The sequence below is a fragment of the Amblyomma americanum genome, chromosome 4 (genome assembly GCF_052857255.1).
Source record: "Amblyomma americanum isolate KBUSLIRL-KWMA chromosome 4, ASM5285725v1, whole genome shotgun sequence".
NCBI classification, from domain to species: Eukaryota; Metazoa; Arthropoda; class Arachnida; order Ixodida; family Ixodidae; genus Amblyomma; species Amblyomma americanum.
The window spans coordinates 96,346,558-96,477,740 of NC_135500.1; the positions used below are offsets into that span (position 1 = coordinate 96,346,558).

Here is a 131,183-nt window from a genome sequence, read left to right on the forward strand (position 1 = left end):
TGTATATTTTTTTCTATTAACGTTTTGCTATACTCAAAAGCACTCCCCAGATTTTCTGTGGCAGTCCAAACTGTTCGATGCGATCAATGGCAACACTTAAAAAAAGAGATTTTGCTGCATATCCGAAAAATGGATCTTAAATATCTCCATAACAGTGTCTTACAATTTTCTAATTTTCAAAATTTTGTCCGAGAATGTTGGACATGACCCTAACGAGTTGTAAAGATTTCTGGGTCACTTGTGTGCAGCAGTTCCAGTTCTCTGCGCATCTTCTTTCCCAGGGCACCGAGCTTGTCTGTTAAAGACACCACCACTACAAACGCAAAACAAGGCATTGAAGGACTCTGACAGTATGTAGGATCGCATAGCACACTGAGCCACAACCCGCGACGACTTTCAGTTTAAACTGACGACAAAGGTGCCCCTTTCTTGGCAGGCCTTTGCCCTTTTTGGAGCAGGAGAAGGTCGTTTGCAGATGGTTCTAGCTGACGATGCAAGAACCTGGCTTTCAGTGATGGCTTGTATGCATTTACCTTCAATAGTGTCGTTCTCTCTAAGCAGTGAAGTCAGTCACGTGCCATCGTGGGTAAAACACATCAGTATAGGAAGGTACCAGTTCGGGCCTCTCCAGTGTGTCATCCATGTTGCATCATCTGGCATTCACCTATTTGCGGGAAATTGTGTTAGTTTTCCCGTAATAGATTAAATAGACCTCAATGTGATCTGGTTTTTATGTAGTCTCACTGATCTTGCATCTAATCTTGCCTGCATCTAATGGCTGTTCTGACTGATTTACGTTTGCGGAGACGCTAATGCGCGGGTCGCTGACCCGAAAGATGCGGGTTCGATCCCGGCCGCGGCGGTCGAATTTCGGTAGATGCGAAGTTCCAGAGACCCGCGTACTGTGCGACGTAAGTGCACGTTAAAGAACCCCAGGTGAGCGAAATTTCCGAAGCCCTTCACTACGGTCTAAGTCGGTTTTGGACGTTAAACCCCCATAAACAATAAAACAAACGCGCGGGTGTCCATATCTTTAAGAGCTTCAGCACTGCAGAGAACATGTCGCTGACACTGCTAACCGCTACGGGGCACATGAGACGGGACCTGTTGAAACGCCGTCTTCCTCTCAGTCTGTACTTTACAAAGTTCTAATATGTTATAAAATTGAGCACGTTGCCTCCATATGGGACTGTTGTCATGAGAAACCAATTACTTCACCGGAAAAATTCCTGAGCAACGCTGCTCGTCTTATCCTTCCCAATTTTAACCGTACTGCTGGCGTGACCAAATGAAAACTATCCTTTCCTTTCTGTCCTTACAATCTCGTCAATAAAGGCCTCGTTTCAGATATTTTTATAAACTATATTATCATCCTATGTTGTGAGATTCCCTCATCGTTTCCCGCGATATGTCTTAAATCCCATCGGCCACCCTCACAGAGCTGGAATTCAGCCATGCGACATGCCATCTGCATTTCAGTCTTTGTTGCCTCTTCCATCACGCGAGTGGAACCACGCTGCTCAAAATTATGTCACCCCCAGTGGTAAATATCATTTTCGCATTGCGTTGTTTAAATAGCACAGTCAACAGTGTCGTTATTTTGTGCACTGTTTATTGTATCAGTGTGCGTATTTCTAGCTATTTATAACCACTTCCCTCTACTGTGCATCCGGTCCTGAGGGCGTAATCAACTCGTAAATTAAAAAAGATAAATACAAATCTCAAGCTACGTCCTATAAGCTTTCAAAGGTTGGAAGTTGTTTCCTGTGTAGTCGTCAAGCCCTTAACGCGACGGTGAGCAGGGAACAATGCACATGACTGCAGTCCGAATAGTTTATTTCGTTGCAACATCCCTGTCCATTGCGCATCTTGGTCTCTCCAAGACGGAGGGCTTGTCCAGACAATAAATCATGCAGCGGTACTTGCGAAATCCGTGTCCACTGCGAAGCTGACGTCATCGAGACACGGGGCTAGTCCATGCGGGCAGTGAAACATGCGGGACGCGGCCAGTGCATCGGCGTGTCGGCGACTATGGGTCAGTGATTGCGCGGGTCAGTGAGTGTGCCCCTCCGGCGTGCGTCGCCGGGCTTATATGTCGCCCCGTGCTTCGGTCGTCTCACCGTCATTCCCCGCTCGGCTCTCGCGCAGGGACCAGGTGGCCATGGGTCTAGGCGACAGGGGACGCAAGCGCATCGCCATCATCGGCGGCGGCTCGGCGGGCATCGCGTCGGCCAAGTCATGCCTCGAGGAGGACCTCGAGCCCGTGGTGTTCGAGCAAACCGACGCCCTGGGGGGCCTGTGGCGCTACCGGGACGTGCCGGAGCACGGCGTGCCCTCGCTCATGAAGGCCACCATCATCAACACGTGCAAGGAGATGAGCTGCTTCAGCGACTTCCCGCCACCGCGCGAGTTCGCTAACTACATGCACCACTCCATGCTGGTGCGCTACTTCGAGATGTACGCCGACCACTTCGGCGTCACCAAGCACATCCGCTTCAACACAGAAGTGACGCGCGTGGTCAAGGGCGAGGACTACGACGAGACTGGCCGGTGGGACGTCACTTATAGGTATGTGCCGCACTCGTTGCGATGCTATAAAAAAAAACAGGAGTGAGGTCTGGGGCATGCTGAGGCTCACATCAGGTGCGCGCCGCCAGCTGCGAAAATTCGAAAGTCAGTGAGCCTGTGGCCGGCCTGTGACCGCGAGCGTAAGCTGACGAACCGGCCCCGTCGATTTCTTTGCGTGCGCATGTGACGGATAGCAAAATGTCTCTTCGACACTTTTGGCAGCAAAACTGAAGAGTGTAACAGCAATCCCTCTGTCGCCTCAAAGTAGGATCTTAACTATACGGTCATGGGCGTCTTGATCTGGGATCTTTTTTAGCAGATTGCTCGTGACATCTGTGTGGTAAATTTCCTGCGGCCGAAAAACTTCAGTCCGCAGTGAAGCTGTGGTTGTATTCATAACCGCCCCTTACTGTTCCTGGGCGACAAAATTATAGTCTGTTGTTAAACCTCTACTTTCCCCCAAAAAATGATAAAAAGGCGAAGTTAAAAGCAAAAGCATTTTGCTCCCTCTTACTTGTTTAACAGAGTGAAACATGAAAATTAATCAAATTTTGTTTACTGCTGTAATTGATTACTGGTGCAATGCAGCTTACGGGCCATGGGCTGTTTCTAAAGACAGTTTTTGTTTCTCAACTTGTATCCTACCTTTCCAGAGGGTGCACCCATGATGTCAAAACATCTTCTCCTTGGGCTGTTGCGAACAGGCCCAGAGAATTCGAGCAACCGCTTTCACAGTACATACGCCAGGTGCCCAACATATCCAGCGAGAATATGGCGACGCCCAGAGAGCACTCATAGGAAAGGATTATATAGCGCTGAGGCATAGGCAAGGAGAACTCTAAAAGAACTGCAGGCGTCCATTGAAATCTTTGTCGCCTCACACTTTTTGCTTTTTCTGCCTAGCCACTTTTCTTGTATATCCGCTGAAAACATCCTGTACTCTACCAGCTGATAATCGTTCATTTTACCGTATTAAACTATATTTATGTTGTCTACATACGTAGCAAGGTTTCCAGGTAACGACGCATTTAGTCGCGGTAAAATTTTCGCACCGAATTTTATTTTGTGTTTGTTCTTCCTTTCCTTCCGCCTTTCTTTGTTTTGCTTTCTAGTCTTTTCTATTAGTGGTCTTATTTGCAGGACACATATTTAACGAATCTCTGCTTACAGCACTGTTCATGCTCTTGAGTCAGAATTAGTATGCGTTAAGTTTTTCTCTACTCTTCTGTACTCTATCCTTGTGAGCTTGGAGCGTGTATGATCATGGCGGCCCGGCGACTTCTGCTGTTTCCTGATGGAAATCAACTCTTTTTTTTCTTGTCCGAAAGAACTAAAGGCCAGCCTCCTCGGACGGAGACATTCGACGGAGTGCTGGTCTGCTCGGGGCACCACGTCATTCCGCACGTGCCGACCTTCAAGGGCCTGGAGAAATTCAAGGGCCAGGTGTTCCACACGCACGACTACAAGATCCCCGACGGATTCCGCGACAAGAAGATCCTCATCATCGGCGTCGGGAACTCGGGAGCAGACGTGGCCGTTGACCTCTGCCCGTGCGCAGAAAAGGTATTCAGGGTCTAATAATTAGCCCCGCCGCGGTGGCTCAGTGGCTAGGGCGCTCGACTACTGATCCGGAGTTCCCGGGTTCGAACCGGACCGCGGCGGCTGCGTTTTTATGGAGGAAAAACGCTAAGGCGCCCGTGTGCTGTACGATGTCAGTGCACGTTAAAGATCCCCAGGTGGTCGAAATTATTCCGGAGCCCTCCACTACGGCACCTCTTCTTCATTTCTTCTTTCACTCCCTCCTTTATCCCTTCCCTTACGGCGCGGTTCACGTGTCCAACGATATATGAGAGAGATACCGCGCCATTTCCTTTCCCCAAAAACCAATTATTATTATTCTTCTAATAATTAATAACTGCTTTCTGGGGAAAGGAAATGGCGCAGTATCTGTCTCATATATCGTCGGACATCTGAACCGCGCCTAGCGGATGGGATGAAGGAGGAAGTGAAAGAAGAAAGGAAGAAAGAGGTGCCGTAGTGGAGGGCTCCGGTATAATTTCGACCAGCTAGGGATCTTTAACGTGCACTGACATCGTACAGCACACGGGCGCCTTAGCGTTTTTCCTCCATAAAAACGCAGCCACCGCGGTCGGGTTCGAACCCTGGGATTTCATTTTGGTGTGGACAAGACCCATTGGCGTTGGTTGCCTCGATGTGTCACTGCATTGGCTCATTGGTTTCTATATGAGCGCCGCCGTACGAATGCAACTCAACTTGTTGGCAGCGTAGTGCAAGCAATGAACGCGAGATGGCGGTATTGAATGTTGCGTCGCTCTGCGCTCTTAGCTTAATCACCTTGCTGCATGCAAGTCGCAAGATGAAGTTATTGGTAGAATTACCTCACTTATCACCCCCCCCCCCCCACCCTCTAGTGAAATGTTTTCCATAAAAGCCCCACTGATACTCATCATTACGATGAAGGAAGTCTAAAATGGATTGTGGAAATAAATACAACCCTGCTCATTTGTGTTCTCAAAGAGTCGCTCATAAATTCTCCCCGTGAAATGTATGTAAAGAAGCTTCCGTCCTACGCTTGGGTCTGAATTAAGTGCAAGCATTAATCGGACCGCGTCTCCTTTAGTTTCTCGTTTCATCGACGTAATAACATGTCCGGTTTCACATTTCTAGCTTTTCATACATTCCACTGCACTGTACACAACTAGGCTCACCCTTGCCACAACACTGACTTGATTAATGACACAACTAAAGACATGTTCGTGTCTGACTCCGCATTCCAGTCTTACCAAACAGACCGGCTCTTGTACAGTCCTCTCATCTGTGCTCCCTGTTACGTTTGTTCCTTGCATTAGCAGCTCGTCCTTCGCACAACTGCTGCGCCAGAGTCGGTCAAACAACACCAAAGCGAATTCACGAGCGCGCCGCAAACAGTATAATAACGCTGTCACGCATTGGCTGGCCAAGAGTCGGAATTATTGCACGTGCTGCAGTATGATCTGCACCTTCACGGATTACACCGTGAGAATTCCAGCACATTACGAATGGAGAGGGGAGAGCGAAAGCCGTGAAAGCTGAGAACCTACAGTGCTTCAGGGTCCCTCTAACCTCGCCGAAACACGTACTCACATACACATGAACCGGCAACGGATTTCCTTTTTCTTTGCTGTCCCACGACCTAATACATTCAGTACATATTCTGTAAATGGCAACCACACTGAAATGTCATACACAACAGGAACTGTAAGAGGGCACCTGTTCGCGAGTAGTTCCTTTCAGCTCCGTCTTTTATTTCTGTGCATGATTTTGTGTCAATGCAATACTTGTACGTAACTGTAAATAGTGCTTTTTCTTCGCAATTCTTTCTTACTATCCCTCCTGTCTTTATTCCATCCTAGCTATCTCCCTCGCTATCTATATTATTTCTTTAGGCTGCAGATCAAAACTAAGCGGCAGAATCCGCGGCCGGCAAAATTATTTTCTCATAATTTCGTTCCTTTTATATTTTTAATTTTTCATACATCACTACCATCACCACCAACCGCATTGTCCACCGAGAATTGTGCGCCCATTGGTTTGCCAGCTAACAGGCTACTCAATACGCAGGTATACCTCAGCACGCGCCGGGGCTGCTGGGTGATTCGGCGCGTGGGCTTCTGGGGCATTCCCGCCGATTCGTTCCTGAACCGGCGCACTGTGAACCTGTTCAACAAGTACGCACCCGAATGGCTGGTGAACTTCGTGTATGAAACGTACTCTAATGAGGCGTTCAACCACAAGCTGTACCGGCTGAAGCCCAAGCACCGCTGGCGCAACCAGCACCCGACCATCAACGACGCGCTGCCAAATGGCATCCTGAGCGGCCGCATCGTCATCAAGGGCGACGTCGAGGAGTTCACAGAGACGGGTGTCATCTTCAAGGACGAAGAAGGCTACGAACAGAAGTTGGACGTCGTCATCCTGGCCACAGGATACCTGGTCAGTATGCACGACTGGTCATACTATGACATTACAATAGGTACTGAAACTCCCTTGGACGTCCTGTGGACGCTTAGGACGTCCATGGGACGTCCAAGTGAGTTTCAATGAGCATTGCAATTGAGGTGAGGTTATATGAAAGTGGAGAGTAAGGCACTAGGGAGCGCAAAATGTGGCACGCATTTTTTCTAATAGGACACCAATGGTGTCTTCGACTGGTCGCTTTAGATCGCTCTAGAGCGCTCTGAGAGGCGACCGCACATTCGGCTGGTCGAAACCGGCCGCTCTGACTACATTCGGCTGGTTCTTTCCGAGCGCTCGCCTCCAGCTCAGAGCGCTCTGACGTGCTCCGAGAAAAAAGTCGGAGCGGCTCCGAGGTGAGTTCACGTGACAGAGCTACTTCCGCCATTTCGCGAAAGCGGTGTGAAGCGTCTGCGTCCCCTGCGCGTAGGCAAAAGCAAGTGTAGGGTTTTGACGCAGTAGTAGCGTCCTAGCTGTGTTGTGTTGTGTGGGTGCCGCGCTGTGTGAGGCAAAATGTCCAATAGACGCCGGATAACTACGCTAGGAACGCGATATGTGTTGCTGTCCCGTCCCAAGGAACGGAAAGCCGGGGTAGCGGTCGATACAGGCTAAGCGGGGACCGCGATGCAAACTGTGTGCGACCACGTGCGGCTAAAGGTAATCAAGGAACCTTACGTGCGGCTACTGTTGACATCAGCAGCGATGCCGCGTAGTGGTTCCGGAAGTTACGTCCCCCTTCTGCCTCCTGCGCTCCCGCTCTAAAAACTCGCTGACCATTCGGCTTGACTAGTCTCTCTATGCGCTCAGAGCGAGAGCGGCTCCCACTCTGCCAGATCCTAACCGGATCGCGGGAGCGACCAGTCGAAGACACCATAAGAGTAGGACACTAATGTACTGGGACACTTAGGGCTAGACTTGGCCGTAGATGACCCCGTGGTTCAGTAGAACAAACACTAAAACGCTGATTTAACCCAACTTTCAGGCTCACACATTAGGGGCTCGTAGTTGGTACCATGAATTCTGTCCTGCTTGAGCAGTTATGGTCTTCTTTTTTGTCAAGGAGTTCACAGATCCCAGGCAAGTACTTTATACATACATAGAAATCCACAGCAAAAGCCATGCTATCCAGCAGGAATTCATCACCGCAGAAAGTACCTTTTTTCTTGGTGCAGTGGTTGAAATAGTCCATTGTTTAACGGGATTTAACATCCTCAAGCGACTCAGACTACAAGGGACGCCTAGGCTTGTTCACTGAATTCCTGTGGACCGAAGATTTGCGACAGGGCAGCTGCGAATGTTTGGTCAAGAAAGAAGCCTTCGCTTTTCAAGGTAGGGATGTAGAGCTAGAACGTGAGGTTGGCGGCGCTTTCTACGTTTGCCATGGTCGCTGTGTTTGCAGCTGCTAATATGGCTTTAAATGTGTTGAGTAACAAAAGTGCGCAACGTTTGACAAGCACCGAACACTGGGCGTTAAACGAGGTTGTCTGCGCAGAATCAGTATAAAAGCCATGCACTGTCAATGACTTCAGTATGTTGCTTCTATCCAAGATGCCGCCTTAGCTAATTAGCTTCGGATACAGACGAGATGTAAGCATTAATAGTACATTTAATTAGCAACTTCCGCCGCATGGTAATGATGCGCGCTGCTACGAGGTTATGCTATGGAGCCGGCATCTGCTACAGCTCCGCGATCTTTGTTCCTAAATGGCCTCAAGAAATGGTCAATGTAAAATCGGTGCGTATGCATTTTTTTTACCAAAATGTAACTTAATTCTTGCCCGTGTTTTTCCTTTGCCCCTGGTGACTTCTCTTTGCGTCACAGTATGAATGAAACCAATATCGAACATTTTCCCGTGTTGCAGCAAAGACTCATCCATTTGCCTTTATTCCACTTTGTTGAATGAAAAAAGAAGCAGGTCTGAAACGAAGGTGTCTCGCAGGCGACGTTCCCGTTCCTGGACCAAGATGTGCACAAGACGGATAAGAACAAGGTGTGCCTGTACAAATACGTCTTCCCGCCGCACCTTCCGCACCCGACGCTAGCCTTCATCGGGCTGCTGCAGCTGCTCGGAGGAGTGTTCCCCGCCCAGGAGGCGCAGAGCCGCTGGTTCGCGCAGCTCATGAACAAGAAGGTGTCGCTGCCCTCCACCAAGGAGATGCAGGCCGACTACACCCGCTGGCGAAACAACCTCGAGAAGCGCTACGTGGACAGCCTCAGGCACACATTCCAGGTGCGCGCACTGCTCAGATTCTGAGCAGCGGCGTTGCGAAGGGCTCGCAGCTGAATAAGCAAGGAGTCTAAGAGCTATTAGTTCGGAGGGAGGAATGAACGAATTGTAATTCGGCTTTTCTTTGCTTCTTTTCTTTCATTCTTCGACTAAGTGGTTAAAAATAGAAAATGGTAATGAATTAATTGTTGGTTTCCAATCCTACGCATGCTGTCTCTGTAGTGCCGTATAATGCAGGGACATTGATAACCAACGATCATTAAATATTTTGAACGTCTACAGAGACCACAGTACGCGGACGTTCTTACACCTTGCCTCCATCCAACTGGAACTGACATAGATGGCAGTCGAACTCGCGGCTTCGTGCATAGCAGTGGCAAAACTCAACAGCTTCTGACCCGTCGCGCCTTTCAGTTATTCTAAGCGACCGGTTTGGAAAGCGATGTGCCTAGGTGTCCTGTGAGTGATATATGAAAACGCAGCCTTTCCAACGCCTGGCTAAGTGCTCTTTTTACGTGACCATAACTGAGGCTAAGGTACTGGTTGCGCCCCAGTTCCGAGGAGCGGTAAAAAACAAAACTATAAGCCACCATATGACACTTCAGAAAACAGAGGAAACATGCAGTGGCATATGCTTTCAATTGGTTCATCTGATTATCTTCGTCGATCTGAGGGAGCTATAGAATGTGGCGGCCTACGCCGTTTTCTGCACTGTCGCGGACGTCTAGCCCGCACGCCCCATTTGCAATTCTTGTCGACCTCAGAGTGCCTGATAGTGTTGCATTGTCCGGCAAAATTAAAGCGTTTAGAATGGCACAGAATGAAGGCAAGGTATTTGTACAGCTGTGCTCCTCGGGAAGTAAGCCCTGAAACAGAGGTAGTGCGATTATGATTCCATGTTGTCATGCAGTGTTGGTATTCTCGGCAATGAGATTACACTATTTTCGGGCAGGTTTTTTTTTCTCTTAGTCTGCGACTGACGGGAAAGTAAATCGTTTGCGTTCAAAGGGCGCGTTTGAAAGTTACTAAGATGACGCGCCTTGTCGTACCGAAAATTCTCTCCACACTGTGCGCCTTACACGCCGCTAAGACATCTAAAGGAGTGCAAAATTGGGTTTGTCCTTTTTTGCTGTGTAAGCAACCTTTCTTCAACACTGATTCTATCTCGGGTGGTACATAAAAGTTTCTTGTTGACAAAGGTGGTTCACACTGAGGCGATAAGCTTAAATAGGCGAATACGGGAATTAAAAAAGACTACCCTGAAGAGTATAGAGATAGCCAGCTTCAAGTGTGCACCTTACTTCACTTAATACACAGAGTCCCCGCTTGAAGTGTCCAACGTAGTTGTACTAGACAATAAAAAGGCAGGAGAAATGCAGATCGCAAACTTAAACCGTCATGCAGGTAGTCTTGAAGCACATAAGCATTATAATGGCACTCAGAGGACGACAGATAGGTATTGTCGTTCGAGGAATAATCTTGGTATGAGAAAACTTACTGCAGGTATATGTTCCTCTGAGAGGGCGACATCCCACTTTTGCACCTATATGGGTCAGGGAAATAATAGGCGGTTTGTAATTACCTGCAAAACATTAGGTCACGAAAAATTTATTTTATTTGCACTGAAGAGTATCCTTCATTAACGACCATATGCTTACCTTTGCGGGCTTGCGGCTCACTCAGTGCACATCGCCAAATCTCCCCACAGGCCGACTGGGTCGACTACATGGACGACATCAACTCCCAATTCGGAGCCAAGCCAGACCTGTGGCGCATGTTCTGGCGTGACAACACGCTGTTCTGGAAGTGCTTCTGGGAACCCTGCCTGCCGTACCAGTACCGGCTTCAGGGACCGCACGCCTGGTCCGGTGCGCGCCAGGCCATGCTTACAATGAGGGATCGCCTCAAGGGTCCTCTGGACACGCGCAAGATGCCACCCGATATGAGATCTGACCGGGAACGCAAAGTTTGCCGCGTCGTGCCAACATTCCTCTCGGTTGCCGTCGTCGTGGCCATCTTCATCTACTTGCTCACCCTCATATTCTGAAAGAGAGCTGAAGGAAAACAAAGCGGCGATCCAGTTGTTGTGGCGATGTGCTTGTGAGTCACAGTGTCCTTGTGCTGTCCACCGATCTGAAGAAATGCAGTGGGGACCTGCTTTGTGGTGTGAGTCGCCATTAGTCACCTACGCACCTGACCGACTTCTGTGGAAGACCTTGGGACAGCACAACAGTACAGAGCTTGGTCAGATTGTTCTTGCGGTTACTGCGTTTCCGCACAGAAGAGATGAGAGGCAACTTTTGTTATTGTACTCTTCTGCACCTTTTATTACATGCCGCTCGAAAGCGAAGGGGTGTGATAACCTTTTCAGATTCTGCCTCTGACCATGACGCCCACTTGTTTTGTTTTGTTGGGAGAGTTTGGTTCTATGTACGGAAGAACCAAACGGAGGAGTGCAGCCGCTCCTTTAGCTTCTTCAGTGAGTTTGCACGTGTGTACGCGCCCTCGCGTTTTATCGCCGAACCACTGCACAAGCAGCACAACGTTATAAAGGAGGGGGGGGGGGGGGGAGTGAAAAACAGTGCGGTTTTCTAGTGTTCTTATAGGAACCATTTTCGCTGCTACGCAGCCATGCTAGCGACAATCGAGGTTCATTACTGTGTAACCACCTTGCGTTGTCTCATGGCTGCAGATAAACAGCCCTTGTTACGATTGTCTCCATGTTATTCTGTGTTCTTCGACAGGAAGAAAAGGCTGCAAAGTAGCTGGACACCACCAAATTATTTTTCAGCTTTAAATCTGGCTTTGAGCTGTGTTCTTCAGTGCGAAGGAAGCAAAAGTGTCGTTCTTGTGTCCACTCATACGGCCATATACCAGGTAACTGAAAAAGAGTGGCCTCAAGAAAATTTATCAGCGTCGACTCCTCTTTCAGGAGAAAAAACAAAATTCAAGGAAACATTTTGTGGTCTAACGCTAAGGCAGCGGAGAGAGAGAGAGCGCGCGCGAAAATAAGGCGCGGGGTCAATATTTCGGTTGACTACCCACCGTGTGGGAAGGGTCACAAGGGCTAGAAGCACTAACGATGAAGAGATGGATGAATAATGCCAATGAGGGCATACGAGGCTTGCGGCACTGGCGCAATACGCTGCGCTAATGCAACGCCTTCAGGAAGATGGTCACTGTAACGCAAGTCTTTAGGGCTTAATAATGAAAGGCAACTGCCTGATGATTGTGTTCGCACTCAACCGGTGGATATGAAAGTGGTTAAGCGCACATCCCGGCGATTGTGTTTCCGAACTCTATCTATGGCGCATGCAAATACATTCTCAATCGTCTCGTCACACCCACAGGCGTCATATGTACAGGATTCTCAGGGACGCCGATGACAAATGAGAAATGGTTCGTGAATCCAACGCCAAGCCACACGAAGCACAGCAAACCTTTGTTAACAGCATGACAGAGACGCCTGCACAAGAGCAAGGAACAGATGACTTTTGTTTCTATCGCGCTGTTCACGCCAAAATAACCAAACATAAGCGAAACTGCTGCAGCAAGGTTGCTTTAGGTTGCGGAAGCGCTTCCTGAGCACGAAATTCAGATCAAGGTCCCGGGAGTACTGACGCGGGTCGGAGAAATCGCCCGATTAAAACGAATTTAGCTTGAGCCCACGCACACGTGTGCAAAGCCTACCCTGCTGCGCCTTCTCTCGAGTTCGGATGAAAACGCAATGACTGTAATTGTCCTTGGCTGCACTGGCCGCAGTGTCCTCGTAGCTAGGGACGTAATCCTCGTATTTGGTGTCCATTAGCAAGTCCCATGCTACTTGCACATTCCCCTATTCACTTTTTCGCCGTGACCGCGTAGCTTAATTGAGTTGTCTAGGTGAACACAGCCAAAGCCCTAGGGCTTCTGAAAAAAAACAAAACATGTACAGCCTTCGCCAAAGTAACCAGGCTGAATGTTTTTTTTTTTTGCCTCTCATTCGAATAGTAAAGCTCCTACGGCTTCTCTAAAGATCAAAAAGTTCTTGCAAGGTGAGGACAAGGTTTCTCCTTACCATACCGTTATTTAGAGCTTGAGGGCTGGCATAATAGCTTCAATATACGACTGAGAAGCAAACCGTCCAGCCTGGTTACTTTTGGCAAAGAACTGTACATCAGGTAATAAGCCTTCACAACAACAACCTCGCTTTTTATTGGCTATATAAATGAACACAGTGAAGTGGCCTGCATAGCAGTTAGGTGCCAGGAGGTGACATGGCTGGATCAGTCGCTAATAATGTTTCTTGAAAGCTACTGTCACTAATTTTAGCAACATAATGGGGCATGTCACCTCATCTGGCCACCTGTGGCTGCGGATCGCATCTCTAAGTTCAATGTTTGCTCCGGGTTGCAATCGGGACTGGCTCTAAGCCGCAGAAATACGACAAGGCGCAGAGCGCAACGTTGCCCTCGTACCCTGTGATGCGCTTGCGTCCGTTATATTCGCCTCCTTCAGTAGTAAATTGAAGCAACTCAAAAGTTACTGCTCAAAGCAGTGCTGCCTTTACTGATGCAACCTTTGTCCGTAAAGTTTCGAGACTGATTTATTTTCTTCTCTAGGAATGATGCCCCAAAACAAATGTTGGTCCGTATCTGCAGCGTCATCTTTGCGGGCTAACCTGAGCTATTTATGTTAATTGCTGTGATAACCGTTAGATGGCACTACATGTAGAAAATACGTTGTCACTAGTCGTCTGCGCATTCTGCTGTGAGGGAATGTGAAGAGATGGACGTCCACCTCGAACAGCGTGTAAACATAAAATTCTGTGTGAAGCTTGGCAAGACAGCCACACGGACGTATGAGCACCTTTGTGACGTTTACAGCAACGAGACATTATCACGGGCGCGAGTTTTCGAGTAGCACAAGAGGTACGTTTCGGGGAGAACGTCGGTGGAAGACGACACAAGGCAGGGGCGCCCTTCAAAGTCACAGAATGAAAACAACGTGGCTCGGATCAGGGAAATCGTACAGCAAGGCCGCACCATTACATTCCGCATGCTATCAGATGCCCTCGACATTAGTAAGACAACATGCCGCCAAATGTTTGCGTGAGATCTTGGGGAAACGAAAGCTGAATGCCAGACTTGTGCCGCACTCCCTGACACAGGACCAGAAGGACGCGCGGGCATCAGTGAGCGCTGATTTGCTCTCCGAGGGAGAGAATGATGCTGCATTCATCGAAGCACCATTGCTGAAAACGAAATATGGTGTTTTCAATACGATCCTCAAACAAAGAGGTGGTCCACAATGGCGGTCAAACAGCGCCGGTCCACAAGCTCTCTGGCGTCGAGAAAGGTGCGGCGACAGAAGACCAAAACAAAGGCGATGCTGATAGTTTTTTTCGATACTAGAGGTGTCATACACCGCGAGTTCGTCCTACAAGGGCAGGCGGTGAATCAGGAGTTTTATATCCGCGTGCTCCAACACATGCGTGAAGCACTAGTTGCAACGCCGCCGCCCTGACTTATGGACATCTGGACAATTGAGGGTTCTCCACGATAACGCTAGGCCGCACACTGCTCTCAGCGTGACAAAATTTCTCGCCGAGCACAGCATCACTGTACTTCCTCATGCGCCGTACTCGCCTGATCTCTCCCCATGCGATTTCTTCCTGTTTCCTCGTGTGAAGAGAGCCCTAAAAGGTCGCTGGATGGGGAGCGCGGAGGCCATTCAAGACGCCATGACAAAGGAGCTGACAGCCCTGCCAAAAGAAGAGTTTTCCAACTGTTTCCAAGACCTCAAGAAGCATTGACAGCTGTGTATAGAGAGGTGCTGCACAAATGATTTCAATGTTAAACGCATTTTTTTAATGAACTCAGTATCGAAATTTTACGGGCAAAGGTTGTACTTTGGTTATAAAATGGTTTCGCATTCAAAATGGCCGACATTTCTAGCTAGTAACGCTTCGAAATGCAGCCAAAATTCGGACAAAAACTTGTCGATCAGCATGCTTATGAATTATAGAAAGTAGGAACGATTATAATCCGTGGGCTATTAGGCTTCTACATAATTAAAAGCAATCACAATGTCCTCGCACTGTTAAAACCAGGGACATCTGTTTTTGTTTTGTTTTTCCTTTTCTGGAGACGTCTCCTCTATGCCGTCTTCATCCTCTTCTTCAGCTGTTACCAAAATGCCGTTGATGCGATGCTGGCCAAGTTGCGGGTGACGCCTAGCTCCTAATGAGGGACGTACTTTGTGTTAAAATGACCGCAGATGCGAATGCATTAGATGAATCACTATTTCTCGCTGCTCAATATTGCTTACGCATCTTCGCAAAATTGCATAGTAAATGCAGAAAGAGGGGGGGGGGGGGGGAGGTGACAAAGCGCGGTGGTAGATTGCGCGTAACTTTAACATTTAGCCCGAATATTGCCTGATCGCATGTACGTTCCTCGTTGGGGTGAAGTTGAGAGTTAAGGTTCGCGTTGGCTACACGTGGATTTATCCTCGTTAAAGTTTCCTGCAAATTCTCTACCTGTAGCGACGAATTAAGCAATAATTAAAAGCAACAGTTTGTGGCACAAGCTCTGAGAACATTTATAATACAGCCGACGTATTGTACCTATGCTACTTTACTTGAAGCATTGCGCTATTGAGGAATCTACATTTGAACTTAGGACGGCATTACGAAATGTTGTTGGCAGTTCGGAAGTCGGAAACAGCTCCTTGGCAAGAGGTTGACCCTACTGCGGACAGCAATAGCAATTTTGAACGGATGAGGTCACCATCTCTGGCGTCACTTGCTGACTTGAGCCTTCATACTTCTTAATCACCCGCACAAAAAGCAACTGCAGTCTTTCCGAAAGAATTCTGTTTCCTGGAGTAACAACGTTACCGGTAAAAATCCAAGTGGCATTGCAGTTACATTATTTATGAACGTTCTCGTACTGATCCCCGAGTTGGTTACCTTTCTCGAAAAAATCATACTTTCCAAAAATAAATTTGACTTCTACATTCGCTTGCCTCGACAGGGTCGGTCAAAATGAAGTGATCTTGGCTTTAACCGAAAACGCTGAACCATAAATGCAACACATCAGGTCTTTCTACTGTGACAATTTTTTTTTATCATCAAGTGTGAATATAATGAGCTATACAAGAAAAATAAACATTTTTAAGCAGGAAGCCGTTTATAAGCGCAATTTTTCCATATAACATAAAATATCACTATAACAATCTTTATATCCGCAGATCATCCGACGGCAGTCCTGTATTTTTTTTTCTATTGACGTTTTTGCTATCGTCAAAAGCGTTCCTGATTGGTTTTCTATGGCAGCCTTGTCTTAAGTGTTTGATGCTACCGCTGGATACATTTTAAAGGATTTTGCAATATATCAGGACAATGGACCATTACCTTGAATATTTCTGCAACAGTGTGTTACAATTTTCAAACTTTTTTGCCCGAGAAAGCTGGAGTTGGTCAACTAATTAATGTTTTCAGGACCCAGGAGCAGCGTTACACTGAGGCGTAGGACGTAACCTTCAAAACGCCCGTTCTTTCTCGCCAGCCGTCGTGCCAGCTCCTGCCCATTGCTGGTGCAACCAGGCTGGCTCAGACTGACAGCTTGGGAACGCCGTACGGGCTCGCATTTCTGCCAGGACATCTGCGGTGAGTAACAGGGCGACCGTCACGCTGTAAGCGGAGGAAAGTGGACTGGCCTCGATCCATCATCCGCCGGATCGCGCCATGCGTCCCTTCCTTTACTCGCACAGGTATTCGCTTTTCCTCGTGCTTAAAAAGGCGCTCAGCACACATAACAACGACACCGCCGGCTTTTTCAAACAACTGACGGCGTTGCCTGCATTATTCCCGCCGTCTGGAGCGAACAAACTTTGCGCTTGTCGTCTTTTTTTCTTCGGCGTAGGAACCGCACTCTGCAGGTCACGTGCGTTGCTGTGCCTTGCCTATCTAAAGAGACGAACACATTTCGCATCGTAACACTATGAATAATATTTCCAGCGCGCATAAAACACGCGGGCAGAGGTTCCCAGCGTCCGTGGTGACCAATCGGATGTTGTGTTCCACGACACACAATTTGCGATTTAGACAAATCGGTCTATGCTGTGCCTACTTTTCCTGTGGCTTAGAGGAAAAACAGTGTCAACATGTATCCGTAACGAATGAGATTGCTTGCTACATGATGACGTCGATCACGGGGCTAACCATGCCTACGACGCTAAATAAACGATGCGCAGAGCCTGTAGACATTCTGACGGTGCAAAACGCCTGGCGCATATGAAGAGTCTAAGGAAATTGGAGGGGACCCTTAATCTCTGCATTAAAGCTAAGACGCGACATCGTAATGGGTTAATTCCCATATATGCATAAGGTAATTCTTTATTTTACCTTAATACATCCCTGGAAACCCTCATACTCGCGGCGTAGTGAGTGGTGCAGCGGTTAAGTGATACGCCACTGCCCTGCGATGGCAGGTGCTCCCAGCGGTGGGCCTTGTATGGCCCAGGTTGCACTTCCCGAGTGGCCAACCATTAATTTAACTGTCGCCTGCCACGGTGGGCAGTTTGCTATCCGGTGGTAGGTTGTGATGGCGTCGCAAGATCACCTGATATAGGTGGCCCACCTGCCTCCTAGGTTGCTCTCTGGGTACCACCTGCCAGAGACATGTCAGTGATTTTTCGCTCACAACGCGGACGCCAACACCGTATTTTAACGCGATAGCTTTAAAGACCACGTTCTCCATAAAATCCGGTGTCGGCGTTGTAGGCGTCGGCGTTTTGAGCGAAAAATCACTGTATTTCTTCTTTCACTCCCTCCTTTATTCCTTCCCTTACGGCGCGGTTCAGATGTCCAACGATATATGAGACAGATACTGCGCCATTTCCTTTCCCCAAAAAAACAGTTAAAAAAAATTACTCTGGCAGGTGGTCCCTAGAGAGCAACCAAGGAGGCAGGTGGGTCACCTAGATCATGTGACCCTGTGGCGTCATCGCAACCTGCCTACCGGATTGTAAGCAAGCTGGCCACTGTGACAAATGGTAGTTAATGATTGATCGCCAGAGGTTGCTCGGGAAGAGAAACCTCGGTCGCACAAGCCCCGCCGGTGGCTGTGCTTGAAAAAGCCACCTGCCGGTACAGTGGAGCATCGCTTAACCGCTGCACCACTGCGCCAGGAGTGGCATCAGGACTCCCACGATATATGAATGCTAAGTAGAGAATGAACAATTCTGCATATATGGGCATTAAGTCATTAGCGCTATTGCGTAATTCCCTTAAGGCGAAGCTTAAATGTCCCTTCAAGTTTTTTTTAATTTATTTAGACTGTGATATCGTTAAATTGCGCTTGTTCCCTGGTTCACTCTGCTCTCTTCCTTAACGTTACGTCTACCACCAAGCGATGGACGCAGCGATGACGTAGAGGTAGAGTATCTGCCTGGCGGCTCGAATCCCGATCCTGCCACAATTCTTAATCGGTAAAAAAAAAAGAAGTGCGCGTGTCGATGTAAATAAATACCCTGGGCAGGGGTGCGGCCTAATCCCGGTGACCATAGCTGACAGCGCACCCTCTCAACAGAACAGGATTTGGCCCCCCTACAGGGTTCACATCTGGAGACCAAATCCTTTATTGATAGCTGTAACGTCTCTCATTACCAAGGTGTAACTTCGGGGAGTTTAAACGCTGCATACCTTGCACCGTTTTGCCCTCCCCTGCCGACATGCATACCTTGCACCGTTTTGCCCTCCCCTGCCGACACTGTTATCATGCTGGAAGATAAAGGGACAGGGCGTCTACTTGCAGTCATACCGTAGTGCATTTTCAGATGGCGTTAAGGTCCCCCCCCCCTCCCGGCCTCCTCCGTTGTCGTATATTTTCATCAAAAACTCTTGCTTTCATCTTGCTTCCAACAACAATAGATTTTTACACCGGCGTCATCCGGGCAATTTCAAATGTCAGTTTTAGCCGCCGCGGTGGCTAAGTGGTTATGGCGCTCGGCTGCTGGGCCGAAAGCCGCGGGTTCGATCCTGGCCGCGGTGGTCGAATTTTGATGAAGGCGAAATTCTAGAGGCCCGTGTACTGTGCGATGTCAGTGCACGTTCAAGAACCCCAGGTGGTCGAAATATCCGGAGTCCTTCACTACGGCGTCTCTCATAGCCTGAGTCGCTTTGGGACGTTAAACCCCGTAATCTAAACCATCAAATGTCAGTTTTAACTGAAGATCCTTCAAAATGATTAATGCCAACTGAACTCTAACCCGATATGCCGCTGCTACATAGCTCACTCGATAGCCGTCGAAAGTTTCCGTAAACTCGTAGCGAGCAGCAGCACCGCAGCAATTAGTACACCTGCCACTTCGTCAACCCGGCATGCGCTGGGATTTTTTTTTTCATTTGCTGTGTTATTACACTGCACGATCGGGAATGAGCGGTGAAATTTTGTCACAAACCTGACATATGGAGAAGCCTGTCTACCTCACGTAAGATGTCCAGCGATTGAAACAAGCGCCTGAATTTGTCGATGAGTGGCCCCCCTGGAGGTGTTGTGGAGGTGCCCATATATAAGCTAGGAATATTAAACCCGTCTCCACATTATACGCGGCCGTGACCACCTCCGGACATCTGAAAGGACAAAGTGATATACTGACGCTGTTGGAGGGGTACGAGAGTTATTTAAATGTTCTGTCGCTCGTGATCGTTGTAGTTGCCACTATCGTTGATGGTGCCGCCTGGGCTCCTTATGTCATCCGTAACATCCCTCAAGTCATCATGGATGATCAGTTTGAACTTAGAAGCACTTGTAGCTGTGCGTTTTGGTGCATATTCAGCGCTCGCCCCGTTCCCTCAGTATACGAAAATTAAAATGAAAATTGGTTGTTGGGGAAAGCAAATGGCGCAGTATCTGTCTCACATCTCGGCGGACACCTGAACCGCGTCGTAAGGAAAGGGATAAAGGAGGGACTGAGAGAAAAAAGGAAGAAGAGGTGCCGTAGTGGAGGGCGCCGAATAATTTAGACCACCTGGGGATCTTTAACGTGCACTGATATCGCACAGCACACGGGTGTCTTTGTGTTTCACCTCCATCGAAACGCGGCCGCCATAGTCGGGTTCGAACCCGGGTGCTCCGGATCAGTAGTCGAGCGCCCTAACCACTGAGCCACCGCGGCGAGGACAGTATACGCCCGTGTTCGCATTTTTGCGCGACTATATCTCTTCCCTGAGTTCGAGCTCAGTCTATGCTTGCGAAGAGTATACCATAACGAAGTGTCGTCGTTAACAAGAGTGCGCTGTCAGATGCGTATCTTTCATTGCCAACTAAACGCAAGAAAAAATTCACAAGGAACGCTGTCCGGAAACCAAGCTGGAAAAAAATATCCTAAGAACGGTGAAAAAACATACCAAAGAGACCCCCCCCCCCCCACCCCCCACCCCCCTCCCAGCGTAGTTGCTTACTTTGTCTGACGGCGATGTCAGCTTCCAAGCCAACGGACTAGTCGCAACTACAAAAGGTAATTCCTACTCTCATAAACTCAGTATGACCCGCAAATCCGACGTTTTAGGCGTATACGAGGTCTTCCGCTTCTCTATTTGTAGATATTTAAAAACGCAGCGCCGCCTTCCTATTGTACTGCATCAATGCATGGCATTATTTCTCTCTTTTCGCCGACAGCAGGCTCAGGCAGAAGTTGAGCCAATGTTTGTGATATGCTCCAGACAGTTGCTCAGAGGATTGTACATTTATTGTTTAGCTGCATCAACACTGCTTCATCGATACTTTTTAAGTCGCAACGTGAGAACACTTAGTTATTGAAATGCTAAGTTTCAGTTATGTGAGCAATATGTCTCCGCTTTTGGTTGCGTCTTCTGTCATCTAAACTTCAACATTACACTCGAGAAATGCTCGGTCACGTTTTCAGCGGCATAATTTAAGAAATTAACAAATCAATGACGTCATTTACGAACGCGAGTCTTTCTGCACACGGAAAGCTTGGTAAGCGGTGTGCTGGACGGAAAAATCATCTAGCTTTGTTGTAATCCTGCAGGCAATTGTCGCTCGTCTGTGACATTCTACATTAAGCCCAAACGTCACAAGCGCCAGAACAAACCGGCAGCCATTTCACTCTGGACCTTACAGGTCATATAGACGGCGCTTCTCTCGCGTTTCGTAGCTAAAAGGAAAGAAAACAAACCTTGAGGAAATGTACAGGAGTAGCCAAAGGAGATGTAGGCTGTTCTGACACTGCTGTTACGAGCAGCTGACCGACGATAGACCGCTGAGCTCCGCAGACTCTGCAGCTCAAATACTCAGAGAATGGGGCTGCTGCTACAAGGCGCAACGTTATACCATACGAGTGCGTGGTTAATTACGCTGCTCAGCATATGTTTGACGCTCAATAACAAATAAAGCGAAGCAAGGCGCAACTAGACGAGACTTTAACGAGCTGAGAATCGCCCTCCTAGATTTTTACTTCGTTTTTCGGCACAAATAAAGCGCAGCACAGTGCTAAAGCAATGAAGGCCACAACACCCAGAGCAGCGAACAGCTTCAGGCAGACACGAAAAACTGAAGACAGAGAACAGAAGAGCCGCTATGTGACAGCCAGTGAAACAGTTGGTTTTTGTACCCGCGAGACAGCACCATCGACATGCAGCTGTACAGCATTGCATGCTTACATGCTTGAACTAGTTTATCTGTCGGTGTAGTGAAATACTGGTGCAAAAGTGCTGCTTGGTAGGAATCTAGTGCTTCAAGTACAGTCGGCATTCGTGAGAACATCATTTAAAAAGCTTAATAATTCGGAAAGAGATAGAAAAGGATTCATATCTCCAGATGCTTTAGAATGTCATTGCAAACATGTCCAAATAACGAAAAGAATCCAGGAACCGCTGCCCTTGGCAACGACTCCAATTTGCCCAAGATTCTACGGATGGTGTCCTAATTTCGTTGCAGTCCAGATATATCAATTTCTCATAACACTCACAATCTTGCTAACTGCGGTGACCAACATTTTGGGAACGCCGCCTGGCAGCCAGCTTTACTCTGCTGAAAAAATACATCGCGTACTGAGCTGGCATCAACGATCTTGTCATATCCAGTGCTTTAAACAAGAACACAACGTTAAACTGTGTACAGAAATTAGCGCAACAAACAGCGACAAAGGACAGCGAAGGAGACACATGTTTTGTGCGCTAATTTGTTTAAATAATGCAGCACCAATTAGCCCGGCAGCGCGACCTTGTCAGCGTTAAACGTTGACTAAACCGTTATACGGCCAACAGACTACATTTCTGCGGCGTTTTATTAAGATCAGTGTGCTCAGAAGTAAGAGAATATTCTCTTTGAACAGAAGCAACGGAGTTGATTTTGTGTCTTCTTTTTGTGCAAGCATTCCTGGCAGCACTACGACGGCGCCGTATAGCGTTTGCTCTCGTGAGATGACGTTCGCGGGACTTTTTTTTTATTCCCTAAAAACCTTTACTTCCATCAGAAAAGTCGTTTGTCCCTTCCCTCGGCATGCAGGCCTAGGAGACGGGGTGTTGCGCGTCCGCGGTTAGAGGCTGACCGGCAGTCCTTGACTGATAGCGTCCTCTTCCGCCAGATGGGTGGCGGTGCGCTGGAGCTCATGGTCCGAGGTTCTTAGCAGGGCCTCCCAGGCTTCTCTACTTTCAATATTTTTGCCCGCCCCGGCAGACTTTGGGAGCTCCCAAATTATGTGGTTGAGAGTCCCTCTCGCCCCATAGTGTGTACATCGATCATGCGACCTCGGCTCTGGGTACACGTGGTAAGCCTATACGTGGCTCATAAATGTATTGGTTTGTAGCCGCCTCCACGCGACAGTCTATCTATTATTTAATTTTGGGCCTGGTGGGTGTAACCGTCTACGTCCCAATAGATTCCCTCATTCGGAAATGTATTAAAAAGGCACTATAGGCTACCGATGGGTACCTCGACGGAGCGACTGGTTGGGTAAGGGGTACATAACATATAAATCGCATATAAATCGCTCATCAGACCAAAATTAGAATATGCCTCTGCCATATGGAGCCCGCACCAAACTTATTTAATTAATGCATTAGAAGCTGTCCAAAACCGTGCCACTCGATTCATCCACTCTTCATACTCATATGACGTCAGCATTTCCTCATTGAAAGCATTATCAGGACTACCGCCCCTTTCATTCCGTCGTCGCATTTCAAGTCTCACCCTTTATCACAAATTATTTCATTCTTCCCTCAATCGGTCACCGTATATCACAACTGCCGCACGCATATCTCACCGCACCAGTCATCCCCTACAAGTTGCCCGGTCGCCATCGCATACTGCCACCTTTTCTGCTTCATTTTTCTTTCGAGCAGCAACGGACTGGAACGGCCTACCCCGTGACATCGTCAACATCGCTTCATCCTCTACTTTTCAAGAACATGTAACCGATCACCTTCAGTGCTAAATAATATTCGCTGTTATGTTTGCTCATTTCATTAAAATCCCACCCCTTATGTAATACCTCCGATACAAGGGGGCCTTTAAGGTAAATAAACTGAACTGAACTGAATAACACCTGGATAGAACTAGTGGAGGCGGCGAGCGCCTCTCAAATTAAGAGGCTCAGCACAACAGAAACAGGCAGGGTAACCCTAGCACAAGTTGGAATAAATCCCTAATAAGGGATCAAAATGACAGTTCTTATCGACAGGGAAAGACGTACGCGGCAGAGTGCTAGGAATACCGGGTATACGTTCTACGTCAACGACACGCGAGCGCCTCCTCCTGCTCCGGTGGCCTAGCGGCCTGCGCATTCGCCTCGCAGTCGGGAGGTGTTGGGTTCGATCCCCACTGCCACCGGGCGCCCACCGGTGATACAATCGGTAACAATTTTTCCCCTGCCATGATGCTCATCTTATTTAGGGTGAAATGCGTGGGAATTAGATCTTTGAGCCCCCCCCCCCCCCCCTTGAATAGACGAAACACCTTGAGCCATGGCGCTCTTTGACCACAGGTGCCCTTGCGCCATAAAAAATTCGTTACCATCGCCAATAAAATGACAAAAAATTATAATTACTGCAGCTGTATCCTGATAGTTGACACGCTGACCAGTGACCAAAGCACCCTTTCATTCCTTCCTTGCTAGAACCCCTTTCTAAGAATGCCGCTTCTTGTGCGTTAAAATTGGCAAGTTGTGGCACTCGGGTCAAAAACCTGCGCCTCCCTGAAGGCATTATTCTTTTATTAATGCAGGTGGGACCGAAAGAAGGGTACACTTCTACACGTTAATAAAAAAAAATAACTTTAGGTCGACGCCTCCATTTGCGAAAAAGCTACTGCGAAAGTGTGTTATTTTTACAACAAGCATTCGCAGTAGCTTTTTTGGTATAGACAGCCTCCATTTGAGAACTCTACAATGCTTGAATCAAACCTCTAGGTTTCAGCTTACGGACTAAGAACGAAAACCACGCAAAGGACGATACACAGGGAAGAAGTAGACAGGACGAGCGAGTTTTCCGATACGTAGACGACTTTTTAATACTCTTAAAAATGAATCCCAATGACAACCCACAAGAGGTCACTAATGAAGTTTTAACGTCTTTTAAATCTAAGGCTCCCAGTTTGAATTTTACCGTGGAATTGCCTGAGAATTCTTGCTTACAGTTCTTGGACTTGAGATTGTTTTTCAGTGAACCGGACCACTTGTGTTGGATGTACATGCCTAGAACAAAAAAGGCCCTTTTACCCTATGACTCCTGTCACTCTAAGCTTATTAAGAGAGGAATTGCTTCATCCTGCTTGAGGTCATCATTACTGAAGTCCTGTTTTCACAAGGTTTCACTCAGCTTTTCCGCCCAAGTCGCACGCCTAAGTTGTGCTGGGTTTCCCTCGTCGCTTCTGCAGGCCGCTGCCGGGTCTCTGTTGAGAACCGTCATCCCAATTTCTAGTGCTCGAGAATCTGGCATTCGTGAGAGGCGGAAATTTGAAGTACTGCCCTATATACATAAGACCTCGCATGGCCTGAAGAGGGTAGCAGGAAAATTCGGTGTGGAAATCTTCTTTTCGGCACCTTGTAAGCTGTCCCGTTTGTGCGCGCTAACTAACAATGAAACGAGAACAAAAGCAGGCTGTGGTGTAAACCACAAAATCAAGTTTGTGTCCTGTCGAATGGGAGTAGTGTATGAAATCCCGCTTAGTTGCGGCTCAGTTTACGTGGGACAAACGGGACGCTGCATTAATAAGCGCCTACAAGAACACAAAAATTCGTTGGGCTCTCACAGCGGCATGCATTTGCCCAAACACTGTCTTTCTTGTGACAATAAATGCACGCCACTCTTTGAGCGTACAAAGATAATCGGAAGGGCCAAAGACCAGAAAACGCGTGAGGTCATCGAAGCCTGGCAGATTGATAGATATGGGCCCGAGAAGTGTGTAAGCGAGGCTTCGGTCTATCTGTACAAGAAGGAGCTGAAGTTCTTGAACTCGATAAGATAGAGTTTGCTTGTTGCGCATGCGTAGGGTTGGTGATGGAAGGAAGATGTGTTTCAATAAACAGTTGCAAGTCCGCGCTCGTCCTGTCTACTTCTTCCCTGTGTATCGTCCTTTGCGTGGTTTTCGTTCTTAGTTCATGGATTACCAACTAGCCCCCCATCGTACACTCCTTCAGCTTACGGAACCTCCTTCGTCCTTTTGTGCTGATCTCGTTGCAGTTGAGCTCGTTGCAAGAAGTACTCTGCTCCGTGGTCGCTACAACTATGCTCCCTTAGACCTGCATTGTCGTCCGCAGTGACGCCCTTCTCAAGTAGTCCGGTTGCTACGACGTGTTAGCCGCTGTCCAACGATATGTCAGGACATCCACCAGCTCGCGGCACGCATCCCGCAGCCAGTACGTATTGAGGGGGTCCCACGGAATCTGCTGACCTCTCAAAGCCAGGCAGATTTAGCGACCCGCATCGCGACTCCAGGCTCATCATTGCTTCGGCTCCTTCATTTGGACAACTTTGCCCTCCTTTCATCAAGAAAGGAACTCCTCCGGCGCCACACAACCCCCCCCCCCCCCCCCATTCCGCGGTTTTACCCGTGCAGAGGAGGTTGCGCGCTTAGGAGGATCCGGGTTGGGGTTGCCCTCACACCTGCCGTCACTCGGAAGTGGCCTCAATACCGAGATTTGTTTCCTCGGCCTGGCTGTCCGATATGTAAACACGAGGACATTGAAGCCGACATTCATCACTTACTGTGGGACTGCCCAGCTCTCAAGCCTACAAGGATCCGGCACCTGAAGGCAGCGGGTCTTTCACCAAGCAACCCTGCTTCATACATTGCCTAGACGCAGGAACCGTACCATCGTTCTCTACTGGACTTCATCAAATCAGCTAGCTTTTTCCATTAATTTAATCACTACTAAATCTTTCATCACACCTTCACCCATCATTGATGCCCTTAGGCAATAAATCTCGCTTAAAAAAACTCTACAAAGCTTAAAAAAACACATTCGCAGTAGCTTTTAAAGTATATATATCCTGAATTCCAGCATATATTTCACCAAGGAATCACTATGTTGCCGCAAACGCTGTGTTAATGACCTCGACTGTGAAAATGGCAGCTGCGAAAAACGTCCGGGAGATATTTTTTGCTCTTAATTCGGCGTCTCCGGATGTTCTCGAGCGGAAACATCTGCTCGCAACGAATAGCTGCCCAGGGGCTGCATTCGCTCACTCACACTCTGCATTTTGACTGCGAGCGATACGCCATGTTCGGGGCACACGAAAGAGACGGCTTTGACTTCTGGCTCGACCTGTGGAAGCTGGGTCGCTCCACTTGGCAGGAAAGAGGTATCCTCAAGTAAGTTTACGAAGGCTCGGCCTGACCCACTCGAGTACGTCGAAACTTGCCACTGGTTTCAGGTGCGATCTAGCGAAACGCAAAAGGCGCCCGTGTGCTGTGCAATGTCAGTGCAGGTTGAAAAATTCGACTGCGGTTCAAATCGGCTAAACCTGGTTAGCCGGAGCGAATAGAGCGAAAGGTTGGTCGCGCCATCTGCTGTACCATCGCCGTACATTGCGTGTCGGTGCTTCAGTGGGTGCCGCATGATGGTGCTACGACAGTGCACGCCATGCACGAAGGAAATTCACCGGAAACTTGAGTGACGTGTCGTTTGTGATGTGTCGTGTTTCTATTTAACTTGCTCAGCTACTGGCTGATTTATTTTGAATATATATATATATATATATATATATATATATATATATATATATATATATATATATATGTGTGTGTGTGTGTGTGTGTGTGTGTGTGTGTGTGTGTGTGTGTGTGTGTGTGTGTGTGTGTGTGTGTGTGTGTGTGTGTGTGTGTGTGTGTGTGTGTGTGTGTGTGTGTGTGTGTGTGTGTGTGTGTGTGTGTGTGTGTGTGTGTGTGTGTGTGTGTGTGTGTGTGTGTGTGTGTGTGTGTGTGTGTGTGTGTTCCCAGCTACACCACAACCTCTTGTTTTTTTTTAATTTTAACCGAGGCCGATTCAAGGTAATACCTGCGCCGTAACATGACCTTTAAGGTTTGTACGCGAGAAGTGGAGCGTTCACTCCAAAATCCCGAGGTGGCCGAAATTATTCCGGAGCCCGCGGCTACGGCAGTACTCTCTTCTTTCACTCCCTCCTTCCGTTACGGAGCGGTTGAGGGGTCCACCGAGAAGTGAGATAGTGCGCCCTTCATTTCCTGATAACCTTTCAACCATTCTAGCTATTCAAAAAATTAAATGAGATCGTATTTCACGGTGGAAAGGGCGTAGCAACTGCTTAAATCTCAGTGGGCGTCTCAACCGGCCCTTGAGAAAAGAAATAAAGGAGGGAGTGAAAGAAAAAAAAGAGAGAGAAAGTGGTGCCCTATTTTGTGGAGGTCTCCTGATTAATTTCGTCCAGTTGGGGTCCCTTGGTGGTGGTGAAAACATTTATTACGGATGAATAGGAGGTATGTTTGGATCAGCCCGTAAGGGACCGATCCGTACAAGCACTAGGTGGAGGTCCCTAGTATGGGACCCCAGTGGCGGTTGCCGCCGCCCGGGCGCGCCCGACTAAGGCTTGTTGGGCCTGTAAGTCGTGGCAGCCGAGCAGGGTCGCCTCCCAGTCCTCCCGGGTTGGGTTGGGGATGGGGGGAATAGCGGGGTTTGAGGGGCAGGCCCAAACCATGTGATAGGTGTCAGAGGACACTGCACTACAGTGTGGGCAGCTGCCACTAAAGGAGGGGTCAAAATGTTTTAGCGCTGCCGGGCACAGCAATGTATTGGTGAGAAGGCGGAGAAGGAGCCGCTCATCCGCCTTCTTCAGGCCTTTACATGGACTAGGGTAAAGGCGATGACAATTTTGATAATATGTTGTAATATCTTTGAATGTATAGACCGGATTAAAATCGGGTTCCTGATCGGATGGGGAGGAGAAAACAGCCCGGTGAGAGAGCGCGCGGGCGGCTGCGTCTGCTGCCTCGTTTCCTGCCAACCCCTGATGAGCAGGGGCCCATATGAGGTAACGGTGTGCGGGGTCCGTATCCCGTATGCAATTTTGGTATATTCGATAGGCTAGGAAGGGAGTGCAGCCTTGTTCGACGTTCCGACAGGCCCCTCGCGAGTCGGTGATTATGTATTTTGAATTGGAATGTGAGGCCGCGAGAGCAATCGCGACCTCTTCTGCTTGTGTTACACTGCGGGCTCTGAAAGTTAGGCCGTTAACTGTGTTGCTGTTGTGAACTACCGCGGCCGTGTACCATCCCCCGTGGTGAGGGCCGGAGGCGTCCACGTAGTAGACACCTGTTTTGTTGCCATAATATCGGGCTAGCGCTTCCGCTCGTGCCAGGCGCCGACCATTATGGTCTTCGTGTGACATGTTTGCTGGAAGAGGCCGCACGTGGAGGGCACGTCTCCACAGTTCCGGGATGCGAAACCTGTCTTCCATTGGAGGGGTGTGTTGGATATGGAGTCGAGCAAGAAGGCGGCGACCCGACTCCGTTAGCGACAGGCGCGTGTACTGGTTTGTAAGGTGCGCCTCCCGGAGCTCCCGGAAAGTGTTCACCACCCCAAGAGCCATAAGCCGGCTGTTTGAAGTAGTGATGGGGAGGTCAAGGGCACGTTTAACAATTTTGCGAAGGATGACCTCAAGGGCGTCCTCTTGTTTCCGTAGGTGGAGATAAGGAGTCGAATAGAGAATTCGACTAGTTACGAAGGCGTTTGCCAGCCGCAAGGCATCCTTACTTCGTAACCCTCCGCGTTTGTTGGAAACCCGGCGGACCATGCGGCCCACCTGGTCCCCCACCTTACGGAGTTTGGCCAATGTAGTGTCTGGCCGCCTGTGTTTGTGGATGTAGAGTCCGAGTACCCGTATCTCATCACTTTCGCGTATGGGACCGCTCTCAAGAGAGAGAGATATTTTAGTTGTGCACTTCTGTGAGGGGCGGAGGTGCACAAATTCCGATTTTTGAGGGGAACATTGAAGACCGCAGCGGCGGGCGTAGCGGTCTACTATCGTCGCCACTGTTTGCAGACTGGTTTCAATGTCTCCTGTGCTGCCCTGTGTGGCCCACAGAGTGATGTCATCGGCGTACAGGGCGTGCTGCACGCCGGCGACACCACTCAGCTGGGCCGGCAGGTGCATCATGGCCAGATTAAAGAGCAGCGGGGAAAGTACCGCGCCTTGAGGGGTTCCCCGCGTGCCGAGTAGGTAAGGACCATGGTCTCTATCTTGAATTCGAATGTAGGATTGACGATCCATTAAAAATTGGCTTATGTATTGGAATGTGTTGAGGCCACAGTCGGTGTGACTTAGGTTAGTGAGTATGATCTCATGTGTTACATTGTCAAATGCCCGTTTAAGATCCAGGGCGAGTACTACCCGGTCATTATGGGGGCATTCGAGGGGGTCAAGGACTTCCCGATTGAGTTGCAGGAGGACATCCTGTGCGGATCTGTGTGGGCGGAATCCGAACATGGTGCTCGCAAAGACTTGTTTGTGTTCAAGATATGTAGATAACCGATCCCGCACCATCGTCTCCATTAGTTTGCCCACACATGAGGTGAGAGAGATGGGGCGGAGGTTATCTGTGTCAATTGGTTTGCCAGCTTTAGGAATAAAAGTCACCAAAGCCGTTTTCCATTCGATATGCAGGGGGGTGTCCCCGCGCCAAATCGCATTGACGTATTCCAGGAGGGACTGGTATGCCAAGTCGGGCAGGTTCGTAAAAAGCTTGACGGTGACCTTATCCCGTCCTGGCGCAGTGCCCCGTTTCATTTTGGCGAGAGCCGCCCGCAGATCATGGAGCTGGAAAGGTTGATCCAGCTCCGTGTTCTCTCTGCCTGCATAAGAGTAAGCAGATCCACGGGGGTCTTGGGCTGTACACAGATACTGGTCCCGAAGTTTCTGTGCCAGTTGAGTCGTGTTGCCAGGAAAATGGTGCATGGCTCGCTGCAAATGTTTTTGTGTTTCGGTTCATGTTTGGGTTGGGTCGAGTAGGGCTCGAAAGAGACGCCAAGTGTTTCGGCTGGACATTTGTCGCGCGGCCGTGTTGCATCTATCTACCCAGTTGGAGTCGGCGAGTTGGGCCGCGTACTCTGCCGCTTTCTGGGTAAGCTCGGCAATTCGAGCTTTAAGCATTCTGTTGTGTTTCTGGCGTCGCCAACGGCGGACGAGGCTGCGACGGGCTTCCCAGAGGTGTAGAAGGTGGTTATCCACGTCCGTGACCGCCTCTGAAAGCTGGATGTGTGTTTCATGCGAGGAAAGGTGTGCCAGCAGCTGTTAGGACCATGCTGTGTAGCCTTGCGCCGAAATGGGTGTATTATCAAGTGAGTTAAAATTTTGCCTGAATTTCGTCCAATCTGGGATATGGGCTAGTGTTCTGGGACGCTGGAGGGGGCGTGTGCGTAGTGTAGTGTTAATGCAGTGGTCGCTACCGAGGGTCTCCTCGGTGTTGAGCCAGTCTGCGTGTTGTATGTTGCGAGTGAAGGTTAAGTCCGGACACGTATCCCGTGTCACGGAATTTCCTAGCCGGGTTGGGTGGACAGGGTCCGTGTGGAGGGTGAGGCCCAACGTGGACGCAAGCTCCGCCAGCTTACGACCGCGTGACTCCTCCTTGCGATACCCCCATTGCTGACTGGGAGCGTTAAAGTCGCCCACAATAAGCAGGGGATCGCGGCCCGCTACTCTTAGCGCGCGGCTAAAGAGGTCCGCAAAAGTCACTCGCTTTAGTTTGGGAGAGCAGTACACGTTGAGTATATGCAACGGTGGGTCCCTGCGGCGGACTGGTAGGAGGGTCACCATTACATAAGAGTACTCTAGTGGGAGGTCGAGATCCACTAGATTTGCTGTGTAGTCTTTGTGGACAAGAAGTCAAGACGCGGGATCCTGGTGGAACGTCGTGTAATTTGAAATTGTGGCGCCCAGGCCTGGCTCTTGGAGGGCAACCACGGCTGGTAAGGACTCGAAATTTTCAAGGTAGAGGCGGAAATTGGCCCGCTTAGTGCGGTCCTTAAAGCCTCTACAGTTCCACTGTGTTATTGAAGTTGACACGGCCGAATTGGAGATGGCGGAATTCCTTTGATTAAGGTGTCTCGCCATGATTTAAAATTCTTGGGGGGGAGGAGGAGGGATTGGCTGCCTCAGAGCCAGCTACTTGCGCCATCAAGGGGGTGATGACGGAAGGAGCGGGGCAGTTGTCCTCATTGTCCGAATCAATAATCAGACGGGTGAATTTTGAAGGGCGGGATACGTCCCTAATGGGTCCCGTCCGACGGAGGAGGCGGGGGTTGTCCGAGGTGTGTTTTGAGACCACCGCGGGGACGGCAGATTTGACCTTTGTCAAGATTTGGTCCATGGCGGTCTCGATCATATATCGCAATTTAGAGGTTAAGCGCTCCTCCATCGCAGAGATGGCTGTCACGAGGGCAGGCGAGATCTCCGCGTCGCTCTTCATTGCGTCCGAGTTCTGCGGGCTCGGTGCGGCGGACGCCAATTTTGATTCTAAATTTTGAATTTTGTTGAGCAAAAGCTCATTCTGTGCCCGGAGCACGTCTATCTGTTTTTTGTATTCCGCGTCGAGTGCGGAGACGGTTACGGGGGAGGGTGAGGGATGGGAGGAAGAGGAGGCGATCTCAGCCCAGCTGCTCACCTGTTTGTGGTGTTGAGGCGCTGATGCCCGGGCGTCGGCAGCGCCAATTGTCTTGAGGGCCGGGAAGTGGCCAGTGTCTCTGCCGCTGGGCGGTGGAGGCGCCGTCTTCTTCCCGGGCGCTGGTTTCACCGACGGTGAAGAAGGTGACGATGTCTTGTGGTTGGTGCCGTGAGCACCACGCGGCGTTCCGCCACCGGCACCTGGTTTTGAATGACTTGGCTGCTTGCCAGGTCGCTGGTTTTTTGGCACCTCTGGGCGCTTAGCCTTGGGGCCATGCACCTTGAGCTGCCGGAATTTTCCCGTGCAGTCGCGGGAGTTGGTAGCGTGGGCTTGCCCACAGACTGCACAGGAGAGACTGCATTCATGCTGCGCCTTGACTCCGTCGACGGCCGGCGCCGTTTGGCCACACAGGCCGCACTTTTCATCCGGGCAGGGGCAGGTGTCTGCTCGGTGGCCCACAGTGCCGCACCGCACGCAGGCCGGAATGGTTCTCTTGTACGGACCAACAAGGGTCACCTCAGAGTTGTAATGCACATATCGCGGCACCACTTTTCCCACGAAGGTGAGCGACGCGACGTCGGATTTGCCAAGCTTGCGGATATCGGCAAGCTCTCCAGCACGCCACTGGATCTTGTTTTGGAGGGACTCACTGGTCTCGTGCTTGGCCACGGTGATGGCGCCGCGGCACACGTCTCCAGTGAGTTTCAACTGGCCGTACATGGAGAGCTGGCCCTTCGGTGATGTTAGTTGAAAATCCCGCAGAAGCTTGTCCGCGAAGTGCGGCTCTCTGGTGCCTGCGACGATCAGGTTTTGCTCCCATGTGGGGAGCAGGCTGAGGGATGCTGCGGCCTTGGCGCCCAGGTAGTCCGCGAACGCTGCTCCCAGCTCGCCATGTTGGTAGACATCCCTGAGAGCGACGGTCACCCGGGGCTTCAGGATGATGACGATGTCTTCTGGATGAAGACGCGGCAGTGGCTTTGGTTTCCAAGAGGGTCCGGTCTTAGACTGGGCCCCTCCGTGAAGCGCTGCAGCGCGCGCAGCAGCGCTGTGCCGTGTTGAGCGGCCTGCCTACGTGGCGTCCGCTTTCTTGGAGGCGGCGTCCCGCTTGCGGGAGCGGCGTTCCACTAGTTTGAAGAGCCTGGGGTTCTCGATGGGCGCAGAATCCGGACTCTCAGGTGTTGGAGCGGAAGGAACCTCGGACCAGGCCATGGCGTCCGGGTCGTAGCCGCGTTGTACATTTTGGGCAGCCATCTTGACACGGGTGGGCGACTCACTCACGGCCGAGCGTCGGCGTAGGCGTTAGCGCCGTCGCCACGAAACGCAAGTGAGGATCGGCCCTAAAATGCGTAAATGTTGCCCCACCTGTGTGTGAGTGGTGTCCACAGGTAGCTGTCGACTTCGCGAACACAGAAGCGGCTGTGTTGACGGGGTTCCGGCCGAGGAACCGTGGCTCCAGCCAAAAGTTGGTGGAGACGATGCGCTGTATGTCCACTCGCTTCGCGCGCTCACAGCGCCACCGCGGCGGAGAAGCCCTCTTCCTCCAGCGCGCCCTTAACCTGCACTGACATCACAGAGGTTTCCTAAGCATTTCGCCTGCATATCTAAAGACGACCGCCGCAGCCGGGATTTAATCCAGCGATCATTATTTTTGTAGCGAAACGCCTGGACGCGAATAAGCTGCCACGGCGGATTTGAACAAGAAGCATGAAATAAACTCCCGCATACTTTTCGGAAAGCTTTCCACCTGACGATGATGCTTTTAAAAGCTTCAGCACAACCTAACATGAAGAGACGTAAGTTATCAGACGCATGAAAACGCACATTATTGTAATCATAGGCACCCCCGAAAAACGTTGCTGCCTTGCTCGCGTTTATCCGTTCCAAATATAAATTTTGCTACGCTTACGCGGGTGTCTCTGGTCGCAATCTTCTGCGGGAAACATGCAACTCATTTCGCACCATCTGGGTCTGCCAGGCCATTCGTGCAGCCGAGGGGCTGCCCGCTTCGAATGTAGTCTTCTTAAGAACACAGCAGCTTTTCCCTGTCAAAGGACCCCCTTCATCGAACGGCGTCGGCCAATTCTCATGGCCCTGCTAGTGTGCCAAAGCAGGGAATGGTAGAGGAAGTGGATAATCTCTTCCCCTTATAGTCAGGGATAGACCCTTCTTTCTCCATTGTGGCGCCACTCCCTGCATTGCCACGCTATCAGGGTTATGCGAATCGGCCAACGTCATTGGCTGGAAGGACGTCCTTTGACGGGGAAAAGCGGCTGCGCTCTTTAGTTGTATCCGACCATAGCAGTGACTCGAGGCGGTCCGCAACTACGCTCAGGGATTCACTCCCGAAAAAAAAAGAAACAGTTCCTCAACTCTGTCTGGTTGTGTGAAAATAGGTGGGCCAGATAACTTTATTTTTCAATACCTATAGCCTCATCTGAAACCGCAGCACTTGGGCGATAAAATAGAAAAAATAATTGTTCGAATAGTGAAAATTTCTTCTCACTAAAGACACGCCGCGGTGGCTTAGTGGTTAGGGTGCTCGACTACTGATCCGGAGTTCCCGGGTTCGAACCCGACCGCGGCGGCTGCCTTTTTATGGAGGAAAAACGCTAAGGCGCCCGTGTGCTGTGCGATGTCAGGGCACGTTAAAGATCCCCATGTGGTCGAAATTATTCCGGAGCCCTCCACTACGGCACCTACTTCTTCCCTTCCTCTTTTACACCCTTATTCCTGCCCTTACGGCGCGGTTCAGGGGTCCAACGATATATGAGACAGATACTGCGCCATTTACTTTCCCCCAAAAAACCAATTAATATTATTATTTGAGTAAAGAAAATGACGCAGTAACTCGACCCCCAACCGCGCAGTAAGAGACGAGATAAATGAGGGAGTGAAAGAAGAAAGGAAGAAAGAGGTGCCGTAGTGGAGGGCTCGGGAATAATTTCGACCACCTGGGGATCTTTAACGTCCACTGGCATCGCATAGCACACGAGCGCCTTTTGCGTTTCGCCTCCATGGTTCGAAAAGTGGGCTCAGGGATTTCGCGTCAAAAGTCAAACAGAGATGAACACAAAAGACCAAGGCAACTAAGTTAGAAATAAAAAACACATTAATAAAAAATCGCATATCTAGGGATCAGATGCAACATCGCAATGAAAACATCAACAAAATAGCAAAATTTCGCCAACGATCACGCTTCTCGGTAATGTAATTTTTGAGCCATATCCGTTGCGGCATTTGTGCGTAAGCGACAGCATACGGAACACGCAGCGCCCAACGGAGGCGGCTCTGGGTTTCGGCTTGGGTCAGCACACAGCGCTCCGCCACCACTGAGCCTCTCCTCGGTGGTGGTGGTGGTGGAAAATATATTTATTTGTCAGGTTGTGGGGGAATGCGGTCTTAGTGGAGCCCTTAGTCCAGGGTCCCAGCGGCACTCGTGGCTGCCGCAGCCCGTGCCACCAGCGCTTGCGCTCATCAACCAGGTCAGGCTACCGAAGGGCACGTTCCCAGCCGGCTATATTCGAAACGGCCTGGCAGGCCCAGACGGTGTGAAATGAGTTGCATATGTTTTCCGCATAGCGGGCGATTGGCGCGGCAGCGGGTAGGGTAAAGGGGGTGGTAGCGCGCGAGGTTAGGGTAGGTGCCGGCTTGAAGTTGGCGAAGGGAAACGGACTCCTCGCGGTGGAGGCGGGGCTAGCAAGGAGGGATTGGCAGCGAACGGACGCCGCCGCGCTAAAGCTCCTGCGCGCTGGGGTGCCTCGATGCGTAGACGACATTACCCTGTGGGCCACCACAGGCAATGTCGGAAGCATGGAGGAAAGTCTTCAGGCAGAAGCTAACGTGGTGGTGGAGTGCGCGGCCTCCATAGGCCTCGCTTGCTCCTCTGCCAAGTTCGAACTCCCGTTACTCCACCGAACCCCACGTAAAAAGGATAACCCCGCCATGCTCATCACTATAGATGAGCAGCCGGTGCACGAAGTGCACAAGCTTCGCGTACTAGGCATGTTCCTGCAAGACAACGGCCTTAATCCAGAGACTATCTCCAAACTCACTGCTATCACGCACCAGATTATTCGATTGATCAAGCGTATAGCCAATAAACACCGCGGCATGCGCGAACACGACCTCCGAAGACTGGTACAGGCATTCGTAATAAGTCGGATGCTTTACTCCCTGCCCTACCTCTATCTCGCCAAAACGGAGACAGAAAAGGTAGATGCACTAATCAGACAAGCCTACAAGGCGGCCTTAAGTCTGCCCAAACGCACCCCCACCTTTCGTCTCTTACACATGGGAGTCCAAAACACGCTCATTGAGCTGACGGTAGCACACCGCATAGCCCTATTAGACTGTCTTCCACTACCACTGGAAGCCACATTCTAGCCTCACTCCGGCTCCAACCGAGCGGTTCACCTCCCATTAACTCTCACAAGGTTCCGCAATACGCCAATGACCATCTCACTATTCACCTCCTAACTAAAACATTCAGGGGGGGTGGGGGGGGGGGGGGGGGCAATTTGTTGACCTAAAGTGCGGTGAGGCGAAACCCCTTCGCGCGGTGTTGCTGCTTGTGTCACTGAGGTGTGGTTAAAATCTTAATTAAGTACTTGCGTTTGCGCGCATTTTGAGACTCCACTGAAGCGAGCGCTAGGAGGGAGACTGCGCGGCAACCGACTCTGTCGACAGCTGCGAGGCGTCTGGCGCGGGGAGCGCGTTGGTGGCGACACATCGTTCATGCGCAGTGAACTACCAATGACGCAAGATCATCAGCTTGCGCTAGCTTGTTCGGGTGATCTCGGAGGCCATTTTTCAAGGGCATAACGGACGGACTGACGGACGGACGGACGGACGCAGCATGAGTCATTAAAGGCTTTCGCCTTAAAGGGGCTCTTAAACGCCTTCCGAGGAGAGCACATTAACTCAATCACTGCACTGTGTTGCCATGAAAACCAGAGCCAAATAATACTCTTCTACACGCAGCGGAAGACCCACTATCACGCGTCAAAGTTGGCGAGCCCTTCCCGGTGACTTTTTCAGGCTCGCACCCTCCTCCGTCCCCCGCATCTGCATAGACAAGGTGAGAGGTGACCATTGGTTAGATTCTTACAGACGTCAGGCAGCTGCCATGGCCGCGGCCAATAAGCCACTTAGCTCCGGCGGGTCGGGAAGCTCCGCTCCCATAGGGTGGTCGGCGAAGGAGCGCCTACCTTCCAGCGTGCAAAAAGTGATGGAAGGGAATGGAAAGGCCCGAAGGCGCTGAAATTCAAATTTTAACTACAGATAACTCAGCTTCTACAAAGCGCTTTTAAAAAATTCTTGCTGGACACTATTCGTGAAGCGGCGTGCTCCAATATCCCAGGCATGCCACAACTTTATTAGAGCCCCGTTCACAGCCCTTTTAAAACATGCATCCAGTCCACCACCAGGCTCGAAGCGCACCCCACCCCTTTCATAATGCACATGAAAATGAACCTGTCATAGCCTACGTAGACGCCGCAGAGTACTTCCAACTCTCAGCTTACGCCTTCTGCGTACTCTCCAAAACCTACAACACACGACATCAGGCTCGATCAGGGCAAACACCCTGATAGAAGCCGAAAAAGCAGATATCTAGCGATATCCTCTTCCACTACCATGAACGATTCCAAAACCGCCATCCAAAATTTTGCCCGCGGGCAGATGTATGCTGCCGCCTATAAAATTCTCTCCAACCACCTGGCTCTATCCAAATAGTCTGGGTACCGGCCTATTCGGGCAATCCCGGTAACGAAGCGGCCCATTCCGCTGCTCGATCACACGTCAACCGAGGGGCACCTACCGAAGACCCAGGCAGTGCGAGAGATCGACTGATCACATATCACACCACGCAGCACTACCGCAAAGAACATCTACTTTACCCCCTGCCACATACATCCCTGACAAAACAACAGACGACCTGGCTACAGCTCCAGGCTCGCATCTCTCCCTCCCCAGCGCTACTTCCGCTTTTTTTCCCTTCTACTCACAGCCCAGAATATTCCCACTGTCGGGCCCCGAGAGCCAGATTCGACCATATTATTTTCATCTGCCGACAACTGCAACCACCGGCCCAATGGGCCCTCGCGGATTCGGAGGGGTGGGAGGTCGTGGTCTCTAGCTCCAAACCGTCCTCGCAACTGATCATGGTGCAGTGGGGGAGAAGGTCGCCGTAAGACACGGGCTGCCGGCCACAACCCACAACCAGGAGCCAGCCCACGTCTGAAATATCGAACTATAAGGGCTCCGCCAATAATAATGTTTTTCACCACCACCACCACCTCGATACGCGCGCCCCCTCCGCCGCTCAGAGAGCGCGCGCCATCGAGCAACATCCCCTAGATTTTGAAGGCCACAGTGCTCGCTCCGTGACGTCACGAGGGGGATGTGGGTGCGCGTCGTCGGTATGCGAATAGCAAATGAAAGCGCGCACGAAATCTGCACCCATATCTGCGCAAGACATTTGAGCATATTATTGACTTTCATGATACCTGCTACGAATAATACCGTTTGGAGCAAATGACTTCAAAGGTTTGTTTTGTGGACTCTCTAGATACTTTTTAGGTTGATGTCCCTGATCAGAAGCGTGTATTTTTGATGCTGGTTTTCAATGCTGCTCGAGCGCCGATGTTGATATACCGGAATTCATGGCACAAAAGGCAAATGTAGAGCAATCCAAAAATGAAGTTCTATATTTGTTCATGGCGACCCCAGTCGGGATTTCTCGAAGGAACGGGCACACACGTTCTCCGAACTCACACAACAAGCACACCTCGCCCGTCGACTCTATCCCTCTCCCCACACCCGCCTACCCCACTCCCAACAAATCCTCTGGGTGCGACTCCAGACCCGAACTCTTCCCTCCCCTCAGCTCCTATCCTACTTCCGCCCTGTTTCCCCAGAGTGCACTCTCTCCGGAGAATCGCTCGCAACCCTGGACCATATCCTCTTCGGCTGCCCTGCCAATCCTCCCCCGCAGGGACAGCCCGCCATCGGAACATGGGAGGAATGGGAGGCCCTCCTTGCGTCGCAGGACCCGGACACCCAACTTCCCTGTTTGAACCGGGGTACCAGCGCCTTGGCCCTACGTGGCCTGGGCACATGAGCCTAATGTGAGGGCTGTGCGGTGGCCCTGAGACCTCGAAAAGTCCAAACTCGCTTGCTTCTTTCACTCCCTTCCTTATCCCTTCCCTTACGGCGCGGTTCAGGTGTCCAACGATATATGAGACAGATACTGCGCCATTTCCTTTCCCCAAAGACTAATTATTATTATTATTGCTAATAAAGTTTTCCATCCATTGATAATGGGGCTCGCCAACCTACTTGCGGCTTAGTGTTTTCAGTTTTATCTCTTTTGCTTTTGCGCTACCATCAGCAATATTATCCTTCAACCCAGGACAATTTTTTTTATATTGGTGCTACACCAAAGCTGCCGCTGTACCCTCTTCCTCCGCGTCCGTCTGCTGACCCGAAAGACGCGGGTTCGATCCCGGCCGCGGCGGTTGAATTTCGATGGAGGCGAAATTCTAGAGGCCCATGAACTGTGCGATGTCAGTTCGCGTTGAAGAACCCCAGGTGGTCTAAATTTCCGGAGCCCTTCACTACGGTGTCTCTTATAGCCTAAATCCGCACAAATCAATCTTGTTGTTACTGAAATAAGAATGGAAAGGAAACTGCAGTGACCTGCCCTCTGGCTCCAGCTGAGCCACAATCGCTGTCACGTGCAGACACAGGAGAGTAGAAAAACGAATGGAAAGATTGAGAGGGTCAGCCGCCACGGTGGATCGTACGATCGTTTTTTTTTTGTTTTTGTTTTGTGCTGATCCGCGAACATGCGAATGCCGAAGTGCACAGGCCAGACAATTACCGCTGCTTCTGGAGGCAGATACAACCGAGCGAGCGGGGAGAGAGAGAGAGCACGTGCACAGTTTTCGGCGCACGCGCAATGACGCTATCCGCACAGACCATTCGACGCTGACACGCCCTTTGGTCTGGACGCTGTGTATGCGCGCGGCGTGCCGCAATCTCGCCTCTGTTTGAGGGGCAAGCCCGCTAAGCGCGGTCTGGTCCCAACCAGCAGCGTCCCGCAAACACCCGTTAGCAAACCCCCGCAGGAAACGCGAAAGCTAGCGTACCACACGAAACTTTAAGCACTCAAGTCCGTCTCTTGTGAGGCAAAATCCAATTATCCAGGCTGTGGCGAGCGGCGCTACGAAGCGAAAGTGCCCCGAGCCTACAGCGGCGGGCTGCAGGCCTGCTCGCTTGGCTTTGCGAACAAAGCAGGCCGAACTGAATCCCTCGGTACCGCGGACGCAGTTAGCACGGCACCACACAGATTCAGTGAGGAACGAGTACTCATGTACCGTTTCATGATCGAATCCGACTGCCACAAAATAGTCCGCCAGCCGGGACATCCTACGTTCAGGTGGAATCCGAAATCCATCGCGCTGACAACACAATACGCGGACTATACGCGGACTACACGCGGAATATACGCAGACGACACAAGCATATTCTTCGGTGGTTACAACCCCGTTGAGCTCATTACCCTTGCAAATAAGGCTCTTTCAGCCTTGTCCACTGGGTAAACTCTAATGTTCTACAGATAAATGTTTCGGAAACGAAAACACTGTTCTTTCGTCAGAAAAGAAAAATATTACGTTTCTCCAGACAACTTTGCTATGCCTCAAGTAGTATAGAAATTAACACCTTTGAAACATTAGGAATCTGGTTTACGGAAAAACTGCTCTGGGATACACATGTTGATTATATATGCCTTAAGGTTGCTCGCGTAGTTGACGTACTTTCACAGTATCGCCATTTTTTTTCTGCCTCAATTAAACTGCATCTGTTTAAAACTCTCTTTACGTCACATTTGCATTACTACAACCTAGTCTGGTGAGCTGCTCCAAAGACCACTCTTCAAAATATTTACCTCCTTCAAAAGAAGGCCTTAAGAATTGTTTTCAACCGACCTTATGATTATTCTTCCGCAGCCCTTTTTTACAATAGTAACGTGCCGAGAATATTTAGTCTCTATGATATACGCCTGTCCTTGTGCTACAAACAGTAAACATGGGTCAAAATTTCATCAATATCTCAAATCGCTAAGCTGGAGCTCCTATAGTGCCTCCGGGTATAGTGCCTACATACCCTCTACGCCGTCTACGGCACTACACCCCTAGCACGCCACGAACTAACTACGGGCTACAGATGCTTAGATATTACCTTCCCGCACTACTCAACCGTCTCTTTGATGTAGGCATTGACATTAATAAATGCAGCATTGCTGACCTCCGGGCGTTCATTCACTAAATAATTCTTTTTTTTTTCTACGGTTTGTGGTTGTTATGTATTTCTAAACGATCGAAATATGCAGGCTTGTTGAATGCTTAGCGTAACCCGTCAGTACGCCAATATCATGTTGTCTTCATTGACGTATGTTGAAAATTGTTCTTTTCCGCAATACGGAGTTTTTCCTTCTGCACCGTTGCTACCGGTGCAGCAGGAAAAACTCCGTAGCTGCAGTATTCTTTTTCGAAAGAGACGAAATTGTATAACTTTTGTTCCTCAAGACTCAAATATCGTTGAAGTATAGATACCTGTGTCGGGAAGACGTAACGTTTCTCTTGCGATTACGTTATACTTGCATTTATTCTCACTTTACAAAAATCCTTCAAGTGATGCGAGGCCCTTCTTCAGCTTTCGCTCAAGCCCAGAGTCAGCAGGGATGCGGAGTCGCTTAAGCGAATGACTATGCGTGATGAAATATATAGAATACAACCGGAATAAAACGGTTCTATAACATAGGCCCTCGACAAGATTGTACGATAGTCGAGGCTGAAGACGCGGCCGTTGCTCTAGCGGCAGCGGAGGGCTATTGGTCTAAACGGTCTCTAACAATCCTTGCAGACTCACAAGTGGCGCGCCGCAACTACCTACGCGGCAGAATAGGGCACGGAGCGCTCCGCATACTCCGCCCCGGAGACCACATAACGCAACGACAACCAAACGAAGAACCAATTAGGCATACGATAGTATGGAAGCCGGGACACACGGGAGTGGCAGGGAACCAAGAGGCGGACAGGATAGCTCGAGGGTACACTTATTACCGAGCATCCAACGTAGGAGACCTCGAGGAGACCGAACCTGTACCCCAAGACTATTCGGCGATACTAAATTACTACAAGGGCTGCAGAAAGCGGTATCCACCAACGCACAACCCCCTTAGCAGCGAGGACCCTGTCGCGTGGAGGCAGCTACAAACGGGCTCGTACCCGAACCTAAACGTTCTCAGCAAAATGTATCCCACACAATACAATGACAAATGCCCCTCGTGCCACGAAACACCCACGCTGTATCACATAACGTGGGCATGCCGGAAGATAGACGTGGTAACCGTTATATCAAACCTGAGTGCGGAGCAATGGGAGGGAGCGCTCTCCAGCGATCGCCGGGTCGACCAAGACGGTCTGATCCGGCGAGCACAACTGGCAGCAGCATCCAGCGGAGCCCTGGACTAAGGGCAACCGTTCTGCAAGAAAATGGACGAAGCCATCTGAAGACCGCAGAAGACCAGCGAATCTAGAGATCAATAAAGTTTTTCACTCACTCACACTCCTGCTGCACAACACTTATAGTAGAAAAGCGGTCTCCTGCGGTATATCAGGGTACCGTCTCACTAAAATGCCTGCGACGTGTCTAATTTTTTTTAATCGTTGGGTCCTGTAAACTGTTGCTATATCACTCTGTTGGAGTGAAATAAAAATGGAAAGCTTTCTTCCATGCATTCAACCACGCTCACTGCTCGTTTCGCCCTTTGCGTGCAGACTCCTAAAGGACAACCAGGACGTAGTTCTCGCCGGAAAGCGAGACGCACAGGTGTTCCTCCCCCTATGCGGCAAGGCGAACGAGCTCAAGTGGTGAGTCTGGCGGCGTTTTCCGCTGAATGACCGCGCCACGAGGACATAACCCCATTATTCGCGTCCTGTGCTCACAACAGCAGGGCTGCAAGCGTTAGTTGAGGAAGATGTTATTGCTTTTGTTCACTGTGCATAGTTAACATTGCACTTTGCTCGAGCGTTACAGGTGCTGTCCACGACTGTGATAGTTCGTCCACAGAGTGACAGTGTACTGAAAAACAAAAAAAAAGCGTTACAACGTATAAGAAGAGGAAGGCATGCATGAGAATATATGGGCACCAAGATTTTGCTCAAGAACGCGTAGCGAAATCTTCGTGTAGAAGAAGGAAAGTACTCTGATGAGGGACAGATTTCAGGCGGCAAGAACAAAAAAGGCTTAATCGTCAGGTACGAAGCTAAGAAAAAGCACCCTTAACTACTGCGCACATTGGCTGGCGAAATTGCTATTTGTGGTGCATCGCGTTGAGCACAAATTGCACTCTGATCTTAAACGGATCCTCCCAAATGCGACGCTTTGTGTCTTCATTGTAGTTTCTCGGCATTTATCGCCGCACTGGCACTGTGTCTACTTGAGCTCTTTTATATATATATATCCACGCACGTATACCACTCAATTATTATCGTCTGTCCATCTGTTACAGTGTGTGTAAACTAATAGCAATAATAACAATAATTGGTTTTGGGGAAAAGAAAATGCCGCAGTATCTGTCTCATATATCGTTGGACACCTCAACCGCGCCCTAAGGGAAGGGATAAAGGAGGAAGTGAAAGAAGAAAGGAAGAAAGAGGTGCCCGTAGGGGAGGGCTCCGGAATTATTTCGACCACCTGGGGATCTTTAACGTGCACTGACATCGCACAGCAAATTAATGGCATCGCAAATCAATAGTCGATGTCAGTTATGTGCGTAGCCCGCTGCGTTATGCTGTTGTCCTGAGTGGAAGCCCTCCACTGCGCACATGCTTCCCATCGTAAATCTGCCGAAGTCGACTTCGGAGAGCACTATTGTCAGCTTGCGCCCAAAACTAAAACTGTGAACACGCCAAGCTTTTACGTCAAGTCCACGAAGCGGAGGAGCTTGTTAGCTAAAACGTTTTTAAAGCAAGTTCGTCAATAGACACTCCAAATAAGCACATTTGGCAATCGCGTACTTTCAATATAGCAAATCTGGAATACACATGGGGGAAGAATCAGAGTTTGCACACAAACGCAATTGCAGAACTCATATGTCCAGTCCGTGCGCGCTTCGCTCTGGCTAGTTCGCTCACAAGTGCTCACAGATCAAAAAGAAATGGGCTTGGGCGGGGTATGCAATGCGAAGGCAAGATAAAAACGGACTGGAGACGAAGAAAGGGCAAGCGTAGCAGGGGGGTGGCAGAAAGAGGTGACCGCAGCTGGCAGAGGACAGGGTTAACCGGAGAGACATGGGAGAGGCACATGTTCTGCAGTGGACGTAGTCTGGCTCATGATGATGATGATGAAGGGTTAGAATGCGCCTTGCCCACGCGTAATACCCCTGTCACACGGCCAGTTTCAATCACCCTCGAGTCGAGGGTCTTCGAGATTCTCAATCGCCATCGAACTCGCCGCTGCCACACGGCAAATCTCAATGGCCATTGAAATGGTTCTCGTGTCTTACGCCACAGATGAGTGGCGCCACAATCGATACTTTGGATTTAGCAAAAATAACAAAAATAGTTGATAAATGTATACTAAATGCTGAAATACAGGCATACGCGAAAGTCGTTAAAAACCCTTTTAGTTGCACGTACGCGACGTACATATGCATACACTGCTGTAGCCACTTTAATACAAGACGAGCCAAAACCAAGCCAGTCCAACTGCGTCGGAGCGCTGCTTCGTCAGGCTTAAGACCGGGGAAATCTCCATGATATCTGAAAAACAAGAGCTATTTTTCTCTTGAAACTTTATGCGAGAGTAAGAATGGGCAAATCGAAGGCGAATATAACAGCTTAGAACACGATATTGCTTTGAGGGATCAGCGACGAAGCTGTTATCGCTGTGAAGCGGGCGGGCAGGGTGCCGCCATGTTGTCAACGTTAAGTACGCAAGCAACGCAAAGACTGCAACGCAAAATGAATGCGCTTAATGCGCTTAAAACCAGTCTAATATAATTTTAAAATAATTTTACAGGCTGATTACATTAAATTTTATGCGAATAATGTTTGTTCATGTTTTTTCATCGTGAATGTGTGGTGTACGAAAGTGAGCTTGGCGCCGCTCGGAGCAACGCTAGCAACCTTGGGCAGCGCTCGAAGGCCCTCGAAATCTCGATGGAGTTCTGCTACAGTGAACTAGAATATTTTCGAAAATATTCTAGTTCACTGTAGTTCTGCGCTACTCCGTTGACTCGATATGTTATTGACTCGATCGCCATTGAAACTGCCCGTGTGGCAGCGCTCGATCGCCTTTGAGTCGATAGACTATCGGTTCGAGGGCCCTCGAAATGCCCGTGTGACAGGGGTATTAGGTTCACTCAGTGTGCTGTGAGAGACGCGAGCGTGTCGGTGAAGCACGGGACGCCAGCAGTGCAGCTTGATAGGCGCACTTTGGCGTGGGGAAAAAAAGCGAAATTTTTGTGCCAATTTGGGGGCGTGTTACCTTCGATTGTAGCCGTTTCTTGTGTGAAGCTTTAGTTTACCGTCGCGGTGCGGGAGAGGCCAGTCATCTGCAGTTGTTTGTGTTGTGATCGCGGAATTGAAACGCGTCGCGACCGAAAGAATCGGGCACCAACGAAAGTTGTCGCGGTTGAAAGGGTTAGTTCGCTTCGCTCTGATTAGTAATGCCGCTAACTTACCGCCGCTTCCGAGACAGTAGAGCCATAATGACCATAATGTTAATACTCGTCCTTGTCGTCTCCGCGTCCGTGTAAAATTTTTTTGCGTAGTACCTTTGCTTAACCATGTATAACCGACTCTAACAACAGCAAGCACTCTTAATACTGAACACCAGGTATACTCAACGTAAGCTCTATAGTTCACCTGCCGTTCAATGAATAAATCCTTCCTTAACCGGCAAGAGCCGCGCCCTTTAAAATTGTTGTCAGCCGCTAATCGAGCCCCGTAGCATCTCTTTTCTCTGGTGCTTTTGATACTTGCGGCTCATTTCTCACACACACACAGTAGACGGACGTGACGGAAGCGAACAGTCGCCGAAACCAAGGAGCATAGGGGACGTTTAATTTATTATTTGTGGTCTTCAATATTGCGAAATTAATATGGCAAATATTTTAATAACTGATGAGAAACAAGAATAAGAAACAACCATGTGGTGCCGGTGGGATGCGAAGCCATGACATCCGAATTTCGCGTCCGGTGCTCTACAAACCGAGCAACGGCGACGTCTGTCCAATCTTCTGCCTTCGGGGGTATTCATGTTATAGTGTAATGGAACATTTAGAGTGTTCACCAGCGCCACCCTGGTCAATAGCGACGGACGTAGTAAGTCCTGTATTAACGTGAGGGCCACAATAGGAACGTGGTCGAACGACGGTGGTGAAGGAAGCTGTGCGAGAACACTCTTATGCTACCCATGTCATCAAGACTGCCAGAATCAAGGCCTTCCTTAAACTGTTAAACAGCCAAGGGAAGGGAAATGAGGGGCTCGTTATGACATACATATGGAGGAAGCCAAGAGTCACCGAAACTAAGAAGCATGAGGGATGTGATGCCGGCCACGAATATCTGTGGCTGAAGTACTACAGTAGAGACCTCACAGCAGATAGCTGCAATGCGAATTCTTGCACCGAGAAAGTGCGCTTACCAGGAAGAGGCAAGCCAATAAGTACTGCATACTTAAAAATATTGGTTCATTCGCAACGTTCAGCTGCATGTGTTTTCTGAAAAATAATTGAAAGTTTAAACTCAAAATTATTTTTTTTCTGCGTGGCTAGCATTAAAGCCTGCACTGAAAAATAAATGAGGGTGACTAGGACCAGCTTGAGCAGTGTCAATTATTTACTATTACTGGCTCTTTATAATAAAATAACAATTGAAGTGAAAAATGTAACTAGCCGCCGCATCTGCCATCGAAACTTGAAGCACCTGAGCCGCGGCTAACCTGAGTAAAAGGACAGGGAGAGAAGAGGAAGAAGGAAAGAAAGAGGTGAGCGATAGAAAGAAAGGATAGCAGTGTCAAAGTGCATTTCGTGTGAGTGGAGTTCTTGAAAAGAAAAGCAATGACATAATGGCTTCTTCTTTTTACATTTGCGGTATTTGCTTCATCTTGATTAGATACTCTCAAATTCAGATTGGATAACCGTAACCTTCAGCATGGAATTGACACTTTTGGCACGAGAGTCCGAAGTATTTCTTCTGACAGCCACCTTTAACGTCCAGGTTTCTCGACCTCGGACACCGCGTGGTCGGCGTGGAGTTTGTCGAAGACTGCGTAAGCGAGTATTTCACGGAGAATAACTTTGAAGCTGAAGAAACCACGTGTCCAGTTGCCGGCTGCAAGGTTCTACAGGTGAGATTTGTGAAGGAGGCAGGACTGTAGAAATACGCTGCGCCGAGCTCATCGAAGTCCTTGGCTTGTTCTGCGCTTTTTCCGCTGCCCAGCCGGACTAAAGTCGTGCACAGCAGTTGATCGATATAAAGCATGTAACCGATATTCATGCCCGGCGTACAAAAATCAGGATATAGTGCGAAGTGTAACCAGGTATGGAAAGGAAAAGAATGCGGCTAACGTTAAACGAACACTGTGGAGAAGACAGAATTGCACATATGGATAGTCTACTGCGTTCTAATGGCAAAGACGTTATTTCCCCTGAAAACGGCCGTTTTATAAGCTATAAAAACACAAAAAAAGGATAATTAAAGGTATGTAGCGCAAATGTTTAAGCGCTAGCTGCGGGGTATGACAGCAAAGAAGGAAGCCGGGCGCTGGACGAGGGGGGCGCTGGTGCCCATCCTTGTCTGGAGTTGGGTTTCGACCCAACGACCTCCCGCAGCCGAGGCGACGCCCAAGCCACTATGCCACTCCTCGCCTTTCACCCTCTTCCCCTCCAACTTTCCGTTTCTCCTCTCTCTTAAGAGCAGAGGGGGATTCCCCTCTCTCCACTTTTCCACCTGCCAACCGAGGCAGGTGGCGCTGCGGACGCGCCGACAACGACGACGGCACGAAACTAGAAAATTAGCTAAATATTAGAGGGATCCTTAGTCTTCGCCTTAAGGATATAACGTGAAAGAGTTATTGTTTATTTGCTTTATTCCTAGTTAGCATCTTTCTAATTACCCACACTCATTACCGTACATCAGTAGGCATGCTACACCACGTGATACACCACAAGGCCTCCCTTTAGCAAAGTCCAGCGAACATGCCTCAGTGTCCTAGTAATAGCGTGTCTAAAGGTCATGGGTTGATTCCCAACTAATTATCCGAATGTTGGTTTCAACGTAATGAATTCACTTTACATCCTTATATGTCATAATGGCATTGCAGTCATGGATGACCTCACAGCTTAACTCGAGTTTTAATCGTTTCCGTTCCACAGTACAACGTGTGACGTTACAACCGTATCAGCCAATCCTAAATTAGCGTGACAACGAGCACGATTCTTCCTCCTAACGTACGCTCTAACGTTGTCGCGTTAAACCATCTAACGCTCTAAAATCAAATAGTGCAAGGTATCGCCACCGCCCGCCATTTTAGCAAGCGAACGTGGCGCGCCAAGAAAGTTTCCTATTGTCCGCGCGCCACTGCGGCTAGGCCACACATCAATTCACTTCCAAACAGTGATCACGGAATCCTTTTCGGCCTTGATGTCATCAGTTCGAATCGAGTGGCGAGAAAAAAAACTTTTCATTGTTAAATACAACTTTCTCGGTAACAAATTCTCCTTTTCTGCCGAGCAATCACCAGGATGATCAGAAACGGCCATAGAATCGATTTTTACTAGCAAAAGTTTGATTCCAGAGTTGCGACAACGTTAAAGGCCCCATTGTCCAGAAATTCCGGTGTCGGTGATGTCGCCGTTGTGAGCGAAAAATCACGAGCATGGCTCTGACAGGTGCATGGTAGAGCAGCCCAGGAGGTAGGTAAGCCACCTGGATCACGTGGCATTGCGGCGTCATCATAATTCGCCCACGGTGGCAGGTGACAGTTATATTAATGATTGGTCGCTCAGGAAGAGCAGCCTGCAGGTCTCACAAGCCCCACCGCTGGGAGCACCTGCCATCGCAGGGCAGTGGCGCATCACTTAACCACTGCACGACTGCACCAGGAGGGTTATGAGGACTCCCAGGGATCTATGAATGCAAAATGACCTTCCGCATATATGGGAGGGAGATGGAACGTAATTTAATAAAAGGAAAGGTGGAGAGGTTGGCACATATATGGGAATTAGCCAAACACGCTATCGCGTCATACCCCTGAAGCGGCGCGTAAGTGTCCTGTCAATTTTTTTTCAATCAAGGCGATGAAATTCACGTGGGCGTATCATTTAATGCATAGGCGGAGATCTGTGGGCGAAACAACAAATTTCAGTCGAAGAGAAACGCAGCCGGCCCGACGTCGAAGAGTGAAGTGAGGGCGTTAGAAAACTTGCGTGCATAAAGTGGTTGCAAATGGCGCAGGACCTACCTGACAGACCGGGAGTGGCCTTAATCTTGCATCGAACTTTTACTATGATGGTGATTGTAGCATAGTAAAAATTGACGAAGCAGATCCGCTCCGTTAAGCTGCAGCTGTCGATCACATTGCGCTCATCGCTTCATCCACAGCTCCCACTAACTGAATACACATCTTCATGAATTCGCACACTGCCTGTAGAAACTAGCTTTTTTTTTTCAGAATGCTTTTTCTTCCTCGACACGGCAGTTTCAATTGGTTTGGGCACCAGGGCATTCATTAATTAGTACCTGGAAACGAGCTTCCTCATACGCTAGTCTGAGAACTACACTGACGCCAGATGACGACTCTCCCATTGTCCAACCGGCCGCGTTCTCTACCCAGCACGCATCAGAACAAACGCACGCTACTGTTAACACTACCCTCCACCACAACCTGTGCTCAAGCGCTGAGAAGCAACTCAGGCGAACACTTGACACCAAAACTTCCCACTCTATACTTTCTCACTCTTCATCCTCTGAACTTCCCCAGTGTCCGCACTGTCCTGATCAACCCGCTTTTCACCAAGTCGTTTGGCAATGTGCACTCTTCGCCAAAAGTCCAGAGGGCAGTGTTCTGCTAGCACAAGTGTTCTTCTTGCCCTACTTAAGTTTACGGCTAGACGGGTGCCCTGACCGCTCCACTATTCATGAGTTGGAAAGCATGCCCTATGGCCTGAAGACTTTTCATGAGCCTACATCTAATTTCCTCCCCCACCTCTCTCTCTCCTGGGACTAGCGGCTGACCGACTGTCCGCTGACCAGCAATAGCTGGTGGACCGCGCCGAGGCTGTGGCGACCACCTATGAGACCCCAGACGAGGGGCAGAACCCTAGAAGACCAAGCAAAAGGATACTATAGAAATAAGAAGCACGTCATCATCATCATCAGCCTTACTACACCCACTGCAGGGCAAAGGCCTCTCCCATGTCTCTCCAATTAACCCTATCCTTTGCCAGCTGCATCCACCCTTTGCCTGCAAACTTCTTAATCCCATCCGCCCACCTAACCTTCTGCCGCCCCCTGCTCCGCTTACTTTCTCTTGGAATCCACTCCGTTACCCTTAAGGACCAGCGGTTATCTTGCCTTCGCATTACATGCCCTGCCCAAGCCCATTTCTTTCTCTTGATTTCGACTAGGATGTCATTAACCCGTGTTTGTTCCCTCACCCACTCTGCCCGCTTCCGATCTCTTAACGTTACACCTATCATTTTTCTTTCCATGGCTCGCTGCGTTGTCCTTAACTTAAGCTGAACTCTTTTCGTTAGCCTCCACGTTTCTGCCCCGTAGGTGAGTACCGGTAAGATTATGCTGTTGTACACTTTCCTCTTGAGGGAAATTGGTAAACTGCCACTCATGATCTGCGAGAGTTTGCCATATGCGCTCCACCCCATTCTTATCCTTCTAGTTATCTCCCTCTCATGATCCGGATCAGCTGTCACTACCTGCCCTAAGTAGACGTATTCCGTCACAATTTCTAGGCTCTCGCTGCCAATTGTGACCTGTTGTTCCCTTGCTAGGCTGTTGAACATTACCTTGGCTTTCTGAATGTTAATTTTTAGACCCATCGATCTGCTCTGCCTGTCTAACTCATTGATCATGATTTGCAGTTCACCACCTGAGTGACTCAGCAAGGCAATGTCATCAGCAAATCGCAGATTATTTAGGTATTCTCCTTTTATTCTTATTCCCAACTGTTCCCAATTCAGGCCTCGAAATACCTCATGTAAACATGCGGTGAACAGCATTGGCGAGATCGTGTCTCCTTGCCTGACGCCCTTCCTTATTGGAATTTTATTGCTGACTTTATGGAGGACTATAGTAGCTGTGCAGTTGCTATATATATCTTCCAGTATTTTGACATAAGGCTCTTCTACCCCCTGATTACGCAATGCCTGTATGACTGCTGAGGTTTCCACTGAGTCGAATGCTTTCTCGTAATCAATGAAAGCTATATATAGAGGTTTGTTATATCCTGCGCATTTCTCTATCACCTGATTGATAGTGTGAATATGATCTATTGTGGAATATCCTTTACGAAATCCTGCCTGATCATTTGGTTGATTAAAGTCTAATGTTGCCTGACTCTATTAGCGATTACCTTAGTAAATACTTTGTAGGCAACGGATAGTAAGCTGATCGGCCTGTAATTTTTCAAGTCCTTGGCGTCTCCCTTCTTATGAATTAAGATAATGTTTGCATTCTTCCAAGCTTCTGGTACAGTCGAGGTCATAAGGCATTGCGTATACAGGGTGGCTAGTTTTTCTAGCACGATGTCCCCTCCATCCTTCAACAGATCTGCTGTTACCTGATCCTCCCCAGCTGCTTTTCCCATTTTCATTGCTTCTAAGGCTTTCATTACTTCATCTTTCGTTACTGGTGGGATGACGCATTGCTGTGCACTGCTGTCTTTCTCATTAACGCTCTGATTACATTGGATACTGTACAGGTCTGTGTAGAACTCTTCGGCTACGTTAACTATCTTATCCATATTGTTAATGACATTGCCCTGCTTCTCTTAATGCATACATCTGGTTTTTACCTATGCCTAGTTTCCTCTTCGCTGTTTTTAGGCTACCTCCATTCTTTATAGCATGCTCGATTCTCTCCATATCAAACTTCCTTATGTCGGCTACCTTGCGCTTATTTATTAACTTTGATAGCTCCGTTAGTTCTATTCTATCGGTAGGGTTAGATGCCCTCATGTTTTGGAGCTTCTTAATCAGATCTTTCGTCACCTGAGATAGCTTCCCGGTATCCTTTCGAACTGTCCTACCGCCTACTTCTACTGCGCACTCCGTAATTATTGATGTCAGATTATCGTGCATTGAATGAACATCAAGATCATCTTCCTCAGTTAAAGCCGAATATCTGTTTTGCAGCGCTATCCTAAACTTCTGTGCTTTCCCTCTTACGGCTAACTCGTTAATGGTCTTCTTCACTAGCTTCTTCCGTTCCTTCTTCAAGTCTAAGCCAATTCTAGACCTTACCATTCTGTGGTCGCTGCAACGCACCTTTCCGAGGACGGCCACATCCTGAATGATGCCAGGTTTAGCGCATAGTATGAAGTCGATTTCATTTTGAATCTCACCATTGGGGCTCTTCCAGGTCCACTTCCTGTTTTCTCGTTTGCGGAAGAAGGTATTCATGATCCGTAAATTATTTCTATCCGCGAATTCGACTAATAACTCTCCCCTGCTATTTCTAGAGCCTATCCCATAGTCACCTACCGCGTGGTCGTCAGCCTGCTTCTTGCCCACATTCGCATTGAAGTCGCCCATCAGTACAGTGTACTGCGATTTTACTTTATTATTCTACGTCCTCATAGAAACTTTCAACGGTCTGGTCATCATGGCTGGATGTGGGTGCGTAGGCCTGCACCACTTTCAGCTTGTACCTCCTATTATGCCTAATTACTATAGCTGCTACCCTCTCGTTAATACTGTAGAACTCCTCTACGTTGCCAGCTATATCCTTATTAATAAGGAATCCCACACCTAGTTCTCGTCTATCCTCTAACCCACGATAGCACAGTTTGTGTCCGCCCTTTAGTACTGTATACGCCTCACCTGTCCTCCTAACTTCGCTAAGCCCTATCACATCCCATTTAATTCCCGCTAGTTCCTCAAACAGCACTGCTAGGCTAGCCTCACTAGCTAAAGTTCTAGCGTTAAACGTTGCCAGGTTCAGATTCCAATGGCGGCCTGTCCGGAGCCAGAGATTCTTAGCACCCTCCGCTGCGTCACAGGTCTGACCGCCGCCGTGGTCAGTTGCTCTGCAGCCTCTGGGGACTGAGGGCCGAGGGTTAATTGGTATGATCATAGAAGGTTGTGGCCAAGTACTACACCAGGGTGGCCAAATCCTGCTCTGGTGAGAGAGTGCGTTGTCGGTTCTTGTTACCGAGATCAGGCCGCACTCCAGGCCTGGTTATGCAATTCCATCGCCACGCGGATTTTTTTTTTAAACCCGGTAGAGAATTGCGCGGCACCAGGATTTGAACCCCGGTCCTCTTGCACGCGAAGCGGATGTTCTACCTCTACGTCATCGCTGCTCTACAAGAAGCACGTACTACTATACTAAGCGCCTCTGGCAGAACTATATCTTTAAAGTAATTTCTGCAGCTCTTTCCCGTGCCCGGAAAGTGATTACAAATGGCACCTGGCATGCTCCCCCCATTTACCAATGAGCCGGCTATGAGTATACTCCCAGAAAATCATCTGCGATTCAACAAAATACGTCGACACTCTTTCTGGTGCACGGAAAACGGTGCGGACAGATGACAGAAGGCATGCTTCCTATCCTGTGACTCCTGTCCGCTGTCCATTTTATTTTATGTCTGCCGAAGATCCCCTCTTGATGCAACATGGGGCATCGTCTGGCTGGGTCAGCTCCACCGACTGATCGTAAGCTCTGGTAAAATCTAAATCCTTGTTCTGCTTCTTTGAGCAGGTTTCATCGATTTCAGGATGCAGCGATAATAATCGCCGTTATCGTGACCAACCTATCAGAGTCTACTGAGGGACAGAACTCACTTCCAGAAAGAGCTTCTGCTGCTATTTTGCTCACGTCGTTACTGCGCGGCTCAACAACAGGACTGGTGTCGTTTCTAGCGTATTCCGATTGAAGTACTTATTAGGTTAATCTGCAACTGCTTCAGCATTTCCAGTTGGTGAGCTATCACTATAAACGAAACAATAACGAATTTGTTACCCATTGCGCGCTTCTAAAATTGTTTTTTTTTTTGGGGGGGGGGCGGGGGAGAAAATGGCGCAGTATCTGTCTCACATATCGGCGGACACCTGAAACGCGCCGTAAGGGAAGGGATAAAGAAGGGAGTGTAAAGAAGAAAGGAAGAAAGAGGTGCCGTAGTGGAGGGCTCCGGAATAATTTCGACCACCTCGGTATATTTAACGTGCACTGACATCGTGCATCACACGGGCGCCTTTTGCGTTTCGCCTCCATCAAAACGCGGCCGCCGCGCTCGGGTTCGAACCCAGGTACTCTGGATCAGTAGCCGAGCGCCCTAACCACTGAGCCACCGCGGCGGGTACACCTCTAAAATAAAATTTTGCTTTAGTATATATAACCTCAACTGACAGGAATGAGTCCTGAGCTCCCCCCTATGGTGTGCCCCACAGGCCAGGTGTATACCTTGGGCGTGTACAAGTCCGTCAGCTCTGATTTCATGGAATTTTATCACCTGAACGCGACCAGCAGCATGGTTATGTGAGTTACAATCGTTTTAAGGCGGTCAATTTTGCATAATAAGTCTCGAATGTTTCCAAGTCACCGCAGCCTGTAACCTCCGCGACCGCTGAGATGCACTGCGTCGCTGTAGCCCCTATCATGAGGTGTTCCTGAGGCATCGCCCTCAAGCTGGCGCCAGATTACTAATAGAGCCATGTTTACTGAGAACCTTGGTGCGCATAATCTATAACAATGACATTGGTTTGGGAACTTTTGAGATAGTTCGTTGACGGCTACTTCATCGTCATTATTAGCCGACCCGGTAAGGCCTTCGGTACTGGATTAATGACGTTAAACTGACGAAAAATCTAACCGACTGACGTCAGTGAATGGTACACCTAATCTGCTCTAATAGACACATTTGTCTCCACGCTATTTGTTTTTAACTCGCAGACCCTGGATCGCCGGCTGAAAATTTTTGTATGCAGCATTTTCGACTTCAAGAGGTAAGTCGTTTCACCGCGGCGGACAGTCTACAAGAAAAAAAACAAAAAAACTCGGAGGTCGATTACAACGTTGGTAGTGCGGCTGATCAGCGCGAGCTGGCTGCGTTTCGTGCTTTTGCGTTGTGTTGTGGCTTGCTTTGCTAACGCATATTGAGTTGTGAGAATCCCTCCACCGCCAATGGCTTGACATTTCAGCGCCCTTGCTCGCTGGCGCGCCACGTCACGAGCACGACCTTCCGCAAGCAGTTATTCTGCTCTGGCACAGCTGTCAGCCAGTCATATGTATTCGCATACGTTCAAAATTATTTGAAATTAATCGAATATGCTCTCGAGTTCTCGAACAATTTTCATCGCGTGAATTTCGGGTAAGGCACGTTTTCTTGACAATTGGTTTTTGTGGAAAGGTATCTCGGTGGACACCCGAACCCCGCCGTAGGAAGACGATGAAGGAGGGAGTGAAAGAAGAAAGGAAGAAAGAGGTGCCGTAGTCGAGGGCTCCGGAATAATTTCGACCACCTGGAGATCTTTAACGTGCACTGACATTGCACAGCACACGGGCGCCTTTTGCGTTTCGCCTCCATCGAAACTCGGCCGCCGCAATCGGATTCGAACCCGGGTACTCCGGCTCAGCGATGACTGTTGCATGAACTGGGTTTACTCCGACAACGCACAGCATGCGGCCGCGATCGCTGAGCGCGAGATGGAGGGCATAGCTCCGCGACGCTGTTCATTCGGGTGACTGCGTTCTTAATGATACTCACACATGGCCCCAAGTGGTGGTGGTGGTGGAAACGTTTATCGCCAACGATGACGTAAATGGTGGGGGCAAAGCCCCCTACATGGCACTTGGATGCTCCCTCACTGTGAGGAGGCACCCCTACAAAGCGAAGGATAGCCCTTGGAGAGCAATCCTTCTCAGAGCGTTGGAGATGAGCCGGCGCTGGTCTTGAGGAGAAGTTTCGGTCATAAGAGTCTCCCCGTAAGACTCCGCCACGGTCGGTCATGGGGTATGAGGGAAGGTGGGGCATGTGAGCATGCTGTGTAGAAAGTCTCCTGGTTTTTCCGCAAAGTTTGCATGACGAGGGGAATTGGTCTGGGTATCGGGCATGTAGTAGTATGGGGTATGGCGCAGTCCGAGTTTGTAGTCGTCGCCAGTGTGCGGCCAGCGCTATGGTGAGGGATGGGGCTAGGGGTGCGTACTCCCTTTGTTGTTCCCGGTAGTACGAGGGAATATCCCGGAAGAAAAGCAAACGCTCTTCGGCCCGTACAAGGGGCCCGACTCCCGCCCGGAATGTGAGACCTCGGGCTAAGGAATGAGCCTCCTCGTTAAATGGCTCCAAAGTTTGGCTACGCGGCAGCTAGGGCTCAGGTAGGCTTAGCACACCATGTCTTGATTCCAGATTTCGAAAGCCATGGCTGATTCGCAGCTCTCGCCCCTCTTCCTGTTGGGCTGTGGCGCTAGTTTTCTCGCTGTCATCAGTAGCGAATGGCAATTTCCCTGATTGTATGACATGAAGGTCATAGAGTTTACACACGCACTTAATGGTGTGCTCGCCCAGGTGGAAATATAATTTATGACACTGTACTATAACGCTGCTATAACGCTTCGCTGTTTCGCATGATTATTAGTTTGGCAAGAACATTGCCACTTGTAAAAATATTAGATTCGTATTGAAATCTGCTTTTAACTAAATTAATCGCACGCGATTCGGCTTTGAGAAACCACTATTCGCACAGCCATGCATTTAGCGACACTCACCCTCCACACGTTGTCACTGAGGGACTGTACGTCTTCCACGTCTGTACGTCTGCGGCGCATTTTACCTCCGCAGCTGCGTCGCCGTTTGCTCCGGCGCCCCCTATTTGCGCCGCTCGTTGCTCGCCACTCCGATGCTTATCCCCGCTGCATACGCACCCCTTGCTCACTCTTCCTCCTTTGCTGAATTTTTAATGCGATAGCATTAGAGCTGTCCTCATATCAAAATCCCACTGATGTCCGAGACAAAATTCGCTGACTGGTCGAGAGAAGTCACATGACCTCGTGACGTCATCACAACTGCTTGACGTTTTATCCTGTGGTCGGGAGAGGTCACATGACCTTGTGAAGTCATCACTACTTGCCTACCGAGTTTTCAGCATCTAGGCAGCAGCCTAGATAGAGAATGGAAATCAAAAGTCCGAAAAGAATGAGACGTATGCAAATTAGGCATTGTCAAAACATAGCGGATATCTGCTACTGCAGCTAGCATGCAGTCAGTCGGTTGATGGAACGACAGTTGCAAATGAACTGATGCAAACGCACACGGAAGTTGCAACAGAACTTAAGCTGCTACAAATGTTAAATTTAATGCTAAACCACCCGCATAGTTTTCCTTTTCACCTTTTTCACCCCTGCTACCTCTTCAGCTGCCTGCGCTCTTTTCATCTTGCACCTACAGTGCACGCACTCTGCCCCTACCCTTGTACTTCTGTCCGGTGCACGCGGACGCATGTAGGATGCCGGTGACAGCAGTCAGTGCTCGATGAGAATGCGGGAGAACCTTCCTGCAACAGCCAGGTTTACAAATCTGCAAAGGACGGTTGGCAGCTGTAATGCGAATTTCAGGAACGGTAAAACAAGCAGCTGCACCAAATTGGAGTTCTCCCTGAATTGCCTGGTGGAACAATTCGTCGCTCCTTCAACTTTCACAGTGAGTCTAGGTTCCGCTTGCCTCTGGCACCTCCTTGCTTACAGCTCGGTTTCTTGCTCTGCTGGGTCTCCTCTGCTTCGCCGTTGTGCTCCTGCTTCGGCGTTACGCACTGCTGAGTCTTAACATCTATGTCGTTTTGCTTTTATGTTTTCCGCTTATACATTGGATCTTGTCTTCACATTTTCTTTCTTGCGCCCACGATTGCACGAAGAGCTGGTTCTTCGCACGCAGCACTTCTGTTTGCGACCTTTTGTCCGCTGCAAAGCTTGTGTGCGGACAGGGCCCGATATCTCCATCAAATCTGAAGAAATCAATTTGATTAGTAGAGCGGTTCATCATTTCTAGCCCGTCACGCCAACACATTGAGCGACACGTTCGGCAGTAGTGGAGAGAATAACGTGCGCTTGCACACGCCTGGCGCCGACCAGTGAGCATCGCGTTCCCCTTTCCCCTCCTCCTCCTGCTCACCATGCACGCCTTAATTAACTTGCGCTTTTCTTTTCTCTGTGGACGAGATGTCAACTACGGCGCAATATAGGAAACCAGGGCACTAACTGCCGTCGCTGAAAATGTCACCTTCTCCACATACTGTTGTATTCGCTTCTCCTTGTCTTTGCTCTCGCCATTATGAAAGAGCGAAAAAATATGTAGTAGGAATTGTTGGCTGATAGACCAATTGTTTTATAGGGAATGCGCCGGACCAATGGATATCGTGTGGGATAGGTCTGGTTTCACTGCCATCCCGGAGAATGACAGACCACGGTAGGTCGATGTGTCTTATCCTATCTGGTCCGTCTACATTCCCTTGCTGTTGTGTGCTTACAATCAAGCAGGCAGAATTGGGATTCATAGGAATAAAGCGTGTACTGCACAACACTGCTGTTCTTTAACGCCAGCTACAGCATTGGTGGTTAGTGAAGAAAGACATCTGCAGTACACAGCCAAAGGTGGCATCTGCTTCTTTTTTTGCACCATCTGTTCGCTTTTGAATGACGCTTGTCTATATTTTGTTTATATTTTCTTGTATCTGTGCTCACCCCTGCTTGGAGTCAAGCGACTCCGCAGTATAAATAAATAAATTATAAAGTGTCGTGGCATTCGCAAAGTGGTCACAAATCTTTGTCCGTGAGAGTACAATGCGATAGCATTAGATAGCTTAAGCAAGCAGAAAAATAGAATTTTTCCCATGCAAAGCTCGTTTTGTGCCTCTGATCTTGAATAATGAGCCTGGGATGACACCGTATCTACCTCCGTCGACAGAAATTCTACAGTAAGAAATTTATGTTGGCAGTGAAGCACCGCCCACATCCTGACAGCCATACTTTGTTCGTACGCTCCAAGGATACAGTCCATCGTTAAAGCTGTTCCTGTTGCCTGAACAAAAATCTAATCACAAGTTGCAAGTATAAGCTCAAAAAATTTTATGCCTCTGATTTGCTTAGCTGAGTGAAACCTTAAAATGCTGCTGTTTAACTTATTGCTGTGGTTGGTTAGCAGATTAACACAGTTCCCCGCAGTCCGTGTGCTGTTGTTGCGAACTGCTATTCCTTTGAACACGGTATCCAAACCGGTACTCTTTGTTGTGCCTGTAGGTACGCCGCTGTCCTGAAGTCCTTGCTGGCGCCTGACTTCTCGTACGGCATGTGGACCGTCGTGTACAATGCTCCATCGTACAAAGGTGTGTATACTATTTCTAGTGTCCTTGCATTAATCGCTCTTCACTACTCTCGTGCCGCGGTGGATTTAGTGGCTTTGGCGTAAGGCTGCTGCACCCAAGGGTGCGGTTCAAATCTAGGCCACAGGGGGCGCTCTTCGATGGAAGCAAAATGCAAGAACAATCGTTTGCTGTGCAATGTGGGTGCTACGGCATCCCACATAACATAACATCTTCATTACTCAAAACCGAGCCTAATTGACTAAAGAAACGCCAACGCATGCGCACCGCCTCTGCTCCAGTCTGGCCATGGCGGCTCCCAGGACCAATTCACCTAGATTTGGCCAGCGCTGCGAGTTTGGCTTTCCATCACAAGGCTTACTGTGTTAATGAAAAAGCAGCTTCGCCTTTAAGTGACGGAGGTTCCTTGGAGCCCGCCTAGCATAACTGAGCTCATTCCGATAATTTTACTGGCATCTAAAAATGCAGTACTCAACACTCCATACTTAAGGCATAGCAGACAGGGCACCCATGCATTAGCAAGCAGTGGCGCTGATTTATTAAAACCCCTGAGAAATATATTTTTGATTTTCAGAGATCAACAATGAGGGCAGAACAGGCAGTGTGCCTGTCTCCTTTGAACATGTAGTGCCGTCAAAGTGCCTTACAGATTACAGCAAATAGTTTAGAACACTCCTGGAAGCTTGTGTAAATGCTGAACGTAGTGTATTTCCATTATTTTCTTCGTTTGCAGCACGAGTAGGTTTCTAGAACTGAAATAGGCTGTTCTGAAAATTTGGGCCAACGGGAGTTACCTCTGATACTATTTCCGTTTGAACACACTCTTCAAACTGAAGCGGTCATAACACGCATAATATGGCGAACTATAGTTAAAAGCCAAGCCACAATTATCGTCGCACATATTTTTCTTCCATCCTTTTTGTTTTGTAATTCCAAAACAACATGGCACATGATACAGATTAACAATGAGCTCCTTTTTACTGACTATATCTGGGCAACGTGGCACCTGACAATTTGGGGCTTTATTTTTTTTCTTCATTATGCAGGTGCTCCTCGGAGTGCTGGTGATGAAGCACTGAGGGAACATTTTGGTGAGTGCGCGGACACACATGCTGCGTTTAGTTCCAACTTCTCATTTAGAAGAAGTGGCCGTTTCTTCACACCACTGTGGTCACTTTGCGCAGTCGCAGCACTGTAGTATACTTTGAATGGAAAGACATGTATACTTCTCTTGACATGGAGCCAGCACCACTTTCTGTCTGACTTGTCGAAAATGCCGTCGTGTTTCCCGGCGCTTTCGTCTTGCAGTCGACTCCATAGTGTGATGCCATCCTCATGTATGGCATGCGCAAGTACTAAATCCTAACATCCTAAATCCTAACACTTATAGATCCCTGGGAGTCCTCATACCCCTCCTGCCAGAGTTTTGCAGCAGTTAAGTGATGCGCCACTGCCCTTCAATGGTAGGTGCTCCCAGCGGTGGGCCTTGTGCGGCCCTGGTTTCTCTCCCCTATTGGCCAATCATTAATTGAACTGCCACCTGCCATGGCGAACAGTTTGCTCACAATCCTGTGGCCAGGTTGTGATCATGTCACAAAGTCATCTACGGAGGCTACCTAGATCAGCTTCTCTACTGGTCACTTTTGGAAGCAATACTAGTTTCAGAAGCTCAAACGGAAAGTAGTGATAAAGAGTTTTCCCGCCAGAGGGCAACGCAAAAGTGGCTGCGAAGTTGTTGGCGGCCAACACTGGGCAACTTGCCCTCGCCTGGAAGCTAAACCTGGAAGCCTGGAAGTGAGGGCATAAAAAACAGCCAGCGGCTTCATAGGCGCACACAAACGAAGGTAGACGATATCGCAGCTCTAAACCTTCTGCACAGTCAACTTGCCAACTTTCAGGGCAAAATTCAAGAGTAAGAAAAAGAAAGTGCGTGATATCCAGGTGAATCACATGTAGGAATATATGTAAATCAGATTCAGGTAACAGTTCTTAAGTGGCCCACAGCACCAGTTCGGAGTGAAAACAGCTCTGGGCTAGTTTTCGACCTTGTGCGGGACCATTTGCTGTGGGAATAGCTATATTAACGGTCCCCTTAATTCCTTAATACAGTTTACGAAATCAGAGCCACGCAGCACGAACGACTCCTTTATTTGGGGAAAGCTGTCACACTTTAACCACACATTCGTCTAGAATACTGAAACTGATGATTACCCCAATGTAAGCGAAACAGACTACCACATAGAACCGCTGTAACCAAAAGAGAACGCTCCTGGGCTAAATTCTGTGCTGCCAAATAAATAACTGTGTGAAGAAACTCTATTCGTGCCTGGGTCCGCTCCGGCGTGATGCTCAGCCTAATATGACTAACCACTTAAAAGTGCCTGTTCCCATTTCCTTTAAGAGTGAGTACAGTCAAACCCACTTATAACAATACCGGTTATAGCAATATATCAGATATAGCAATGGTCAGTCGTGGAACCGTCAGGTTTACCTTGTGTTCTGTGGTAAAATAAACCGCTTATAGCAAATTATCGGTTATAACAATTAAATCTGGTCAGTGCAAGTCAACTTTGAAACAAACAAAAACATGGAGACACTACAACCGCACCAGCCAAACCACGCTTACAGCACAAAAGCCCTTGCCACCTTTGAGCAGTTCTGTTTCGATGCTCCCGACAGTATGCATGCTATAAAGCATTTACTAGAATGTGAAAAATAAATACCCTCGCGCCGTTCTTATCTCAAAAGCAAGCAACCATTGTCCAGTCTTTCAGCAGATAAATATACCATGATGCAGCAGTTATCTTTTTGGCATCATTCGATAATATAAACTTTTTCTCTGGTCCCCTGAAGTTCGAAATAACAAGCTTTTACAGGCATTAGAACAATCAAGCCTCTGCTGTGATTAAATTTTCTAAAGTTTGTCATGTTTTTTTATTGGCCCAACCCTGTTATAACAATGGTATTTCCATGGTAACTTCAATATTGTTATACGTGGGTTTGACTGTAGTGCAAGTTCAATTTTGCTGAAAGTGAAGCTTAGAGGCCATGAATGGCTTTGAAAGTGGCTGTAAATTGCATGCATTATATAGAGTAACCGCCATTGAGAGTTCATGTTGCGTAGAAATCCTCTAAAGCGAGGCGATAATTTACAAATAATTGTTTTTAATTCCCATTCCCTCGCCTTGCCGCAACAGTCCGATGTCTGTCTCTCCCGGGGCGACTCCATGGGGCTCGCATAAACTGCAACGACGAGGGTACGTGTATTATCCAAGGGCACAAACTAACAAGCTTTCGTGGGCAGAGCGTGGTCCCAGCCTGCAGGCCTGCATCTTTTTTTTCTCTTGCAGTCTCTGTTGTACGAATTGAGAGGGAAACTGTGGTGGGCAGTTTTTAACTGTCGATATCAATGGTGTTGTGTAAGCTAGACTGAAAATTTTAATGGCAGGTAGATGAGCGATTCTGTCTCATGCTTTTTCTTAACCTCGGTGCACACAGTTTACACTAGTAACGGAAGAAAATGTTTGGTTTCGCTTGTGCTCCGCAGGGGACACTGCAAACCTTGCGCTCGTCGCCACCAGTGTTGAGCATCACGAGTTGTTCCTGGGTGGCCGAGGACCGGTGACACATTGCCTGTGGCACTTACAACCACGGATCACAGATAAACTAAAGAACCGCTAAGCGTGGCGCGTCTACCACGCTTATAAAGCACCCAGAGTCACAGAAAAAAAAAAGGGCAAAGGGACAGGAAAAAAAACGAAGGGAAAAGCAACCTAGTGAAAGCAGCTGATACCCTGACCACATTATCATACCTTTGTTGCAAAGCGGTGCCTCACAAAAACCAAAGAAATGAAGAAAAAGGAACCGTTTTTAATAATTTTGTACTTTAACCAATTTTGACACATAAAAGAGCAATTTGCTGCAAGGCCTGTGAAAGTTGTCTTCACAGCTCCAGTAATGCTAAAAGGTACATGCAAGGCAGTCAACCAGCCTCTGGATGCTGTTTCATAGTTGCAGTAATGATAACTTAAAGACACACATAGGAAAGCTCCAGTCAACTTTTTCTTTACAGGAATCAATTCTGTGGCCCTTATCGGCCAGTGATGGCGTCTCTTTCTTCTGACTTGCATTTACATTGAAAGTAGCTAGCATCTTTGTAATAGGGAAACGGTTGTCTTAACGTACAAGCCAACTTCAATTTGTCTCGAGTTTCCTTCAGGGGGATGGAGATGCAGTTTTACAGCGATAGCTGTTAGGCGCCTGTCCCTGGCTTTCGTGTCACCGTCGTAACCAGTGACCATGGCAACCCGGGTATGGTTATCGTCCTGCATGACACAACGTAGGATGTGTTAAGGCCTTTACTAATGCTGTGCATCTTTTTTTCTCGTCGTCTGATGTCACCTTACGTCACGGCCAACCTGGGTCGCATAAGCCCATGGGTGGTTCTGTTTGGAACAGCCGCCTGCGAAAACAAAATGCCTACACAGCTATCGCTGGATCTCTTGTTACATATGGTGAATTCCAATCGCAGGCCCGGAGCGCTCTGCACGCTCTGTGACAAAGCGCCTGAATCCGACGCAGAGCGCGCGACCTGAAATTGCGATTGGAGTACACTTGCTCTGGCCAGAGCATGCAGACCAGAGCATGTAGGGTGCCGCTATCGCCACTGAAATAGAACGTCACGCAAACTTCCGCTTGGATCCGCCGATTTCGGCGGAGCAGTCCCGACTGCCCCACGGAGCAATCTCGGCTCAGCAACCGCTCCCTGTCTACGATTGGAAGACGTGATCCGTGCCTCAGATCTGCATTTGGAATACAGTTGCTCCGAAATGAGCAGGAAACGTTGCTCCAGAAGTGCTCCAACTCTGCGATTGGAAGTCACCAATAGTCATAACCGTCCTGTGAATTTTTCGTAGGATGTTTTCTTCTCTTTGTAATGATGCACAAGACATTCGTAAACATAGATCACCATGTGGATTTCGCCAGCGGCTGAAAATGTACGATAACTGAATTTCATCTGCCATGCAGCTGGTTTCTAAGTGGTGGACACGACGTCCCGAATAGGTTTGAAACCCTACAAACCAAATAACTGCAATGCATTAGCTGTTCTGTCACTCGCTGTTATTTTTACGCCTGAGGCAAGCTAGCATAAGACTGATGAAAAAACAACCAAGCTGATGAAACCGAAACAACTATTAGATTAGTCATTTACTGGCTGTAGGTGAATTCCAAGGCACTAACAAGCAGATATTGCACAGCAGCACAAGGTGTTTTTGCACTTCACCTGCACCAAAATACAACTGCTGCAGCTAGGATCGGCTCCACCATCAGTTAAGCAATCCTTTAGACTTTCAATACGGTGAGCAGAGGGCATGGCACGCAACATGCATTAAAATTCCTTTGAAACCATTCTATGCAAGAAATGCATGCCTGCTGAGCAAAACATGAGAATGAAAACAGGTTCCCACACAGGGTAAGCAGTTCCATTTAACCTTGATCAGCATTTCTTTTTCCCGCCTATATTTGTAATATTTAACTTTGTGCACTCAAACAGCAAGAAGCAAAAAAATAATTTAAAGGAAGATGGGAAGAGCAAGAGTCGCAGAGAGATAAAGCAAACATGTTGAACACTGACCCTGAAGGTTTTTTTTGTTATGAAAGATTAAATAAGAAATAAAAAATAAAGTTTTAGCAACAAAAGTGCCAGAGGAGGGACATTATGCGAGTGGGTCTATTAGAGTAAATAAGGTAATATGTTGCTTTGCTATCATGTTCAGCCATCCTAGTGATCAATACAGCTCTCTCAACCTCCTCTTCAAGACAACCTTCTTTCTTTTCCTTACCTGACTCATTTTCAACTGTTGAACTGAGCTGTAATAGCTTATAGTCTGGAGCTACCTACGTGCTCAGTGATACGGAAAAAATAAATAAAGCAAGCAAGAAACAGACACACGTGCAAAAGAATGCCCGTGGTTTATTAACTTCGGCATGTCCAGCATTAGAACCAAGTTCTAAAGAGCAGTCCCAAAAGAGGAGAGAATAATTTACATAATGACCAGTATGTACACAGGTTCTGGAAGATGGCACACCATTACGTAGCCCAACCTTTCCTTCATGTTTCACAAGTAAAAGAAAATGACGAACACCTGGACAACAATGCAGTCGTTTTTTGTCCACAGTCTCTTCTAGAGCTCGACGTGTTCCTTAACCTTGTCCTCGGGCTCCAACTCAACGTCACTAAGGTCAATGTCTTCTGGCTCTTCCATCTGAAAATAAATATTACAAATGCTTCATACGTAATCACCACAACAAGCAAAACGAGAAATACTGCAGTTAACACACATCTGCCACAGTCCAGCACTGCACAGAAGTAACCTGCCCTAACCACCCTGTAACCATATTTCATGCTCTTTCCAAATGTAAAAAATGATTGTCGATCTGCGTAGTTAGGCCAAATGCGAATTAGGTGCGCTAGCAGTTCAGTTTTCACTTTTGTTCTGGTGTTCAGATCCAGTGTTCACGGATGGCAGTTCGGATAGAGACAATGGGTTAATGTCCATATATGCTGAATTGGTTATTCTCAACATTCATAGATTCCTGGGAGTCTTCCAAAACTGCTGGTGGAGTGGTGCAGCGGTCAAGCGATGCACCAGTGCCCTTCTATGGCAGGTGCTGCCATCGGGGACTTTGGCTGCTTGGATTGGGATGCGATCCAAGTTGCTCATCGTGAGATGCCTCTCACGATTGAGCTGCTTGCTACCTGACACAGTTGCCCACCACTTGGTAAGCAACCAGCAGGTTGGCAGCCTGCCACAAAACTGGTTTCAGACAAACACACAATGGCTAAATGCGGGGAATCGGCACTATAAGTGCTAGCACACTAACAAAAGTACGTGGAGTACGAAAATTCTGGTGCATGAAAGCTTCAGCCCTGCCACAAAATGCAAACCTCCACACAATGCAATGCTAAGCAAATACGAAGAGAGCCGAACAGCTGCCACCTTACCTTCGCATCCTTGCCATCCCAAGGCTCAACGTTGACTACCTCGGGAAGCTTGGCACCCTTCACAGGCACACTCGAGCCGCGCCCAACGGCCACCTCACGGAGAAATTCGTTGATGCCGTCGTAGCTGAAAGAACCGCGAAGTAGTGAGTATTTCATCTTGCGGCTGTTGAGCACAGCCAGCGCGGGGTAGCCAAAGCCGCCAATTTCCAGGGCCTCCTCCAGCTTGGGCTGTGCCATGGCTTCAGACCAGAGCCATCCCCATCGGTTGCGCTTGTACTTCTCGCCGAGGCGCTTGAGGACGTCGAGGTAGCCCTGGCGGCACTCCGACTGGCAGTCGTAGATGTGTGGCAGGACACTGATAACACAGAGCTGGCTATCTTCGCACACATCCTTCAGCGCAGACTCCTTGGTCACCTGCAGGATGAGAACAGGAAGAAGAGAATGTGAAATGACATGAAATTATTGGAAGCAGCTGCAGCTACTAGAAACCAAGCTTTAAAACATGCAAGCTAAACTCAAAGGCCCCAGAAAGTTCCATATTTTCCGGTCTATAAGTAGCAGTTTTTCTTTCAGACTTTTCGTCGGTCCATCTTGTACAACAATGAAACATATAGTACAGCCAGAAATGATGCACCCCTGTGCACCATCTTTTGCCATGCCGGATAACTTTGTTAAAAAATAAAAGTGACATATAAAAGAGGAAAAAAATCCGAGTCACAGTTGCAAAATGCTATTTTGTGGGTAGGGTCACATAATCTCATCATGGCTGGACTGAATGCAGCAGCCGCCACATCCACACTAAAACAAAAACAAAAGCGATTACACTACTGGTAGTGAAAAAAAAAACTGGCGCTGCCTGGCATGCAATAATGATAATGCACAAAAAAAAGCAGCCCTTCCGGGATGCCTGTGCAAGATCCTTGTGTGTTTTGTAAAACGCTTTTATTTTTGCCCGCATTATTTTGTTACCTTTTAAATTACCTATCATATAAACGTGTGTAAGGGAGTTTGCTGTCGAACACTGCTAGCGTGCGGTGGGCAGGAAATTCAAAGTGGACGAGAAGTGCGTCCGACGATGGTGCAACCAAAAGGATGCATTGAGGAACACAAGCTGCAAAAAGCGCGCTTTCCGAAGCAAGCGATGCAAGTTTCCCGAACTGGAAGCGCTGCTCTGCTAAGTGATGGAAGCACAGAACAATGGCTATACGTTGACAGTGGACATGCTGCACGACTTCTTGTGGAACGAGCGCGCACCGGAGCGCAGCACCGGAGCACAGCACCAGCTCGGAGTCAGAGTACTCCGCGAGCGACTACTGAACGTAGAATAATTGACACTCATTCACTAATTGGTGCATTTTTACTTAAATTTTTTTTTTTTTGCATATCTTGTGTATGGGCCGAACCCCGAAAACCGGGTCTAGGGAATGCGGCATAAAAAGTACAACTGCTGCGACAGTCAGCCACCGCGGTGGCTTCCACGCAGTACATGGTGCAAAGGGGTGAACCATTAAAAAAATGACATTTTGGTTACTTTCACCATTGCCGTCAACGGTTCGGAAGCGTTGCAAAGTTCTTCCTGCGCTTAACACAGCGCAAACACGGACTAAATTCTGCGAGTACTAGAAAGGACTCTATTGAGATCTTGTGCCATGAAATGCTAATCGACATTTTTATGCAGCGAAACTCAATAAATGTATTTGTACATCATTCAACAGTTTCATTTTTCAGAACCAGTCTGTTTGGATTGTGCAGCATTTTTTTTTGATAATATGTTTTCTGTAGTTTTTTTAAAAACGTATCAACGAGGTTTTATGATACATATTCCCTGAAGATTCCACAATTACAATTTCATTAAAAAAAAAAATACTTTCTAATACCAGCTTCCCCCTTAAAGTGGACCTCTTCTGCCAGAGACATGGGGTATAAAAGACCCTTGGTAATAAGGGACAAGTTATTATTGAATTCTGACCAACAATCTCACCTATAACAGGCACATTAACTGCAACTAGTTTGCACATAAATTAAAGATCTTGTTTCTACATGTAAAGCTCCATGCATCCTGCCAGGAACATATACTGGCACAAGGTGCTTACTGCCAGTGGCTCAGGCGAAACTGTATTAGACTGCCACAAATAAGTCAACTCTGCGTATAGGCCAATCTTCCAATTTCAGATGGCAGTTACTGTGAAAAAAAAAAAAACGCTGACTTATGCGCGGTAATATACGGCGAAATATTTCTTCCATGTTCTCCGCGTTCTTACTTTGTCTTGAACTGTCCAGGATAACAGTTTTCCAATCTCCTTCCCCCTCCACACACCCACTACAATATGCAGCATTGAGGTAATAGATGCGCTTTCCTATACCACACCATCTGTGCATGTTGACTCAACCCAGCAGTCACCCCCCTATCCCCAATCCTAGCCCCGCCCAATGGGAGGGAAGCCATGCTGTCCAGCTTGGACCTGGCTGATGGCAGCCGCTGCAGAAGCCCTGGACTGAGGGCCCCTTCCTGATGGGGCAAACTTCTTGTTGAACAAAGTAAATGTTTTACACCACCACCATCAGACGGACGCTCGAAGATGTACCATGCTGTCAGAGCCAGAAATCATTCACAGGGACCAAAGGGCAAGCGAGCTGCCCAGAGAACCCGGGAACAGCCTGCTACCCATTAACAGCCCTTCCTAGAATGGATTAAGGTCTCATCATCCAGCTGTACCTCTACTTGACTCCAAATATAAGTTGTACACCTGCAAATGAGAAAAAATCCCTGGAGGCAGCGCGTTATCTGCACCTAGCGCAAAAACAAGTGTAAAGATATAATACAGTTAAACGAAGTAATAAGTGGTACGACTGAAACGGACATTCGGGGATAAAAGGCATTTTTAGCATACTTAGTTGGCAGCCCTGCCTCTCCTATTCAGTGGGCCTCTTTTGTAACAGTGTACAGAACACATTTAGTAATAAAAGACGAGTTATAGTTTAAACTTCACCAACAATCCCGCCTATAATGGACACCTCAAATTGTAGAAGCTCTCCCCAACATGACCGATGTGGCGCCACCACTCGCAAACCATGCCTGCATCCATGCTTGAGAGACGACAGATACATCATGCAAAGCAGCACTAGGTATAAAAATATATCTGCAACATGGCATCACATCTGTATCTAATACAGAGTGGGCCGGCTAGCTGCAAAACATCAGCAAGGGCCTCTTCAAATGCAAGTGCTGCGTAAACGGGCTCCGCCCAACTGGTGGGAGTACACGCGACAGCGCGTGATATAAGGAGCTTCGCGCACGTAATGCCACGTGCGGTGGGCTTTCCTGCTCGCACTGCTCCTGTGACTTGGCTCAAAGCTCGACATTTAGCACAAACAAGCTCAAAGCCCGGGAAAACACCCGTCAGCCAGCGGTTTGCAGGGCCCGCGTGTTAAGCCGCAACCAACAAGCGTGCCACAATGCGCGAGCGTACAATTTCGGTGCCGCATTGATAGCCGACGTTGGTTGCCTCTGCTTCTGGCTTAGTAGCCTGCCGGATTTAAGTCGAAGACCTTGGTAAATTCACGGCTGGACAGATGAACGAGACAAGTCCGTTTCCCAAAGTGATCGGGCCAAACCAGGTGACGCGGGTACAACTTTGGGACAGAAAATTGCCCCACAAAGAAATATTCCCCACATGGGTTATGACTGCTGTGGAAACAAATTCTTCTGTTTTTCCAAGTGGACCGACATCTATTTACCACTGCACTAGTCCTTGTAGATTGACTCTAGACTCACCTGGACCAGCTCCGGTGCTGGTGCACTCTCGGCAGCCTTGTCATTGGCCCACTGGATAATGTCGTCAGCTGTGCGGCCACCATTGTACTCTTCTGCTGAGTGGCGGTCCTTTTTGCCAGCAGGGAAGAACTTGATGGTTGGGTAGCCCTTCACCTGAATGCAGAAAGGCCCACATACACAGGCTCAATGCGGAGTCTTTGCCAGATTCATTGGTACAACAGCAGAAAAAAAAAAACACCTCTCCCTTCAAAATATCACGAATGCGTAGTAAAATCAGAAAAGCAGAACAAGAAATTTTACTTTATCCAGGAATATATTGCTGCTGAAGATAGGCATGTCAAACCTAGAAGGGCAATAAGAATTCAATGGCTTTGAGGTAAATATGAATAAACAATCACAATGGATACGCTACGTTTTAACTCCACGGCAAAAAAGCTGAAAATCGTAAGTGCAGCAATGAAAAATGCTTCAAAGGAAATTCACTATGGGCAGCTACTTGCCAAATACCAGAAAATTAGTCACCTTATGTCTAGAGATGTCTTTAGCAGTACTACAGTGGAATAATTACCTAATGCTCACTTATTTTGAACGTTTGGTTTAATCAAACCACATCTCGTCTAGTCAGCATGCAGTCTGCTAATGTTCGCCCCAATTTGAACTCCACATGTTAGAACAGATTATCCATCCCCACCTAGTCTAAATAATCGAGAGTCAGTTATATTTTTATATTTCAAATAATAAAACATAGGTTTAAAAATAAAAACTAGCACAAAAGATGGAAAGCCTTGCACAGTGCAGGTCAAATATAGGTGAAACTTGTACGAGCAAAAAAAGGCAGCGCAACAAGGCAATATGGCAAGAATCGATGCGGCGCACATCCAAACCGGCCAAACTACAAAAAGGTTTCTTTTTCCAACCTTCTGGCTCTAGCGACACACATTGCGAGGTTAAGGTTAGCAGACAGCAGCTGTGCATTTGGTGCTGTTCAATCCTTCTGCATACTTTGCACAGACTACAATCAATGACCGAAAATTCTGACCCCTGATCTTCCGAACATGCTTGATTATTCAGACTTTTTCGCGGCACCATGGCATGGCCCTTAGAGCCAATGTATAAGAGCACCTGAAATTTCGGATGCACCGCAACTGGCTGCCCATCTTTCGGACCTCGTTCGCACTCGCCACCAACATCCAAGCTGCCATATAATGTGTACAGTGGAACCTTATTCATTCAAACTGCAGGAGAGATCGAAAAATTGATAACACAAAACAAAATTTAAGCTTAAGGGAGCCTCTTAACTTGCGATGCTGGAATTCTGCGCAAGTCGGCACATTGCGCCTGCGTGGTTTCGAATTCGTGGTGTTTATTTTGAATGCCTTGGGCCGCATGAACTTGAACAGTAGTCAAAGTTTGCGGTACTCATCTGTGCTATGTTTCTCACCTCGAATACGGGAAGAGGTAGCAGCGAAGCATTTAGGAGGCATACGGCTTCATGTAGACGGCGAGTTGCGGGAGGAAATGGCAGTGCATTTCAAAGCGAGGACAGCATACCCGCGGCAAAACGCACCGCAACCCTGACTCTTCTATTGCAAAACCGTAAACAACTGTTGTTTCAATGACAGGCAAGACGCCTCTCATCATACGCAAGCCACCGCAGAGAGCATATCGCCGAATACGATGCAAACTTTGGCTCTCAACGCTAGGCCTAATGACGAAGGCCAACACCAACTGAATGCTTGTTTCGGCCGTTTCTCGGTTCTTATCGTTTCGCCATCTTCGAGTTTTTGTTCCGGGCCCATCGTAGTGCAGGCACAGCGCAGCCCCCGCAGCTCCGTGTTCGTTCTCCCGTCTAGACTTTTTCCCAATCCGTGCGTTCATCGGCGACATGCCGAGGACAGCACAGCCAGGCCGAGCTCGTGAAAGCGGTCGCCGCCCGTCGCCCGTGCACGTGTCGTGTGGCGAATTTTAGACATGAGGAGCTTTAGAATGTGTGCAGTACAACTGTCCCCTTACTCCGGCATACTGGCAATAAGTTCGTGACTTTTTTGGTGAACATGATTTTCCAGACTGCCAGACTGCCCGCTGTATCTCCCACAAATACACACGCAAAACAAACTCCGCTGTTATATCACAACTGTGGGAGCGTTCCTGCATGCTACATGGCACCCCACAATGGCTCGTGCAATGACTGCCAGGAAGCATTGGAACTTTCAGCACACCTTAGCTTCGCACGACTACGCTAGACTCAACCACAGTAAGCACTGCACATAATGTAAGTGTTGCAGGCATGTTGCGGCGCATTTGGCGATGGCACGCTGGCAAAAAAAAGCAGGATAATCAAGCTCATTGGCACTTGACTGCCAAGCCATGTTCGGCAGCTTAGGCGTGCTCTGACCACACAGATGCTTTGCACGCTTAAGAGCAGTGTGAATTTTGTCGCGCGGCTGTTGATGCAGCTCAATCACCACAGAGGCCAGTGTCCATAACAGAAGACACAAAAATGAAACTATGCTCCAAGAGCCTGCGCAAGGGCCAGGGGGCAGTAGCATGTGTAAGTTCCAGACACTTGTTTCTGCCGTCTGTATTCTTCCTCTCCTCTGTCGCCTAAAAGACTAATCGCATAGTTAAAGCGGTTGCCACGAAAACAGCGCTGGAGTGTACACGTACTGCAGTACTGCGTATGTCCACTCCTCACCATTGCCTCCCTTCTAATGACAGATTTTGTTGCAGATGAATAGCCATTGTAATAAATTTAGGACATCAGGGCACACTGTACATGCAGAACAATCGCAAATGATGACATGACTGCAAGAGCCACAAAGCCTTGTAAATTCCAGACGCGCACGCTGCACTTACACGAAAACAAAAAAGTGACAGTCAAAAATGTTGCAATTTTTCCACTCACTCCGACTGAAATAAACCCATGTTCAGTCCACTGCAATGGTTTTTCCGTACTGTATGTCCTACTTCAGTAAAACCTCTTTGACATACTATTCCCAACTGATATAACTTGCCGATTCATCTACTCAAATTCGTGGGCAATTAAAATGTCCCACAGGTTTCACTAATTATGGACAACACAATTTCCCGGCTGCAACATTTGAAAGTCTGACTAATTCTGGTCATACAATGCGTTCTGCAAGCAACTGCAGATGTGAAAACAGGCGCACACGTCAATGCAGTGAGTCACCTGTTGTGGTGGCTTCTCTGCAATGCATAGGTGCACACAGGCAAAGCAGTTAAAAAAAAAACTGTCAACATATGAGCGGGTTGGCCCCACAGGAATATGACAAGAGGAGAAAAGTAGCAGTTTCTTCACAGTGCTAAGGGAAAAGTATCTCAGCAGGCCAGGACTCGCGAACTGAGCGTGAAGAGCAAAAATGCTGCAACAGTCAGCCATCGCAGCATCCTGGCAGGGGTTTGTTTTTTTCAGGTTTAACATCCCAAAGCGACCCAGGCTATGAGGGATGCCGTAGTGGTGGGCTACGGATAATTTTGACCACCCAACTTCTTTAAGGGGAGACATGGGTCTTTGTGAAAAAATTTTTAATATTGAAGTTATTGCCATGAAAATATGTAGGTACATATATTTCAGTATGCTGATCTCAAATATGAAATTAGTTTCTACAATTTTTTTTCTTTCTATTGTATGTAGTTTTTTATGAGAATAGCTTCAGACAGAGTTTTAGAGAAAGCTGCTGAACAGATTCTCATAATCTGTATGTTGCAAGATTCTAGAAGGATCAAGGATTGCAACAAGGGTAATAGCATGTTTCTAGCTCTTCTAGTTCAAAAGTTGTGGTCATCCAGAGTTGTGGTTGAAGAACTGAAATTTTAGTTAACATTAATTTTAGCAAATAACAAATTCGTGTTTACTCCTAGCTACCATCTGAAACCCTTATTGCACTCACCACCTATTTAGCTACTAAACGACACAAAGGTTACCAAAATCTGATGAGCAGAAGCAGAGATAGGCTTGTCAATAGACTGCCATGTGACGAAAATAATCGAACTGAGAAAATTGCGAAAAACAAATTACAATGCTTTAAATGCTTTTTTTTATGCACAGTTGTGCAAAATAAGTAGTGTCGAGCTTCAGAATGCCCCAGGTGAGTAATGTTCATCAGTTTTTCTTTGGTGACGTCGCTTTGCGGCAGAGATGAAGCAGGCTGAGGCTGCACGCTTCCGCTCGGAGCCTATAGCTCGGCGAGAGTCTTTCTCCTGTGCCCTCTGGGTGGCTATGTGGTTTTGTTCCACTTGGAGCTCTTGCAGAATGCGTGACGCAGCCTCCTGTGTCCCAGAATTAAACTGCATGACTGCCTCAGCGACAGCCGCTTCAACAGATATCAGCGAAGCATGCTTTGTCTTGGGCATCAAAGACCAAATCACTGAATGCAGTGCCTCATTTGCATTTGTCCACGCTGGCATCTGCTGAGTAAGTCTTTGTGTGCAAGGCGCTTGTACACAGGTAGCAATGCTTGGCTGACGTAGTCGGGCAGGTTGTAATGGTGTTTCGGTGGCTGCTGTCCCCTTGCAATTGCAGCATTCTGTTTGCACCACGAGTTGGTGCCTTGTGGGCATACGCCATGGTTTGAGCGCTTGTCGGTCGACGTCACATGATAATATGTGGCCATTATTGCCCGATGCATTTGCTCGACATCGCCTGCATTAGATTTTAGTGCCCAACCATAGTAATTGCTGAGTTTGGTGATAAGGTCTGCAGTCAGTCGACCTTTACCACTCAACCTTTCACAATCCTCTGCTTTGTGCTTTTGGAGAAGATTGCGCAAAACGCTGCCCATCCGCTTTTGTACATGATTTGTACAATCTTCTTTTTCAACTGGTATAAGACCATATACCTTTGCTTCCTCTACCGCACGAAAATGCTTGCAATCTCCATCGCAGAGCACTGTGGTGTAGCGCAGGCCGTGCCGCTCCAATGATCGTTGGAAGAGCATCAGAGCTGCATCCACCTCCATCTGCCCGGATTTTGAATCTGTACTCTTTTGGCATACATGCTGTGCCTTCCATGCGTTGTACTGGGGGTCCTCCTCTTTGGGTGCATTTTTGCAGCCAAGGCAGTAGTTGCACAGCACTACATAGTCTAACACATAGCCTGAAAAAAGCTCTATGACAGAGCCCACACCAATGTGGGACTGGTGCCCTCTCGTCATCCATGTTCCATCGAAACAGACTGCAATATTTCCGGGATTACCAAAATTCAGTTCTCTGTATAGTTCTTTCACTGAGGAAACACAATTAGTCAGCACACTTTCAGCACCTAGCGTCGCGGCAGGCTTCAACTTAGACTTAAGGTGTGCTTGGTAGGTCTTGTTGTGAAGACCCCTGTGGGAGATTCCCATGGTTGAAAAAAAGTCATTCAGTGCTGTTTGGCCATTCCCTGTAGTTAGTGCAGCCCGGGCAGCAAGAATATTTACCTGGAAGGGATTGCACTTTGCGCTTCCAGGTAGACCTGGGAACTCCACTCGCGCACGACATCGCCGCAAACAGAACACTCCAAGCATAACTGTACAGCAACATCGTATTCGCGAGTGCTTTTTTGGATGGACACGTCGCCACCACACTGGCGGCACACGGTTTTTTCGAGCAGCCGGTTGATTGCTGACACATCGACGATCGTGTACGTTGCCGCTGCCGTCGCCGCCGGGCCTGTGTCGCCTCTTTCAGTGCGAAGAGCCTGCAGCTTGCGCTCGGTCGCAGATATAGAAGAGAGCTCCGAAATTCGGGTGTCAGCTCGTTCTTGTAGTCGCTCCAAGTCTTGGGGGCTCATAAACGTCGTGTCGACACGCATTCGTTGCTGGCGGCCACCCGTGTCATCGGAATCGGCCGCGGAGACGCCCGTCGAGACACTTTCAACTGCCTCGCTTCGATCACCTGCTTCGAGAGCGCACGGACGACCTTCCACTGCATCCTTTTGCTTGTTAGAAGGCTTTTTACGCCTTTTACCGAACTTATGCGCACTGCGGAACTTTCAGTGTGGTGGAGACATAGCTCGCTTCCGAAATCAGGCTGAGCCTTTTTCAAAATGGCGTCGCATCCGTCGGCAGCGCGGGCCCTAACAAAATGGCGCGGGCCAATGAGCTGCGCCGGTTTTGACACGCGACGGGCAGTGACCAATGGCACAGCGAGATTCCGTCTTTCCTTTTTCTTCTTTTCATGGCTAACAAAGCGACGCTGCGTGTGCAGCTCCGATGGAGAGAAAGAGGAAGAGACGCTCTTTCAAATGAGACCAAGATGGCGGCTTTCCGGCGCGTCATTTGAAAATGGTGCACGACGCAAAATGAGCATTTTTGAGGTTCTTTCGCGACACTTTCGGTCAGAATACTCCCGTTTTTTTGCTTTTTTTTTTTAAAAACTATGGGTTTCTCCGCTTTGAAACTTTACCCACATGTAGAGAATGACCTCACGGTCACGAATAATCCAAAATTGAAAAACTGATTTTTTCGCAATTTTTCGGCCGCAAAGACCCGTGTCCCCCCTTAACATGCAATGACATCGCGCAGAACACGGGCCTCTAGCATTTCGCCTCCATTGAAATGAGACTGTCGCAGCCAGGATCGAACTAGTGTCTTTCAGGTCAGCAGCCAAGCATCATAACAATGAGCCACTGCAGTGGCTTCTCCTGCAGGGCAATCATGCAACGGGGCAAAGCATCTGTAGCGCCCTACTTTGGCTGTGCTCTAGGCGCAGCCAAAGGAGAGCGCTACAAGGCCCCCCCGCCTAGACTTCAACTCAAAACCACGCTGAGGGCTGGCAGCGCAAGTGGGGAAGATGGGAGTCGGAGACCACAGACGGGGAACAGCCAATGAAAGGACGCACTGAGAGGCACTCAATGGAGGTCTCCACGTAGGCAGACTTGAGGCAGCCCATACTGACTGTCTCTTCGCGGCCATTCTGAAGGAGGGTGGCAGTTTTTAGTGTGAGGCGAAGGACGCGAAACGGTCCGTCGTAAGCCGGGGTGAGCGGTGCTCGGACAGCATCGTGGTGCACGAAAACATGGGTGGAAGTGGAGAGATCCGGGTGAACAAAGACGGTTATGCGGCGGGGAGGGCGAGGCGGAATAGGCCGGAGGTCCTTAACATTGTCGACCAGACACTGCCGGAACTCTTGCAGCTAGGCAGGTAGTTGCGCTGATGTGAAGAAATCTCCGGGGAGACGCAGGGAACTACCGTACACCAGCTCTGCTGCAGAGCACTGGAGGTTGGCGCGGAGAGCGGCCCGTAAACCCAGTCGTAAGGCATCAACCCAGTGGGCGCAGCTGGGACGGTAGCTAGGGCAGTCTTCGCATCCAAAGACCAAAGCCAAGATTTCTGCCACTTTTGCCATTGCCATCAAGGGACCGAATGTACCTATGTTGCAAAATTTCTTCCACGCTTAAAGGGGCTCTCAATAAAGGTGCAGTATTCCTGGGATGTTCTAGATGCTGCTTCACAAATACCCTCCAGCAAGAATATTTTAAAGGGCTGTGTAGAAGCTCAGCTATATGTACTCAAATTTTGAGTGAGTGTCTTCGCTCCTTTCCATCTCCTCTCTTCACTTTCTGCATAGTCCAGGCTCCAGATGCATGCGGGATTACCTTTCCCGCAGGGGGAGAGAGGGTGGAGCTTCCCGATTGGCCAGAGTGGCCGACTGGCTGGCTGCGTGATGCCTAAATGAATCTAACCAATACACAGCAGCGTGCGACAGAGGAGGGCGCGAGCACGAAAAAGTTGTCGGAAAGGACTTTCACGCCTGATTGCGGGTTCTCTGTAGAGTCTAGCTCAGGTGTTCATGACGAGAGAATGTAGTTATTGAGCTAGTTTATGTGCTCTCCTCAGAAGGTGTTTCAGAGCCCTTTTAGGAACAAAGCAAATGCAGACTGAATTCGGAGAGCATGAGAAACGGAGCTATTCAGAACTTGTGCCAAGAAACGTTAAAAGATTTCATGTAATGAAATCTTTTTTTTAATCTTTTTTTAGTACAGTGTGCTATTCAACAGTTACAGTAAAACCTCGTTACTACGAACACCAGATTAACGAAATTTTCAGATTTACGAATTTATTTTAAAATCCACGCCAAAACGCCTATATTTTAAATGTAAAAAAATTTCAGTACTACGAATTTCAAATTACCGAATATTTCAGAATAACGTATGTAATTTAATCTCACAAGACGCTTCGTTATAGCGAAGTTCCGTCAAAGTTTCGTATCAAATCCCTGAAGCTGATGCCTATCATCATCATCCGAAGCAGCAGCTATGCGCTGGGGAACCCGTTTCAACGGATACAGCCCTAGCGGCATCGGCATCAAGGCTAGTGTCGCGCTGAATGAATATAGGCTAGGCGACGCAAGGTGCCGCCCGATACAAAGGGTAAGGCCATTATCATCCATCCAGCGTGTGGTCGCATACTGCGCCGTAGTCTTAAGCCTATTCAAAGTTATCGGCGCTGTGATTGTGTTGTGCATTAGCTTTGCTGACAATGAGTTCTCCTGGCCCCCGCGTTAAGGGGGGATGAGGGTCTTGAAAACTTTTTTTTTATTTCTTAACATATCTTCCTGAAAACTGGCATGAAGATATATCTTCGAATACTGATCCCAAATATGTATTCAGATTTTATATATCTCATCTAGAAATGAAGATATGGCAAAATAATTTTTGCAACATAGGTCTTTTCTTACGGGCCATTATGGTAATTTCTTAATTAAAAAAACTAGTTTTAAAGTAATGCTGTCATTTGTAAGGGCCCATTGCACATCCTAAAGCTAAAGAAATTTTTAAAAAGTCATCACATAGGTCATGAATGAATAACAAAGTAGGGGGAAAAAAAACAATGTGGGAGTAATTAGCTTACATCTGACCTAATTGCTAGTCTATTGGGTTTAATGAAATTTGGAAAGCTTTAGGATGTAGCTGAGGTGTTGCTGAAAAAAATGATACCTACTTCAATAAAATCAGTCGATGCAAACATTATGAAAAGTTGCGTAAGGCAAAGGCATTTGATCGAAAAAGCAAAGCTGAGAAAATTGCATTCAAAGTTTTGCTTACTCTGCCATTTTTGTTTACTGATCATATGGAAAAATTTAATGCTTTAGCATGCAGCCCAGTCATTGCTGAACACAACAACACCAAACTTACAGAAATCTGTTCATGTAAAGATTGTGAAAACCTCTGTATTGCATTGGCACTTGACAAAAAAAAGCTTAGAAAACCACTTGCTATTTTTTTAAAATCTTCCACACATTCACAGAAGTCCTGGGCAGTAGTCCTGGGTGCTGTCAGGCTTGTGCTTCTTGGTCATCCTCTTCTTCACCTTTTCAGCTTCGGTGTGACCCTTATCAGACCTGCACAGCCTTTGTTTATCTTTCTCAAGGCTCCTACGAATGAGGCAGCTCCCAGGCCTGTAACCAAGCTGTGCTGCAACAGCTCTGCTGGTTGCTGCCATTCCTTGGTTGAAGCGAGAAACTGCTTCTGCAACACCTCTTTCCACAGCCAGCAAAGAGTCATGCGTGTTCTTGGAGCTTTGGCTCCAAATGACAGAGTGTAGGCACTCAATGGCGTTCTGTGTCATGCCATCTTTGCAGCGCTCCAAGAGGGCCTCGTCGCCCAGCCTTGCAAAGATTGGCTCAAGAGCAGTGCGAACATGGCCTGGCAGAGGGTTTTTATGTGGTGGCGGCTCCACTTGGTTCGCCAAAGCACGATTGAAGGCACACCACGAATCAACTCCTTGAGGACAGCAACTGTGGTCTGGGGCTTCATCTGTCGAGGTCATGTGCAACAGCGTGGCATGCACCGCCTTTTTCATGCCTGCAACGTCGTGGCTGTGGCTCCGCAAGGCATACCCATAGTAGTTTGTAATTTTCTTTATCTTGTCTTGGGTGAGGTTGCCCTTTCCGCCAAGAGATTCTCCTTGTGCTTTCTTCTTCTCAACCAAATTGCGAAGAGCCGTCCCCATCCGCTTGTGGACATGGTTCAAGCAGTCCTTCTTTTCAATGGATATATATCCATACACACCTTCCGAGGTCAATGCATGAAAGGTGCGGCTATCACCATCCGAAACTATAGTTGTGTACCGCAACCCATTTTTTTCCAGCGACCTGTTGAATAAAATGATAGCTGCTTCAGTCTCCATTCGGCCGGCATTGCAGTCAATGTTTTTCATACACTTGTGGTTCGCAGCCCAGTCACCGTACCCATCATCACTGGGATCAGGTGCCCCTTGGCACCCACGACAGTACCTCGAGAGCACAACGTGGTCCAGTACTAGGCCAGTGTACAGCTCTATGATGCAGCCAACTGCAATATTTGAATTGTGACCACGTGTTTTCCATGTGCCATCAAATATAACATCTACATTTCCTGGCGGGTTGAGGAAGTTCTGATACATATCCTTCACTACTTTGACACTTGCTGCTTCTGTAGCAGTAGCTACTGCCTGGCAAGCTTTCACCATGGTGTCCATATGACCCCTGAAAGTCTTGTGGTGAAGTCCTCGGTGGGAGAGGTTCATGGTGGCACAAAAATCCGCTAGGGCAGTCGCTCCCTTGCCTATACTTTGTATACCCTTCATTGCCCGCAAATTGACCTCAAAGGGCGTGATGTTGGATTTCCCGGGCACTCGTGGCGATGAGAAGTGCCGCTCGGCGAAATCGCAATTTGAGCATGTGAGCTGCAACTTCACTGCTAGGCCATATTCTCTCTCACTGCACTTTGTGAGTTGGAGAGCGGCCATCCCACACTTGCTGCAGCTTGTGGACGCAAACAGCTTCTTTAGCACAGTGAGGTCAACGATGATATACTCTGTGCCGCGATCGTCTTCACTTGCTGTGCTCACGTTCATTAGCTCAAACTTGCGGGAAGTCGCGGACCTCTTCGCCAATGAAGTTTTGATGTTGTCGGCGTATTTTTCACGCGCCGCGCACTCCGCCTCCGTGAAAAACACCGTGTCGAAGCGTTGAGCACGCGAGCTCGGTTCAGCCGCGTCCGTCGGCACCGAAGCGGCGTGCGGAAACGCCGAAGTCGACGTTAGGCTTAGGTCAGCCGGCTCGGCCGCTTCCGACGACACGGAACTCGAAGCCACTTGCAGCGTATCAGAAGTCGACATTTTCGACGGGCTTAGTCCAGGCATATCCACCGGCACTGCAGAGGCTTGCGGTAACATCGAAGTTGACGCCGATCGGCATTGTCCAGCCGCGTCCACCGGCGATGCTGGCGTCAACGGGGTTTGTTCAGCCGCGTCCACCGGCGAAGCTGTTGTTGGCAAACTCAGTCCAGCCGCATCCACCGAGGGCATCACCGAAGCTGCAGTTCTCGACGATGCAGCGCTCTTATTCCATGCGCGTCTCTTTTTGCTGACTGCTTTTCGCGTACTTGCTTTCAAGCGCGCATCTCGGGCCATCGTGACACACGGAACAAAGACACCAGGCAGGCAAATACACGCAAAAGCACGAAACTCGTGGCTAAAAGAAGCGATTCAATAGCCAAAATATCTACAAGAACGATAAAGAAAAAGGCAGAACGAAAAATACTAGCAAACAAAGAGGAGCGCAAAAAAGGACAGGCGTGCCGGCAAAAGCAGACGACGGGAAAGAGCCGAACAACGCGGTCGCGGGGCCGCGGGAGGCAAAGCATGCGTCACGGCCAATCAGAGGGCTGCGCCTCGAGGAGCGCCCGTTTTACCCAATCGGCGGCTGTCTCGCGACGCTTTCCCACCTTGACAACGGGTGCTGATGGCTCCGATGTGCGAGGGTCTACAACGTGCCGAGAGGCGCCAAAATTGAGAGCGGGAAACCAGCTTTCAAACGAGACCAAGATGGCGCCGATCGGTTCGCGTCGCGCGGAGCTACGGCAGCTTGAAAATGGGGCAAACTTTCGCGCTTGGCGTTCAATTTCGGCTCACCGACGTTTCTAAATTGCCGTTTTTTTCATACTTTGAGTTGGAATTCAGCTATAATATTTTGCAGAGGCATAGTTGGGACATTAAAGACTTCAATATCGCAATTTTTGAAAATTGCCATTTTTGACCGTTTTTCGCGATTTCAAGACCCGCGTCCCCCCTTAAAAAGAAGCGACGCCAGTTTTTGCTTAAAGAAAAAGCGGACATTCTGTTGCAGCTGAATGCTGGAAAAAAGCAAGTGGACTTGTGTAGGGAGCTTGACATCACAGAGTCAACAAATGCAACGATGCTCAAAGATCGGGACAAGATCATAAAACTACATCGAGAATCGCTCCCTCAAGAAAACGTCTGCGGCTGGGCAACTACCATGGACAGCGACTTTCGAATTATGTGGACAGCGACAGCGTGGCGGCTACATCCGCGGAGCTCACCACCGAAGACATTGTGAATCAAGTGCGTGAGCAAGAAGAATGTAGTAGCGACGAAGACGATGCCGACACTGGATCAGCGCACGAAGAGGAAGAGATTGTTTCCGGCTCGGATGTCCTAGTCTTTCTAGAGAAGACCAGATCATTCCTCGGGCGCTGAAAAGATGTCCCCGATGATGTGCACAGGAAGGTCGAGGATGTGGAGGCGTTCGTCTTGCAGCGCTTATCGGCTTATCGTCTACTCGCCAGAAGAAGATAACAGACTTCTTCAAGCAATAAATTGTAGTTAAACTGTGCCCAGCGTTATCGTTTATTATTTACTTACCAAGACATAAATCTGCTGCAAAGGTACGTAATTTTAGTTCTTGTGATGCATTACTGACATGAAAATAAAGGTTTTTCAGTACTACGATATTTCAAAATAACGAATTAAATTCGGCGGTCCCGTGAAGTTCGTTGTAACGAGATTCTACTGTACATTCTTTCAAAATTGGGCCGTTAGCTCATGCATTTTCCCAGATAATAGGTTTCTTTTCCCGCATTTTTAAAAACATGTCAACGAGGTTCTACTGCATTACATTTCCTGGCTGGTACCATGAAATATGAAACAGCGGAATTCAACTGTATTATTTCCATCACAACTGATTTCACAACAACTGCTCTTGAGTGCAGCAACATAGCGAACCGAGCAGGTGAATTCTGCACAAGAAGCATATTGTGTATATTATTCATAAAGCCCTCAGGAGACATCATGCAAACCCTTCGTGACTGGTCAAATCAAACAAGTTCGTCCAAGCCAAGGTGGAAGGAATAGTTCCTCCATACTGCTTGCCACAAAGAAGGGCTCCACCACAATAATCAGGGGGAAAAGGAGCAATGGCAAGCCAGAAACGCACACTTGCCCAACTGCCATTCCACTAACTTGCCACATCAGTGAACACCCAACTACGGGAGACGTCTTCTGGAAACACAGACCTGACCCAACGACAAAAAGAGACAGCAACGGGGAGCCCAAATAAAAGTCAACTCATCTATAGTTAACGGCATGTCGAGCCTCAAACGACGTCACTGCTATTTCCGCTTACAAAAAGCACTCATTACATTTGAAACGCCAATGCATTGTTATTTGATCTGAATAAATATATTTATTCCATGTTCCTTTCTTACTTTGTGCCTGGACAAGAAAGTTTTCGATTCCCCCTTCTTACACACGTCCTTTACAATCTGCAGGATTAAGGTTACCAGACGGATGTTGGAAGGTGTACCACGCTGTCAGAGCCAGAAATCATTCACAGGGACCAAAAGGCAAGCGAGCTGCCCAGAGAACCCGGGAACAGCCTGCTGCCCATTAACAGCCCTTCCTAGAATGGATTAAGGTCTCATCATCCAGCTGTACCTCAGTCCAAGGAATGCGGCATTAGCCAAGGATCATCAATACAAGTCGCAGTGTGCTCTGGGGGGCAGGGCTGCTTCGTGCTGAGTCTGCAGCATGGCCTATGACAGAGTTACCATAAAAAGATATAGTGCACCAGCCAGTACTGGTGTCAGGTGGCCAGTAATGATCACAGCAGTGAGTTTACTTCGCTTGTTTCCAAGTGCTTCCAAACAGTATTATCAGACTGCCAGTCCAGGAAAATGTCAATGAGCTGAGTTATGAACAAGCTTTCTATACTTTGTGAACCTAGCCCCATTTTCTGCATATTGAGAGTAGAGGTTCTCAAATTTTTTTTGCCTCAAGGAAGCCTAACAGCCTTTAACAGGTGCCAAGGAATCATTGCCGTTTTAAAGCGATACCTGTATGTGGCTTACCCAACGGAATCACGTCAGTGGCAGCAGCAACCACACTCCTCCCTCCACTAACCTTTTTGCTGCATCTGCCGCTAAGGGTTTCAGCCAAATATGGACCGATAAACGACGACCGTGTGTGACGCATGTCTAACCTGCACCCCTATACCTTAACCCCCCTCCCACCAAATGACTGGTCCATATTATACCCCGTTACTCCGACACTTCCAGCAAAAGGCATTGACTACGGTGCTAATGGGAGCATAGCTACATAAGTGCAACAGATATCCCACACCAAACACATAACCGGCATCAACCTAAGCTGCCGCTGAAGTTCACATTACCTCAAAGGTAAACGTTCGGTGAAATTTTTCACACTGCTGATCTACAAGCACCTCAGAGAATTAACAAAAAGGCTTACTACACCTTAACTCTGTCAATAGCCTGTCAATAGCATGAATAGCACTAACTGGAATGCCTGTGGTCAAATTCTCAATTAGAAAAACAATTTTTTGTTTCTTGGTTTTTTCAGACATATCAATCAGCAAACTTCGAAGGCTTAACCCTTTCAGGCGCGAGAGTGTGCTGTACCTAGCAGCGATTTCTTTGTTTCAGTCCAATTTAGCATCCTTCTTGTCGCAAAAAAGTTTTTTTATGCCATATAGAGAATGCAGTAATAATAGTTCCCAAAACATTCAGCTGGGTAGCACACTGTCCAACATTTTTATGCAGACAGATTTTGTCGCCAGTGATCACAACGATCGTTTTTGTTCAATGCCTAGTGTAATGTGCATCTTCAGAAAATGGAGCGATTCCACGATCCCTCGGGTGCTTACTTGCCAAATTCAGGCATTTCGTTATCACTATTTCTTACGAACCTCACTCTTTGTATGTAATTAAGCCCATTCGTATAAAAACTTATCCGCTGGTCTTCCGCTCTGGAAAACTAACAAATTCCTTTTCTCGAGGCCTGAATATACTAGTTCGGCAGAAAAGGAACTGTTTTCAATCGAAGCAAGAGATGACGCTTGAAAGGGTGAAGCTACAGACAGAACAACAATTTAGCAACCAGCATAAGCTCTCAGAGAGTCGTCCCGATTGACATGGACAGCCAAACTCCCCAATTCATTGTGTGTGGCAGTTATAAACACTGGAAGCAAAGGAAAGGACGACATCAGACTTACATCGTACTGGGAGGCCAGACCCTGGTGCACGGTGGCATCCACGGCACCCAGCTTGACCTTGCCCTTGAGCTCGGTGGCTGCCTTGGCCCAGTGGGGGGCCAGGTTCTTGCAGTGGCCGCACCAGGGGGCAAAGAACTCCACCAGCCACAGGTCGTCGCTGTTCAGCACCAGCTCCTCGAAGTTGCTGTCGTCCAGCTCAACCACGTCGCTCTGCAACCCGAGCCCCAGAAAAACATGAGCATTCGGAAGAAATGCAACACAAAACCAGTGCATTGAAAGTTCCGGGATCACTACCTTTGTTTTATTTTCGGGTCACAATATCAAAATTCTATAGACTGCTGCCTTGTGGGCCGCTGTAACCTCTCGCCACTGTGTCCAAGAGTACCCCGCCGCACAAAAGAAATTCACTGTGCTGTCTCACAATAAGTGCATAGATGCTCCCATTCCCTTCAAGGGGTGCATTTATGGAACAGTCTTGGAGAGCGGGGGGTTGAGAGGGAGGGGAGTAAATGCATTTCTTGAACTTGGTACAGAAAATGGGGCCAGTGCAGTTTTTTGCAGTTTTTGCACAGAAAATTTCTCAGCACCCCCCCCCCCCCCCCCCCCCCCCCCCCCCCCCCCCCCCCCCCCCCCCCCTTCACCAACACCTTCTTGCATCAAATCTTTTCCAGTTCCCTTTCACGTTTATTCTGGGTGCTGCCAATATCTGCTGTGAAGAGAGGGAACCAGCGTTGACCTGCTAACTCAGAAGTAACTTTAGCTTACTTACTTCCAACAACTGACACAGACATCGTAGAGTAAACCAGACTTCCGGCATCCCGCAAAAAAACTGCTGATGGATTAACTCTGTTAGGCCAGGATATATGTAGCGAACACACGGCAACTTCTGCATCGGAAGAGTGCATTCACTAGAAGCGCCTTTATGCATAATGCTCGAGCCGTCGTGGCAGAGTGGTAGCGTCTCCACCTCAAACGCCAAAGGCCCTGATTCGATTCCGAGCCTCAGCACAGGTTTTTTTTTTTATTCAGTGAGTGCGAGGGGGGTTTCAGTGGCTCCCATAAATGCCGCCTACAAATAAGTTGGTTCGCGGTTAAGCGCAGGCTCTGTTAAGGAGCGTTTATACTCCGGCGTAACACGCACGTGCTGCACGGCGACGTCACGTCAGCCAAAGCGAGACCCTCTATACTCTAACTGCGCTTAACCGCCGACACGTTCGGCGGCTTTGGCGCACTCTGACCGCACTGGCGGAGACTTGGAGCATGTCTCTATTTCGCGCCGAGTGCGCCAGCTGCCGCCAGCCTGGCCAGACCGATTCGGCTCCGCAGTGAGGCGTGCGTTGCGACGTCATGTGCCCTCCTCAGAGCACCGCCACGGCGAAATCGCAAGTTCGCGGCCAGTAAAGCTTTCGCTTTAATATCCACCCCAATGATTTACTTATGAATGGCAAAAGAAGTTAGTCAGCGAGTGCAGCTTGCAAGTGTGCTGTCTTGAGCACAAGACACGCCTCCCTCGAAGGCAGTTTTACACTATCAATATTTTACACTGCCATTACTTTTAACCTCGTTGCTATGGAAGTGATTTGTATTTGTAACTGCGGGAATGCAAACCCCCAACATCAACTCCAAATTGCACAAATAGGAAAACCATAACAGCATGTGCATTCTGCAACAATTTGTACTTTGCCACACTGTCAGGACCACAGCAATTTACTGCCAATGTTACTGCCATCAAAACAATGGCATACTCCATAGTATTGGCAGGCACAGGCTGCCACTTGTAACAGGCACAGAAATTGGAGAGGCGGCCAAGTTTGCAAGTCTGCTAGCACACAGGTGAACACTTTTCGCTGATAGCTGCTTAGTGATAAGATGAAATTTAGCTTGCTACATAAAATCTTAATTTTAGCATAACATCATGTGAAAAATCATGCATGGCAGCAGTAATTTTCACAAACTGCAGTAATGCATGCCAAGTGCCACTAACTGGGAAATGAAAACGCTTCACTGCAGCGAAAAAGGTGCTGAAGCAACATTCCTAATTATGGAGTTCAACTGCGCACTGTTACATATGGTATTATTACAAAATGATCATAGCTCAATGTAAAACACAGCACTGTGCCTGGGGAATGGTTGACTACGCTAATGCATCCATAAATATAAGAGCACTGTTATTAAAGGAACAATGAGGACACATTGAAGTCTGCCCGTATCAATAGGAAAAAAAAAAGGAATTTTTATATGAAAGAGCCAAAAAATGACATACAGGTACCCCTGCCGCTGGTCGTTTCGACAAGCGAACGTTAGATGAAGTGAATATTCTTTCTTGGCCGCACTGCCATTCCACTTACAAGCTCTGATCACTGAGTCCTTTTCATTACAGACGTCACAAGTTTGAAACGAATGGAGAGAGGAAAAAAATGTTCCACGTCTACATCCAATTTTCTCAGTAATAAATGCATCTTTTCTTTCCAACAGACATCAGCATAGGTACAAAAGGCAAAGCAATCAATTTTTACAAAGAACCAAAATTGGATGGAGCTGTACTCTGTGTCCGTTTAAGCATTGCCTGTGATCGACATAAGCTCGCAACAGCATACCTTGCCACCACTGCCGCCACCGCCACTGGAGGTGCGCTTTCCGAGCCTCTGGTCCACAAGCTTGCGGGCCTCCTGAAGTGCGGCCGACGCAATACCATCAGCTGTGCGTGGCCCGCTGTAGTCTGTCGGGCTGTCCTTGTTGGCACCAAATATTTTGACCGTGGGGAAACCCCTGACACCATACTGGCCTCCCAGTGACTTGTCCTTGTCAGCATCCACAGCGCCAACCTTGACTAGGCCCTGGGCAGAGAGAGCACGGAACACGTCAAACACCGGGCCAGTGCAGAGACCCTTTCCGTAGTGATAAAACTGATTTTTTTTCCTTTTAATGTCTTAACTCTACAGATCACACAAGGCTCAGTTAGAACAGTGCACTGCAGAGCAGTCCAAAAGAAACATGAAAGCAGCTGCCAGGTTTCACACGTGGTGCTGATGCCTACGCAACCCAGTAATTGGCGTGCGATGAATAAAACCCTTTGTTTTACAAAGAACCACTCGCACATTCATGACAAGTCCGATCTGCTATACTAAGCAGTTAAAACCCTGCCCATCACATTCAGGAAGCTTCAACGTCACATGTTCTGGCTGGTTCTTAAAAGTACAAGTTCACTTGTTGCACTACAAGAAATTATAAATAACACATCCAAAAGAGGCGTCTGCGTACCCAATATCCGGACCTCCGTAGGATGTTTTTTCTTAGACAAAACTAACAAAAAAAAAAAGCTAAGAAGTGCAGCTCAATAGAAATTTTGCACACTTAATGAAATATGCACGATCCATAAACGCGACAAATAAGCTCGTGTTTTGTAAATTAAGCCACACGCTAATGGGCCTCTAATATGAGTGCTTTAAAGAGCGCTAGCTCTTGCTATTCGCATTCGAACGTTTCTTGTTAGTCAGAAATTTCAAGATGGCGGCCTGTCATGTGATCAAATTGCTGCTGCATCGTACAAAATATGACCCCCCCCAGTCACATAACCGCACGTGCAGAGTCATCGGGCCAGCATGGCAGCCAGGTTACACCCTATGCTGTTCCGCTATATACGTACCATCTGAGCAGGTGCCACTTGGGGCCGCCATTAGTGACCAAATTGTGGCCCATGCACCCGTTTAGCGCACAGGGTTCGGAGTGGTGGCAAACGAATCGGCACAATTCGGCGCACAAAATTGTTAGTCGAGTTGAAGCCCGTGGTGTGTGTGTATGTGAGGGATTCGTACAGACGACCTTTGTTTCTCAAAACTGTGATGGGGGCAACCTTCGGAAGGCCATGGCGGGCGAGCCAGTGGTCGCAGAGGGATGCGGGTGGTACCAAACGAATTGTCATTTCGTGATGTAGACGTTGGTATCTGAATTTGTCGAAAGCATAGGTGAAAACAACTTAGCTAATGCCCTTGATTTGATTTTGTATTCGCAAATAATGCTTTTTCGGTCATTTGGGGGCTTTATTTTAGTGTTTCGGTTCTAAATAACTGGCACTTGGGGCAATAAGAAAAACACTCCCGAGATCAAAAAACTAACCTCTGCTAAATGTTCCTGAAGCAGCTCCGTTTCTGGCAGAGCTGTTTTTTTTTCAAAAAAAAAAAGAAAGTTGACAAAGACAGGCAAGTCAGACAAAAGTACCATTTTATGCACTTCATATTTTGCTCACTCTGCAAGTGCCAACAATAATTGGTATTAATGCATACCATTACAAAGTAAACACGCTTCTCTTTCCAATGAGTTCCAAGTTCTTTTTCTATTGCAAGCAGAATGGCCACTGCAATCGCGCAAACGCTGAGAAACGGCCAGTGGCCGCCACCGGTGTGGGATCTCCGCCTTTATAAGTTAAAGTGCAGTCAAACTAACTAGGAGTAACAATGCACTATAACCAAACTAAAAATGGCATCATAGCCATCTTCCACTCCTTTTCACGATACATGATGCACTAAATGGTTTTTCTAGGAAAGGCAAAAAGAACTATTGATGCCCGTACTGCAGTGGAGACAAACTACACATCAAGATTTCAGTGCCTTAAACATGGAATCGTTTCTAACGAATTGTCTGCCAAGGGCTATGAATGGCAGCAGCAGGTTTTTCACAAAGAAGTTCGGCCACAGATGCTACAGGCTGTGTTTCTGTAGTGCTGTCAGAGCCAGTATTCATTCCCTAGGGCTGAAAAGGGAGTCTGCCGTTCCAGAGAACCTGGAATCAGCAGGCCACCCGGGCACAGCCCTTCCTAGAATGGATTAGGGTCTCATCATCCAGCTTTGCTACAGCACAGCATTCAGCCTAATCACTTGGCAAGAGTTACATAGGGCACAGCCGAAACCTTACAATTTAGAAACAGTCTGAAATATGTTTTGATCAAGAAACCACTTGGAGTGCAAACAGGTAAACACTAGACAAGTGAGCACTGTAAAACCTTGATGAAGAATAGAACAATAAAGCAATAAAAAAAGTAACAATAGTAAAACAGAATTACTGCAGAAAGTAAACACATGACCTACTTTCATGATGCAATGAGAAGTAAAAATGAAGCCCTCACCCCACTATACATCCATGACAAGTACAATACTCAACAGATCGAAGTCACTAAGCAAACCAAACAAGTGGCTTCGTTGCCATTTTACTTGCCTTAATGCGGCAGAACATTAAGGCATAGTTTTACACAAGCTTTTCCTCTAAGCAAATGCCTTCACAGCTGCAGAAACGACAAGAGGAGTGACTTTTTTTTTCTTTGCAATGAACTTGAGAACTTCAAATGATAAATCCTTTATACACCTGCTTCTTTGAAACTTCATTAATGAAGGCACAGCTCTTCAAATTCCATTCTCTAATGATGGCAAAGGTTTTGCTGGCATAGGGTAGCTCGCCTTGCTAAAGTTTATGGTAGAGCCGAGACATTTTGTCTTAAGAGAAATTGTAGCACAGTACAGAACACTTCTTCCCCCACCCCTCCAATATTTTACGCATGCCTCACAAGCAGCAAGAGAACAACAACCAGGAACGTACCTTAAGTGCAGAAGCCGCCTTGGCATACTCCGGAGCAAAAGACTTGCAGTGACCACACCTGGAACAAAAGAGATGAAGCACACTAAAGTTTAGCAAACCACAACTAGGTTGATATGCTTGTTCCAATGCGGGTGTGGACAACGACACTGGCACTTCAGCTGAAGCCATTTTTAAGAGCTTCACTTCACCACTTCCAGGTACATACAAGATTTTTAACTGATCTGAAGTGCCTCATAATCAATGTTTAATATCATGACCGAAGTTATCGCAGCATGCAGCTGCATAATTTGTTATTATTATTATGCACGAGGTGAACTGCCATCAACACAATCCTACACAAGCCAACATGAAAGTGGGACCAATAAAGATAGAGGTCCATGTGTGGTTCAGATTCCTGCTGTGGTAAAACTACTGAGAAGTCAAATATAGGCCAGGTACTAAGTCTAATGAGCACCACTGGCCCTGAATTCACAAAGCCCAAGTAATCTAGACACAAGATCAACAAAATTCTATGAAGGATAAGGAAAGAAAGGGGTAAAGATAGAATAACGCCGAGTGTTAACTTGGTGTCTAGCACTGCTGTTGCTCGGCAAGAATTATTAAGTGACAGAGCACCTGTCATTTCCCTCCCGCACAAAACTGGCCCATTGGCAACCTGAGAGCTTGCCAGCTGCACATATATGGAAGGAAAAAAAAAACCCATAGTCTAAGACCTGAATATAAGTTATACACCTGTTACACGGGCACTTTCAAAGGCTATCAAGTGAAGAGCCTTCAAGATTATTAATCACAATCACAACTCCAAGGAGTTGTGCTGCTGCTACAAGACAAAACTCAATCGCTGTAAAAGTGTTCCCATTGTCTTGCAGCAAGGTGTTTTGGAGCCACCGTCGCCGTCAATAATTCTGCAGGCATGTTGGCAACGGCTGGCAATTAGCTTAGACTAACCCGAAAAGGTTTTTTTTTAAATGCTTATCCATTACAGCAATATTAATGACTCTTGAAATGAACTTTGTTGCCCTGAATAAGCTGTAGTAGGACTCATGCACTTCTGAAGAAGCTGGTGTTGGTTTTTTTTCCATCGCTCACAACATTGGTATTATGAATGCCGCAGCGTTTTGTAGCCCAGCCTGTCTTTTCTTCTGCAAAATAAGTAGTGTATTTTAAAGTCCTATTTTTTTCAGAGACGATACTGAAGTGATTTTATTCCCCAGCATGTTGCTGCGTGCGCTCTGCTTCCAAGAGTGCACACAGCCCCCATTCAAAGGCCCTCGAGATCTCGATAGAGTCCTGCGGGGCCCTGATGACTCAATTGACTCGGTAGCCATTAGAGCCATGCTTGTAGTAGCGCTCGATTAACCTTCAAGTCGACATACCACCAGTGACTGTGTGACAAGGGTATTAAAAAACTCAAGGAAGCATACATTAATGCAAAGCCTCTGAGGAAGTACACTGAAAAAAAAAAAAAAAAAACGTGCATGTCTGCTAGGATGAGAAATCTGAACTGAACAACTAGTGCAAAGGCCATGCCTTTTTTTTTTATGGGGTTTAACATCACAAAGCTACTCATGCTATGGGGATGCCTTAATAGAGGGCTCCGATAAGTTTGACCGCCTGTGGTTTTTTAACGTGCACTGATACCGCAGAGTACACAGGCCTCTAGCATTTCACTGCCATCAAAATACGACTGCCGTGGCCGGGATTGAACCAGAGGCCATGCAATAAATATGCAGGCCAGGCTCTGGGTACATCGCATGGCCTCAAAGATGAGACCTGCTACAGTGGGCGACAGCAAAAGGAAAAGTGCAGGGACGGAGCCTCTGTAACTGTCACTCCACCAACAGTTCGTCCGCAGGACGGCCACCTCGTACACTGCTCCATTTTTCACTCTGTCACTGAAGCAGCTGCCACCATCTATGAAAGATTCTTGGAACCAGACACGTAACAAAGACTCAAAATCAAAGTAACTTTCTTCCATGAACTTTGAAAATGCACACTATGTTAGAAACCTGCCTTAAACAACAATTATTACAATTATACATTACGTTTTAAGAGGAATTGATAACTGCAAGCAGGGACTACCTTCACTGGATAGGAAGAGAAGTTGTCAACGAATGTAGCTATGCGCAATATCATCTTCACGAACTCTGGACAGTGTATGCGGATATGCCGATATAAGTCATCTCTATTAGTCATGAAGTTGTATGGGAGAAACTGTTCTTGCAGTGCAAGCTCAAGGAAAGTGGCCCTCACTAACACAAGACTAACTTTGTTAACCAGCCCTTTGTTGGTGTTTGATACACCAGTTTCAATGACGAAACAATGTGATGCATTACAAGTGCTGGTATCAAGACTATATATTGCATAGTGATTTCTTGCACTTAGCAGTTGCAGAAGCATGAAGCCAGAATTGTTCCTCACCAAGGTGCGTAGAACTCCACAACCCAGACTTCATCGCTGTCGATTACCCTGTTCTTGAAGTTTGCTGGGGAAAGATCCACAACCTCCGTGTGGGGACCATACATGCCCAGGGCCACAGAGCAGAGGGCTGGCAACACGGCAAGAAGCGCTAGGGGATGGATGAGAAAAATACCAATTGTTTACTTCAACTGCAAAATGTAAGAGGAACTGAATTTTCCGGTTCAATGTCCCAAAGACACATGGGCTACAGAGGATGCCGTAGCAGAGGGCTCTGGATTAATTTCGACGATCTGGGGTACATTAATGTGCACAGACATCACACAGCAAGCTGCTGCCTTATGTGTTTCTCTCGAAACATGGCCGCCTTGTTAGCTATTGATCTCGAGAAATGCTGAATACAGCAAAATGCCTGTTCAGAAAGTTATTTAAACAAACCAGACGAATGAATTTATACAACATCTTCAACTTAAACTGCACTGCAGTTCACAAGAACGTCATTCAGTTCAATGAACCTCAACGAAGAGCAAACTCACCTCTGCATACACTTCTCCTACGGCGCATTACCTTGTCGCACTCATTTTTTACATTTTGAATCAAAAAGTTTGCTTTCATAATGCTCATACCGTAACCTCAGCACACAGTACTATCTCTGGCAGCTTTCGCAGCAGGTGCATGTTGGCTTTAAACAGAAATGGCTACTTCACTCTTTAGTCAAGATCAGACATAGCCTGCCAGGCATAGCTGCAGCCAGAAGGCCACACATGTAGTGGTAGCCCACAGAATTATCAATTGTAAAAACCAGTGCACACATCTATCACTAGGTGCTGTTCTGAGCGAAGTGAGTGCTTTGAAATTTTTACACATCTTACGTCTGTTGTTCAATTTGCAACAGAAGCTGAAGATAAGGGTGCAATGTACTATATGAGCACTAGACTGGTTTACAGGGTACCAACCTGCAAACACTTCATTTATGTGTAAAAAAGAAAAAATACAAGTTTAAAGGTGGCCTTCCTGCAGTAGGAGCATAGGTTGATGCACTACTTATACTTTTCTGTCACTTAAAAATCCAAAGTGAGAACTTGATTTTCGTTCTTGAAGACGGCGGCAAATCGCTAAAGTACAAGAAATGTTCAAGGCCGCACTCGAAACGGGACTCCCACCATGAACGCCAGTATCGGTCATTTCATGCCCCGCCTAACATGAAACTTCGCCCAAGGTTATCGGAGAGCGACAGTTTCGCGGCTTGTGCGCCCAGGACAATAAGCTCCCCGTTTTCGAGACCACAAACTATCTGCGACGCGGGATACACAATGCTAGGCGCTTATTGGGCTATTTCTGTCTCTCTCATAGCTTAATGATACAACAGGCACTGGCTACACGTGGCACTCGGCGCGACGTGTAAAAGTCATCAGGGCCACGTTTGCTCGGACTAACAACTTGTACTCTACTTTAAAAGTAAAATCGTAACTAGTAATACATATATGCAATGCTAGAGAACGTTGCTCTATTCACATTGCATAAGCGAGTCCATATATGGCAACTCCTGTGGGCAGTGACACCACCTGTTCGGGTCGGCCGACCGATAGCAGAACGACCGTCAAATATTCGCAATGAATCATAGAAAGTAAATTTTACACAACGAAGCACGCAACGATGGCAATAAACAGCTGCAAACTATCTGTGAGAGCGGCCTCGAGAAGCGTGACAGCACATAGTAGTTTGCAAGTGCATGAGACGCATGGGTTGAGTAAGCTCCACTGCAGTTCGCGCCACGTGTCTACAAAATTGCTTTCCTCACACAGACGTAGTGCCAGATCAGCAAGGAAGACTCCTATTAACTAAGCGTTGAGATTACGACTACCACACGCTGTCGTGTCACAACGATGGCAGCTCTGCTGCACAGCGGCAGATCTCTTCGACGCATAAAACGATCTCCGTTAATGTGAAGAAATAATCTTACCGAGCGCCATGGTGACCTTGTGAAATAAATTACTTTTTGGTGAAGTTGCAGGACACGAGTGCGGCTCAGACTTGACGGATGGACGAAAATGACGAAGAGCCACGCATTTAGACCGGCGGTGTTTAAAACTACACAAGAGCTCGTGGCTGATGGTGATTGGCTGCCCGCCGACCTACGAGCTGACAAAGCCGCAGGACAAAGCACACTTGAAAGGACAGAAAAAGAAAACATAATAAGGCCAAGAAAACTGTACGTTAAGTAAACAATACCTTTTGTTTTGAATTTCAGTTTATTTTGAAGTAAAATCAATTGAAATGTTCTACGTTATGTGGCAAAGTTTCATTTTGCACGTAGTTCCCGGCAGATGACAGCACGCAACCATTTACAAAGTTTTGGGCGGGCCTTTCAAAAGCTGAAATATGGAGGAGGGGAAACAGTACATGTGGCGAAATAGCCACTTACGATCACAAAAAGTGACCATATTTTTCAGACCCCACAGCGGGACATGGGTGGGGCTCTGAATGACACGGCTAGTAGTTTAGACATGCACTTTTTATTATTCTATCCATATCATGCAACATTTCTTTCCCTCCAGTTTTGAGCTAGCTGGCGGCGCATACATTTAATACTTCTGACTTGAATGGATCTTCTGCAGCAGTTCATTTTTGCAGATGTGTCCGTGGTACCGTTCACATGTCATGTGCACATTCACTTTGAGCATGTGCATCGCTTTAAATGTCGTCACTTGAAGCTGCGTCTTCTCTGCAGACCACAGCTTTTCATCAAAGAAAATGCCCTCTCTACTGGGTGCAGTTGTTCCTGGAAAGCACATGCAGTACTCAATATATAATTGCCCTCATGTTGTCGCAAGGCACATTATTCTTCTCAGAGTGCTGGAGAACACCCACCCACCGTTCCCCGACCGGCTTCTTCTGTCTCTTCCATTACTCTGGTTTTTCAGTCGTGTCATAATGCGAAACGTTACAGGCTTCGTCAACTAAAGCATGCTCATCAAGACCGATGGTGACTGAACTCTGAAGTTATGAGCGCCTGGCTATGGCTTGTTTATTCCATTATTTAGGCTAGTTTGGTGGAGCTAGGCAGAGCGGGTGTAGCCAGTGTAGCGAAGGCGGGACAAAACGCCGTCCCGCAAACATGCTGGCGGAACAGCGGGACCAGGCCCGCAAAACAGGGACATGTCCCGCCTAAATCGGGACGTCTGATCACTTAACATATTGTGGAACTGTAAAGAGGAGCCGCCACGTGAATCTCTAATACAACTTCCTACTCTCGAGCAATGGGTGGCCGTGTTGGTCAGCTCAGACCTGGGCGTTCAAACCCGGGCAGTGAATAGGCTACTCAGGTCGCTGTAAGCCGTGTACTGATAGCCACCTAGCATGGATCATCTGCATTTTTTCTTTGCTGGTGGTGGTGGTAGTGGTTTTATTAAAAATAATAGTAAAGAGGAAAGAAAAGATTTTTGCTAGCCCCGGCATCTGCCATCGACACTGAAGCACCTGAGCTGGGGCAGCGGAAATAAAGGATAGCAGGGAGAATGGAGAAATGAAATGAAAGAGGTGAGGGTTCAGGAAGAGAGGATAGGGGGAGAAGTAATATGTACAAACTATTTACATAATAAGAAATGTGTCCAGGTTGGGCGCGTGATTAGTTCTTTGCTGACAAAAATGTTTTTCAATCCAAATAATCTTTTCTTTCCCCTGTGGGTGGAAGTTATTTTCATCTTCTGACTAATCACTTTCAAGTATTCCTCAGACTGCCTTATAAAAGCCAACTTGCGAACAAAATTGAGCACGCGCATTAAAAAAAAGAGAGAGAGTGGGGGACTGGAGGTATGGAACTAAATTTTTGTTGTATTCCTTTTAATTTGCTCTATTTCCTCCATATACTTAAAGCAGTTTACTCACAATTTACTAAACGAAGAACGCTCGTTGCTCGCCTACCGATCATCTAAGGCCCCCACTTGCGCAGCCGTTCCCCAGGAGAGCATCATCGCACATGTCGCGATCATGGTCTCGGCAACAGCGTTGTGCACCTGGCATTTGGAGGAGCCCTGAAGCAAGTACTAGCAGCTTTTCAAAATAGTTTTGCGCACAATCGCGTCCATCAATCTAGATTCGTATAAGCATACTAGAAGACACTGACACAGTAGAAATGAATGCTTGCCAACTGTTGGCGATGCACGTCGACTCGCAGACGGATCAAGCATTGAATTCGAAGGGCGAACTTACGTGACCGTGTCTCCTTAAAGAAACGTCAGAAAACTTAGATGGCGTAGTGCAGCTGCCATGTGCACTAATAACAGTTGCCGTGAATGAGCTCGGCTGCCGACTGTCTGCCCCTGTTTGCGCTCGCCAGACTGTTATTGCACACTTCTATAGCATCGCGGGCAGCGAACAGCCCCGTACTGCGAACACGGCCTTGACACGCGATAACTACCTGATACGGCGTGAAACGAATGAAGGATAAATAACGACCGTGGAAATTTCGCATGCGGCAATTAACTACGAAAACGTAGCGCACGCAGAAAACGACATACAATTGAACGAAGTCGAAGGGATATCCCACGTATATTCGTTATAGCCGTTGCTTCGTTATGGCGGTATGCCACGTTGGTTGAAACTATAGCATGCGAGCCGGCTTACATGCCATTATATATGCTTGTCACTGTGTATGAGAACACCTTCAACACTACAACACCACTACGTTGTCGAATATCCGTAGTCGCATGTAAAAAAAAAAAAAGATGAGCCCTAGTGACGTGCCACAGCAACGGCAGATTGCAACGCTCGGCGCTGCGGTTACGAACACGCCGATAACAAACGTGCCAAGCGTGTTGAGAAATCACAGCGCCGTGCCAGCCGCGCGGTGCGAGTTTCGCCACTCGTGTGACGTCACTGTATTAATCTCTTTTTTCTTTTTTTAACTCGCGACTGCACACGTCCAACGAATATGTGAGCCTTACAAAACTTTCGCGGCCCTCATGGGCTTCCAATGCCTAGAACATGGTTCGTGTATGTATAATGTCGTAGAGGACAATGAAAGAAGAGACAGAATAATTAACTCAGTTTTCTAATTAACTACGTTTTCTAGGTTTTGAAGATGATAGGGCCGGGCCACCGCAGCAGAAGACGGCGCGCAACGGCGATTTCGTCACGAGCAGCTGGTTCGGTTGGCTTCTCCGCACAGCGTGCGATTAGGGTGTCCACAATACTCATTGGCAAGACATGTACAGCCGGGGACAAAAAAGTCTGTGGGCCACGTGTTCCTCAAAGCGGTGCCGATAGCTCTAATAATAACCGGTGGCTGGAGATGACACTTGCGGAGATGAAAGAACAAAACTGACTTTCACTTCCACAAGTGTAGCCTGCAGCCGCCGCCTAACAGCAGAGCCATCGGCTCCGTTTGAGGAACACGTGGTCCACGTACTTTTGTCCCAGACTCTACGTCTTGAGAGGAAGCGTATGCCAGACCGAAGGTTTTGATCACGGTTGCCCTCTAATCAGCGGAAACTGTTTCACGCTGTCGCTTTCCGTCGCTTCGCCCTGTAAAACCAGCGGAAACTCGACACCGCAAGCGCACTGAGCGCGCTGCCAAATGGTTTTCGACTGAGGCGAAATTCAAGAGGCCCGTGTACTGTGCGATATCAGTGCATGTTAAAGAACCCCAGGTGGTCGAAATTTCCGGAGCCCTTCACTACGGCGTCCCTCATGGCCTGAGTGGCTTCGGGACGCCCCCATAAACGAAACCCAACCAAACCAAACCGGTTTTTACGATACGACATTTCTGTGAAAGAGGAAACTAAACTGCCCACCCATGAAACCAGAGAAACAGAGCACGCTCGCAGTAGGTCTCGTTACAGCGAGACCTGCTATAGACGCTAGCGAGACCTACTATAGACGCTATAGCGAGACCTACTGGAGAACGAGGGAACTACAGTTCGCCATATCGAATCAGTACGGAAGAGTCGGACGCAGTTAAAAATCGGCGTATACTCAGCGCGAAATGGCCAGTGGGGCTTTTTGGAGGCTCGTTATATCCCGACGGTAGTAGATTCTCGAGATATTCGTAAAACGAGATATTCGTAAAAACAGCTCCCATAGGAGCGTCCGAGAGGAACGCCTATTCCTTCGTTATAAACATTTCATTATAGCGATGTTTGACTCCAAATGACCCGATGCAGAGACATGAATCCAATGTTTGTCCATCGTCTCAAGCAGCCGCTCGCTCAGCATTTTCGATGATAAATTATTTTCATCATGTTCCTTAGTTCCAGCTGCAGGCACGACTTCACACTGTGAAAGAGCGAAATCAGATGTTCATATACCTTCCATCGAAGCTGCCACTGATTCGACCTAACTGCACACATACTTAGTATACTAAGGGGCTATAGCAATGTGACAGATGCAGGAAGATGAATTCAGGTCGAGGTGCACATGTTTTACGACTTGCTTCAGCACTCCACGAAGTTCTGTCCATCTATAGCGTCAGCGAATAGCGTGAATCACAGGTAGCACAAAAGAGCAGACGGCTACGAAGCAGCAACCACTTGTGAAAGCAGAAGCAGCCCCTGCGCGTTATTTAGAGGCTGACATTACGGGAGCTGTTCGGCCAGCTCCCGTAATGCCTATTGAATGTTGCGACGGGTAGCTCTAAATCGAACAATAGGTCATAAAAAAAAACGTGAGTTGCGCTTCTTATATTTGATCGTAGTGTCATTTACAGCCGCTTGCCTGGCTACTTCGACGGAGTATGTCTCAGAGAACAAGCCTCTATGTCGAGGACAGATGCATTCCGTTGCTGAGTGTACGCTATTCCGTACGTTTTACATCATCCTAATGTGGAGTAGCCTGCCATGTATATTTACACTATATACCGGGCAGAGCACCACCAGACCTCCGCCTCCTCCCTCGAGAGGCCACCGATGAGCACCGAACAGAACGTATTAAGGCGCTCATGCTCGCGTCCGTCGGTCCGTTACGCTCTTCAACTACATAAGAAAAAAATCTTTGTGCGCGATGGGATTCGAACCACCATCCCTCCGTTCTGCAGCCGAGCGTGCTAATGACTACGCTACTCCCTGCTAACGCATATGTAGTTCTCCTTGTGCAGGACGCTGGACAGCGTTTGCAGAAAGGCGTGGAGTCAGATGGCTGCCTACCAAATGCCCTCCAGTGTCACCAGCATTTAAGATTCACAAACAATTGTGTACTTAATTAACATCTTCACCACACATCAGTGACACAAGCAGCAACACCGCGCTAATTAAGGCCTTCGTTTCGCCGCGCTTTAGGCCAACAAAGTGCCCCATGATTTTTTTCACCATGGTAATGTGCATTTCCCTGTAATTAATGTCCTCCTGAGGTGTATACAGGAGGCTGATCTGTTCAGTCTTCTTCATTTGATTTTTTATCTACCAGGACCAGTAAATATATATAATGCCTGTTGAATGAAAAATTTTATTGTGTGTGGTTTATATATAGGGGTTTAATGTCCCAAAGCGACTAAGGCTACGAGGGACGCCGTAGTGAAGGGCTCCGGAAATTTCGACCACCTGTGATTCTCTAACGTGCACTGGCATCGCACAGCACACAGGCCTCTGGAGTTTCGCCTGCATCGAAATGCGACCGCCGCGGCCGGAATCGAACCCGCGTCTTTCGGGTCAGCAGCCGAGCGCCGTAACCACTGAGCCACCGCTGCGGCGGTTGAAAGTTATTGCTTCTGTCACCTCATCAGTTTGCACTCTTCGCTCTTGCACTATAGCAAATATAGTGCTCGAGCAAGGCCAACAGCGTTTTCCACTGCTCTCCGTGGAAAGCCGAGTGGGAGGGACAGTGGACCAGGCCCCGGCGCCATAAGGGACAGTGAAATATTATTTACTGAGGTTAGGAAAGCGCACGAGGGATCGGTATTCCGTCACTCGTCACCGCATTGAAAAAAGTTTCTCCAGCTATAGTAGGATATACAACTTAGAAAAACAGCAGATAACACTGCGCCACGTTCCGCGGCGTCCTGCATTACTCCGCTAGCCAACCACAACAGTAAACGAAATCAGCTTTTTGATGTTTGACCTTACTAAACAAGCCAGTCGTCAAAATACTAGAGCTTATAATTGTTTACTTGTGATTAGCTTCTTGTTTAGGGGAAAAAGAAAACCTCGACAATGGACCACATTTTTTTTTATCGTGAAGGAATTCAGTGCGGCAGTCCTTAATGTGGGCGGAACTGCTCTGCAGATATGGCTACAGGTACATTAGCACCGAAAAGATCGGCGATCAGAAATGATCATCCTCTGCTACGGAAACAGAGTTACACAATTCTTGCTAGGTCATCCCACGTTTGCCCTATGCAATCTGCAATTTAAATAGTCACCGCCTGGTTATGGCCAATCCCCCTTGTGGGTACGTGCCATTTTGTGAGGGGAACAACAACAATTTCGTCGTCCTGGGGATCTTTAACGTGCATTGACATCGCACTGCACACGGACACGTTCTGCCGCGGTGGCTCAGTGGTTAAGGCGTATGTCTTCTGAGCCAGAGGACCCGGGTTCGAAACCGACCCCGGCGGCCGCGTTTCGATGGCGGTGGTAGTGGTTATGTATTAAAATAATAGTAAAAAGGAAGGAAAAGATTTTTACTAGCCCCGGCAACTGCCATCGATTTGTCCCCAACTGATGAATATGAAATACTGGACGTCATTTTGGGTTTAAAGAACCAGCGCCTCTGGAGCTGACGATATTAAACCCGGTCCACTAAAAGCCGTGGCAGAAATAGTTAATAGTCCACTCACACATATTCTGAACCTTATTCTTTCCACCGCAGTGTTCCCAGACGCAGTGAAGTTAGCTCGTGTGGCTGTTATACACAAGGGCGGTTCCACTAACGATATGAACAATTACAGACCAATCTCGGTGCTCCCTATCTTTGCGAAGGTAGCGGAAAATATTATACATAAAAGACTAGTAAGTTTTCTGAGTGTAAATAACATAATAGCAAGTGAACAATTCGGCTTTAGAAAAAATAAGTCCTCCGAAATGGCCCTTCTTGAAGTGAAAGAACATATACTCGAAAACATTGAAAGGAAAATATTTACCCTCGGAATATTTCTGGATTTTAGAAAGGCCTTCGACTGTGTCCAACACGACGTGCTTTTAAGGAAGTTGCCATTGTATGGATTTCGCGGCAACGCATGGTCTTTAATAGAAAGCTACTTAACATCTAGAGCCCAGTTCACATGTATAAATGGCGCAAAATCCGACAGCAGACTTGTAAAACAGGGCGTACCTCAAGGGTCATTACTTGGTCCGACACTATTTTTACTATATATAAACGACATTGTAAACATAATAAATAACACTAAGTTAATTTTATATGCAGATGACACGAATGTGTTTTTTTCGGGCGCTGACGTTGTGGACGTGTTTCATCAGGCCAACGACCGAGGGGAACCCATTCACCCACGAACTTGCACTTAAAATTTCATAACGTTACTATCGAACAATCGACTACAGTTAGATTTTTGGGGGTAATATTCCAGGAGAACCTTTCATGGACGCCTCACGTTGACGTACTGCGTAGGGACCTTGGGCGAGCCGTGGGAATTTTAAACAAGATAAGATACCATGTTTCGTCTGCTGTAAAAAAGCAAATCTACTATGCGCTTTTACATTCACGCTTCTGTTACTGTTTCCTAGTATGGGCTACAACGACTAAGACAAATTTGGATTGTCTTTTCTCTTTGCAAAAGCGAGCAGTGAGAGCAATAGGCAATTTAGATCTTTCGGAGGACACTGCACCTCATTTTAAAAGTAATAAAATAATGTCCATTCACAAACTCCATAAACACAAACTGGCTCTGGAAATTTCGCGTCTTCACCAAACAGATATAACATTTCAAACTAAATATCATGCCCAACCTGGTCCTTATTATCTACGACATAACTTAATACCAAGGCCCCGTTCGCGTACAACATACGGTGATCAAAAACTAAGTTATTTGATTCCGGATTTCCTCAAAGCGCATCCTGAATTAGCTGAGATACTGTTTACTGCCACCAAGGTGCAACGACTGAGAAGAACACTTAGAGACATTTTCTTAAATGAAAACTAAATACCATGCTGTGCTGATAATTTCGTTCGCCTTCACTCCGGATCTTTACCTTCACTGTGATGATTGTTTTTCATAACACCACGCTACTGATCCAACTTATTTTTTCTTATGTACCTGTATTTTTGTGTTTTTCATGCCCTTTCATATCATGCAGTATTGATGTTTCTTTTGCTTTCAAATTATTGTGCTTATGTTATGTTGTTTCCGCCGCAGCCAAGGGGGGCGCGGCCCCGTCAGGCATGTTCTATTGCCTTTTGTCGCGTCCCCCAAGGCATTTCTGTAACGGAATGTCTTCAATAAAGAAAGAAAGAAAGAAAGCACCTGAGCTGGGGCAGCGGAAATAAAGGATAGCAGGCAGAATGGAGAAATGAAATGAAAGAGGTGAGGGGACAGGAAGAGAGGACAGCGGGAGAAGTAATATGTACAAACTATTTACACAATAAGAAATGTGTCCAGGTTGTGCGCGTGATTAGTTCATTTTAGAGGAATTAAATCACACACGCGCACAGCACTGTGTAGGTTACAACTGGAGTGGGGCGTCCAGTTATTAATCGTTCAAGGTAGAACTCGCGGAGCGTTCGGTCACTGCGTGTAACTACATGACGGAGAACAGACGCCACGTCAAGCCCGTGTGTTCGAGGAATGCACAGAGGCTCACCAAAGTTCGCTCACGAGTGCGCGCACTGCCCTGCGGCCACAATAGCGTCTTGATGGAGTCTGGTAGTATGCCCTGCGCCCTATAGGCCGCGAGCATATCGCGACGAGCATCGGCGAACGCGGCACAATGAAGGAGCAGGTGTTCTAGTGTTTCCACTGCACCGCATCCGTCACACACATCACTCGTCGCGATTCCGTGACGCACCCGTCGTTCCCCGGGCCACACGCAGCCAATGCGCGCGCGGAGGATCATTGCACGTTGTGACCGTGAAAGTCCGCGACAGCCGGTGATACTGTCAATGCGCTCACCTCCTGCGATGCGTGGGTCGGGGTGCTGCTTTCGGAGATGGTCGTGAATGGCCGCACGCACGTCCCCCAGCGCAAGGGGCAGATCGCTGGCAGGTAGTAGGTGCGCAGCGGTCGCGAGGTCGTCAGCTTCGTTTCCGGCGATGCCGCAGTGACCGGGCACCCACTGTGCACGCACGGCACATCCTCTCGGCGCGAGGCGCTCGATGCGCGAGCGAATTGCGAAACGCAAAACGCACCGATGTGCTGTGCGATGTCACAGTAATAATAATAATCATAATAACTGGTCCCTGGGGAAAGGAAATGGCGCAGTATCTGTCACATCTCGGCGGACACCTCAACCGCGCCTTAAGGGACGGGATAAATGAGGGACTGAGAGAAAGGCAGAGATGCAGCAGTTGAGGGCTCCGGAATAATTTCGACCACCTAGGGATCTTTAACATGCAGTGACATTGTACACACACGGCCGCCTTTGCGTTTCACCTCAATCGAAACGCGGCCGCCGCGGTCGGGTTCGAGCCCAGGTACTCCGGATCAGTAGCCGAGCGCCTTAACCACTGAGCCACCGCGGTGATTCGATGTCAGTTCAGGTTCAAGATCACCATATGTGCGAAATTATTCTGGAGACCTCCATTATGGCACCTCTTTCTTCCTTTCTTCTTTCACTCCCTCCTTTATCCCTTCCCTTACGGCGTGGCTCGAGTGTCCATCGATATATGTGAGACAGTTACTGCGTCATTTCCTTTTCTCAAAAACCAATTTTCATTTTATCTGTTTACCCGCCGCAGTGACTCAGTTGTTAAGGCGCTCGGCTACTGATCAGGAGTACCCGGGCTCGAACCCGACCGCAACGGCCGCGTTTCGATGGAGGCGAAACGCTAAGGCGTCCGTGTGCTGCGCGATGCCAGTGCACATTAAATAACAGGCGGTCGAAATTTTCGGACCACTTCACTTCGGCACCTCTTTCTTCCTTTCTTCTCATAGCTCCTCCTTTATCCCTTCTCTTACAGCGCGGTTCAGGTGTCCGCCCATATGTGAGACAGATACTGCACCATTTCATTCCCCCTCCCCCCCCCAAAGAAATACCTCTCCCCTATCCTTTCTTCCTGCCCCCCACCTCTTTCAGTTCATTTCTCCATTGTGCCTGCTAGCCTTTATTTCCGCTGCCCCAGCTTATGTGCTTCAGTATCGGTGGCAGATGCCAGGTCTAGCAAAAATCTTTTCCTTCCTTTTTATTATTTAAATAAAACCACTTACTCATTTTCAAAAGCAGAAAGAAAAAATTGGTTGGTTTTTCGGGAAAGGAAATGGCGCAATATCGGTCTCACGTATTGGCGGGCACCTGAGCCGGGCCATAATAGAAGAAAGGAAGAAAGAGGTGCCGTAGTTGAGGGCTCCGGAAAAATATTGGCCACCTGGGGATCTTTAGCATGCATTGACATCGCACACCACACGAGTGGCTTAGCGTTTCGCCTGCATCGAACCGCTGCCGCAGCGGTCGGGTTCGAACCCGGCTACTCTGGATGATTAGCCGATCGCCGCGACGCGTTTTGCTGCAGAGGAGGAGGACGCGGGATCAAACCCGGCCGCTGAGTTTCGATGAGGCGAACGCAAAACTTTATTGTCAAGGAGGATTCTTGTGGCGGAGGTGGGTCCCTGAGTCCAGGGCCCCAGTAGCCTTTGCAGTCTTGCGAGACCGGTCGATCAGCTTGAGGTGGTTTTCAGGCTTCGAGCAGGACAGCAGAGCCTCCCGCTGCTCCGGCGTTGGTGTGTTGTTTATTGGCGCTGCCTGCGTTTTTTGACGGGCCCATGTAACGTGATAAAGCGTTGAGTGTTCCACGCAGAACGGGCATTTGCTGTTGCATTTGTATTATTTGAAGGATATATTTTGTTTAGTAAACTATGATTCGGGTATGTATTAGTCTGCAGTTCTCTCCCGGTAAGCGACTGCTCTCTACTAAGGTTTTTGTGTGGAGGCGGTAGGTTACTCCTGAGGGCTCGTTGGTGTTCCAAGATGGCTGCATACCGTCTAGTGACTGCGTCCAGTTCCCGCTCCGTGTGCGGCTGCGGTGGGCGTATGCTCGAGCATTGGCGTCCGCACATTGGTTCCCTTTGACAGCCTCATGGCCTGGTGTCCACGTGATGAAGCATCTCCTAAAGGTGATTGTTCTCGCCTTGAGTATGCGGATGGCCACAGTGGATATGCATCCACTGCTGTACCTTCTGCACGCCTCTTGCGAGTCTGTAATTATGTGTGCATGGGGCTCCTCGCCCTGCTGGGTGATGGCGAGTGCGATAGCTGCTTCCTCAGCCTCAAGGATGTTGTTGGTTTTGATAGAAGCGCAGTTGATTTCTCTGAGCTGGTGATCCACCACGCTGGCTACCGAGCCGTATCGTTCTCTGTATGTGGTTGCGTGAACGTATCGTACGTCTTTTTTCCCCGCGAAACTTCTTTCGTGGGCTTCCGATCTTGCCTTTCTTCTCGCCTTGTGTGTATCTGGATGCATGTTTCTCGGAATCGGGCTGACCTCAATTATCTCCGTGATTGCATTCGCCACGCTCGCTGTGCTGATGATTTCTCTCAAAGCATCCCGCGATCAGTATAAGCAGCGTGTTTATGCCCGTTGGGGACAGCATGAGTCTGGTTTTCTGCGCGAGAAGATGGGCCTGTGTTGTTTATGCCTACTTTAAGGAATTACTCTCTCGAAGTGTTGACCGGCAGTCCCAGTTGGACGCTTTCCTAAGAATCGTCTCTAATTGTTCCTTTTCTTGGTCGAGCGGTGTTTGGTAGGGGACGCTGTATAATATCCTACTGACCACGAGGGCCTGTACTAGCCTACATGTGTCCTCCTTCATACCTCTTCTTCTATTGGAAATTAGTGCAATCATCCTTGTGATCTGTGCCATGGTATTCGCTAGCACTCTGACTGTGTGGTCTATACGACGGTTACTCTGTATCCACATGCCAAGGATCTTAACTTTCGACACTTCTGGAATCTTCGTTTCTCCTATGTAGATGTCAATGGAGTTTTGCCGATCATACCATTTTCTGTAGATTCTGAGCACCTCAGATTTTTCAGGGGAGCATGCAAGTTTTCAGTGTTGGGCGTTTTCGTTTACCGTGTCTGCTGCTCACTGAATAAATTTTCGTTTTTCTCCTAAGGATCCCCTTGTCACCCTTATTGTGATATCGTCTGCGTAGATGGCATGCCTGATTCCTTCAACTGCTTCGAGCTTCCTTTTTAAGCCAATCACAACAATGTTAAATGCATAGGGGATATCACAGAGCCTTGCGGTCTTCCTTTTTGGGGGTGATGAAGGTGTCAGTCCTGATGCCTCCTATTCCAATGGTAGCGGTTCTGTTGCTGAGGAAGGCTTTTACATAATTGTATATTATCTGCCTGCAACCCAGGTTGCTGAGCCTTTCCAGCACAGCCCTGTGACTGACGTTGTCGTAGTCCGCTTAGAGATCGAGAGAGAGCAAGATGTTTTCTTCATATTTTTGTACAGTATTGAGCACCTCCTCCTTGATCTGCAGGAGAACGTCTTGTGCTGATAGGTATTTTCGGAATTCAAACATAGTGTGCGGCATGAGTCCGTAGAATCTATCATCTTTCAAATACTTAGGCGTCACATTATCTAATGACCTAACATGGAATGCACATGTTACTAACGTGATATCATCGGCTAACAAAACTCTGGGATTTCTTAAACGTCACCTTCGCCTCACCTCACATCACGTGAAATTGCTCGCCTACAAGTCACTCATTAGACCTAAACTTGAATATGCATCCGCCATATGGGACCCGCATCATATTAACCTCGTAAACGATCTAGAAGCCGTTCAAAACCGCGCTACAAGGTTCATTCATTCTTCTTACTCCTACGACGTCAGTGTTTCAGCCTTAAAAACCAAATCAGCACTATCGCCTCTTTCCGTTCGTCGTCGCATAGCCACGCTATCACTGTACCACAAGTTCTTTTACTCATCACTTAACCGTGCCCCTTACATCACGCCAGCATCATACATTTCTCATCGCACTAGCCACACGCTTCAAGTTTTTCGCCCACGTGCCCGAACTGTTACTTTTTCAGCCTCCTTCTTCCCACGTGCAGCTAAAGATTGGAACGGCCTTCCCCAGCATATCGTCGACATCACCTGTCCTTCATCATTTGCAAGCAATCTAAACAACATTTTTTGTTCATGATCACTAGTGGCATTGTTTTGTGCCTTTTCTGCTAATCCCACCCCTTATGTAATACCCCGCGAGGGGTCTTTAAGGTAATAAAATGAAATGAATGAGTTCGTTGCCTTCAAGGTGGGTCAGTAAACTCTGATGCACAACTCTCTCATATACTGTTCCCAAGCATGAAGTTAACGAATTGGGTCTAAGATTTTCGAGGTTTCGAGTCTTTCCGCACTTCGGAATCATTACTATTTCCGCATGTGTCCAGTCGGTTGGGATAGTCCTCTGTTCCCAGTGTTTGTTGACAAATTCCGTGAATCTTTTGATTGAATTGTCATCTAGGTTCCTTATCATTGCGTTGGTGATGCCATACTTCCCTGGTGTTGCTGGAGTAGCATGGCAGGCCAACAACCAGGCAGACCTCTCCTGTTCCATTAGAGTTCTTCTCTCCTGGTGTTGTGTCCTTTGTGGCGGACATCACAGCGTGTCTGACTTCTATGGTAAGGGGTTCGTCCAGGGCGGGATTTGCTTCGCCCGTGTATGCCCAGCTGCTGTCGGCGTGTGTCGCATTACCGATATAGCGCTGCTTGATATTCTCTAGCATTCCCTGGTCACTCCCTTGGAATTGGTGCGCGATCAATTGGGTCGTCCTACGAGTTTCGGATTTTGTCTTGGTTGGGTCTATGAGAGCTCTTAGCAAGGCCTATGTCTTGGCCCTACCTAGTGTCCCCTGCAGCTCGTTGCATTTTTGGTCCTAGTCGCGCCTCGAGAGCTCCGTCGCATATTCCTCGGCTTGTCTGGTGACCTCGGCGATCTTAAGCTGGAGCTGCCTATTATGCTTTCGCCTTTTCCATCTTCCTATGAGCCCTCGTCTGCCATCCGAAAGGTGTAAGAGATGTTTATACACCTCGGGCGTGTTGGTAGTGAGGGTGACCTCTCATGTAAGTTTTTGCACCAAGGACCAACTCCGCTCGATCCAAATGATCTGGGTTCCTGCGCACTCATTCCATCCAGGGAGCGAGGCGGCCCACAATCATCCCCGAGGATTCGTCGACCGGGATGTGGTGTCGCCCGTCCTGCGGACGGCGAGAGATCGTATGGTTTTTTTTTTATTCGAGAAGTGTGCCATGAGGCATAATTGAAAAAGGAAAGGGGGGAAGGAATGCACGGGATTGAAAGTTAAAAGAAGGAGTGAAGAACCGTTGCGCTGAGGTAGTCGCAGAGGTTGCTAATGAAACGGTTGTCCATTGTCCACTTCACGAAGTCACTTTCGCGGTTCCACCGCAGGCCCACCTCCCTGAGGAGCCGTTTTCTGATAGCAGCCGTCGCTGGGCACGTCCACAACAAGTGCCGCACATCACATATGTCCGGTGCAGCGCCACAGTGAGGGCACCTGTCAGGTGCTGGCAGATCTTTGGCACGCCACCGATGACGGACAGATGGTGTCAGAGCCGCCCCTGCCCGAATCCGGCGCAAGGATACCTACTCCTGCCGAGTAAGACTACGGGGGAGAGGGTGCGAACACGGAGGAATTAGAGCGCGTGTTCGCTGGCGCAGAACTTCGGAATCGGAAACGTGGGACAGGAACGGATCTGGGGGAAGAGGGGAAGGTGGCGGATCGTCTAATGTATGAAGATGAGTCATAGCATCCGCTTGAATGTTATGTGGATCCTGGGCATGGCCGCAAATCCAGTGTATGCGCACAGGACATGGATACTTTGCGCAGAGCACATGAACAGATTGTGAAATCTGGAACGTTCGTCGAACAGCCTTAAGCTGTTTAAGGGCGGTGCGGGAGTCGGTGCAAATGTGAACTGTATTGAATGTTGGAACGAGCGGAAGGGAAGCAATGGCATTGTCAATGGCTTGAAGTTCCAATGCCAGGGGAGTGCACGTATCCGCAGTATACGTTGCGCGTGAGTTGAGATGCGGATGAGATGGTCTATACACAGCAGTAACTCCCCGCTCTGCAGAATGAGATGCATCCGTGTATAATATGCACCCTTCAGGCAGATACGCTGCTGATACCGACGGGGAAACAGTGGGGCGATTGTCAGTGAGCTGGCAATAGGACCACGGTGGAAGTGTCTTTAAACGATGAAGTTTGAGAGACTGTTTTCGATCTCTATTTGCCACCCGTTGGTCGATGATTTCACTGAGTGTATTAAGTTGGGCGAACTCCTGTAGCACAGGTATGGGTGTTAAACGAGGCAGATATGTTATGACGCGCATAGCCTCACGATTGATAGCTTCAAGGGAGTCCCACTGTCTGCGGGTGAGACGTTGAAATTGAGCCTGATATACTATCCGTGGCTGAAGGATAGAGCGCACAAGCTGGCGGGCCGTATGAGCACGTGCGCCACCAGAGCGCATAGCTATGCGACGAATCAGACCTAGAGTAGCGTGAGCCGATTTACGGGTGGCTGTCAGCCACGGGGTGCCAGTCCCAGATGTATGGAGGAGAAGACCAAGAATACGAACAGTTTCTACCTGAGGAATCAGAGAATTGTGTACCGTAAAATTTAAAGGGGGAGCTTTCCGTAAGGCGGCTTTATTTCCAATTCGAATGAAACATGATTTAGTAGGAGAGAGTGTTAGACCCAAAGGTGGGAGGCGAGATGTCAATACATCCAGCGCGTGTTGAAGGGCCGACTGATGAATAGACGCATCTGGATGACAGCACCACAAGGTGATATCATCGGCATATGCAAGAACGCGGATAGAAGGGATGGTCTCTAGGGCTCGAACAAGAGGAATTAAAGCCACATTAAATAATGTGGGGGCGAGAACGGAGCCCTGCGGCACTCCTCTATTGGAAGTGAAATTACCAAAGGGCTTTCCGTGGACACGCACGCTGAAGGTTCGACTTGCTAAAAAGGCGTGAATGGAGAGGAGGAACCGGTGAGGGAGACCAAGAGTTTGAAGGGAGGCAAGAATGGCAGAGTGAAGGATGTTATCATATGCCTTTGTTATGTCTGTAGCGATTACGGTTCGTACAAGGTGACTCTGTAGAGAGTGGTCAAGCACGTCAGCAGCCAAAGTAGCAAGGCCGTCCTCCGTTCCAATTTGTGGGCGGAAACCAATTTGGGAATCTGGGTAACAATCATGGGATTCCAGCCACCATGATAAGCGTGCGGCTAGAATGTTTTCATAAAGCTTGCAGATGGTAGGGGTAAGGGAAATTGGACGAAGGGCCGAGAGAGATACTGGAGGCTGACATGACTTGGGGATTGGAACCACAATAGAATGCTTCCAGTCTCCCGGCATGACGCCAGAAAGCCACACTTCGTTAAAAGTATCAAGTAGGGTTTCCAAAGCCCTCCCTTCCAAGTTACGGAATAAGGAGTTAGGTATGCCTTCGTGCCCGGGAGTAGTAGTAGTTTTTAAACGGTCAATGGAGGCCAGCAGCTCTGCCATGGTGAGGTCAGAAGTAATCCCATCGGGGGGCTCTGTTACCGATAAGTCAGGTGGAGACGTAGCGGTGCAGTCATGGTTTGGAAAAAATTGACGGGCCGCTTGTTGTGCAAATGTGCCCTCATCCACATTTAGCGCGAGGCGAATGCTCTCTGTGTAATCTGCAACCTGAGAAGGGCGCTCCATGGCGTGAAACACTCTCCAAAGATGTCGATTGCCCTGCGTAGAGGACAGGCGGGCACACCATGCAGCCCAGCGTTGCCTGCCTAGCCGCTTTGCATAGCGCCGCGCCCGTGCGGTAGCGCGGTGAAGAGTAGGAAGAGCCGAAGGGTCATCGGGGTGACGAGTAGCGTAAAGATCCGCCTGGCGACGAAGAGCCCACAGATTCAAGAGATGTATGTCCGGGTTTGGGTCGTCTTCATTTACAGTAGTGGTAATAGTGTGAGTAGCGAGAACAGCAGATAGAGTAGACAATGCTGAAGAGGGGTTGAATGTAGATAAATGATTGTCTGCGCGTACAGAATCCCATGATGTTATTCGTACAGTGCGGCGTATTTTCCGTAGACGCGTAGGCGTGAGGGAGATAAAAATAGGGCTGTGATCGCTACCCCAAGTATCAGAATCAACAGCCCAACGAGGGTTACCGGGGCCTAACCACCAAGTCAAATCAGGTGAATACGGGCCACCTCGTGGGCGGGTAGATCGTATGGTTACATTTCATGACATAACCCTGCATTACCGCTTAGGTAGACTTCTATATCCCCCCGCACATATTTCTCTACCCAAGCACCCAGAGGTTGCGTGGAGACAACTACAAACGAACACCTTCCCCAACCCCGCGATATATGCCCACATATACACCGGGTTCTACTCTCCCTCCTGTCAACTATGTGGCCAACATACCACTCTATCCCACATACTTTGGGGTTTCCTTCTGGACTCCCCTCCGCAAGGTTTGCAGCTCTCGAATCCAGACCAGTGGGAGGCCGCATTGCTCAGTTCCGACTCGGACACACAGATCCGGGTTGTGAGAAGAGCCCTAGAAGTCGCCGAACGCTACGGGCTCATGGCCACTTGATGGCGCTATAACCCCACACCGGCTGCTACTTTGGTCGATGAAAGTAAAGTTTATCCTCCTCCTCCTTGCCGGCCTGTCTTGATCATTGCGACCCAGATTTCAATGTCCGTGATCTCAGCGTCTTCGGACTGTGCCCTGGATTTCCTGGATGAGGCGAGTCGCAAAAGACGCTCACGCACGTGGTGTGCGATGTCTGTGCACATCAGACCCCACGAACGCCAAATATAAAGAAAATTGGAAATTAGTTTTTGGGGAAAGGAAATGGCGTATTGTCTGTTTCACATATCGGCGAACAACTGAACTGCGCCGTAAGGGAAGGGAAGAAGGAGGGAAAGAAAGAAGAAAGGAAGAAAGAGGTGCCGTAGTGGAGGGCTCCGGAATAATTTCGACCACCTGGCGATCTTTAATGTGCACTAACATCGCCCAGCACACGGGCGCCTTAAGCCCCGACTCGATGGACGCTTCCGAAACGTACACGCGAAGCACCAACGCGCACGAGCGTCTGGAAAGCCGGTCTGCGCATGCACTCGCGCAGATATCTGACAATAGAGAGTTTTAGTTTCACGTACGTAGAGGGTTCACGTACGCAAACGTGAGAAGTCTACGTAGCCTGCACGCAGGTGGTTTGAAACCCTTATAGTTACACGTACGCGAAACACGCCGCGCGTTACGCCTAGCGCCATCTACTAAGAAACACAGACACTGGTTGTAGCCAAAATCATCCAAGACAAGTCATTAAGCGAAGCCATTCATAGCGAGACCGTTGCTATGACGACGACCAACGCTACTTCGTCAGGCTTAGCAGCTGAAAAATCGCCCTTTTGTCTGAAAAACAAAAGCTATTTGTCGCTTGAAACCTTATGCGAGGGTAAGAATGGGCAAATCGAAGGCGAATACAGCAGTTTAGAACACCATACCGCCTCGAGGGATTAGCGACGAAGCTGTTATCGCCGTGAAGCGGCGGGCAGGGTGCCGCCATGTTTATCAACGCTACGTACGCAAGCAACGCAAAGACCGCAACGTAAAATTCCGTATCTCACGTACGTACGTGAGACTCGCTCATACCCTTTGCGTTCTGCGCATGCGCACTGGTCACCCGTAAGAGCTCTACGTACGTAGAGGGTTCACGTACGCAAACGTGAGAAGTCTACGTAGCCTGCACGCAGGTGGTTTGAAACACTTATAGTTACACGTACGCGAAACACGCTGCGCGTTACGCCTAGCGCCATCTACTAAGAAACACAGACACTGGTTGTAGCCAAAATCATCCAAGACAAGTCATTAAGCGAAGCCATTCATAGCGAGACCGTTGCTATGATGACGACCAACGCTACTCCGTCAGGCTTAACAGCTGAAAAATCGCCATTCTGTCTGAAAAACAAAAGCTATTTGTCGCTTGAAACCTTATGCGAGGGTAAGAATGGGCAAATCGAAGGCGATTACAACAGTTTAGAACACGATATCGCGTCGAGGGATTAGCGACGAATCTGTTATCGCTGTGAAGCGGGGGGCAGGGCGCCGCCATGTTTGACAACGCTGCGTACGCAAGCAACGCAAAGACCGCAACGTAAAAATCCGAATCTCACGTACGTACGTGAGACTCGCGCATACCCTTTGCGATCTGCGCATGCGCACTGGTCACCCATAAGAGCTGTACGTACGTGAAGCCTCTGCGTACGCGAAACTAAAACTCTCTATTTGCGCCCACGCGCGCACGCGCCGCAAGGTGCTCCCCGGTTTCTGACCGATGCGCACCAATAAGAGCGCAGCTCTCCCAACATCCGGTACGGCCTTACGCGCCGTTTCTTCTTGTTTTTTTTTTGTTCACCTGCGGCTGCGGCCCAGAATCAAATAATAAATAACGAACTACTCATTGCTGCTGTTGAGAGGCGGCGCTCGCTGTGGCTGGCAAGTTTCGGCCGGTTTCAGCCTATGCAGTCTAGCGATGACAAGATGCGAGTGTCCGGACCCCGTAGAGTATCTATTACGGGTCCAATGGAATAATTTTTGGAAATGTGGTGGAGAGTTTGAAGGATGCTTCACTCCCGCCACCGGTTGGCCCGGTATTGCACTACTACCGGGATCGGCGTTGTCTTTAGCGCGTCTTTACTATCCTGTCTTTCTATCCCATCTTTCAACTCTCCTGCTTTCTGCACGTGGTAGCGATTGTGGCTCGGCTAAACCAGTGAGCAGGCCTGTGCACTTTCCTTTCCTTTTCTTTCTTGCTGGCAACAACAGACAGGCAGCGCTAGTGTTCCTATATATTACAGGAACATTAGGAAGCGCGAGCGATGCGCGAGCCCCAGCACGCTCCAGCAATTGGCCATGGAGACACGCACCGCTTTCGACGTCCGTCGCGGCGAGGCGCTAGGCGCGTAGGCGCTTCGCGTGTACGCCTCGCAAGTGTCTATCGAGGTGACGCTTTAGCGTTTCGCCTCCATTGAAACGCAGCCGCCGCGGTCGGGTTCGAACCCGGGAACTCCGGATCAGTAGCCGAGCGCCCTAACCACTGAGCCACCACGGCAGGTCCTTACTGAAATTGAAAATTGGATTCTGTGTCGAACGGAAATGCCGCAGTATCTGTCTCGCAGATAGGCCGACACCTCAACCGCGCCCTAAGGGAAGGGATAAAGGAGGGAGCGAAAGAAGAAAGGAGGAAAGAAGTGCCGTAGTAGAGGGCTCCGGAATAATTTCGACCGCCTGGGGATCTTTAACGCGCAGTGACATCGCACAGCACACTGGCGCCTTTGCGTTTCGCCTCCATCGGGACGCGGCCGCCGCGGTCGGGTTCGAACCCGGGAACTCCGGATCAGTAGCCGAGTGCCAAAACCACTTAGCCACCGCGGCAGGTCCTTACTGAAATTGAAAATTGGTTCCTGTTATTGAAATTGAAAATTGGTTTCGGTGGAATGGAAATGGCGCAGTATCTCTCTCACAGACAGGCCAACACCTGAACCGCGCCCTAAGGGAAGGGATAAGGAGGGAGTGAAAAAAGAAAGGAAGAAAGAGGTGCCGTAGTGGAGGGCTCCAAAATAATTTCGACCACCCGGGGATCTTTAACGTGCACTGACATCGCACAGCACACTGGCGCCTTTTCGTTTCGCCTCCATCGAGACGCGGCTGCCGCGGTCGGGTTCGAACCCGGGAACTCCGGATCAGTAGCCGAGGGCCCTAACATCTGAGCCACCGCGGCGTGTCTTAATAAAAAGGCTGTTTTAAAAATTCTGAGGGCTCCGTAACCACGCACAACAAGGCCAGAAAGTCGCCGTTCCGGACGCGATAAGACAAACGCTAAGAGTCGTCCCGATTCCACGGAAAGTGCGCCCGGAACACAACCGGGGAAGAAGATTGACCAGGGCCAGAGCTCTCCTACACAGCCACGGAGACGAAACGGGGACAAGGTTCGTTGATTGACGCCACGAAGTACGCAGAACGCTCGCGATTCGCGGTTACGATTCGCGGTTACGATTCGCGGTTACGGTCATCGATTCGAGTGGCAAAACGCGCATAACGGCAAGTGTAGCGTGTGAACGCGAAGAAGAAGCGGAGGAAGCGGCGGTGGCACTCGCCCTCACGGATCCGACGTGCGCTACGGTTCTCTGCGATTCGCGACAAATGGTCAGAAACTTCGCCAAAGGATGGATCTCACAGAGCGCGGCCCGAGTCCTAAGCAATCGACAAGTCCAGCGGGAGGTAGATTTTCAAACCAGAATTCAGTGGTTCCCGGCGTACACGGGAGAAGCATCGAAGACATATCGCAACCGAAACGAGACGGCACACGCCAAGGCGCGCGAGCTCGCGAACCACGCCGGCGACCGTCGTCCATGGGACAGCACCAAAGACTGCTTGAGCAGCTACAACGAAATTACAAAGAACCTCTGCTTGGCCCGCCGAAGCTTCCCTCCGACCAGCGACAAGCTGGACAGGGCGCATGCGGTGGCCCTCAGGCAACTACAAACGCTCACATACCCCAACCCGGAACAATACCACAGGCTCTACCCCGACACATACCCGACAAATATATGCAAGGTCTACCATACGGATATCGCCACTTTAAACCACATGCTCTGGGACTGTAGCAAAAATCCGCACGGAGCTAACTCCGGAACCCTCCCGCCGTGGTTGGCCGCTGCCTTGCGCAGCCCCAGCATCGGTGACAAATTTTGAGCAGTCCAGCAGGCCCGCGAGGCGACGGCGAGGCAACACCTCGACGTCCCCACGGGGGAGACCTAAGACCCCGTCGGCGAATGCTCTGCAGTACCTTAAATAAAGTTGTTGCCAACCAACCAGTGAAGGCCTAAAATGAAGCCGCCCGCAGCAGCATTGCAGGGGGCCTTCAGGCTGCCGGTTGTGGCGTCCAGGCAGTTCCTAGTTGCGACGACTTCTGCCCAGGTCACCAGCCGAAATTTGGAGGCTCCGGAATAATTTCGACCACCTGGTGGTGGTGATGAAAACTTTATTTGAAGCAGGGGAGTCTAGGACACGCAAGTCCTTGGGCCCCCGCACGGCCCCACTGCACTCAAACGTTCATGTCCCGGAGGCTCATGCCCCTGGCATCCCGGCCTGCAGCTATGGCTTGCTTATACAGTCCCTCGGAGCGCAGTACGGCCTCCCAAGCCTCCCAAGTGGTAAGGTGCTCCAGGCCCCGCGGGGGGATCCGCCGGGCAGAGGAAAAGGATATGGTCGAGAGGGGCTTTGGGGTGGTGGCAGAGGGTACAGGAGCGGTTTGTGTGGATTTAGTGATAGCGCGAGCGTATATAAGGGGAGGGTATGGTGCGTGTTTGGAGCCGCCTACAAAGTGTCTGGTGATAATTGTCGAGGGATGGATGAGGTTGGGGGTAGGGCAGACGCTCGGCTTTGCAGGCCTGCGTCAGTTCACTGAATGAGTGCATGCGCTCCCGTGAGAACCCCAGATCGGAGGCCGCCGGTGCCCGGTTGAGAGAACCTCGGGCTAAAGCTTTGGAAACCTCGTTTCCGGGATTCCCGTAGTGGTCAGGCACCCATATGAGCTCCATGTGGCGGGGCGGGTGTGCGGCAAGGGAGTTCAGTATGCGAAATGCAGGGACGGGAACTTTCCGCGGTGGCTCAGTAGTTAGGGCGCTCGACTCCTGATCCGGAGTTCCCGGGTTCGAACCCGACCGCGGCGGCTGCGTTTTTATGGAGGAAAAACGCTAAGGCGCCCGTGTGCTGTGCGATGTCAGTGCACGTTAAAGATCCCCAGGTGGTCGAAATTATTCCGGAGCCCTCCACTACGGCACCTCTTCCTTTCTTCTTTCACTCCCTCCTTTATCCCTTCCCTTACGGCGCGGTTCAGGTGTCCAACGATATATGAGACAGATACTGCGCCATTTCCTTTCCCCAAAACCAATTAAAAAAATTAAAAAAAGAACTCTCCCGCGAGCAAAATTTAGCACGGTTGTTTTAGAGTCTGACAGTATATACCGGGCCTCCGTGCGCGTGATGGCTAGGACGCGCACCGATATCGCACAGCCCACGGGCGCCTTTGCGTTTCGCCTCCATCGAAACGATGCCGCCGCGGTCGGCTTCGAACCCGGGTACTCCGGATCAGCAGCCGAAGCTCTAACCACTGAGCCACCGCGGCAGGTATGTTTTGAGAAAAGTAAACGTTTTTGACGGAAGGAAAGGGTGCAGTAGCTCTCAGACCTCGACATCTCGGTGGACACCTCAGCCCCGCGTAAGCATGTGTTTTGAGGAAAGGAAGAGTTTTTGACAAAATGTTTTTGACGAAAGGAAAGGGCGCAGTAACTCTCAGATCTCGACATCTCAGTTCACACCTCAGCACCGCCTTTACATTTTGCGGACAGTTTGGGGACAAATTTTGCGGACACTTTCTGTGGACACGTTTTCGCCGACATAGCCTAGTAATGCTTTCGCATTAAAAACGTGTATGTTGCAGCACGACCAGCACCAGGCGGTCGAGATTGCTTGGAGCCCTTTACTAGAGGGACTTTTTTTTAGTGCGAAATCACTATAGCCTCCCGCCCCTCAAAATCCGCCTCTTCGCGTGAGGCCTCTGAGAAAGAGAGAGAGAGAGAGAGCTAGTCACGAAAGGAAAGGCGCATAACTACTTCCCTGGGTCAGTAGACACCTCAATCGGGCTTTGAGCTGAGATGTGCCCTCCATGCGTTGGCGTTGACAAGGTTGTGGCAGTAACTCGGCTCATCACTCGACTCACAAACACTGTACATCAGACCATCCGCCTCATACGCCGCACTGCCAACCGCCACCACGGCATGTGCGAACACGACCTCCGCCGCCTGGTCCGGAGTACACGGGTCCGAACTCAATCCTTTATCCCTTCCCTAATGGCGTGGTTCGGGTGTCCACCGAGACATGCGAGACAGTTACTGCGTCATTTCCTTTCCTCAAAAACCTATTTTTATTTCTCATTTCGCCCGGTCCAGGCATTTGTTCTAATCCGCTTTATCTTTTCTCTTACCTATCTCTTCCTTTCTCGCACCGAGGAGGACAAAATGAACAGCCCCATTCGCCAGGCGTATAAGTCGGTCCTATCCTTTCCCACATCTACCTCGACGGCTCGGCTACTGTCCACAGGCGTCCACAATTCCCTTCACGACCCAGCTACTACGTCTCTCCCGCACCCTGCCCATGTGGCGCACTTCTCTCCACCCTTAGCTCTCCCCTCTTATCCCCCTTCCAACCTGACTGCCCATCCCTTCCCACGACTCCTCCCTCCTAACCGTTCATCCCCTCCCTATGAATATGCACCCTGAGCACTCCCCTCCTGATTTAATATCTGCTGCAGGTCCTTGGACCTAAGATATTAAACTTATTTTTGAAATATGGTGGAGTGCTTGGCTTGAAGCACTCTGGCACGGGTCGGCCCAGTATTGCACTGCCTCCGGGATCGGCCCGGGGCATATTAGCGCGACGCGTCTTTTCTTTCACTCTTTGCTCTCCTATCCTTTACCTCTCCTACATTGAGCACGCGGCAACGGGCGTGGCTCTGCTTGAGCCAGTAGGCAGGCCCGTGCTCTTTCCTTTTCCTTCTTCCTCTCAGCAACAGCAGAGCAGCGCGAGCAGAGCAGCGCGAGCCTCCGCGCTCTGGTATGAGTACGGACGGAAACCGGCCGTGGCTTATGTGGATGCTGCCCTGTACCGCTGCTACCCAGCCCACACCTTTGATGGTAGTGATAATAATAATAATAATTGGTTTTTTGGGGGAAAGGAAATGGCGCAGTATCTGTCTCATATATCGTTGGACACCTGAACCGCGCCGTAAGGGAAGGGATAAAGGAGGGAGTGAAAGAAGAAAGGAAGAATAGGTGCCGTAGTGGAGGGCTACGGCATAATTTCGACCACCTGGGGGTCTTTAACGTGCACTGACATCGCACAGCACACGGGCGCCTTAGCGTTTTTCCTCCACAAAAACGCAGCCGCCGCGGTCGGGTTCGAACCCGGGTTTGATGGTAGTGAAAAACTCTATTAGTGAAGGCCAAAAAGAAAAGTATGATGCCGCCACTCCGTGGGTGGCCTTCCGACTGCAGGTCGTGGCCTCCATATCATGCTTGGCGGCGACTTCCGCTGCCCAGGCCGTAAGCCGTAGTTGAATATGCGGCTCCGATCTGGCCAAAGAGCCTCCCACAGCTGCGTACTGTTCAGGTGCCAGCAGGTAAGTGGGGGGAAATTGGAGTTCTCAAGAAAATATTCCGTAATTCGGTGTTTCTTGTGAATTAATAATAACTGGCAGTAAAGAACCTGGATCAGTTTTGGGGAAACATTTTACGCGATAGCGTATACAGCTCGTTAGGTCGAAAAGCTGCCGGCGTAGTAGTATAGTCGGCACCGCGTGTCGGATATTGGACTGCGTAGAAAATCGTATCATGATAATTTGCGCTTCTAGCGATCGTTGATTGTTTTGTGTGTGATAAGCAATTACAAGGTAATGAAATCATTATAATTGATTAATTAAAGAAAAGAAAAAATTAAGAGGGCTTCGAAGGTGTCAAAATTCTCAGAATGAAAAGCTAATGCTTGATGATGCTGAGAGAAAATTTAGAGTGTGTAATTGAGAAATTCATTAATTGAAACAATTGAAGAAAATAAAAATGCGTTGGAAGGTTTCGAACTGCTTAGAATCCAAAGCCAATGTTTGTAATACTAAGTATCGGTGTATATCGTCGTCCTAATAAACGAATCTTGTAAACAAAATTCCACAGTCATTAGCATCAGATGACGCACCAAACGGCGCACGCTATCGCGTCGACTCATAAGCCCAGCATAGGAGTCCTCGAACGTTTTATTCACACAAGTTGGTCATCGACTTTTTACACGTCTTTGTTGACATACCTATCATCTGCATGCCCAGCATTTCGGTGTACATACGAGGCCAGTCCGGTCTTTGGAGGCATCTGGGCTGAGAAAACGTTCTCTCAACATCACAGCGCGCCCTTTAGCTATGCATGACTTTGTCAAGGCGGTATGTGCTAGCCCGGGATAGCGCATAGTTGCGTCGTTTTGTTGCGAAAGCAACACTACGCCAGCCAGCCAGCCATTTCGGCTCGTCGCGTGGTCGCACTTCAGCCGTATAGGCAACGCCGCAGCAGCGCTCCAACAGATGGCGGCGCCGTCGACGCCGCTGCCGTCGCCGCTCGCTCCACCAGATGTGCTCCGCTGGGGTAGAGAGAGAGGAGGTGTCACCTCGCGGTGGGTATTTATATATGCGCTTCGCCTGCGATTGTCCGGGATTGTCCGGGATTGTCCGGACACCGTAGAGTATCTGTTACGGGTCCAATTGGACTTATTTTTGGAAATGTGGCGGAGAGTTTGAAGGATGCTTCACTCCCGCCACCGGTTGGCCCGGTATTGCACTGCCTCCGGGATCGGCCTTGTCTTTAGCGCGTCTTTACTACCCTGTCTTTCTATCCCATCTTTCAACTCTCCTACTATCTGCACGTGGTAGCGATTGTGGCTCGGCTTGAGCCAGTGGGCAGGCCTGTGCACTTTCCTTTTCTGTCTTCCTGGCAACAACTTCTATCTCTCTCTCTCATTGGATTTCCAGGAGTGATGCCCAAAGGGCCATCATACGTCGGGACCAGTATCCCCCCTCCCCCCCTTCATAGCAACAACCACCACCACCTCAGTGGATTCTAGTCGTTATGGAGAGCGCGAAAGACAGGCAACAATGACAGAACGAAGCGAGGAAGAGAGAACGCGCTCAAGAGACGCCAGAAGAACGCGCCGCACCACTCGAAAAGCGTCGTAACGAAGATGCGGCTAGAAGAAGTCGTGCCACGTCCCGGAGTGACTCAACTGCGGAAGAGAACGGTTTGAGTTCTCGACAGCGTCGGAATGAGACGCTGCGCAGACGACATGCCGAGGAAACGAAGCTTTCGCAATTCAACTAGGGTTAACCAGAGCTAAACCACAGCCAATATTTTTTGTTTTCCAATAGTCCATGACTTCAACACCTGTATTAGTGGGGCTTGCTTCCAGCAAGTACTGGTTGAAGTCGCGAAGCGACTCTACATCGTCGGTCACGGAAATTAGGAGAGGTCTGTAGTCATCAAACGACTGACTCAGCAGCCTTCTGGAATGGATGCAGTACGGCTCCCAATTTCTGTTGTTTTTGTTGTTAGTCTTTCAAAAGATGGTACATACCCACACTGGGCACCACCATAGCCAAACTTCGCACGGTGGGAGACCAGGTGGGCCGAATGGTCCGCCGGGTCTCAAACAAGCGGGGCGGATTACGAAGCAAGGATGCACTGCGGCTTGCCCATGCTTTCGTAACGAGTAGAATCCTCTACTCAACTCCCTACTTGCACCTGCGCAAACATGATGATGACCAACTGGAGGTCATCCTGCGGAAAGTCATCAAGCGGGCTCTCGATCTTCCGATCGCCACGTCCAACCAGAGGCTTCTGGCCTTGGGCGTGGTGAACACATTTCGGGAGCTTCGAGAGGCCCACTTATGCAACCAATACACGCGTCTTGCACAGACCACATCCGGTCGCCGCCTCTTGGACCGGCTACACATCAAACACGACTACCACATTGAGGAAAGGGAGAGAGTGCCAGAACCCTGGAGACGCGCCCTCCGGGTCCGACCCCTTCCCCGCAACATGTCCAGTGAAGACCATAGCGGTCGTCGCCAGGCGCGCGCGGAAGCGTTGGCGCGATACTATGGTAACCAAGAACATGTGTATTACGTAGACGTTGCCGGCCCACACCACGGGGGGTGGTACACGGCCGCAGTCGTACACAACACAAACACAGTTAACGGGCTCACTTTCAAAGCCTACAGCGCAACACACGCGGAGGAGATTGCCATTGCTCTGGCTCTCACGAATCCCAAGTCAAAACACATCATCACCGACTCGCGAGGGGCCTGTCGGAACTACGAGTTGGGCTGGGCTCCCCCGCTTGCCTGGCGCATACTGGAATATCGCTGTCGATCTGAAGATCCAACTCCACGCAACCTGATTTGGGCCCCCGGTCACCAGGGCCTCCAGGGAAACGAACAGGCCGATCAGGCCGCCCGCGCACTCTCTCCCCGGGCTATCTCCCTGTCCTTGGAAGGGTACTCCCAATCAGACAATCTGGCCATTACATTCAAACAAATCACCGATTACTACAAGGAGGAGCACCGGCGCTACCCGGCCCCTTGTAAGGGTCTGGATCGCGCTGACGAGCGCCTCCTCATCAAAATTCTCACTAACACTGTACTGTGCCCGGCGGTGCTTAAACACTTCAATACATCCTTTGATGGCACGTGCCAGTTCTGTGGGGAGGTGTCTGACACCTTCCACATGGTTTGGGCGTGTCAATCTAACCCATCTATCCCCCCCAACCCCAACCCCACCAGAGAGGACTGGGAGGCGGCCCTGCTCGGCTGTCAAGACCTGAAGAGCCAAAAGGCCTTGGTTCAACGGACGCGGGCGGCGTTGCTTGCCAATGGGGCCCCGGAATAGGGGCTCCACCTAGTACTGTGAGGGGAAAGGGCCAATAGGGTCCTACCCCAATCACCTTTCTGTAAAAAATTTATTGCTTATAAATGTTTTTCACCACCACCACCCACACTGGGCTATCGGCCAAGAATCGGGAGGCAGAGCTTGCTATTAACCTGTACATAATAATGGCAAAATAAAAGCACGCGAGAGAGCGACACCAGTGGATTCTACCTCAAGAAGGGCATGGAATGAACAGGGATAAGAGTTTCGATGTAAAAAGAGGAGAGGGATAAAAAATGAATAATTGGTTAAGTCAAAATGTAATAATGCATAATCCCAATTTTTGTTGTTGTTGTTGTTAGCCTATCAAAAGATAGCACATACCCACACTGGGGGATCGGCCAATAATCGGGTGGCTATTCACCTGAACGCAGTTAACAAAAAGGAAAAGCACGTGGGAGCGCAACACCGGTGAATTCTCCGTCATGAACAGAAAAGGAATGAGAGTTTTGATTTCAAAATTATAAGAATAATAATAAAGATAGGGATTAAATAATAATGATTAAGTCAAAATGTAATAACGTCAGCTGGTTTTCGTCGTTGTCTGTCGGCTGCCTCTCGCCCGCGCGCCAACTGAGGGCAAAATAGTTCCGCGGGTACAGTTGTTCCAGAAATCGGAGAGAACCGGGTTTTGCAACATTTTCAGGAACACGTACGAAGTGAAAAAGTTGGGCAAAAATTGGTTTTTACCCGAAAACTAAGAACCCCATGTGTACTCCTTAGGTTAGACACTTGCAAACTAACGAGAAGACACAGGCAGTGCTGGAAGCTGTCACTGTTACGGTGCTTCTTCACGTAAGCAATGAAGACGAAGACACCGAGGAAGACGAAGACACTGCAACTCAAGGTAGACATAATAGGCATGGAACGCAGCAGAGGAACTAAAGCCATATTAGGCTTGGATTTGAACAAGGCGTTTGATAATGTCACGCACGATGCTATCTTAAGGAATCTCTCGGACATCAACCCAGGGGAAAGAACTTTCCAGTACATCGTCATTTCTCAGTAACAGAACGGCAGAGATAGCAGTGGGAGAGATTAAATCAGACTCTACTATCTCACTTGGAGGTAAAGGAACGCCACAGGGCTCAGTCGTGTCACCCTTCCTTTTTAATCTCTCACTAATTAAAATTCCTTCTAAATTAGCAGCCATCCCGGGGCTGCAACACACATTCTACGCAGATGATATCACTTTATGGACCACTACTGGCAGCGATGGTCAGATAGAGGATACCCTGCAACAAGCTGTAGACATAATACAAGACCTGGCGGGTAAAGCAGGGCTAACCTGCTCGCCCTCCAAGTCCGAATTATTTCTAATCAGATACAAACCAAGGGGCCCTCGAGCAAAACATTACAAACCTCCACTGAAAATCTGGGTGGAAGGGCTCCCTGTAAAGGAAGTTCAAACTATAAGAATCCTAGGACTCTTCCTTCAGTCGAACCGGAAGAACAAGGCAACACTACAAAAACTCCAGACAACCGTCAATATGACGGTAAGACTAATTAGACGAATTGCAAGCAAAAGGAAGTGAGTGAAGGAGACAGAACTTTGCAAAATAGTACAAGCATTTGTAATAAGCAGGCTGGTCTACGCACTCCCATACTTAAAATTAGACAGTAGTGAAAAAGCCAAAGTAGAGTCTATGATTAGAACAGCATACAAGGTAGCATTAGGGCTACCGAACTGTACCTCCACCGAAAGGTTTCTGGGCTTGGGAGTACACAACACCTTAGACGAGCTTACAGAGGCACACTTAACAATGCAGAGAGGCCGGCTTTCCCGCACCAAAGCAGGAAGAACCATACTTGATCGTTTAGGACTAGGCATACAGTTGCCACCCCAAGATACCAAAACAGATACCTAAACGCATCGCTAAGGTAATAAGAGTTAAGCCACTAGCTAAGAATATGGATCCTGCTCACCACGAGGGGAGAAGAAGGGCTAGGGCAAAAGCTCTACAAAACATATACAACCAAGATGAACATGCACTGTATGTATATGCCGCAGAATATCCCCAGAAACAAGCGTTCGCACTAACGGCGGTGGATACGCAAGGTAAACTGATAGTCTCCGGCACTACTATAACGAAATCCTCGGAAACGGCAGAAGAGGCGACAATCGCCCTTGCTATCATTAACACAGAAGCTACTACCATACTCAGCGACTCTAAATTTGCCATACGCAATTATGCGAGGGGCAGAATTTCTCAGGCAGCAATGAGCATATTGGGTCAAACCAAAGACTTAGACAGAATTATTGAATTGATATGGGTCCCGGCTCACTCGGGGAACCCTGGTAACGAAGCGGCACACATAACAGCTCGAGGATTCGTCAGCCGAGCAGGGGACGCTGTCGTTGCTGAGAGTTTTTCGAAGGACGGCCTATCATCTTTTCACGATATTACTAATCATTTTTAACTTGAAAGGCGGATATTCCATCCTCCAGACAAGGCCTTTAATAAGGAGCAGGAGACCACTTGGAGGCGACTCCAGACGAGATCCTTCATGACGCCTTACCTTTTCTCAAAATTCTACCCCGGTGAATACGACCCTGCATGAACATTATGTGGTGATTTAGCCACTTATGATCACCTATTGTGGAATTGTAAAGAGGAGCCGCCCCCGAAATCTCTAATACAGGTTCCTACTCTCGAGCAGTGGGAGGCCGTGTTGGTCAGCTCAGACTTGGGAGCTCAAACCCGGGTCATTGAATGGGCTACCCAGGTCGCTGTCAGCCGTGGACTGATAGCCACCTAGCACGGATCGTCTGCACTCTGCCTTTTCTGACGAATTAAATGTTTTCCAATCCCATCACGGGAGCAGTAATGCGTGCTGTACATTACTCACGGTGTACACTGCGAACTGTGGTTTATCTTCATCGAGCGCTCCTGCATTCACCTTTGAAGTGGACACCCCTGTACACCGGTCAGAACGGGCGGCATACCAATATTAAATTAAGAGGACATGAGTCGTCACTTTAGGCAGGCCTAGCACGTACTCGGCTATGCGGAGCTGTAAATGAACCGCCTCTCAGCAACCACCGGACCAGATCATAAAGCTTTCTGAATATTTCTATTACAACCAGAAGAAGATTGCTTTGTGCAAGCTATCCTTGAATTTCCATTAAAAAAAAGATAAAATGCGAAATCCACGGAGGGTAAATTTGGTTGTTGATTTGTGGTCTGCCTGCATACATAAACGAGCATTTATTTCGGAATAAAAATTGAGTTGCTAGTCAATACTTGACACGTCTGCTAGCTTGATAGTCGTGTTCCTGCTCCGCCTTTTTTTTCTCTATTAATAGCCGTTGCCTCATCAGGTCTGCTCCAAAAAAATTAACAAAATTCTTTGAGTCGCTTAGAAAGAGAAACGTCTGGAAGTGAGAGGGGTTAATTTTACATTGTAATTATTTGCTGAATTAGTGAGCAGTTGTTAGCTAACACCACTTTGATGCTTGGTATTAACAATAACCGGTTGTATTAACAACGAGTGCTTGGTAAGTAGCTCATCGATAGTGAGCTGAATGCTAACAGATAAATTCGCAAGAAAAGAACATGAAACTGCGGAGAACTCATCTCCAATAGTAGCGAGACCCCTTTCGCTCTGCTGTCTTATTTACATGCCACGACAGAAAGCCGAACGCCCGCCTACATTGCTAAACTACATTTGAAAAGTAATTAAATGACAAAAATAGGTTTCATCAAACTAAGCTAATGTAATGAATTTTCCAAATATTTTGCGCAAAAATAATGATATTAATTTAAAAATGCTTCCACAAAGTAATGCAATCACTTTTAATAAACTTTCTACAATTTTCATGCACAGCTGCAAAATTACGCATTGTAACGCTTAACTTCCCGAGGCGACAAATCCATGGGCCATAAGTAAAGGTTTGACATTTCGGTTTAGACCGAAGAAAAAAAAAAGATAAAAGTACGCCGAATTCAGCTTTCAAAAATGGGTTTTAACCGAAAATGTCAGTATTCTTAGCATGCAAGGCATAACAAAATGACTGTTGAATGCGAGTTATACACTCGGTCAATTACAAAATTAACCAAAGAGGGAAGTCAGGGACATGATGCGATGGGGGTATCTTTGGATGCAGTGCAGTTGTGCGATTTGAGGTATTGCTCCGCTGCGTGAAAGGCCTCTGCAGGTCAGGAAGAGTCAACTTCTTTTAAGCCCTGTTTCTTCACTATCATCAACTGCTTAGAGCAGTTAGTCGTTTAAGTAGTTATCAACTACATGTAGGACACTGACATGAAAGCGCGCACGGGCGTCACGAAAAATAATGTTCTGGCTACCATGATTGAGCGGAACTTTTTTTTGAGCGGTAGCTCTACTTAACGCTAAAGTCGCTGACCATTGAAAATGATAATTGGTTTTTGGGGAAGGGAAATAGCACAGTATCTGTCACATATCGGCGGACGCCGCCGGAAGCGCCGCCGGAAGAAAAGCGGTAAAGGAGGGAGTTAAAGAAGAATGGAAGGAGGAGGTGCCGCAGTGGAGGGCTCCGGATTAATTTCGACCACCTATGGATCTTTAACGTGCACTGACATCGCCCAGCACACGGGCGCGCCTTCGCGTTTCGCCTCCTCGAAACGCGGCCGCCTCGGTCGGGTTCGAACCCGGGAATTCCGGATCGTTTTTGTATTTCGCCTCGATCAAAATAATGCCGCTGCAGCTGGGATTCAACCCGTGTCCTCCGCCTCAGTAGCCGAGCACCCCAAACCCCAGAGACGCCGCGGCGGGTTTCGTAGTTAGCTTGTATCTATAGGGATAACCAAGTTTTCATCACAGACTGCATACTTTCACCGAAAACAGTGTTTATAAGCTAGAAAAGGTAAAAGACAAAAATAAGCAACAATATGCAGGTATTGCCCTTCCCGCCCAGCCATTTTCCTCATCGGCCGGATCTACAACGTCATTCGCTTCCAAAAGGTGACCACAGGTGTTTTACGGACTTGACGTCACAAATCTGCACCTCTACTGGCGGGAAAAAAATCCACTTGAAATCCTGTTTTATCATGTATGAATAAGCATCGTTTGCTGCCGAAGAAACACTTGCATAGCCAGAAGGAGCCATAAAGCATTTTTTCATAAAAACAAAAATTTGATGGAGCTGCCCTTGGCATCCCTTTAAGACAACCGTATTAAAGCGGAAGCTGCGGGCGCGAGACGATGGCTTCCACAACTGTGGAGTTTTCGGGCACTCGAGAGCCAGCCACACTATAAACAAATTTGCATCCTTAAGGGTGCATTTCCGTGTCTATAATTCGTACACTGGCACCCTTCCAAAAGGGTGCAAAGTATGCTTGTCAGACCCTTAGTAAGGATGGAATCATTACAGTTGCAGCCTTTTTTCTGGCTGCTTTACAGTCTCATAGGTTTTGATTGCTTTAAAAGACGTTGATTTTTTTTTTCGGTGACTCTTGGTTGGGAGCTAAACATTCCCTACGAAAAGCTGCCGACGATGTGTCCAACTTTACACTCCAGTTACGGAGTCCCGAGCTGTAATTATTGTCATCAGATGTGTCTTTCACGTTGTTTCTGAGTCGGTTTGTTTCGGAGTCACATTTGTGCAGTCTGCATGATGTTCACGGCGTGATTTTTCTGAATACATTAAAAAAAAATTGGCAGTATCTTAGCTCGGCTATGCCAGGATATATGTAGCGAGAGGTAAGTTTCCCTGGCTGAGCTTGTTTTTCGGAAACTCGAATGATGTGATTAGTCACACGACGGGCCTTCACATCTTCTTTTGTTGGTTCCCGTTGACTGACGCCTTCCATAGGCTCCATCTCGGCGGCCATGGTCTCTTTGTGGTTATGATGCGGCTCTCCGTTAAAGTCTGGCTGCCTCAAAGTGCATCACATTTCTAGTGATTCCAGCACAGGTGGAGCGGGAAATAAAGAAGGAGAGAGAGAGAGAGAGAGAGAAAGCGTCTGGCGGTCTGTTTTACACATCGTTTCATACAAAGAGAGAAATGATTTTTAAAGGTAGTTCTTTGCTCATTTTATTGCACCGGCCTGCAACAAGCGACCCCCACGCTCTGCCAGTGTGTTTTCTGTGGCGAAAGCCTTTCTTGGCTCATGAGTGGCGTGCACGGAAGTTGTAGACAGAGGCTGTCCGCAAAAATCTCCGCACTTGTATGGTAATTAAAGTGATAAGAAAAGAACACTACAGCAAGAAAAAAATTGGGGCCTTGGTGGGAATCGACGCCGGGTCGCTCGCGAGAAGGCGACGCTGCCACTCCGCCACGACACCTTTTTCTTGATTGCCATAATATTCGAAGTTTGAATGTGAATAAAGGCGCGTTTATAGTGAATGCACAGTTCTTAAAAAAACGTATCTTCGAGATATGTACTGAGGACTATGTGAGTAATTATGAGCATGTTAATTACACATGTTGCGATCAAGCGAGTAACAAATTTCCTCCGTTTTCCAGTAAGTTTGCGCCGTGCTTGGCGTGTAGTCGTAGCGCTATCATGCGGTACCCACTGAAAACCCCTCGCTATGTTCGGCGCTGGCCGAGCAGATGGCGCAGGTGGCGGACAGCACACAGCTTTCGCATTTACGCACGTAAGGAGACTTAAGTGCACCTCATAAGCTTTTGTTGTTGTGTAGCCTTGGAGCCGAGTTTCCAGCTCTAGGACTGATTCGCGTTGCGGCCTTTGTGTAGACCTGCCTACTTTTTTTCACCATCTCGGGTTTTAAAAATTATGTTAATGATTCTTACTAAAAATTACAATGAAATTTTCGAAACGATAGAGAAGAAATGACCGACCACCAATGCGGAATAAAAAATGCTTGCCTATTTTGT

At 48.5% G+C, this 131,183-nt stretch overlaps 3 protein-coding genes and 2 pseudogenes across 6 annotated transcripts in view; 2 read left to right on the forward strand and 3 right to left on the reverse strand.

Moving 5' to 3' along the window:
- The window catches only part of LOC144128139 (flavin-containing monooxygenase 5-like), a 113,246-nt gene extending 101,719 nt beyond the window's left edge, over positions 1-11,527 (forward strand). For all 4 annotated transcript variants that reach the window (XM_077661236.1, XM_077661237.1, XM_077661234.1 and 1 more), the window contains exons 2-6: positions 2,149-2,568; positions 3,897-4,131; positions 6,190-6,561; positions 8,523-8,813; positions 10,519-11,527. In XM_077661236.1, coding sequence (XP_077517362.1) covers positions 2,149-2,568; positions 3,897-4,131; positions 6,190-6,561; positions 8,523-8,813; positions 10,519-10,857 — 1,657 coding nt within the window. In that variant the 3' untranslated portion in view covers positions 10,858-11,527. The remainder of the gene's footprint in view (positions 1-2,148; positions 2,569-3,896; positions 4,132-6,189; positions 6,562-8,522; positions 8,814-10,518) is intronic.
- Positions 11,528-26,523: 14,996 nt separating this feature from the next.
- Positions 26,524-65,731, forward strand: LOC144128144 (putative thiopurine S-methyltransferase). Its single transcript, XM_077661242.1, has 8 exons — positions 26,524-26,632; positions 42,778-42,870; positions 47,227-47,356; positions 55,138-55,190; positions 58,568-58,642; positions 59,473-59,558; positions 60,602-60,646; positions 63,103-65,731. Exons 1-8 carry the CDS (start codon positions 26,541-26,543, stop codon positions 63,234-63,236), a joined length of 708 nt encoding a protein of 235 aa, XP_077517368.1. The 5' UTR covers positions 26,524-26,540; the 3' UTR covers positions 63,237-65,731.
- On the reverse strand, positions 65,510-95,768 carry CaBP1 (Protein disulfide-isomerase A6 homolog CaBP1). The gene is made up of 8 exons (XM_077661241.1): positions 95,598-95,768; positions 93,638-93,785; positions 91,217-91,274; positions 88,225-88,464; positions 85,628-85,837; positions 70,337-70,489; positions 66,562-66,975; positions 65,510-65,821 (listed from the first exon to the last, which is right to left on the reverse strand). Exons 1-8 carry the CDS (start codon positions 95,605-95,607, stop codon positions 65,741-65,743), a joined length of 1,314 nt encoding a protein of 437 aa, XP_077517367.1. The 5' UTR covers positions 95,608-95,768; the 3' UTR covers positions 65,510-65,740.
- On the reverse strand, positions 74,258-75,879 carry LOC144128141 (uncharacterized; annotated as a pseudogene).
- Positions 95,769-106,311: 10,543 nt separating the features above from the next.
- Positions 106,312-107,194, reverse strand: LOC144129688 (uncharacterized; annotated as a pseudogene).
- Positions 107,195-131,183: the final 23,989 nt, after the last annotated feature.

What these genes read in the sequence shown, in the direction of transcription:
- LOC144128144 (XM_077661242.1), top strand. Translation starts at nt 26,541, where the DNA reads ATGTTCGGGGCACACGAAAGAGACGGCTTTGACTTCTGGCTCGACCTG. An exon ending in AGCATTTTCGACTTCAAGAG is followed by an intron (nt 55,191 to 58,567) that starts GTAAGTCGTTTC and finishes ATTGTTTTATAG; the next exon opens with GGAATGCGCCGGACCAATGG. An exon ending in CCGGAGAATGACAGACCACG is followed by an intron (nt 58,643 to 59,472) that starts GTAGGTCGATGT and finishes TTGTGCCTGTAG; the next exon opens with GTACGCCGCTGTCCTGAAGT.
- CaBP1 (XM_077661241.1), bottom strand. An exon ending in AGGCGGCTTCTGCACTTAAG is followed by an intron (nt 88,465 to 91,216) that starts GTACGTTCCTGG and finishes CTCTCTGCCCAG; the next exon opens with GGCCTAGTCAAGGTTGGCGC. An exon ending in GGGATGGCAAGGATGCGAAG is followed by an intron (nt 65,822 to 66,561) that starts GTAAGGTGGCAG and finishes ATTTATTTTCAG; the next exon opens with ATGGAAGAGCCAGAAGACAT.